The sequence below is a fragment of the Phalacrocorax carbo genome, chromosome 1 (assembly GCF_963921805.1).
Source record: "Phalacrocorax carbo chromosome 1, bPhaCar2.1, whole genome shotgun sequence".
Taxonomy (NCBI): Eukaryota; Metazoa; Chordata; class Aves; order Suliformes; family Phalacrocoracidae; genus Phalacrocorax; species Phalacrocorax carbo.
This window is the reverse complement of record NC_087513.1, coordinates 160,934,844-161,040,884: the sequence shown is the minus strand read 5'-3', so window position 1 is coordinate 161,040,884 and position 106,041 is coordinate 160,934,844. Positions and strand designations below refer to the sequence as shown.

The following is a 106,041-nucleotide window of genomic DNA, read 5'->3' as shown; positions in this document are numbered from 1 at the left end:
CTCTTTCTGTCGTTGCTCTAGATTTGCTACTCTACATATCCATCCCAGACACTGCCTCCAAGATGCTACTGTTTCAGAGCTGCATGTATGGTGGCATGCTATGGCTGAATTAATTTCACAGCCATTTAAAAACTTGTTTTTCAAGTGTTGCGTGATCCTTCTAAAATGTTATGGTAATCTGTTAAATAGCGCTGTACAGTTTGGACTCTGAACTTATTTTGCTAGATGCAATGGTTGTAAGTTTCCAATTAACTAAAAATTAAGCATTAACTGGAATACCTTAATTGAAAAAAATATGAAAACATTTTAATTAATTTTTACAATTCAAAATTAGCAAGTGAGTACTAGTAATTAGCTCCCATAAAGTTGTACCTTGACTTTCTTTCTAAACATTTGTAATGCCTAGGGCCTTTCTTAAATCACTCAAGCATGACAATTTCTTTCAGCCGCATTAACTTTCTGTAGCAAGTGTTACTGAACTTGTTCAAGCATAATTTGCTTATGTTATGCTTTTTTGCTTACTCACATGACTAAAGTACTTTTCTCTCTCCACGCAGTGGCATTACTAAGTCCCTGGGTTACAGAGAAACATGCTAGGAATACAGATCATAGCTTTCATATTTTGTTTCTGTGGGCTGGGAGCTGCTATTGCTGCTACTGCATCGAATGAGTGGAAAGTCACTAGTCGAGCATCATCTGTTATCACTGCAACCTGGGTTTTCCAGGGTCTTTGGATGAACTGTGCCGGCAACGCACTGGGTGCTTTTCACTGCAGACCTCACCTTACTATCTTCAAAGTAGAAGGTAAGTAAGTGTAATTTAACTGGAACGTATGGAGAGAGCTATGTGTATTGCAAGATGTGAGCCTGAGGAGAAAAAGATTATTTTGGCTTGTGCGAGAGATTATGATTAAAGCATTGTGATGAATATAAGTAAAGGATATTGTAGGCAGAATATCAGAAACAACTTTGTAGGAATGATATGTATTCCAAGAAAGACAGTAAGCTCTACTCTGTGGTTGGTAATATGCGATAAGTGTGCTGGACAAAGTTCCAATAAATAAGCTATCAGTAACGAACCACTGTTAGCAGAGAGAGGGACTAAACTGTCTTCCAGCTCTAATTCCCATGCAAAACTAAGCGTCCTGCTTGCTGGATGTGGAGAGGAGGAAAGATAGCAAGGTCTGTGATAGCTATCGGTACTCTTTTTAGTATCTAAGGAAATTAGATAGCAAAGAACCATGTCCACAAATAATGTGCAAATATTCATATGCTGGGAATTAAGTGCGCGTGTATATACTTGCTGTATCACAGGCTAATATTTTAACTTTCAAGATCAAAGGTGTGCTGTTTCAGAATCTCCATTTTAATGGAAAGCGTTGGATTTGGAAGCCGCCTATCAGAGCGTAACAACAAACGGGTCTTCTTGCCTTATATCAGGAACAGGTTTTCTCAGAGACAGGGGCTAACTAGTTTAGTACACAATGTGTTTTCTGTTTTGCTCTGTGTGAAAAGCAGTAAATGAAGAGCTTTGCTGTTAAGCCTTGAGACAGTAGGCAAGATAGTGTTTTCAGTGAAACCGTATGTAAGCGCTCACGAGGGCAAGGACAGAGGGACTGCTCTCTCCTGGGTGTGGGCAGCACACGAGCAAGATGGCGGCAGGCTAGAGTAGGAAAAAATGGATTAAGACACTGGTATTTTAGGAAACCAGAAAAGAAATCCGCCTTAGACTGAACCAGTCTTCCAAAGCTTTCATGAGACCAGAAAGAACCACAATTCTGAGATATTAACAGCCAGTGGGTGAACGAGGTATAAAATGTACTGTTGCACGGTTGTTGCCACATTACATAAACAGGGTCATAGACACACAGACACACACACCTTGCACACACGTGGGAACATGGAAACACAGAGATGTTACAGATCCATACCGTTTCTTGCCTCTCATACCCCTGCCACATCAGACTGCGTTCTGGAACATACAGATTGACTCTTACACCTACAGAGAATTTTGAAATAAAACTCAGCATCATTTTTGTACACATTTTATTATGCCCTGCTCCAAACCACAACAAATCTCACGTGGGGGATGTGAATGGATAAGAATAGTTTTACTTCTTTTAAAGAATGCTGTTCATCAAAAATTACTTAAAAGGCACAGAAACTCACATATACACTTTAAAAGGGAATATTATATCTTTGCAAATCACCATTTATGCATTTCTGCTGAGATTAAAAGAAAAAAGCCCCAAACCCTTCTTCTCAGGCGCATACAATCAAATCAATATGACAGATCAAATTTGTAATTGTTTAAAGCAATGTAAAGTAATTCAGTAACTAGAAACTACCATTATTGCTATTATTAGCAGTACAAAAGCTGCTTTCAGAATTATCAGCTGTAATCCATTTGCCACTTTGTATTGTTACTATTATTTTGATCACTGGCAGATTGAAACTTGAATAAACAAAATACGCATCATGATGTGTGCATCCTTTAGATATATACTTAAGCATCTGAGTAAGATTTTGCTTATTTGCTGTTTAGAGTAACATAGACAAGAAATTCACAACAAATTAAAGTGGTGCGCCCTTATTAAAGTAAGCGAGTAACAAGCTGCTGTGCTGACATTTAGGCAGTCTAATTTTAACCTGCCAGCGCATACACCAGCAAAGGGTAATATTACATGTAGCATCAACACTACTGGGAAAGAGTGAGGTATTTTGTTTGGAAAACCTGCTAAACATAAACTCCTGGTAATCCAAGGAAAACAAGAGTTCAACAGGGAAAGAGCTTTGCGCTCTCATTCCGTCCTACATTGTAAAGCAATAAAACACTCAGGTTAAAGAAGTAATGAACTCCCATCTCTGTCCTCAGAGCTTCAATACATCATCATTATTGGCATACTGACGTCAGGGTTGCCTGGCAATATAACTTTTTCCTCTGCACATTTATGATTTTATGGAATCTGTTTGCAATTTGTCCTACAGCCAAAGATAACTCTGTTACACAAGCTCCTCACTCCATTCCTACCTATCCATCTTCAGGTTACCCCACAGACAGTATTAGCAGTTAAATAACAGAAGTCACTTCTACTCCAAAGCAGATTCATTTGAGGACTAAAGTTTTGATTGCATTTTTGGGAGGACTCTACAGGAGAAACCTCTATATAAGCTTCATGAAGTTTTAAGACTTTTTTTCCTATCTAAATCACAGTAAACAAAAAACAGACTCCAGAGTTCTTTCCTTGAGCAGATTACCCCACGGTCATAGGCAGTATGTAGGTATTTACCAGAACTGACTTTCAGCTAAAGGCCTAGTAGCACTGATTGGAGCATAGCTAAGGCAATAAGAGCTCAGCTTCTGCAACCCAGCCCACCTACAGATCTTGAGGGGTTCATGTTTCTGGAAGTCTGGGTTAGCACGGCCACACTTCTCATGGTATCCAAGCTAGCTGGGCTGTTGGCAAATGTACGTGTACAGTCACATGTATAGCCACAGCATACTCCACTGTGGTGACAGAAACGTTCCTATGAAAGATCCTGGAAGAGTATGATATATTTACTGTAGCATGAATAGTAATATCGTTGTAGCCACAGTCATTTAAGCAGCTTCTTTTATAAAATCAGCTGCTTTGGGAGAAGTATGCAACAAAGTAATTCACCAGATCTGACACTTCAAGCTAAATATTGTCTCAGAACATTGTCTCTTCAGATAACTTGGTTATGATTATCAGTGCACGAGATATACTCATGGAAATTATATGATCAAAACCAAGGGATCATTACACATAGGCATAAACTCACAGTCAATAAATGCCAGAAATTAAAACTAGCAGAGAGACAATAATGTTTAACAAAACCACTAACTTGTGATTAATCTTAGTCCTTATCAGTAAGAAAGAAGCACAAGAACCCTTCAAAGGGTGACCCTGGGAACTGAAGCTCCTGGCTCCCTTGGAGTCAAAGCTGTTGTGGACTCCAGAAAGATACCGACTTTTTATGGCAGAGTTTCCACCCACGCTGTCTCCTGTTAACTCCTCAGTCCTCCACAGGCAGTAGTTACCTGTCTTCTCATTCCTCTCATGTTTATCATCCTGAATTTTTCCAGTCCCAGAATTACCCATATTTGACAAGAACTAGCTTTTAGTTGTCTAGCACTGCGTAGGCATTTTATTGAGTATTTTGCTTTTGGTGGTGCTACAGAGAGCTGTTTTGTTCACATAAAATACAGAAGTGTAACTACAAAACTGAATTGTGCCTACATCCCTTTCCTATGATGCTTCCTTAGTCTGTCAGGGCAGCTACTAGGCTTCTTCAAACAATTAGTTCAGCATTTGGCATGCCTAGCCTACGGCGCTGTTTTATGACTCCTCTGCACTCTCTGCTTTTCCATTCCATGCATTCAGGGACACGTATCAGAAAGTAGAAGAAACGTGCCTCCTTGAGCCTTTGCTTGTTTGATCCTCAGATGTTCCGCTGGCATCTCTTAGTCTTGCTAAGATGGAGCCAGGTGGGGCAAGCAGTGCTATCCTGATGGTAGCCAGTATGGAAAAGGCAATACTCAGGTGTTCTGGGTCACACTGGCAGACAGATTCAGCGCTGCCATTTCATGAAGCTGCTACTGTAATGCAGCTCAGGGGTGGAAGGAAGCTGAAACAAGGCGACTACTATTGCAGCACCGGTACCCAGAGCAGCCTTGCAGTCAAACACCACTGGAGTTCATCGGGGCGTGGAGAGCAATTCCAGCCATGCTTCAGGCTGACCCTAGCAACATTCCCAGAGGGCTCAACCTAGAGCAGGAAAGGACTGACATGAAAGTTTCCCTCACTAGACAGTAACTTACTGCCAGGGAAAACACACTATCCATTGCTGCCAGTTGACAGTGAGCCAGCTGGATAGCTGCGTGGCAGCCAAGGCCATGCTCGTCCTCAGCCTTTGAGGAAGGAACTGAGTGATAAATCCCCCAGCAGCCAACGCCACTGCTGTGTGCTCATCACAAGTGCAGTTACACAGCGGGCAGGCTGAGAGAGGGCTGCGGCCAGAGACTGTGCTCCTGCTCCCCGCTGCCTGCCAGATCCCCACACCCTGCCCACACCCTGCCCGTTCCTCGCAGCCCGCTCCATGCCCGCTCCCCATCCACTGCGTGCTCCTTGCCTGCTCCCCTCTCACTTGCTGCCTGGCCCCTGCCTGCTCCCTGCCCGCACCCTGCCTGCTCCCTGCCCTCTCCCCTCCCGCTCGCTGCCTGGCCCCTGCCTGCTCCCTGCCCGCACCCTGCCCGCACCCTGCCTGCTCCCCTCCCGCTCGCTGCCTGGATCCTGCCTGCTCCCTGCCCGCACCCTGCCCGCACCCTGCCTGCTCCCCTCCCGCTCGCTGCCTGGACCCTGCCCGCACCCTGCCCGCACCCTGCCTGCTCCCCTCCCGCTCGCTGCCTGGACCCTGCCCGCACCCTGCCCGCACCCTGCCTGCTCCCCTCCCGCTCGCTGCCTGCTCCCTGCCCGCACCCTGCCCGCACCCTGCCTGCTCCCCTCCCGCTCGCTGCCTGGACCCTGCCCGCACCCTGCCCGCACCCTGCCTGCTCCCCTCCCGCTCGCTGCCTGGATCCTGCCTGCTCCCTGCCCGCACCCTGCCCGCACCCTGCCTGCTCCCCTCCCGCTCGCTGCCTGGATCCTGCCTGCTCCCTGCCCGCACCCTGCCCGCACCCTGCCTGCCCCCCGCCCGCTCCCCTCCCGCCCCCCGCCCGCCCCTGGCCGGAGGCGGGCCGCTCCTCTCTCCATGGTGCTGCAGGCGCGGCCCCGGGGAAGCGCCGGCCGTGCCCGGGGGCAGCCGCGCCGCCCCGGTCGGGGCCAGAAGGCCCCTCTAGTCCTGCAAAGGCAGCCTGCCTCGGCCCCGGCTTCCCCCCGGTGAGTGGCCACAGGGGGGAGCAGTGTAACGGCAGCCAGAGCCGTGGCGAAGAAGCAGCAGAGTGTGCTTTTGGGAGAGGCCGTCGGTCCGGGGATGAATGGCCGCAGCCATCAGCAGGAAGGGAGAAATCCATCGGGGAGGTTTTGTTCAGGCTGATGGCCAGCCACAGAGGACTCTGCTGAGGGACACTCCAGGTAGTCAAAGGGACAGAGTCGTGGGGGTCCGATATTGAAGATAACTGTGTCTAAGAACCTCTCTGCAGCAAGCAAATCCTTCTAGGCAAAATGTTAAACTAGGGGAGGTGGGGTTGCTTTGTGTTCCGTAGACTGAGCCACCTCTCCTTTAAGGTTTTCAGCCCAGTGAGTACAATATCCATTTGCTCATTTAGAAAAGCAAAGGTAAAACAGCACTGGCAAAGTTGCATCAATATAAAAAGAAACATCCACTAGCATCAGTAGCGCAAATTTGCGTATGGTGATGATGAGACATGACCAGAATTTCTTTCAGAGTTTTATGGCTTAATTCCAAAGTACCCTCCTTTTCTCAGTAGGCAAAAGGGTCACTGTGCTGGTTTTGGCTGGGATAGAGTTAATCTTCACAGTAGCTAGTGTGAGGCTGTGTTTTGGATTTGTGCTGAAAACAGTGGTGATAATAAACAGATGTTTTCATTACTGCTGAGCAGGGCTTGCACACAGTTAAGGCGAGCAGGCTGGGGGTGCACAAGAAGCTGGGAGGGGACACAGCTGGCACAGCTGGCCCCAACTGACCAAAGGGATATCCTACACTATAGATGTCATGCTCAGCACATAAAGCTGGGGGAAGAAGAAGGAAGGAGGGACGTTTGGAGTGATGGCGTTTGTCTTCCCAAGTAGCCGTTACATGTGATGGAGCCCTGCTTTCCTGGAGATGGCTGAACACCTGCCTGCCCATGGGAAGGAGTGAATGAATTCCTTGTTTTATTTGCTTGCTTGCGTGGCTTTTGCTCTACCTATTAAACTGTCTTGATCTCAATCCACCAGTTTTCTCCCTTTGACTCTTCTGATTCTCTCCTCCATCCCACCGTGTGGGGAATGAGCAAGCAGCTGTGTGGGTTTAGTTGCTGGCTGGTGTTAAACTGCAATAGTCACTGATTGGACTGACTGAAATGCTGATCCCAGCACTGGGCCTTTTGTGTACAAGAAAGACGGTGTTAAATCTTGACAACAAAAGGTTCTCTGCTCTCACAGTTTGCATCTCCATTGCAGCAAGCCTCTTTCCAAGCTTATGTCCTCTGTTCTGACATTAGATGACTAGGTCTGCTCTCTGCTCAAACAAGATAGCCTGAAACACGTTTTGTCCCTAGAGGAGGCTGGTAATGCACTAGAGGTCATGAGACGTTATGACAATATATAGCAAATGTTTTGGAATCTGTTATATATTGTATATTATTGCCCTCCCTCTCCCCTCCCCCCACCTCCAAAAGTGAAAGAGGAAAGAAAATTAAAACAGTTCAGCCTACGCAGGAGTTAGTCTGAGGAATTAGAAGCCTTATTAGGGTGTTTTCAAGTAAGGGAAGGAATTGAATCATATGCAGCAGAGCCATTCATGAAGCAAGAGCCACGTTTGACCTCGCAGCCCCTGGCAGAACAGGTGTGACCTGAAGGAGGGGACTAACTCCCAAGTATCCATGAGATTCCCCCCCAGGGAGCTCCAACAGCAGTTTTGCAGTAGATCCAGAAAAACCCAGGGCTTCCATGGGGTGATGGGGGTGATAAGTTTCAGAGGAAGTGTCCAGAGCCAAGGAGTCCCCCAAGATTAAGGACAACTCTGTGAAACCTGGATTTTTGGATCCCAGAGCTGAAACATAGGTTAGAGATTTTCAGGTGGTTCATACGGAATCCTGCTGCCAAATTTTGTTTTCTCTTCGAGCTCTTTGCTTCCAAGATTTTAATCTATAAGGTCTGAAAATTCATTAATCTAAACCACAATGAATCACTATTTACTGCTAATTACTAGGAAGACTGACTGGCTCTGGCGAATTACTTGAACCAGAATAGTCCAGAGCTATGGGGCAGACTGGAAAGAGGTGTGCCTACTGGGGGATCTGCAGCCAGAAAGATACAGAAAGGGAATCCAAGAACTGCGGGACTAGACTGCATGGGGCCAGCTGGAAAACGCTGAGGGTGGAGGCTTTCACAGCCAGCTGCCAGTTTTGGAGGAGAAGCTAATGGCAGGTTACAAAGGACAGAGTCTGACACTGCTTTAGAATCTGCAGGATTCCGGGAAAACATAAGGCATTGCAGACCAGCCCTCCTTTTTAGCTCTTGTTTACACCTGGCAATTTGACAGCATCTCTGCAATCCTTTTTTTATGATACAAGCCTTCTGTCTTCCAACTTCTGTACAAGGGCAGAGGTTACGGTGCTGAGATCTTTTCCACTTTTGTCAAGACCTGGACAAGAGTAGTGCTGCTTCTCTTTCTCTTCAGTCATCCTTACAGATTTTTGCCTGATGGACAGTCCTCCAGAGGTGGTCTTCATTTGCAGAAAATCAGTGAGGAAATCTGGAAGGTGCAAAGTGCTGCTATCTGCTAGCATGGCTCCCATGCAGCTGGTGCAAGGATGGGAATGCAAAGCTTGTTATTGGGGCATTAATAACAAAGCTCTTTCATCTTCTAATACTCATGCCAGGATAGATTGTTATCTCTGCTTTGCTTTTAGCTTTCTTTGATTACTCCTACATAGCAGCAGAGAGCGTACTGCAAAATGAATAGGACTCAGCAGTAATTGGTATGCAGCCAATGTCTTAAAATACCTCTGTTCAAACAGGTTTTGTACCCTGGTCTGCCTTGCGAGCACTGAGGTGGGTGAGGAGAGCTTCCCCGTAGCACGCGCTGAGGAGCCTAGTGCCAATGTACCTCTTCTAATTTTTTTAGCAGTCATGCTACAACCAGAGCTTCATTCAAATATACAGAGATACAATCCATTTCATTTTTGAAAGTTTCTGCAGCACGAGGGGAGAGGAGACCTGGCAAAACTAGCCATGGTAGGTGGATGGATGAGAGGAGGAGACTGAAGTACAAACCACTAAAGCTGGTGATTTTGGAATTTGCACTGCTGAGATTTAAGATCTTAAATCTTTAGCCTTCTAGCACATACAACATTGCCAGGGAGCGGTGCAAGAGGGAGGAGAGAGGCTGAGCAGCAAACAAATTGGAAATGGGTATGGGCGAATAAGCATAGCCAATGGGCAGGAGATGAGAAAATGTAGAGAAAAAATCTATGCACGTAAAAATCTCTGCTATGGCTACCACGTGGAGATGGCTGGGCAGGTGTGAGTTAAATGCCAGTTTGGTAGAGAAAACAAATCCCTACACAGACAATAGGGGTATTAGATCCCTGAATGCAGGTGTTATTCTATGTCCCATGGTATTTACACATAGTTTTGCAATGTCAAGCAAGATGCCAGATGAGCAAAGCCATTTTAGTGGAGCTTGCACGTGGGATTCCTCTCCATATCCCACATGCATCAAGTACTACAATGTCCAGTTACCCTTACCCTTATAAGCCTACCTGGAGCAGTTGCCATGGGGGTATCTCATGGCTGAGAAGCTGATCGATGCATCCTCTTGGGTAATTCAAACAGGATCAAATGCTCAGAGCAGAAGTGCTACCAGGGGTGTTACTGAGGGCTTCAGATTCCTACTTTTTCAGGGCACTTATTCCTTGACTCAGTCCTGGTGCCAGTGCTGTGAGGGACCTCTGGCTGTGCCCAGCAGATGCCTGCAATCCATTCAGTCTTCTTTCTACAGACTAGATATTGAAGCCCAGGGCTCTTGCATGGCTTTCCCCTCCAGGGATGCATTTCCTAACACAGGAAAGAGCACATCAGCTCAGATGGCTGTGCCTTAAAGCAGGGCTTTGTTATGTGCAAGGGCACTTTCTTTTCCCACTCCATGCCTCTCAGCCCACGGCCTCATTTACCCAGCACAGCCATGCAGCAGCACCTGGACCTGCTGAGCAAACGATCTTAGCACGGGGGCAAGCAGCCAGGCGTGCAGGAGGTGAGGCAGAGGCCTGGAAGTTGGGCAGCTGAGAAAGGTCCCAAGCAGAATGTGTGAGATGGACAGGCCTGGCAGCAGGGTACCTGGCAAGGAAAAGGGCACTTCTGATGACTTTTCACTATTAAAGTGAAGAAGCAGCACCTCCCTTTTGATGGTATTCAGGATTTAGTAACGGTTTTGTGTCATTAAAATCTTCCTGGATGTTATCACTTTTCTTTTTTTTAAACTCACATATATTCACAACAAAATTCAAGTCACAAAGGCAAGCATTCAAACCTTCATTAGTTTCATTGTTAATAATAAGCCAGCATAGTCTTTCTGTTCACAGGGGATGCTTTCTGTTGGAGAGAAATGAAATGAAAGGCATGAAACCAGGGTCAAAGGAAACAGAACAAGGGATGTCAAAAAGAGTCACTTGATGAGGTGGCGCAGATAACCAACAACACTGAGCAGACATCTACCAGAATCTGTTAGCACAGACCCTGCGCGCTGGCATTTAGCTAGCTGAGGTCACTCAAGAACAAGGATGATGGCTAAATAGGATGGACCTGTAGACCAAGATGGCTGTATATATACTTCACGCTGGGGACAGGACTGACAGGGGAAGAGCGAATGTGCTGGCCTGGAGAGAAAGCTAGAAAGCCAGACTCTTGTTCTGCCCCTACAGTGACCTTTTATGGGATGCTGGGAGATGCCGTTACCTGCCCAAATATTAAAAATATAGAATTTAAACATTTATGGTCTTAATTCAGCGAAGTATATATTGCAATCCAGGCACATGCAAAGTCTTCTGAGACTATTTTGCTCATCTCTTACCTTAAATACCTCATACTGGTCACCCAGATATTTGCCCTTTACATTTCTAAAAAGAGGATCTGAAACAGTTTAAAAAACAGAGGCATTGAAGACTTCTAAGACCATCCTCAACAGCCTACTGATGGGATCGTTTTACAGTTATGGTTCTGTTTTACTGTGCTAACTTTTCTAAAGAAAATGTATAATAGTCTGGAGGAATTAACCAAGATCTGGTAAAACACATTCTCAGGATTAACCTGCTTATAGGTAGAATTTATAAATGCCACATCTTGAGCTAAGATTTACTTTGTAGTATTGAACAGTTTTCCATAAATCAGAACTTCCATGTGGTAGATTTTAATACCGTACACCATCAACTGGATGTGTCATTAATCTTATTTTATAAGGTTGTTTTAGGTTAGACTCCAAAGTTTCCTTTCTATCCCCCCATTTTCACAAAAAGTTAATTACACAGACTCTACCAGTATTTTTAAAAAGTACAGTTAGATAACCTGATAGTCAAAATGAGAAGCAGAACTGAATACTTGAAGATTCTAACAAATTTGTTTTCATAATAATATATACTGGTTTTCTACCAGGTCCACTCTACCAATTTTTATATTTGGTATTATTTTTGTATGCACCTAAGATGTGAGGCTACCCTCTGCAGATACCAGTCAGACAGAGAGATGTGTCTTGGGCTCATATTCAGGGCAACACACACTGATTCATATTTCCAAAGGAAATGAGAGCTCAGAAGTTCTAAGTTCCCGCTGCAGAGGGAAATCAGCCAAAATCTTCTGTTATTTGGAGACTGCCTTTTCCTTCTTCACAAATGAATTTCTAAACAATAACACAGAATGTCACATAAAAGCCTTTCTTTTGATATTCCATCCTCTAAGCAGCAAAGGCAGAAACAAACCCAAGCCACTAAGAAACAGTGAAAGTGACTCACTAACCATATCTCAGTACAGCGTTTGATTGGGTGACCAGAAGAACACAGCTCTTCAGAGGTGTAAACAGCTTCTCCACTGCAAGTCCACCACGAGACCAAGCTGCTGCCCCGGGCTGGCATCCCATCCCAAGCAAGCATCACACCATGTACTGGGCCCTGAGTCAGCCACATTTTTTTATATAACAGAAGTAGTTATCTCACAAAGTGGGGAAAAGAGGTAATTAATTAACTAAATAATCATTATTGGCATCTGGCTTTTCCATAGCATATTTTTAATGGAAACGTTCCAGCTTACAAAACAAACACCACCATTATATCTCAGAAAAATGAATGCAATAGACAATTTTACTTTAACTTACTCCACCTTTCAATATCTTCATGCCGCAGGCAGTTCTGCTTTACTCAGTGGCTATTACAAAATCTCCAATAACATAATTACTTAATAGTCTCTCTAGAAACTCAGTGGTTTGCATTTAATTGTCATAGAAATTCAGCATTTTAAAGTGTCAGTAACTCTTGAACTTCTGTGTGCAGCAGGGCTCAGGTCCCCTTTGAGCAGACTGGCTTGGTGCAGGGCTGGGACCCAGCAGGACTTTTGACCCTCATGAGTGCATCCTCATTCAGATTGAAGCTCCCTGTGAAGATGTCCTTTCAATACAAAAGTCAAAGTTTCTTCAGCTTTCTTGTTCAGCTAGGCTACAAAATCTCCACGTTGGCTGTACCCAGAGGTGGGATTTGTTGAAAACTCAAGGTGATCCAACCTGACAAAAGAAACAACCTGACAAAAGAAACACACCAGCTGAGAAGTCACCCAGCATCCTAGTCAGAGCTCTGGACCTCAACTTTTAAAACAAGGGCACCCACCGCAGCCAGGGACAGGGTATGAGTGGAAGGCAGAAAATTTGTTTTCCTCCCTGCCAGGGATTTGGGTCAATTCCTGCTGAGTCAGAAAGACTCGCTGCTGTCCCAGCCAGCTGACGGCAGCCCGGGCTTCTTGCCCTGCAGTCCCAGAGGCTGAGCAAGCACTACGGGCTGGCACTGCTCACCGAGCTCTGCTAGGGAGGTCACTGCCTGTGGCTCTGTGAGCACGACATGGCCATCCTGCACATCTCCCGCCAACCCCACAGCCTTCATCTCCTTTGCTTTTCTCCACCAGCTCTATTGTCCCAAGGGCATCTCTGGCTGAGACTGCCACAGGGTTCCTCCTGTGTTTTTGTCTGACACTGAAGTCTGACAGCACAGGCTGCAGAGGGACCGTCACATTATCGCTGCCTCTGTGCAGGTGCTCGAGATGGGTACCTCTTTCCAGGAGATACAGGGAGCCCAGCTGAGGTACAAGGTGGGACAGTCGACAGCAAAGAAATAATCTATGGCTGGAAATGTGTGTCCCTGAGGGAGTGGGAGGCCATGTATTGTAAAGCCACCTTCCCCTAAAGCAAATGAGATGCAGAGTGATTGGACGTGGTGACGTTCGGTGCAGGGGTATAGCAGGGAATGAAGGGACTGTGCTTCTCTAGCTCTGTGCATCTCGGCCACTTTCTTTCCAGACCGTGGTACAAGACAGGGCTCATTCTCAGAAGGTCAGTGGCCAGTTGGGTCTCTGTGGCTAGGACATCTGCCACAACCTTGCTTTGGCCTGGCCTTCACTGGGAGTACAGACACCCCGAAACCACAACTCAGCTAACTCACTTCTGAGCAGCGAAGGTCGCCCGCCCTAGGTGGTGGTGGTCCCTCTTGAGGGGCTGTGCTTGGCACAGAGGGGCAGGAGGAGAGATCAGCAACCAGAGCCAGCATCCCTCCCTGCAGGCAGCAGTTGCCATCTGTGAGTGAACTGCCACCCTGAGACATGGCACAGGGGGACGGCTGCGTGGGCTGGCGATTCCTTCCCCTCCCTCCCCTGCATGCACGGAGCAGAGCTCTCTGTGTGTGTTACAGGAACAAGCATAAACATTTCCAGCCAAGGTACTTAACATAAGTCTGTTTGCCAAGTGGTTCTGCTACCTTCTTTGGTTAAGGTTAAGAGAAATGTTGTTGCTCAAAGGAGAAAACAAGTGGGGATGTTTTCCCCCCTCACCCTTCCTGTCTGCAAATCCAGGCATCTCTGGTCTGCAGTTCCTTATAAACAAAAGAAGGAGCTTTTGTGGAGCCTGTTGATAAGGGATAGACCACACAACCCCACATCCCACAGATTTTTATTATTATTATTATGATGTTTGCAATGATATGCAAATGTTTGAGCACTTCCTAAGGTCACTCACTAGTTGTGCTGCACTGTGGTGACTGCTCTGGCCACTGAGGAGACCTAAGAGCAAGCCCAGGGCAGAGTAAGGCACAACTGGTTGTCTGGGCCAGTTGATCAGATTTGCTGTTGATCAGCAACATCTAAGCATGCAAAATACAGATGTGCCCAGATGAAGGAACAGTTGGAGCTGGGAACAGTTTTGTCTTGCACTCCTCTTTCCTGGGAACAGTTTGCAAGGAGAAAAAATGCTTGCAGCCAAGGAAAGAGAGTCCAGCATGCAACAGCTGGGGCACAGGGCAGGCAGAGAGCTCTTGACAAAACACATAGGCCACAGCCACCCAAAATACATGCGACAGCTTGATGGAAGCATATCATTAGGAAAGCAGAAAGTGAGCTTGCGAAGTACAAGGCTCTGCCTTGACGTGGTGGTGACAATTCGGCCATCACTTTCAGTACAAAAGGGACTGGGCGAAGGCCAACTGCTCAACTGGGAGAAAGTAGATTATTTAAAAAAACTTGCAGCATTTTAAACAAAAGAATGAGGGGGAGCCCTTATTTAAGGAATCTGACTGCTTTCAACAACTTGCTCTTTACAATGTTACCACCTTGGATCATTTCAAATAAAAATCTGTGTTCAGCAACAGACTTCCATGTTGTTCCCACTTGCTCACATAGCCTTGCAGCAAGATGGTGATAGTTCATATGGCTGAAGGGAAGGCACTGCTGAACAAGGGAGAGGACCTAGGAAGCAAAGAAATATAATTTTGGTGTGCAAGGCTCCTGAGTACCTCTTTAAAAGAAGGAATGACGAGGAAAAGTCTGTTTCCAAACAAGACTCATTTCTATTATGCATGAGTCATGCAAAGTGATTTTTAGAGCCAGAGGTTTTTTTCACTGGCATTGCTCACTTTTTTCAGTAAGCAAAAGAAATAACACTACTTCAGCGCCTGAAGTTCACTGGGTTACATGTGCTTTCACTCAATTCTACCAACAGCAATATTTTCTAAATGGATTTGTTTCTTTTTTTTCTTTTCTCTCAACATCTTTGCAGCCTTACTGACTCTCTCATGCCACTAACAGAGACAGGATCATAAATTAGTTCAGTGCTATGTCTGGACCAGTGTTGTTGCTGGAGTAATTTTAAGTTTTTATAATCTATTCCCTCCTTTGCCTCAAAATATCTACCTTTTCCTTTCTAAATAACTTACTGGAAACTCAACAGAAAATAATTTCCACAAGCTTCTAGTCAGCTATTGGGCCTGTGTAGATGGACCAGCAGGGATCAATCCAATACCCAGGATCCTCTCATTTGGCATCAGGCAGTGCATGACATATAGATTGTACTGTGCTGCCAAAAAAAAAAAAAGAAAGCAAGTCTTTATAAAAAAGATGTGAGGTGGCTTTTGCTTGGCCCAAGCAAAGCCTCTGCTGCAGTACTGTGTCCAGTTTCGGTACTACACTTGAAGCAAGATGCAGAACTCTTGGAAAGCACACAAATAAGAACAACTATTATCCCTCCAGTTTATGAAACACGACCTATGAGGTGAAACTGGAAGAGTTAAAACTGCTTAGTCTAAAGAAGAGTAGTTTAACTGTAGGCAAAAATAGCCTTCAAATATGTAAAAAGTGGCTGCAAACAGGAAGAGCATAATCAGTTCCCCATGTCCAGTGGCAATACCACAGGAAACAGTGAGCATGGGTTATCACAAACTCTATTAGCAATTTTAGTGCTATACCTTAAAAACAACCATCCTTTTCCACCTGTCTACAGACAGACTAGATCTAAGCCTTAGCTTAATTCTGTTACTCTGTGTTTGTTTTACTGTGTGGTTACCTAAATCAGCTCAACCTTACACCCCATGGTCAGTTCTAGCTGCCAGAACTGAAATGTGCCCCCTGAAGTCCTTGCCTCTTCTCTCTCAGACTCCCCCTTGCAGCCTGCTTAGGTAGAAAGCTGTAATTCAGAAAATATAGTTTATAAACTATCATCTAGGGTCCACCAGTTAGTAGCCTGTGGCCTACAAAGGTCTTTTAGTGGACTTTTCGTCTACAAAGCTTGGTTGGTATTAAATCCTCTTGCGCTTTTCTGGATACATTTCCTACTTTTTCTCTGAATTTGGAGTAGCCTTTTTGCTCTGTGCTTGCAGAGCACATAGCTCTGTGTAACATATTTGATGCCCGTGGTTTGGCCTAAATACTGCTGAGAGATCTACAGCCCTGAGCAAAGGCAGCACACTCACATTCATTCCATTTCACTTCTCTGTGCTATTTTCACTGCCAAACAATATTCTCCTAATGTATCTGAAACAGCCCAAAATGGAGGAGGTGGGGAGGAATATAGGCCAAAATGCTTAAAGCACTCGAGCTGTATGTAATTTTCCTTGGGTCAAATACGCACAGCATTTAGACTGGAATCTGAACAAAAACCATCCAGTTAACGGCCAGCTCAGGGAAGGGTCAGGTGAGGCTGACAGGGAGAGCCAATGCTTTGAATAAGCTTCATGGCCTCTGTAACAGCTGAGATTTGCTGTGAGATTGCAATTTTGTGTACATAACAGAGAGTCACACATTAGTAATCTTGAATGGGGTGGGTCCCATAGTTCTCCTTTCTTCCTACCTAGGAGATGTTGTCCTGCTTCATCAGGCACCTGAAGCTGGGCACAGATGAGGAGCTAAAATTGCTGTACTGGCTCCCAAGCATTGATTTATCCCAGACCACTTTAGACATCTGTGGTGTAAAATGCTGTGTGGGAGGTAGCCACCCCGTGATCCTCTTATAGTCCACAGGGACAGGGGATCCTGTCCCCTTCTAGGACAGGATCCATCCTGTCCCTGGGAGGCAACTACACCAAGTTATACGGACAGTCTAGACATGCCAATGGTAAAGCAGATAGATGTTTAGTGAAGGTATGGACATACTGGGCAGAATTCGACTGAATTCCACCCTGACCTAGCAGATACCTGCATGTGAATCCTACCCTGCCTCAGATCATTTGGATGTAATTGATACCCACAACTTTCAATCCAAACCCGAGTGCACATGGAGAGCAATTTCCTCCTTTCCTCCTGCCACTAATTTTCCCATATTTCACATCTCTCCCTTCTCCTAGTCTCTGCCCAAAGGGAGCAATGCTTTCGCCCAAAGCTGCTGCAGGGGTAGAGCACTGCAGCCCTTAAAATGTCACCTCAGATAGAGTGGCCCCTCTCCATCCCACATTATTAAGTCTTAATTGAATAGACTTTTAGCTGACCAGGACTCAAACTGGCCTTGATGTGCAAAGACACATCACCCCCTCTTTCCATACATCCTGGATGCCCCAGTGAAATCCACGTTCTTTAGCCGTAGTGTGATGATGGGCATGAGTACAGAAAACAAGTCTCCGATAGGCATTCACTGACAGCCTGGATCTCGCTCACGCAAGAGATAACGCCAGCTATTTCAAAAAATAAGCCTGCCATTTATTCTTTTGATCAAGGTTTTACATAAAACATGCTCTGTGTGCGCATGTGTGCACACACAAAGTCAAGTTGCCCCTCGTTTTCCTTGTGCAGAAATCATGCTATCCTTCTTGAAGGATGCTTCACTAATGCCAGGCTGGTGGAGAAGCAGTTACAGCGGGCAAAAAGGCTAATCAAGAGGAAGGGCTGGTTAAGCTCAGTTATTTAAGGTTACATCGTTGCCAGGCAGCTTTTGGGAATCAATGGGCATTTTCATAACGTATTTAAGAGTTAGAATGCACTGAGACAATATAAACCCTTTCCAAAGGAGCCCTTTGTTGAAATTTTGGCAGTATATCTCTGGCTGGAGTCAAATAAATTAGTCATCAGATAAATCAGTCATGCCAGCTGTGAGAGTGATACCAAAATAAACAGAATGTTTTAGTCAAATCCATGAAACAAAAGGATCAGCAAATCTTATTTAAAATTCCCCCATGTAATTGATGCATAATTAAGCTTCTAAACATGAATGCAAGTGTGCTGTTCCAGAGTATGTGACGATGAAGATTGTATCTTTGAAAGTAAATGGGGATCTCCGGATGCGATTAAAAGTAATTTTTGAATTGCTAGTTCCAAGTTCCTATTGGCAAAATCCAAGAAAGTCAAAGCCTGAGTCATTCCTAAATTACTGCAGTTTTGATGCCAGGGAAACTCCACAGTTTTTGATGGATTTACACCAGACTCAGACTGAATCAGGCCCTCAGAACTTAGGCCTATTAAAAATGTATTGTCAAATATTTTTAAAAGAAAATGTCAGGGTAAGTTTATTGAAATCACATTCTACAATAAAACACTGGGGAAGAAGTGCAATACCAGCAACTTAACTGCCTTATCCCAAACATGTTGCCTTAAGTAATCTACCTTACTAGGTCTAAAATATACAACCAACCTGAACTCTTTTAAATTTTTCTTGTCCTAAAATACAGACAAAATAATAACAGTGATACCTTCATAATTATTCCATTTATCCTTATGTTTAGCTCATATATTAATCATTATTTTAATATAAAATAATTTTTAAAAGCTACTTCTGTTACCAGTGTCCTTACCCCACTCCTCGGGGTTAGCAGACTAACAAGCCTTGTGCACAGAGGATGCAGTTTTCACTGATTTTCATTGTTCAAGCCTCTGGACTCAAGTCCAGAAGGGATGCAGGGGCAGATTCTTCTTTACCTGGAGACGTGCATTTAGACACATTGATTTTTCCAGCTTTGATGTGAACCTCCCACTGTCCTCCCATGACACGCTTTCCTACATCAGTGCCGGAGCTCCTCTTGTGTGCAGCCGTGGCCACCTCTGTCCTGCTCCGATCCTCCTACGCCAAGTGCAGCTGATGATCATGTCCTTCAGGCAAGGGGACCTGCAAGGAGATGGCTTGGGTATGGATGTCCCATACCCAAATATGAAAGCAATTAATGCATTTTGGCTCAGGTTGATGGTGGGATTCCTAACAGAGGCAGTACAGAGAGGTCTCTGAGAGGTAAGATTTCCCCTCCTTTCCATTACTGAGCACTTGTTTCTGTGAGACACCTTTCCCAAAAACTAAAACTACTTCTCACTTACCAAGTCCCTTAGTAGCACATTTCCAAAAAGTAGAAGCCCTTGTCACATTTATTCATTAATGCTTTATGCAACACATGTATACAGAAAGGACAGACCATCACCTCTGTGCACACCCACCAAGTTCCAATGAAAAGAGACAAAGGAACAAGCTTCAGATATGTATTTTTTTGTGGAATATCCTCAAAGCAGAGAAATTTCACATTTCCTCATGGAAACATAGGAGCCTTGCTGAGATTTGGCACTACAGTTTGACTTATATTACTTCCCTTTTAGAGTAGCTTGTATACTATTGAATTCCATATCTACATTTTAATTCCAGCAATAATATTGTGTTCTTTCTCTTGAAGGATCAGACTGAAGTCAATACTGTATTTGCATTGGAAAGGCCGCTTTCATTATTACCATAAGCCACAAAGATTTTAGAACTGACAAGGACTAGAAGGAAAATATTTCTCCATAGGGTGCTTAGGGCATTTGTGCATCTGATTCTGCTTCATGAACTATTTTCACTGCTCTGCTGATGGTCAGCTATATTCACATATTTTGGGGATTACATTTTTCTCATGCAGTGCTCCACAAAGGAACCAAACGCAGGCATTGTGCTGTGCTTGCACTTGTCAGGAACTACTGAAAGCAGAACAAATATTTATTATTTATTATTATTATTGGCTTCTAGGAGTACATCTCGTAATTGGGACTGTGCAAACACAGAACACGAAGGACAGCTCTGTCCCAAAGCGTTTATGATCTAGGGAGCAAACTTCAAAAGAAGCAGGCAGCTTTACACCATAAAGGAGGAGGAAGGAGGTGGAAGAAGAAGATGAAGCTTGTTTGATCATGCTGCTTCGCAAAAAATGAAAGGAAAAAATGTCTTTTGGGTTGGTGGCGTTTGTAGGCTCTTTGTCAGGCTCTTCCTCCAGGGCGCCGGGAGTTGCTCCAGAAGTCACCACAGCGTTTCCCAGCTTGGAATAATTTCTGTCAAAATTGAGAAGGTACAGCACCCCAGCCCTCCTTTTGAAATGTTTTATAGTTTATAGTTATTCGGCCCCTTGAAGAAAAGAATCATTTTGATTCTTTTGTCCAGTCAGACCGCACCCAGGAATGAGATGAGAGCCAGAACTGTTTGCCGCAGCGTGACTGACGGATAGGAAACCATGTCCGTGATGGCGGCAGCTGGGGGCTCGGCGGACCCCTCCGGCTCTTCATGGCCCACCAGACTGTGGAGGGCACCTTCCTCTGCTGGGCTGTGCAGGTGGCCAGCCCATGAACGGCAGAACATTAGAGATGGGAACCTGCATCCAGGCCCCTCCAGCTCTTGAGTTTCACACAAAGCCTTAGTGCATCTTAGGGCAAAACGTAGACTGTATGATGAGAGGGTGGTTTTGGGTGGTCGGTTGACATTGGAGCTAGAAAACAAGCTTGTGAAAAAGGGACTAATTATGAAAGAGAGAAAAACTCAGCTCTGAAACCCCATGGCCACTTTCTTGCATTGTTTAATAATTTCTGAGCTGGCAATAGCACCAGAATTCTTCTCTGGTATCAGTCCAAGAAAGGTTCAAATGGTACCTCCACTCACCCCCTCTGATAAGCCATATTTTAAATTGATTTATCTGTTTTCCAAGGAAGAAATAATTTAAAAGCATAAAGGGTTTGACTGCTTAGCTCCAGTCCTTTTTACACAGATGATCCTTTTAAAGAGGGGGTTTGCCTTAAAATAATTAAAGTTTCTTGAGGAGAGGACATAAGACAACAGATTTCCTGGGAGAAAGATGTCTCTAACTTTTACTCTATTCAAACAACAAATCTGAGAAGAATATGTGTAGGGAACATTCATATAAATGGATAAAGACTGATGTCTTGATCATACAGATTCTCAGTAACCATCACGGAGGCAAAAAGTCTCAGAGGAGGAGATTCCCCATGCTATCCCTCCAAATTGATTGAGGAGGTTGTCAGTTAATACAGCCTAGGAAGAGATAAAGATAGTAGTCCTCATCAAGAATGTGCTCTTAATTGCATAATTTGAAACCTATATCCCATTAAAAAATTTGGATTTCCCCCTTTGGTACAGTTCATGTATCTCTCTCTCACTGAGCTCTTCCTTTTTGTGTTGGGAGAAATTAATCTGCAAGCAAGGGGAAGTGGGTTTTGACATAGACACCAGTCTGGTCCTAACCATCTGAGCAGGAGAGTTGACCACTTATCTGGGCTTCTGTGTTATATCTAAGAAGGAATAGATGATTTCTTTAAGTTTGTGTCTTGCTTTTGTGCTAATAATTCATTTATCATTGACTATTAACATGTACATGACAGAAGCTCTTATATAGCCAGTTACAGCTGAAACTAAGGTCCAAGAAACAACTGTTAGGGGAAGAACTTTATGTAAATGTGCCAAGAATTGGCTTGGTGGCAGGATTAAAAAATTTGATGTGATCCTCTAGGATGAACATGTCTAAACATTTGATTTTGGGATCCCCAAATTACTGTGCGCACAGAAAAATAAATCTTTCTCACCTACAGACAAGAAGGAGAGGACAGTGTCACGCTACCCAGGCAGAGGTATTTCTGCTTTCTCCAGTTCCTCTCGCTCTTTATGCTGGCGTGTTCATCTGGCCTTTACTTCGAAGGAGGAGAGGTTTTACAGTGGATAAATCGTTTTGTCCCTGAAATGCACAAGAATGTGAACCTTGTTTTTTGCCTTTTTCTCCTATGAATTTAGCTCCTATTTCTAGAGATTCAGAAGTTCACCAGTAAAACTAAAATTGGTCTGTTAGGGTGTTCAGTCCAATTATGACTAAGACATGTGAAAGTATACAAACCCAGCAAGGTTTCTGCAACATATAAAACATTACCAAACATTGTTTACACATTTCATTTGAAATACTCTCTTGCACAACCCTTGGATGGTAATATATGTGATTAGAGTTTAAACTTACACCTAGCGCTCGTTAATCTGCTTATAGCTTCCCTCAGCAGTATCAGCGAAGAGGTATATGCCAAGACTGATGTAATTAACCTAGGTTTATGTAAGTCTGGGGCTTGACACCTGATTTAAAAGGGGGCTAACACCTCCTTTCGTAACCTGGGAACTCCAGAGGAGCCTTAGCTGGGAGCACGGCGGTGTGTTGGCTAGGGCAGCACCTGCACTCAGAGAGGGCAGGGGCTGTGGGGGAGCTAGGGGCAAGCCTAAGAATAATCTTGCAAACAATGTGACACAATTGGGAATACTTTCATTTACATGCACATGGTTTCAATAGCTCGTGCTGTAGCTTGGCCAGCAATAATAGAGTTCTTAATTGCTAGCTAAGCTTACAAAAGACCGAAAAGTAGCAAGGTCAGCATGGGTCCCTGCAGACCCCTTCTGAGGGGATCATGGACGGAAAGCCACTGATGATTCAGCAGGTGTTTGGAGTCTCTGCTCTAGGGTGATTTCAGCAAATTTCATATTGTTTACATTGAGTGTAAAAAACTCAAGGTGTACAACATTTAAGTTCAGCTTCCTGTCCAGAAGCCCTTCTACTCTATCAGGAAAGAAATCAGATTGATTTGACCTGACTTATCTGGCTGTTATGCATCTCGTAGTTGTCATACAGGTACCTACAAATAGTTTATTTCACTACTGTTCTCAAAAGTTTCAACAACTGATGCTAGGTGTATGAATTTTTAATTCCTTGATGCTTCTGTTGTGTTTAGTTGTTTGTTTGTTTGTTTTTTAAGTTTGGCCCTGTTTGTCCTTTTCCAGGCTTCTGCCATTTACAAATCCTCCATGAGCTAGAAAGCTGTCTATGGCATGAAATAAAACAGGCCAGATTGGTGTTCAAGATTGTTCAGGGCACACTCCAGAGCAGATGCGTCTTGCGGAGAGCCAGTTGGTGTGGTCTGAAGTGAGTCATAAAGTTGTACCACTGGCAACTGAGGTCCGATACCAGAGCTCATGGCTTGGACCCTCTTTCTCCAGAAGTATGGATATACTGAAAATTGCATGAACTTCTCTAAGACTGCTTCAGACTCGTTATCTCGCTCCAGGCTATATATAGGACATCTGCCTTCTCCCCATAGAACAACAACTCTGGTCTGCCAGACGTGTGGCACACAGGCGCGCTGCCCTGGCTGAAAGCCCACTGGGAAATTCCTGCCCCATCAATGTGCCACCGAGACACAAAGAGGACATAGCAAGGGCAGAGAACTTCACCCATAGAGATTTTGCTGCCACTTCTGATCTTTAAAGATCTTTAAAGTAACCTTCTGTCTTTAAAACACTTTTTAGTGTAAAAGGAATGCTTCAAACAGGTAGAACTACAACATCACACATATCACAGCCCTTCAAATACGTAATATTTAAAAATCACCCTTTAAGGTTTTGGCTCCAAGTCTGTATCCAGGTACTTTTCAGACAACATGAAACAGCCTGATCCCTCACAGGGGAGCAGATGGAAGTCAGAAAGCTTCAGGTCACAGATTTACTTCAAATCACGGCTTATAATGCCGGACAGGAAGCCTCTTTCCGGACTCGATGAGTACCACTTGCATAGTGGCCTGGATGCTCCTGTCATTCTCTATCATCTCTGAATCCTACTCTCAAGGGAGCTTTAGAAGGCTAAAGAAAGGCTCCCCAGATAACAAAGCAGCAAGGTCTCCTGACACTAGCAGATTAAGACAATTTAGCCCTGGCTTCCTTTGCTCTATGAGAACTTTCAGACTGCAATAATGTGAGGGGTGTTCAGATCTCACCCAGTACTACACAGGGACAGAGAGAGCAAGCCAAGTGTCTCAGCTTCGGGTTTCGTTTACCAAGATCTGGCAGTCTGTTGTCGCAAAATGCTTGCCTCTTGCTTTCTCCGTGGATTCTTTGGATCTGCTTCCCTCTAAAGGCCATTCAGTGAATTATGGTGTTGCCCTGCACGTCAATCAAGTCTTAACGTGAAATCAATTCTCAGATGTATTCCTTATCGGGAGAGCTGTTTGAGCTCTATAACAGAGAGGAATAAATACTTTAAGGGTTACTTGTTGTAAGACAGCTTAAAAGAAATAACGTGTGAGTAAAGTCAGAGATTTTATCAGCGAGCAGAGGTTTTCATGATAAAATTTATCTAAAAGTGAGTCTCAAGAATACATGCTTTTGCTTTTGAAGTAGTACCTTATTGTACAGAAAAATGAATCACAAAAGTGAACTGGCTTGTCCCGGGCAGAAACCGTGACCTGGCCATCCTTGCTCCTAGCCCTGTGCTCAGGCAAGTAAGTGGTTCTCCCCAGACGTGCTGGCGTGTTTGACCTCTCAGGCATAGCTGCAGGCAACCTGTGATCCCAGGCAAGGAACTTTCTGGTGTAGCACTTTGGGCAGACAGAGTCTTATCTCAAAAGGCAAATCACTCCTTCAGCTGAGAGGCTAATATGTGTGCCATGAAATCGAGACCTCTAACTGAGGTGTTGGACTCCCAGTGTGCTCAGTGGATAAAGAGAAGCCCAGTGGCACGCTGAGAAGTTGGTCATTTTGTCTGCTTGGTTAGGAAAATAAAAGGAGGCGTTTAAAATTTGCCTGTTTGTTATTTGGGCAGACTGTGATAAATTGGGTAATCTCTAAGCATACTTGTAATCTGAGTAATAAACACTGTCAACCAGCATTTATGCTCAGTTTCAGCACTGTATAGACATCTCTGGAGGGGATCAAATTTTAGGTAAATTGAGTACCTCTCTCCAGTCCTTTCTGCGGGGGGGAGCACAGGGCAGTTTTTTACACTCCTGAATTGAACTGGATGAATCAGGGCCTGAGAGGAGGGCTTATCTAATTTAGAGAGAAGGGAACAACTGATGTGTTTAAACATAAGTCATTTTAAAATCCCTTAAAACAGCTGAGACTTTCCACAGGCCTGGCAAATATGATACAGGAGATCCAGATCCCACACTCAGGGCACTGGAGGATACCTTAGGGCAGTTTAAATGGCACTAGTCACATATGTTTACGTACCTGCATTGCTCCTCCAGTTGCTTTGTCTGCTGGAACTGCCCTGACCAGAGAAGGAGTTGTCCTTTGGGTTTGCCCCTTTCACTCTCTGCAAACTACAAGAATCTGCATGACAAATTTGGGGTAAATCTTTTAGCTAAAGCTGGCTGAGCTGCACCCTGCTGCAATATAAGGAGGCAGCAGCAGGGCTCCTTATCAGTGCTTTAGCTCCCTCCAGATGCAACGTAATGGCTCCAGGCTGCTCCCAGCTGTTTGGGGTCCTGCTCTTAGAGACTGAAGTCTCCAGGTGTAGAGTTGCCCACACTGCCACTGGGTCTTCACCAGGCCCTTCATCATCCTCACCATCATTGTCCACGCTATGTCATTTAGTTCACTTCCAGGAGCTCTTATGGAGATAATGAATTAATTTGACCAAAACATAAACTGGGATGTAATACTGAGGACAGCAGGCTCCACAGATTGGATTTACCAATAGGCAACACCTCCTTCCACACATGCCGACATGTTATACTGGGATGTGAAAAACCTTAAATCCAGTTTCGTGATATAAAAGCACCTTAAAATTATGTCTTAGAGCCATCACATCAGCTCTGGAAGAGATCCAAACCAAATGATAGACAATGAGATCCCCAGACAATTTGCTTTAGCAATAGCTAGTGGGTGGATATAAGCCACCCTGTAAAACTTGGCCTGAGAGCACTGTCTTATGCCAGGAGTGCCTTTAGCTGCCTTCAGCTACATAGAGGCAGCCTGTAATTCTTACACCTTTAGGAAGGTACCAAAGCTGTGCGTGAACACAGTGTTCACAGCAGTCAGCCCAGCTGGCTCTGCAGCTCTCAGCACGGCTCTCCCAGTCAATAGCAAAGCCATTGCTACTGGGGACCTGCCAAAGATTTTAGTCACAAAGATATTGTGAAGGAATCTTTACCCTCTTCAAAGCAGACAGAACAAATTCCAAATTAAGCCACCTTGGTGATTTACATACTTTGAACTAGACCTGAATCTTGAGCTACTGTATGATTTTATGAGGGTGCACCTCCTTTTTTCTTCAAGCTGATCCTGAATCCAGCCTCAGTGTTTCTTAAGACTGCTCATCTTTGCTTTCTGCATCCATGCAGCCCACCCTGCGATCTTCTGCCCTTAACTCCTGCTGTTAATAAGAGTGCTGCCACATGCCTCACACTTTCCAAGGTCAGCCCAAAAATACAAAGCCCATATGAGCAACAGAACATTCAAACTTCATAAATGAGAAGCTGTTAAAATAGGTGTGAGAGCGGATATTGCCGAAGGTGTTTTGGAATGGCTACAAAACATTAGACATAACCAGTTTTGCAAGAACTGTGTCCAGAGTATCTGCAGAGTCCAAACCTCTGTGAGACAATTCTGTGAGAACAGAGAACAATATACAGTAAAATGAGATATCCTGAATACAGATAAGTATTATTTACAGAAAACATTATGTTCTTCAGCAGGTGATAGGGGCACAAAGAGGTGTTAAAACAGGAAAGGGTGAGAGATGAATCTTCTACCAAGAAGTTGTTTATAGAAAGAAGTTATGTAAAACCAGGGAGGTTTTGTCACCTGTAGCCCCAAAGCTGCCTACAACAGTAGCTCAGTGCAGTGGAATAAGGAGATAAACAGGTTAGTAATTAGGTTCATTAGAAATCACTGTTCAGAGTATGGCTGGCTTGGGGGAAAACTATTCTCAAAGATATCTGACAGACCTCGATGTCACTGGACGTTAGCCCAGTCAGAGATTCCTTGTCCGCTTAAGGGTTCAGAAAGTGCAAATAACTAATCCCCTCTCCCCCCAGTCAGGTAGATCACTATCCCGCAAACGTAAAGAAAAAGATACTACCTTTTTTCAAATACTGTATGATTGGAGGTATCAGGTTGTCACAGCTGAAGATGGAAATCCTCTAATGTCAAAAAAATGTACGCAAAGAGGACAATAAGAATTAAATAACTAGTTTCTGCTCTCCCTACTGCCAAGAGAAAGAAGGAGGCAACTCACCCCACCTATCTCAGACAGCTATTTTTGGATATGATGTTCCTCCCACTCTGTTGTCTCTGTCTTGCCTATAGATTTGGCATAAACTACCCCAAGATTTTAGTCTGCTCAGACTGGGCTAGATGAGACACCACAGTGCAAGTTTCTTCAGCAGTGCTTCACGCTGGAGCTGGGATCACCACCTCTTGTAAAGGGAGGTTTAGTTACCTATCTATGACACTGGCAGATGGTCAGTGTGTGCTATTTGTAATGGTCATTTGGTACCTGTGTGCTTTCTGTAGCTGCCTGTGCAGATAATTTTATCTCCATAATCTGAAAGCACCGGCTGTAGAGTCTGTGTGTTATGTTCCCAGACAGTTTGCATTGCAGGAACATGGAATACAAAGGAGTTGCAAAGCCTAATTTTAGTAAAGGTTTCCAGGGAATAAATTTTCCGGTGCTCAAGCCAAAAAAAGGTCTGGTAAATTTGAGAAAAAAGTTCATAGAGGAACAGTGTGGTTATCTTAGGAGCGGTTGGTACTAGAGCAGTGTCCTGGTTTAACCCCAGCCGGCAACTGAGCCCCACGCAGCCTCTCGCTCACTCCCTCCTGGCGGGACGGGGGAGAGAATCAGAAGAGTAAAGTGAGGCAGCTCATGGGCTGAGATAAAGACAGTGTAACAGGTAAAGCAAAAGCCGCGCACACAAGCAAAGCAAAACAAGGAATTTATTCACTCCTTCCCATGGGCAGGCAGGTGTTCAGCCATCCCCAGGAAAGCAGGGCTCCATCATGCGTAACAGTTACTTGGGAAGACAAACGCCATCACTCCGAATGTTCCCCTCTCCCTTCTTCTTCCCCCAGCTTTATGTGCTGAGCATGACTCCATATGGTGTGGGATATCCCTTTGGTCAGTTGGGGTCAGCTGTCCCGGCTGTGTCCCCTCCCAGCTTCTTGTGCACCCCCAGCCTGCTCGCTGGTGGGGTGGGGTGAGAGGCAGAAAAGGCCTTGACTGTGTGTAGGCGCTGCTTAGCAGTAATGAAAACACCCTTGTGTTATCAACACTGTTTCTGGTGCAAATCCAAAACACAGCCCTGTACTAGCTACTGTGAAGAAAATTAACTCTATCTCAGCCAAAACCAGCACATTCAGTTACCCAAAGTATCACAAGTGCCTCATTTGAGAACTGCTGAAGCACTAGCAAGTCAGGGCCACCAAAACCCTTGCCTCAGCTATGCCCTTTAGACAGCACGGGGCCACAAACATCATCCCACTAGTGGGCTCCCCACATCAACTGGGGAAAAAGTTTGAATTTAAATAAAGGTTTAAATATTCCTTACAGAAGTGCCTCAGTGCAGTGCTCAAGGTTAGGGAAATTAATCTGTAGCACTTCCTCAGATTTGAACTCCAGGCATTTAACAACGTGCATCGCTCTGCAGCTTTGCCTTGTTCCCCCTGTTGCCTACAGAGACCACCCATTACTAAGGCTGAGCAGAGGGCAGGAGTAGTTCCATGCATTAGTGCTGGGATGATCAAATACGGGATTCCTGTACATTTTCAAGACTGTCACGCACTGCCTGGTAGATGTCAAATCCTAGATAAAGTTAGGGAAGGTTTTAGAAAGGGAATAAATAGTATATTGTGTCAACTGAGAGAAAGATCTACTCATAAGAAAAAAGGTAAATACAGAAGCCATTGAGAAAAGGTACAGATTTGTGTTTCAAATACCGTAAAGCCCAGATGTGAGAAACAAAATGATATGGTAGGAGGAAAACAAATGCTTTCATGTCCTCAGAAGGACCACCGACTAGGTCACTTACTATGACTTACTTTTAATTCTGCTGACAGGCTGAAATGTAATAATACCTGGAGAACTGATGTTTGGGAGGTCAAGCTGACTCATTCACCAATTCCAAATAATAAAATGTAGTCTTTAAAAAGTACTGCCAAGAGAATCAGACAAAAAAACTGTCTGGAAAAAAATGAGCAGGTGTAAGAAACCAATACCATATTGTCTCAGCTTTTTATAACAGCTGGGGAAAAGCGGCAGAACATCTCCCACATACACAGGTCTGTCCCCTGCAAGAGCGAAGGCATGCCTCCTACCGAGGGAGCAATGTGCTACCGACTGCCGCTTCAAATGGAGCTTGCCTTAGAAGTGATGGTGAGGACAGCTTAATGGGACCTTGTGAGAGGGAGGCGGATGGCCATTTTATGCTGTTACCAGCCTATTTGTCCCTGGGCTCCTCTCTATCACCAAAACAAGAATGAATTCCCACCTCCAGAAAACTCTTGCAGTCATTTTACAATTGTGGTGCAGCTGAGACAGATGAAGCCTCAAGAGCAGAAAATAATATTCCTTGAAATACAAGGTGCACTACCATAGGGGACATATAATTTGCCCTATAACATCTGAAACTCTTCAACACAACACAGAGAGAGCCAAGGCAGCTAAAAGAAAACATAAAGAATAAGTAGGTGGGGTAAAGTTGAACAAGTCAGTACAGAGGGAAGGAGTAATCCATATTCTTGGCTTAGGGCTGTGAAAGGGAAAAAATAAATAGACAAGAAAAACAAAAGTGATGACAGAGGAGTTAAAATGTAGCAAAGGATTTCAGGTAGGAAATGAAGCAGGTGAAAAGCCGTTCCCTCCCCTATAGGAATGCCACAAAGTGTGAGTGAATACACGTAAAGCCCATCAGATAACTTAGCTGAAGAGAATCATGATGGTTTGACCAACAAACCCACATTAAAAATCCAGGCCTACTCACACAACAAAGTTTGCAGCAGTAGACCTTACCTGGGAAAAGCATTATTTTTAGGACAAAACCATTCACACTGGAGCTTCCCTACTATCCCGCTGAATGCCAACGAACAGACAAAACCCAGACATTTCCACACAGATGAGTTTGCACAGAATACATTTGACTCAAAAATCTTCCATTAACTGCTCCCATTCCACAGCAAAAAAAATGTAGCAGACTCTTAACAGGTGGCAAGAACAGATCCAGGGCTGTATATGTTAGGCAAATCCCAGTTCTGCCAGTGCCGAGTGGTAAAGCTCTCCTACAGCTCCCTCCCTCACCACCCATGGAGCACCAGAAGAACCTGATACCGGAGACTGGAGCGGCAGCAGCCTACTGTGTCTTCCTCCCAGAGACAGTGAATGACTTGATGAACAAGATCTACGTGAATAGATATCTGAAGAGATGGCTGTAATTCAACTGAGGGCAGTAAGAGGACATGCCAAAGCAAACACATTCCACATGACTTGCAACACAGCATGAAATTTCACCCTATTGTAAATAACGCAGTAAATGTGAACGTTGTTTTCCCAAGATACTGGTCAGACACATCCTTTTTCCTAAGGAGCAGACATGGAAGAAACGTAGCATCCCTGCTCCTTACCCCTGACAGGCAGATTGGAGGGAGTCCTGCTGTGAGGATGACCGTGTTGCCCCCTGATCTCACCTGCTGTCTGCCTGGGTAAAGAAAGATGCTTCAAAAGCTGTGTACTCTGGCAGCCAGGGCACACACAGTCAGTGAATTACATAAATACCAGCAGCTCCTGGGAAGACAATGAACAAAGGTGTATTCCTTCCCCTTTCCCGATGTGACATTTTTGCTGTGTTCTGCAGTATGATACCTCGATTCCACCATAATTTGAGGCCATACCCTTCCACACGCATAAAAGCCAACCCACTTCTTATGCTGAAAGCAGATTTTTTTCGTTGTGTCTATACCCGATTAGTCAATGGCCAGGCTCAGCCACCCATGGCTGGAGCAGGCATCATCTAAGAGGAGAGAAATCCTTCCCAAGTGTGACCACAGGGCCTGCCCACAGACAGCAAACGATGCAGACAGGCACCAAACTGCGGGCACTATGTGCAGTTTATCACTGGTCCAGAAAGTTGCTCTTCTAGAGGCGCACAGACACAGTCACTCATTTCAACAGCACTACCTCTTGAGTTGAGCAGTGCTTACGAGGTGGGACTCACCTCACTAGGTTTAGCAGTCTGAAGAGGATGTCTAAGGCAATCATCTTAAACACCTTCTGTAATAAGTGAAAATGGACAGGTGTCTCCAGAGGGCAATGTGTATGAGGCCAATGGACTAGATCATCCTCTGGAAGTGTCCATCCACTACACATGGAGATTAGAGTCAGTGGCTTAGGCTAAATCCTAAACTTTAGACAGCTAAGAGAGACAAATCCCATCCAAAATGAGTAGGTGGCTCAGGCTCATGGCTCATAGGTGAGACCTATGGTTCGTGTATTACAGACTCCTCACAGACTCCTCTGTATTCATAGCCCAACTATATCAAGAATAAGACTTTCTTACAAAATGACCATATATCTCACTTTGCTGTGCCTTCCTACCTCCTTGCCAAAACACTCCTAAGTGCTGAGAGGTTCTTCCTCAGGCCTGCTACTACTTTTCATGCCTGTGTTTTCCCTGCCCATGGGCAGCATACTCTGAAGTGCCACACATTTCCTTGTCTCCTGGGTCCACAGGAGACAGGTTTCTTTCTTTGAGGTTTGTTTGAGACAGGTTTGTTTCTTTCTTCTGCTTTCTCACCTTCCACTCCTGTTGTAGCCTCTGCATCCTCATGCTCCCATGTTGCTCTTACAGAGTATCGAAGTGTGAACAGACCTATTCCTCAGGCACATTGTGGAGTTTGGGAAATCACAGGAAACTCAGTTCCCAAAGAACAGATTCTTCCTGCCCTTGGAAAGCCTAGGTGCCCTATTGCTGTGAGGTCACGACAGCAAGATGTGTTCAGGTCCAAGACCAGCTGGAGTGCAGGAAGCCGAACTGCCATTCAGGTCCACAGGAGGTGGGAGCCACCACCAATTTGGCTGGGAGTGGGGAGCAGTCAAGGCTCCCTGGGTATAAAGCTTGGCCAGAGCTGCAAGGTCTCAATTTCAGGGGATCGGATGACAGTTCTGGAGTTAGTGGAGGACCCTGGGGCTCTGCTAACCCTGCATGACTTCCCGCCACGCAGGGAATGCTGGTGGTTGCTGCAACACCTGGCACTAAGGAGGAGCTGCATGGTAGGACCCCAGACCTTTACTGATGCAAAATATGGGCATTTCTAACAAGCCCTTTTTGTGCAGTTGTGGGTAAGAGCAGCTTCAGCCCCAGCCTGCTCTTTGTGAAATGGCAAAAGGATTGGACACCAAATTTTTATATATACTCCAGTGTTAGCCTTTTTCCCCAGAAGAAGTGGTAGGTCCACATCTTTGCATATCCATATGCTGACCCATTGCTCCTCCCTTTTCAAGGACAGTTAGCAAAGCTAGCACCTAACAGCTCAGCAAAGCTAACAGTCAGGCTGGTGTCTGACTTGATCCTGCCTTAGCCAGAGTGGAGAAGAGAACTGGCCTGAAAGATTGCTGATTTCACAGCATGCATCTCATTTCTTCTCCCTAGCAAAGCTTCTTTTCTTTCTGAAGCTCAAAATGACCGGACGGAGCTGATTATTCCAGTGACCCTTTTCAGACCATTGTAAGACTCTACCAACGATGTTATACCAGGGTCAACATACATTATTGGTCTGTCAGCAGTACAAAGAGTAGTTTGTGATCTTTGCAATTTTATCACAGTAAATCCATCTGTTGATATAAGTGTTTATTTGCTATTCACTTGCTGATACGTAGCCAGCATGCAGGAAGCTCATGAGCAATCACACATCTCCAACACGTGACTGCGTTATATCAGCGGAAAGCAGATACCCTGCAAACACTTCTGCTGAGAGCATGCAGACTGGGGACTCTGGTAACTGCCTGCTCCATTTTAGTTTATCCAGCTCAAATGGGAAGTTTGGAAGACGTGTCATTGAGCTGAAGGGGAGGAAACCACTCGGAGACAGGAATGTGTAGATCCCACCTGGAAAGTTGTTCATACCCTTCTCATGCCCCTTTCCATACACGTTTCAGGTTTCAGACAATGAACCTCCCCCACAAGTAGGCAAGCTCTCTCTTCGCTGAAATTACCATTCTTCCAAGGTCAGAGTCGCTAGGTCCAACCATTTCTTTTGCTTGCATTATCCATCTGCCACATTTCAGCTGTTCAGGGTGATAAGGCATGTGACATAGCCCCGAAAAGTGCCATTTCTTTTTACAAGTGAAATAATAATTACTGTTTGCTTTCCTGTGACTGGGTCTAGGATCTGATTATGAACTCAGAGCTGCATAAATCTTAACAGTGTAGACGCTAATTGAGCGATGTCGTTGTAAAACTGCCATAGTTGAGATCATACTCAGACTTGTCGGGTCGTTTTCTGCTCTGGATTTTCCAGATGAACAGATACCAATAGACTTTTTTTTTTTTTTTTTTTAATATCTTCCCTTTCATTGCGCTTTGGCTTATTCACTTGGAAGTCATATTTCACAAGAGACCACAGCCTGGTTATTAACTTCACCAGCAAATAAAGTCACAATTCAGGAGCCATATGTACTGGTACTTCTAAGTGATCAGAAGTGAAGGAGCAGTCAGCATCTAACAAGCTCTTGATTATGCCAAGTCTGCTCTAGGAAAAATAAAGCGAGGACTTCACTGTATAGATGTCTTTTTTATATAATTTATTACATCGATGTGCCAAACATTTTTTCCAGGAGAGGGCGCAAAATTTATCTCCAGCAATACAAGAACTACCTTGCTGCCAGTCTGTATTTGTGCATGCCAAAAGCTTTTCAAACTTTTTCTACGTTCATTTGTAAATATGGGATTCAACATTAAATATAGTAAAAATCCCATCCTGTGACATTTATAATGTAGATGACTACATATGAATCTGGCAGTCTTGGTTCCTTTTACAGTCAGTAAAACAAAACAAGCACTTAAAGCACACAGTTCATCCCAGTTTACCCTAGATTTGATTAGCCCTCCAGACTCCTTCTACTATATTGCCTGGAACTCTGATGACCACTGTGGAGCCTGGACATCTACCTAACATGTGGACACCTAAAACTAGATGCCTAAATCTAGGTGTCTACAATATGGAACAGAATCCTACATCTGGGGTAGGATTTACCTGCCCTAATTTAGATAGACACAAGGGTGACTAGCCCAGACATGGATATCTGGACTTTGGACACCTAAGTTAGAGAGAATCCCACCTCTTGCCTTTGCCAGTTAATGCTCTGTAGGGACAGTCTGGGACAGGGCTACTCACACTGTGCTTATTGCCAAACACCAGTTGTCATATTACATCATAGTCATTGTAAAATTAAGTGAACTTATGGGAAGTTCTGATTACTTTGTTTGTGGGGCTGTTATCAATGTTGCAGTAGAGACCAGGATGAAGGGCCCCTTGCAGAGACGCTAAAGAAATCATGAAGAAAATGGCTGGCAAAGGAAGGGAGAGGAAAAGGAACATCGCTGTGGTTAGACCACACTGTTACTTACGCCAGCTGTCGCACAGCTCGATAGTTCTGCTTATTCACCTGTCATCAACCCCTGTTACCGTTTTACATGGCCTTTGTCAGTACTCTTTAAACTTCACAGACTGGTGGATCTTGAGGAGGAGTTGAAAGCTTGAAGTAAGCCCTTCCTGCTATGTCTTCCTCATAATTGTTCACATAAAAATGAACGTGTGGACCATCATTCAAAATAATGACTCATTTCAGAGATGTACATGTTGTGCAGATTGTATCAGCTCCACTGGATATGATAAAATCTTCAAGCACAGTCCTTCTGTGATTTATGTATTCACAAAGAGTTGCATTCAGCTAGAAGACGTAACCCTGCCCCTTAAGCATATATATAGCGGTCATCACACAAAACCACTTCTGTTAAGGTGTCTCTGCATACTCAGGTGCAAAGTGAGTGTCACATTTGTAGCTGTGGTCCAGCCAAATGGGGAGGTTACACAGTGTGCCCCCCTGTTGCCTCAGCCCACAGAGGTGGGGAAAATTTTGCATTTCTCTGGGGTTTCCCATCTGAAGATTGCTTCCCAGGCACAAATGCATTTTAATCTCACCCCTGCTCCCAGCAAACACGGATAGCTAATAATTATGTAGTAGTATTAGTTTAAGAAGCAGCAAAAGTAAGTCTCAGCTAAATTAACAAGCGTGCTAATACATTAGGCAAGGCCAACCTTTACTATCACAATTTAGAGATCCTTCCAACTGACCAAAGACACACAAACAAAGCAAAACAAGGAATTTATTCACTCCTTCCCATGGGCAGGCAGGTGTTCAGCCGTCTCCAGGAAAGCAGGGCTCCATCATGCGTAACAGTTACTTGGGAAGACAAACGCCATCACTCCGAATGTTCCCCTCTCCCTTCTTCTTCCCCCAGCTTTATGTGCTGAGCATGACTCCATATGGTGTGGGATATCCCTTTGGTCAGTTGGGTTCAGCTGTCCCAGCTGTGTCCCCTCCCAGCTTCTTGTGCACCCCCAGCCTGCTCGCTGGTGGCGTGGGGTGAGAAGCAGAAAAGGCCTTGACTGTGTGTAGGCGCTGCTTAGCAGTAATGAAAACACCCTTGTGTTATCAACACTGTTTCTGGTGCAAATCCAAAACACAGCCCTGTACTAGCTACTGTGAAGAAAATTAACTCTATCTCAGCCAAAACCAGCACATTTTGTTAAGAAAAGATGAAACTGTGGTTGGTGGGGTTGTTGGCTAATAATTTTGCTCCTATACCAAGGAAACAGCAGTTTGGTAAGAGCCTGATCTCTCTTTCTTATTCTGAGACATAGTATAAGGCAGGGATATAAAAAAGTATTTGTATCACATTCCTTCAATATATACATATATATATATATATGAATGTGCTTGTTTGCTTTGTTCTAAGATGTGAGAGATTTTCTTTGTGAAAGACCAATGACTGGTATTTCAGTCTGTTTGATAACCTGCAGAGCAAATTTCTGTTCTCAGGGATGTGCATGCTAGTCTAATGGTTTTATTTTATTTACTCATGTATATTAATATATTCATTGATGCATGTGCCACATAAAGGACTTGGGATAATTTCTTAGCATGATGAGTATGCAGCATGAATTGTTCCCCTAAGCACAGCTACAGGCTTTGAGGTACTCAAGGGAGGGCTTCCTCCACAGAGTTTAAAGTTCAGAAGTTCAAAGGCATTTCTCATAAGAAATTAACCATGACACTTTAAAAACGAGAAGGAACGACCTACTCCACGCCTGAAGAACTTGGCAGGGGCCATTCTCACAAGCCAACAGACACTGGTGTTCCAAGTGTCTCACAGAAGAGGGGTTGAGTTCAGGGGCAGTGCAAACAGGAGAGCAGCCTCTTACAGTCCTGCCTTGGAAAACATGGCCCCATGGTTTCTCCAGGCCTTGTGCGGAGAGCAAGCTCTTCGATAAGAGCTGTAACAGGCTTTATTTACAGCTGTCTGTATTGCCCTGAGCACTTGGTAGGTATCTGTCTGAATATCCAGATGGATGCCCACCCTCGGGGCATCATTCCAGCTCCAGACAGTTCAAGCAAATCTTTAACTTTCCAATCTTTCTGGCATGGTGTAGAAACCCCCAAGGTGACAGACAGGGGTAGCAGGTTAACCACTGAAACACAGCTGGACAAAGAGCCCGTCAGCTGCTAGGCATGTGTCCAAGGATGCCTCTGGTCTCTGTCAAAAGCCAAGAAACACACCGGCGCCCGTGAGGTTCACCGGGCGACTGGGCAGTTTCTGCTTGCGTGAGATGCTTGCCCATGGGAGCCACTGCTGGAGATGTGAGAGGGCAGAGGGATGGGGGCTTAAAACGAGGATGCCTGTTTGCTGAGCCACTCATGCCATGACTTGCCGGGATGAGAGCAGGCAGCGGATGTGTACAGTTAGGTGGGAGGCCTGGAAGAGCCCAGGGCAATATTGGGCTGGTGAAGTGGGTGAGTGGAGGCTGCTCAGTCAGCGCTCCAGGAGTGAGGCTTGCTAGAAAAATGTGAGAAATAGCTTTTGGTGAACACAGGGGAGGATTGCACTTTCCCTTTGTTTTAACTGTGGCTTTTCCTTTCTATACTTTAAACTCAGTCCTCAAAACCAGTAATTTCTTTCATTTCTCTGGTCACCCTGTGCAGAGCTGGGGCATAACACCTGCCTGAGGCTGGTGACCTTCAGTCAGCGTCCCCCCAGAAGCAGTGGCATGAAACAGAGCTGCTATGGGGCTCCGCAGAGAGAGCCCCGAGGCAAGCGAGAGGGACTTGTGCCTTGGGTCACATTTAAGCAAACCTCAGCCTGCAGAGGTGTCTGGCACTGGGCTTGTGCTGCCAGAGCTGGAAAACAGTTGTGGCAGACGTGGGTAAAACCTCCTGCAAAGTATAGGCAGCCAAAGGGCTTGAAGCAACCTCCAGGGCCTTATACCAGCTTGATGAGGATCCCAGCTTGACGAGGATCCCAGCTTGAGGTTAACTCCTGTCTAGAATGGGAGGAAAACTGAAACTGGTTCAGCCATACGATCCCAAAATCAATATTTTCACATCGCAGGGCATGTGACATGTCTCCAGAAAGGGCCCGGCAAGGACAATGGTTGGCACAGGTCCGCAGCTCCACAAGGCTCTAGTGTGCTCCGCCACTGCCCAGGCCTCTATAAGCTGATGCCTATACCTAAGGCAGTCCCTCTAGGTTTCCTTTACAGGCAAGAAAATTCCTCTCATAAATCTGCACATCTTCCAGAGATGTCCTGTATTTAATGGGACTGGAGGGGGGAGGGCAGGATTTATTACTGGGAATTGAATTTCATGCATGATTGTGTTTTTGCTTTTCATACTGATGTACAGTATTTTGCATTAACAGTATATCCAGCAATTACACAAACACTTCCTCCAGCTGAATTTTAACATTTGTGTCAGGTTCTTTAATGGATGCAGCAAACCTGTAGCTTTTGCATGCCGGGTTATGTCCTAACTCTCTCGTACCAAATCAGGTTTTTCCCGTATGCACATAGAAAACTTAACACTTCCCAGAATACCACATGAAAAAAAATGCTCTGGGCCATCTTTCCAAATAAACCCTTAATCCTCAGAGATCAGCGAAAGTAATTTTTGTCAATAGTGCACCATTCCATAGAAAAACAGAGTAGTCACCGCAATAAGCACTGGTGTCTCCAACCTTAGTGTTTGGCATCTGCTAGCAATTTTATTTTTTTGGTATTTGATAAGAAATTTACAATCAAAAGCCACTACTTTGTCACATGAAGACTTCTGAAATTCATTATATTGCTGTTGGAAGGTTTTCTGATTCCTACCTACACGTAACACATGAGATAACTACACCAGAAAGAAAGGGGAAAAAAAAAGAAACTAATTTTTCCCACAGCTGGCACAAAGTAAACAGATTGCTTCATTATCCCATTTCCTCCACTTTACAGCTTTGCTTACTGAAAAAAAGTGCAGTGCAATACTTAAATCCACATAAAAGCCTTACCATCAAAATCAGAAACATTGACCATATGCATGAGGCATCATTCAGTGCTGCAAAAATTCCTTACAAACTGGCCTTAAGTCAAAACTGTTTAAGAATTTCTCTTTCTCTAAAAGTTGAAATGCATTTCTGACATGAAAAAAAGACTTTATATAGTTTTAACACAAAATTCTCAAAAGTGATTCTGCCCTTCTTCACCTGGCTTGCAGCTAAAACAAATTAAAAAGCTAGAATGAACATCTAACTGAGCCACAGAAATAGTCAGCTGAGAAAAGACACTTGAACAAAGAGGAAAACAGAAAAAAGCACAGTGCATAGCTGAAACTTTATAATCAGTGGAAAACACTTTATTTCTTTACAAGGGCAATGACAAGGTAGAACTACTGCAATGTAATGAAAGAAAAATATTTTCAGTATGGGAACATGAAAGCATTAACATAACAGGCAGAGCACATTGTGTCCTGCCCTTGGTGAATGTCTTGTTGGCTACTCTGGACTGTGACCCAGCAAAAATAAGCAGTCCAAATGAATTTTCTCCTCGGTAATACACTGCTTCGTTTACTACAGGGAGTAGACACTGGCAGACTGTTTTCTCGAGAGTCAGCATAGGGGCATGACATTGCACTGAGGAATAGGAAGACCCGGTGTTGCACACAAATCACACACAAAATGAGCTGAAGCACAGCTTGGTACACGAGACAGCTTCTGAATACATTTGATCCATCTGATTTTTGACAAGGCAGTGCTCTCAGAGGATGGGAAGACAGGGGGAACCTGACCATGTCCCCCAGCACACGCACGTGCCCATTGGCATCTATGGTTTTAAGGTTTGGTCTTTTTTCTCCTCAGATATCATTGCTGCCAGTTTTATTTGTGGTTTCATAAGCTCAGTGAGTTTAAATTTGATTTTAAATCTGTCTTCTTTTTCCAAGAGCTTCTGCTTCAGCATGCAGCCTCCCTTTTTGCTGGAGGGTTTTACCCACTTCTATTTCAAGTACGCACACCACTTTAGAAACCAAATCAACCCCAGTAGGATCAAAAGACGCAGTATTACTGATGGATAAAATGCATTTTAATTCCAAACTCAGTTTATCAATGTCTTCAATCTGTACAGATCAAAACCAGTCACATATTATTTCCTTATTCCCTTTGTTTCTGAGTTGCTTGAGCATGTTGATCTAAGTCAGCTTTTAACTCCGCTTTGTCACCATGACCTTTTTTGATCCCAGCCCATTTGCTCTCAGATTAAGTCACACTACAGAAGCTGCTTTGCTCCAGGTTGTGGTTTTCATGCTCCCAGTTAAATGAAACCTTTCTATGCCACTGGGACAACTGGTGCTTGATAAACAGTGGGACCGGAGGTTGTAAACCACAACACCCTCTTTGTGACACAACCCTTCTCTGAGTAAATATGGGCCTGCTGTGGGAATCGGGGAGATGAACCAGAGGAGGGCGTGGGCAAGAGCTTCCTTGCAGATACAGATACTCCTGGGAAGGCATAAAGCAGACCCTCACCTTCATGTGTCTCCCATTCCTCCCAGCTGGAAACTGGGGCAAATTTGTTTTGAGGGCTACGTGGTACATAAGCAGGGCTCGGTACAAAGAGCACAGTGTAAATTATCACCCCTTGCCCTGATCTCCTGTGGCTTATTTCAGCCTCCTCCAGGGCCTTTGGTCATACCTGCCAGTCACCTCACACCACATCATCTCCTCCACCGCTGCTGCCAGTTGCTACTATCCCCCCCTTTAGCTGAAGCACACGCCTATCATATGTGTAAACAGCTGGAAAAGTAGTTAAATGTACCGCTGTTATGGACTGAAACACACATATCTGTGAAAAGAAGATTTCAGCGTGTGGGCTAAATAGCAGGGTAGCAGGGAACAAACGCAATCCTGTTCTGAGCATAACATATAATATGTAATCATCAGTGCACCGGTGCGCCACTCAGAGCTACGATAAGCCAAATGCATCCAGTGCTACTCTATTTGCTTCAGTGAGGTAACAATATTGTAGAGTACTAGAATAACTCGGGTTAGAAAGGGCCTCCAGTGCTCATCTAATCCAAAACACGTCTAATCTATGATTCTAATCAGATGGGCTTGTTCAGGGCCGCATCCAGTTAAGCCTTGAACACCTCCATGGAGGGAGATCCCTCATCCTCTCTGGGCAGCCTGCTCCAGTGCTTGACCATCCTCATGGTGAACAATTTTTTCCTAATACCTGACGGGAATTTTCCGTGTTCCAACTCAGGCCCCTTGTCCTGTTGCTGTGCTCCTCCCAGAGGGTCGGCTCCAGCTTCTCTGAGTCCTCTGACTGGGAGCTGTCCTGGTGCCCGTGAAAGATGACAGACTCCTTGTGCCCAGATCGACCAAGTGCTCAGGGAATAGCGGAGAGCAGCTGCGGCACACGAGGGCAGAGGATGCACTCGGGAAAGCGTTCCCGCTCTGGGAACACCAAGGTCTCAAGCCCAGCCTGCAGCTCAGCCACCAGTCAGGACTCAACCTCTTCATCTTTATGGCTCACTGCAAGGGTTGCTTCTGAACACTGGCTGCTCTGGAAAGACATTTGCTTATCTGCCTCCCACCTCGATTAAATCCTTTTAAATTCCATCAGATACAGTATGCTTTTATTTTGCAAACGCTTTCTAGATCGCACTACCTAGGGCCACAGGTTCTAAAAATCAGTCTGAAAATTTCCCTCCTTTCCACTGTGACCTACCCGGGTTTAGCAAAACTTAGTTTGATGTGGAGGGAACTTCTGAATGCCAAGAGCTGCACCTGTGCTGTTGGCCAGGTGGAATGCACCTCCAGTAAAGTAGGAGATGCACTTCTTCACATTTCCTGCTCAGTTTGTTAAACAGGTTAGATCTATTTTTAAAAGCATTGTATTACAAACTTTCAGGGAACAACACAGGCTTTTTTCAACAAAATTAAGCTGAGCTGGGAAAAAAAAAGAAGAAATAATACATTAATCTCAGTGTCAAGAAACAAAGTCTGTAATGTCCAAACACGGTGCACAGAATGGGAGAGGGGAAAGTTTATTGGCTCATGGAATGCAATTTTTCACTCCTTTAAAACACTCTGGGTTGTCACTTCCTATTAATTTTTTACCTTATGTTATGTAATATACGAACCACATAGCTTAAAATCATTCTTGTCCGGGCAGTTTACAAAAGTTGTGCAGTAATTAAATTTAATTCAATTTCTGATAGCTTAAGAAAAACAACGGTGGTGATCCTAGCAAAGACTGGTGATTATTAACTGATGTTCCCACTCTGATGGATTTTTTTCTTTTTTTAGGTGACACAGAAACATTCCTTTGTCTACTCTCCTTTGGAGAGAAGGATCTGATTGCTTGTTTTTTAGGCGGCGCTTTTTGTTCTGCGCAATGCAGAACACCGTGCAAGCCTCCTCGTTTTACAGTTGTGTTAATCTCCCCTAGCGCATACAGCAATTTGAGGTGTATACCCTGAATCTATCACTGACAGCAGACCTGACCTTGCCCAGGTGATGGTGCTCTTAAAAGCCTATCTATACTCCCTGCATGCCCGCCTTACTTTCTCAGGAAAACCCTATCAAACAAGGAAGTTGTCCTTCAGACTTAGAAAAATAAAGTTGGGTTTTTTTTTTCTTTTGCACAAGTGCTCCAGGCATCCTGGAAATTGTAACACAACAGAGCCAGGAAAGAGTCTCAAGTTGCCCAACCTATGCATGGTAAAATTACAAGAAAAATTACTTAGGGACAAAGGCATGACGACCCTAGCCTGATATTCCTGGCTGCAGAACAAATGCTGTTGTCATCCCATGTTTAACTTATGAGGCAATAACGATTGCTTGTGATTTTCATCCTGCAAGAGCTAAAATAATATCCTGTATTTCAGACCTGAGAGCAAAACCATACCTGAAGGACTCTTCTGTACATAGCCATACAATAAAATGTGTACATTATAAAAATCCAACTATTGAATAATACCCCATTCTGATTTGTAGCTATACGTAGCTTAAAAATCTTGGGAGTCTGGGGAGGTCCCTGCTGACTGGAAGCTAGCCAATGTTATTCCAATCCACAAAAAGGGTGTGAGGGAAGACCCAGGGAGCTACAGACCTGTTAGCCTAACCTCAGTTCCTGGAAAAATTGTGGAGAAGATTCTACTGGGTGCTACTGAAAGGCATTGAAAGAATAATGCCATCATCAGGCACAGTCAACATAGGTTCACAAAAGGAAAGTCGTGTTTAGCTAACCTGATATCCTTCTATGATAAGGTCACCCACCTAGTGGATGAAGGGAAGGTGGTGGGTGCAGTTTTTCTGGATTCGATCAAGGCTTTGATACTGTCCCTCACAGCACCCTTCTGGACGGGTTGTCCAACTGTGGGATGAGTGGGTTCACAGTGCGCTGGGTGAAGAACTGGCTGAAGGGCAGAGCTCACAGGGCTGTAGTGAATGGGGTTACCTCTGGCTGGTGACCAGTCACCAGCCGTGTTCCTCAGGGCTCAGTCCTAGGGCCAGTCCTGTTCAATACATTTATCAATGAGCTGGACGCAGGAGTGGAATGCACCATTAGCGAGTTTGCTGCTGATACCAAACTGGGAGGTGCTGTTGACTCTCTTGAGGGACAAGAGGCCTTGCAAGGAGGACCTAGATTAATTGGAGCATTGGGCAATTATCAATGGCATGAAATTTAAGAAGCTGCGCCAGGGGAAGTTTAGGTTGGATATTAGGAAAGACTTCTTCACGGAAAGGGTTGTCAGGCATTGGAACAGGCTGCCCAGGGAGGTGGTAGAGTCTCCATCCCTGGAGGTGTTTAAAAGAAGGGTAGATGTGGTGCTTGAGGATATGGTTTAGTGGTGGACTCGGCAGTGATAGGTTAGCAGTTGGACTCGATGATCTTAAGGGTCTTTTCCAACCTTAACGATTCTATGATTCTATGATAAGTTGAAATGCCGGATTCTGCACCTAGGAGTGAGTAATGCCAGGCACAAGTATAAACTGGGAGAGGAGTGGCTGGAGAGCAGCCCTGCAGAAAGGGATCTGGGGGTGCTGGTTGGCAGCAGGCTCAATATCAGTCAGCAGCGTGCCCAGTCAAAAGAGGTGATTATCCCACTGGGTTCAGCATTGGTGCAGCCTCACCTGGAATACTGTGTGCAGTTCTGGGCCCCACCATTTAAGAGGGATGTGAAGGTCCTTGAATGTGCCCAGAGGAAGACAACAAAGCTGGTGAAAGGGCTGGAAGGCATGTGCTGTGAGGAGTGGCTGAGGACTTTGGGCTTGTCTAGTTTGGAGGAGGCTGAGGGGCGACCTCATCGCTCTCTGCAGCTTCCTGAGGCGGGGAAGTGGAGAGGGGGGTGCTGAGCTCTTCTCCCTGGGATCCAGTGACAGGATGTGTGGGAACGGTTCAAAGCTGCTGCAGGGGAAGCTTAGACTGGACATTAGGAAGCATTTCTTTACCAAGAGGGTGGTCAAACACTGGAAGAGGCTTCCTAGAGAGGCGGTCGATGCCCCAAGCCTGTCTGTGTTTAAGAGGCGTTTGGACAGTGCCCTTAACAACATCCTTTATCTTCTGGTCAGCCCTGAAGTGGTCAGGCAGTTGCCTAGATGATTGTTGTAGGTCCCTTCCTACTGAAATAGTGCTATTCTAAACACTAATAATTCTCCCCCCAAATGCCATTTTTATGCCCAAGAGCCAATAAGACTTGACACACAAAAAAATTAACCACAAGGGTTTTTTTACAAAAAGCTGCAAGCACCTTTCTTTCCCAGTCTGAGACAATAAATCTACAATCATTCAAATGACCCAGCACAAAACAGTGCTAATGCAATGATCCTATCAATTTACGTACAAAAAAGAAGAGGAATCAGTCCCAAGAGGTCTGAGGAACTTAAAAAAAAATTTCCCAAGTCATAGCTTGTCCCAAAACACGGGAAAAAATAATAAAAAAGCAAAGGCCAAGTCTTTCACTCTTTTACACAAGTTAAAAATAGCTAAGAAAGCCAAGTAAGCGAAGCCAAAGCCAGGGCTATGGTGGCAGGAAGGCAGAGGTTGGAGGGAGTTAAAGGCATGTGTTCATATGGATGTTAAGTTCCCACCACAGCTATGGGGAGAAAGGGGACTATTGTTTTCTGGAAAACTGGAAGCTGGAAGACGCATGAGTTAAGCTCACGACAGGGGGACTTACAGTTGCACATGAGAGAGAAGCTGAAAATGTAATAAGGGGAGATATCCAGCCTCACAGATGAATGTTTTCCAACATCTAATCCCTGCAGATCCCAGCCAACACAAAGAAAATGCCACAGGGGAAGAGTATCTCTCGCAACTTCCCTTACCCTCCAACCTGGGGTGAATACTCAGCTGTGCACAATGTCATTTGGGTTGACACCACCACAGATGAGATCAGAAGCTCAATGTCTTCTCCATTTTAGATGAGAGAGATGGTAACAACTGGACTAGTAACATGTTTACCCTCAGAAGCAGCAGCGTCAGGAGTAGGAAAGACAAGCTTTTCCCTGAAGCTGAAGTGAGCCTGGGTCTCATGTATGCTGAGGCCACTTTACATCTTTTTGGAAAAAACAGGGTTTACAAGGGAATGTACGTATAAATTAGCCCTGCTTGAAGGGTCCTTGCTCACAGGCAGAGTGGGTTTGAGGTGGAATTAACTTCATCTGTCCTAAGCCACCTGCATGGACTCCCTCTGAAGTCCCTGACAGTAGATGGGTGCTTGACAGAGAGAAATGGACCCACACTGCACATTGCAGCCCTAAGGCCAGCTCTGCTGAAAGCAGAGCAGTCTGGGACAGCAGAATTGGTTGTTGGAGATCACAGCCAGAGCCCACAGCAGGTTCAGCAGAGCAGGGCTACCCACCCACCCTGCCCCCTCCCCAGCACCTCTGGGAAGGGGTGCCTATGCTTGCAAGGAAGCTCCTCTTCCTCCTCCTCTTCTTCCCCAGGTCTCAGACTCAGACCTAGAAGGCCCCAGGTTGTGTTCCTATCCTTCAACACTTGCTCCAGCCTCCTGGTTATAGCGTGGCAGCACACCAAAAACTTTGCATGGGCCCCGGCCAAAATTTGCCCAGACACTATTCCCTGGATTCAACAAGCTTTAAAACAACCAAAGCCACTTTATCAACAAAAGAATAGGTGAGCTCCCCACATCAAGAAAACACGATGACCCAGACTTGGACTCAAGTCTCCTACCTCAGACTGGATTAGATCCCAGCTGAGAGCTGCTTGGATTGACCTACCTTTCCACCACCAAAAGAAATCCAGTCTGCAAGACCTCAAAGTGCCAAGATGGGGGAAAATATTTTTAAAAAAAATTTTTTTTCCTTTCTGCTGCCATGTGCTACAATAACTAGATCATAACGTCATGTAGCTGAAACTTGGATCTACAGTCATGCCCCTATTTGTTGACTCACAAGCACTTCTCTGTGCCCTAAAGTGAGCTCTGCCCACAGCCCAACACCATAGCAGAACGTGGCTCACCAACATCCAGACCCTTTCTCTTTTCTCTCTCTTTTCTGTTCCGAGGAGAGGAGAGGAGATCTTGGCACAGAGGCGGAATGGGAGCTGTAGCACACTCCATGCCCAATGCTGCTATGCACCCAAGCCTAGTGCCTGCTTTCCCCTCTCCCTCTTCCCTGCCAGCACCTCTGTGTGCACCTGCGGGCAAATGCTGCTGCGGACCTCATTTTATCCCACTGGGGCATTAACAGACTTACAAACAGCCGGTTCCCATTGAGCTCTGACACACATCCAAGGGTACACTTAACTTTAGCAGGGTTTTTTTTTTTGTTGTTTTTTTTTTTTTTTTAATGTCTATAATGTGATTGCATCCGGGTTTGTGTCTACACAGCAAAACCAAAGCGCATTCATCATAAGAATAATAATCAAAATGTGGCTTCTTATCCTTCAGCGATTGCCCGTCTGGCAAAAAGGTTTAGAAAGTGTAACAATAGTTTTGAAATAGATAGGAGGAAAGTAAAGACCGGCAGTGTACTTTCCACATCAATGGCAAATATACTACTGATGTGGAAAGCAAACAGCTTCGACCAAGAGAAGCCGCGGTGGATAACTTTACCCCTGCGAGCTGCAGGCTCGAATGCCGGTGCATTAAGACGGAGGTAGAAAATCCCAAATTCATCACCTTCCGCTGCAAAACCAGCTATTAAAAGGTCTATCGTCTGTGGCCGGGTAACAACAGGAGGCTAGCTGAAAGTCAGAGGATTAAAAAACCTTGCCACGCACTTCAGAAGCTTACCTCCTTGCGCGACTACAGAGCACACCTGTATTCTACAAGCCTTGCTCAAAACTAAGCCCCCCCCCCCCCCCCGGCAGGGCTATTTGTGGGGGCCGGGGCGGGGGGTCCGCCCGCAGAAAGAGATGCGACCCCGAAACTACTGACAAAACGCCGAGGAAGCCCCGCCGAGCTGCTGCCAGCCCGCCCCGTGCCCCGCAACGCGCACCTGCAGGGGAAGGAGACACGAAACCCTAATTACAGGGCGCGTCGCTGTTTGTTTTCGGGTCTGGGTTTTATGGTTTAACACCCCCCCCCGCACCCCCGCCGCCATCCCCTCCCACCGTGCCGCCGCCGCCGCCTCTCGGGCGCGGCCGTGGGGGGGGGGGGGACCCCGGGGGGGCGCCGCGGGGCCGGGAGGAGGCGGGGGCGGCCCCGGGGGCGCCGGTAGCTCCCTCTGCTGATTGGGCTCCCGCCGCCGCCCCGCTCCGCCCGCCCGCCCGCCGCCGCCGCCGCCGCCGCCGCCGCCGGGGCTCCGCCGGGACTCCGCCGCCGCGGCTCCGCGCCGCCCGCCCGCCCGCCCGCTGCCCGCTCCCTGCCCGCCCGCTGCCTGCCGCCGGGCCCATGGCGAGCACGTCGGCGGAGATCATCGCCTTCCTGCTGACCATCTCCGGTTGGGTGCTGGTCTCCTCCACGCTACCCACCGACTACTGGAAGGTGTCCACCATCGACGGCACGGTCATCACCACCGCCACCTTCTGGGCCAACCTCTGGAAGACCTGCGTGACCGACTCCACGGGAGTCTCCAACTGCAAGGACTTCCCATCCATGCTGGCGTTGGACGGTCAGGTTCCCGCCGACCCCCATCCCAAACCCCCGCGCTCCCGGTGCCGGTCTGTGGGAGTCGGGGCGGGGGTTGGGTGTCCGGGTCGGTCCCGGAGCCGGCGGGGGCGGGCGGGCGGCGGCGGGCCGGGGGGCGCCGAGCGGGGCCCGGGGGGGGCGGCGGGGACCCCGGCGGAGGCGGCTCCCACGCGGGCCCGTGGGCAGGGGCCCTGGCGTCCCGTAGCAGGAGGCAGCGCGCCGCTTTCGCACGCCCGTGGGAAGGTTGTTTTTTTTCTTCCCCCTAAAACCCGCCGGTTGAGATTGCGTTTGGTGCCGAAGCGGCCGCCTTGGCCTCTCTCGCCGTCGCTACCTGCTTGTTTTTTTCCCCCTCGTCGGAAGACTCCGTGCGTGTGGATTTGACACAGGAAGAATGCAGGCAGATTTTTCTCGCCCATTTATTTTCTGACTGTCGTGACATTCCTCTTTTTGATGGTTTTGCCACCTGTGCAACGGTCGGTGGAGAAGAACAAGCCTTTGCGTCATTTTGTTTTAATTAATGTTCCTCTGCTTTTTTTTTTTTTTTTTGACTTTCCTAAGTGGTTATTAACTGGGATGTAATTACTTCATTGACAAATGACAACGTAAAAGCTTGGGGCAGTGAGGGATGCAAAGGTATGCAAAAGTGATGCATAGCTTGGCTTAGTTTTAGGGGCAGTGTTATTCTGAAGCGAAGCTGAGAGTTTTGCTGTAGTGCCTGACACCAAAAACCGAGTTGGTGCTGCCTTTCTTCCCTGCTTAAGGGGAAACATGTTTGCCCTTCGAGGAAGCCCTACTGAGAAACTGGGTCACTGCGGGAAGGAATCTTCCCGACTAAACTTTCAGTTGATAAATCTGCCATGATTACGGCTGGTAGACACGGGGCAAGTGTGGATGGCATTGGCTTGTAGACTCTGGAGTGACTGTAAAGAAAGGGAGGAAAGGTTTTTAGTTTTTTTAAAAAGGTGGCACCTTTTCCATGTTTTTATGGTCATAAATGAATAAACTCTACAGGGTCCCAGTGGCTTTGATGCTCCCTAAAAATCAGGTCTGGTTGTCTAGATGCTCCCTTTGTGTTGGAGTCTGGGAGTGAAAGATTTGGTGTGAAAGATTTGTTTAAAAGGAAAATAAAGTCTGTTAATCAAATCGCTCACAGAGATTAATATCATAGCAGGGATTAATATTATCAGGACGCTAACTAATATCAGCATCAGAAAACCTTTCACCTCTGTATGTACAAAGGGCTAAAAGAGGTCAAGACACTAAAAAGCGATAATGCGGGCAACCTTTAAGCATCACTGTTGCAGGATGCTTCCCTCAGATGGAGAAGTACCGTACGCCAGACCTTCTTTTGACCCAGCCCCATGGCAGCAGAGGGATTTGCCAGTTCCTCTGAAGGGGTGGCAGAGCTGGGTCAACTCTGTCAGCGTCAGTGACTCTATGGCCAAGCGTAGCAGCCAAGAATGCGCCTTCCAGGCTTGGGCAAGGACTTGTGGTCTGTGTGCAGGCAGGCACAGAGTGATCCTTATGACATACTAATGTTATAGAGTTTCCCTTATGAGGAAAGGCTGAAAGACTGGGGTTTGTTCAGCCTGGAGAAGAGAAGACTGAGGGGGGATCTCATCAGTGCTTATAAATATCTAAAGGGTTGGTGTCAGGAGGATGGGACTAGGCTCTTTTCAGTGGTGCCCAACGACAGGACAAGGGGCAATGGGCACAAGTTGGAACACGGGAAGTTCCACCTGAATATGAGGAAAAACTCCTTTCCTGTGAGGGTGCCAGAGCAGTGGCACAGGCTGCCCAGGGAGGTTGTGGAGTCTCCTTCCCTGGAGATATTTAAAACCCGCCTGGATGCGTTCCTGTGCCCCCTGCTCTGGGTGTGCCTGCTCAAGCAGGGGGGTTGGACAAGATGATCTCCAGAGGTCCCTTCCAACCCCTGCCATTCTGTGATTCTGTGACCACCAGTGCATAACCTTTCGGATCCACCAAAGCTATTGTTTCGCTCTTCTTTTAGTTCTGGGTTAATCTGTTTTCAGAATAAGAAGAGTGTAGTTACAAACAAACTGTGCAGATTTAGCAGCATTAAAATTCCAAAAAGAAGAAACACGACAGCAAAGTTCTTACCACCCCTTCCTCCAAACTCAAGTCTGGGAAACCTTATGCATTGGGTAACACGTTCCACTTGCCCAAGGAATGACTTTCTGAGCACCTCCTGCACAGTGAAACAGCCATCTGAGCACTAACTCATTCTGGACAGAAGTGAACCTGAAATGAACATCTGGAAGGGCCTTATCCCATCGTGCCGGCCGGACAGTTCATCCCTAGTGGAAGGAAGTTCGGCTTCAGTGTTTCTCAATAACGTCTCTAAATGCTGTGGGGCCAGAAGCTGGTACCCAGGCGCAATGTGTGTGAAAGGCAGGCTGGAGAGGGAGTAACGTAACCCCCACAGCAGAGGCCAGGCAAGCTGGGACAGGGTGGAGGGGCAGCCACCACAACCAGAGGTCCTTTCAGTAGCCAGCCTAGCCCACACTCTCTTCCTTGCAGTTCCAGGCTTTGCTGGGAACCCGTTACCTCCTGACAGTGGGTGGGTATGTCCCGTTTTTGCCCTAACCCTTCCCCAGTGCAGGAACGTACTTCAGGGTTGCAGTGCATCTTGCATAGCTTAGAAGGATTCGTAAGTCAGCATGAAGCTGAATCTGCCTCAGCTCTCAAGTAGCCTCTCCCTTCCTCTTTGCACAGACTTATGTGGCCAAGCTGGATCTCATTCCCTGTGACGGGGGACATGGGAACTTTCTCACTCCATCCTCAGGTGGGGGACTCAGAAGACACAAAAAAGGGCAGATCTGGCTTCCTGCTTTCCCTGAAGTATTTCTGAGCAGAAACAATAACCCTATCGAGATACCATGTAGGGATAACGTGTTGCTCTCCTCGAAATGGTAGGGCAGGGCTGGGAAATTACTAGAACTCTTTTTGTTGTCCCAGGGAGAGGTGGCTCACTTCTACTCCTTCCTCACGTAACTGGAGAGGATTTGCCTTGCAGAGCAGTTCTTCTACAGAAATTGGTTTTTTTTTGTCAAATCAGAAACCTCTCAGTTTTGCCGGACTTCTTGTCCGGAGAGACCACTCAGGTCCTCCAGAGGATCGGGCAAAACAAGGGCATATGAAATCAAGGTATCACCATGCTGGTTGCCATGGCACTCCTGTGGGGTGCAGAAGCCCTTCCTTCTTCAGAAACATCATCGTAGTTTGGGTCAGGAGATGGTTCCCCATTACCCTTGTTTTGGCTTGCATCACAGAGTGGTCTTGGACCATGCGCCCCAGATTGCCGAAGGGTGGCAAGGCAGCAGGGCTGCCCCGATGGCTTTCAGGCCATCGCTCCACAGGGGCGGCTGCCAGAGAAAATTGCATGTGATTCCCTTCCACCTGTATGCATTCCTGTGTAAGAAATTAGTTTGGCCAGCCCTCATTAAAGGCTCAGCCCCACATTCTGCACACAAGCAAAACTATTCTTGCTTTCTGTGGGACTTAGGATCATTTTGCGTTTACTTTTGTGCGCTACCGGTCATAGGTAGAAACTTAGTGATGAAACTACCTCCCCGAAAGAGGACGTATCAGTTACCCTGTTTCCAACAGTGGATCTGATGACCTTTTGGAAGAACAGAGCTGAACAAAAATTTACTTATGAGCTAAAAGAGGGTATTAGAGCTTAGGAAAGCGTACAAAAGTAATGGGTGTGTACTTTTAGAAGGAATCTGTGCTGTATCTGTAAGGCAACCTCTTATACTTCATGTGATGCAGACTGCAAGCTGCCATTGGAGGCATTTATTGTGAAAGTGACAGTCCCCAGAACTTTGCATACGTTTTTTGTTCTCTGAGTGTCATAATATATGAATTCCTCCTGACTCTTTGTGAGCATGAGAGGCAAGCGTGAGAGCAGTGAGGGAAGAAAGATGAAGATCTAACAAGATTAATTTGAATGCAAGACAAAACACATTTGTTTAAAAAAAAACCCACCTTGAAATAGGCTTCTCTTGGAATGCTGCTAAACATGACTTTATGAGTAATGCATGTTTGCTTGTCTGTTTAAAACATATGGCTTTTTGTTGCTTGGGAGCTTCGTTTGGGTGGTCAACATGTACGTGGCAAGCTTCCTACAGAGGTGGTGCGTATACAGACAATACATATTTGGAAAGGGGACAGTCTTTGGTCTTGAGTGGAGGAGTGTGAAGAAATAGGCAGCTTCCCCTTACACGTCTCTTCATTATAAGCCTTGGGAAGCAATGTAATGTTCTTTCTTCCTAAGAAGGAATGAAAAATCTTAATTACTCTTACAGCTAAATGCTATACATTGTTTTAACATAGGGTCCAAGCAATAGGAGACTGGATTTGGTGAAGAGGTTGATTTCAGCCTTTCATGCTTCCTAGTTCTCCGGTCAGCCTAGTGGGACGAATAGAGTCTTCTGCTCTTCAATGTTACTGGTGTAGGTGGTGAATCTTTTTTCATACATTTTGTTTTAAAAATGTGTACCAGTTGGGTGATAGCTGTGGTGAACTGACACAAGTCCTGCTGTGGCTGGCCGGCCCAATTCGGTGAAATATTTAGTGAGGAAGGTTATTCATTCAGCAGAACTGAGCAGTCTTCCAGCTCATGCTGTTTATAATTGAAAATGATTTCTGGGTGAGTGAGTTAATTATTTCTTGCTGTCTCACTACCCTCTACCTATTCTAAAACTGTGTATTGACCTTCAGGAACAGCTGAATTTCAGCCATGTGGTTCCTAGCATATGCTGCTTATTTTGGTTGGGGTGAATATTTACTGTTTCTCCTAGGAGGTTCAGACATAAATAAAAGTTTCGAGGACCTCTGGGTAAATATGTTCATGGTTCAGCACTTTAATGTGTCAATTAGCTACTAACAGTGTCAATAAATTCGACCTGTCAAAAATAATAGCTTCCTTGCCAGTCTTCATCTCCCACTTTACCTGTGTGCTACAAGAAATACATTACATACCATCAAAAGCAGTAAAAGCCAACTTTTCCATGCCTATAGCAAAAATCAACAAAGCAAGACTGCTTTCTTCAGACCTGGGTTTTATAAACTAAGAACCGCCTTTTGAAATTTTCATAAAGCCCTTTTCCTACTGACATCCCTTGGGTTTTGCCCGAGTGAAGAATAAGGAGTAAGAACGGGATTTGACTCAAAAGCAGAGGTGTACCTGTCACCCGAGCTTGCGCTGAACTGCTTCGGGGTACGGTTTTATGTCACTGTAGAGGAAATTTTGCTCTGCCCTGTTGGATGAGAAAGGTGGTCATCTCGCCTGGTTTTAGGTAACCGCAATCTGGCTGTTTACTGTGACCCACCCTAGGCTCTCTGCTTCATTTATCATGAATGGAGAAACGGAGGTTTCTCCAGAGGGGGGCTCATCCTTCTACCGTAGGACTCTACCCTATAGTTCAGACTTAACATACCTCATTATAAGAGTAAACACTTCAGCAGGCACCAACGACCCTTTTATATTCCAACATGAGAGGCATACGACAGCTACAGTTATTTTATTGACTGTTCTATTTCTTTAGCAGATGGGCTACAGAAGCGTTTTGCAAATGAAAGACGTCTGTAAGCATGCCAGCAGATGTAAATAAATGGCAGTAGGTTGCATTTGCAGATGTGCAGTGCAGCACCTAAATTTGGTAGGACTGATAAAACGGGGTGTTACGTGGTACAAATTGCTTCTTGTGTGCTGCTCGTTGCTCAAAGCTGTGAATCCATGGGGTGTTTTAAAAATATTCTTCACACGCAGAGCGGTCACCCTGGAGCTGGTGTGCCTCCAACAGCAGCCAAAGTGGGTGGCAGTGAGGAGAGCAGAAGGTGGCCAAGCATCAGTGCTAGCCACATGCAGCACAAGGACCTGCCAGTCAGACATAAATGTCTCTTTAATGAGTGCATCTGGTCTCTTTTTGCATCTCTGTAAACCTTTACCATCCACATATCCTGTGGAAAGAATTCCCACAACTTAGTTATATGAACAAGGGCAGTTTTTGTTTTGAATCTGCTGCCTTCTGTTTTCATTAGATGTCCACTAATTCTTGTCTTAATATATTGATTTCCTATATATTAAAGACTTTTATGTGTGTGTGGGGAGGTTGTTTATTTGTTATGATGTAAAATTTGGTGTAATAGGCAATGAAAAGGCGGTTTAGCTCTCAACAATTCCTCCCACTGGAGATCAAAACAAAAAGAATGAATACCCTAATAGTGGAAGTACATTTTAATTTTAAATGAGATGTAACAACAGGTTATGAAGAAAAACATCTTGTGATGGTTATTCAGCTGTAGAAGATTGCAGTGTTCCACCCTGTAAACAGCGATATGAGATTATCACAGTCTTTCAATTACAAGATATTGTCAGAAGGAAGAAGAGGCCAAACAACCCATTGTCCTGCTGAAAGGCCCTGCCCCTGGGAGGTCCAGCTCCGAGCAGCCTCAGCCAGCACAGCAAAATTCTACGTAGCTAAAGCCAGCCACGTTGGTCCAGGCTTAAGTACGGCAGTGGCTTGTTTTATCTCAGAGGGTTACTGCTGTCCATGAAGCTGAGTACGTTTGACTGCCTTGCAGAATGAAGGGCATTCTTGGATCCAAATCAAATGGGTGGCACATCCAGGCAGCCCCAGGACCCCAGCCAGGGTCAGCGCTGCCACTCTGCTGCCAGTCATCTTGCATCCGCGGCGCGCACGCACAACAAGACTGACATGTAAGACTTGCTTTGTGTGCACAGAGCGGCTCTGCAACCTGTGACAGCTGCTGTGCAGACCACGTGGAGTTGCTCTTCAAAACCTCGTGGGTACAACCTCTCGCAGATACTGCACCCAGTGCCACGGGATTATTTTGTGCAGCCCTGAATAGCAGAGTATCTTTCTGATGAGCTGGGCTCAGGTGATGATGCCCGGTGAAGGGCATACACCACCTAGTAGGATACACTCAATAGTAAGGTGACATCACTCCAGCCAAGGTCCGATTCGGTTTGCAATAGCGTATGCCTAATGCTGTGCAGAGGGAGAGGAGCCGCAGCAAAACCCGTTGTGCTCCCACTTCTCACGTTAGCCTTACTCTTTCTCACTGCAGGTTACATCCAAGCCTGCAGAGGACTGATGATCTCCGCTGTCTGCCTGGGCTTCTTCGGTGCCGTTTTTGGACTGGTTGGGATGAAGTGTACAAAAGTCGGAGGCTCTGATCAGACTAAAGCAAAAATAGCTTGTTTAGCTGGACTGATTTTCATACTCTCTGGTAAATATACCTTATTTCTCTAAGTTTGGGTATTTGAAGTCATACCTGAGCTGCTCCTTTTCCGCAGAAGTCCGCACACAATTCTCCGTGACTGCATTGGCTTCAGGGTCAGGCCCAAAACCCTTCTGCTGGCTCCACTGAATGGTTTGTCTTATGCTTTTCAGGGCTGTGCTCTATGACTAGTTGTTCCCTGTATGCAAACAGGATTACGTCTGAGTTCTTTGATCCTTCTTTTGTTGCGCAAAAGTAAGTACTTTCCTATTCCCATAAATCTTTCAAAGAAGTAGACCTTAAGTTTCATAGCGCGCACCAGAACCCATTTTAACAGCGAGCAGGTGCTTCTCCTGTTGGGCAGAGGAGGAGAGTGGGCTGCAGTTTTATGTAATCATATTTTCCAACTGTAGTAACCGTGTGCTGAAATTTAATGAACGAACACCTCCCCGTGCAGTGATTGCTCTGTAATCTTTGTGCCCAGGCTTATCGCGGCTCGACAGGGTTCCACCCCGCTTGCCACAGAGCAAATGGGGTTAATCAGGAGTGAAGCTTGCGCGTATGTCAGAGATGCAGCAAAAGGATTTCACAAGACAGAGGCACTCATTAGGCGCATCATTTGATAGGAAAGGAAGAAAATTACTTCCTTAAGCTTTTGATAGAAGGTGGTTTCCATAGAGGTGTTGAGCACTGTGCAATCTTGACTCCTCTCAAAGAGAGGTTTTGGCAGGCTCTGGGCTTTTTGCTAACAGATTTTCAAATCCAGATGACTGAAATTTGGATCATAAACCCTATCGTAATCCACGATCATATAAGCACTAACATAAATGCTTTGACTATACATGTAATTAAATTTAAGGGAGCGAGTGTTTATGGAATGGCAGGATGCATACCAGAAATAATGAGCATCCCTAAAGACTCCCTCTAAGCTGTGCAAGTTCTCAGGACCTACAAAGGCAGCAATTCATGAACCAGTGGTCGGATTTTGGATTCACATCTTATCCGCCAAGTCTGAGAACACTGGATGTAAATAGACTTTCTTGTTCTGGCTTCTTACGTAATGTTATCTTTAAAGATGAGAATTTCAAAGTTTTCTTGGTGGTGATTCCAGAATATGTCAAGCATTGGGTGTAAATTTCCCTGAGACCCGAGTAAGGGCTCAGTAAGGAACTGTGAGCCTTTCTGTTTCTTCTTGATAGAAAGAAAACAGTCTGAATAAATAACATGAATTGGATCCACATTTGTGGTGGGGCTGACACTGCTTCTCCTGTCTTGAAAGCAAGTTCATATTAGTTTGCTCCATAATTCTGCTGTAGTTTCTGCTTGTTTGATATGGTGAGGGCAGGATCCAGAGGCCTCCAAAAAAAACAAGGATGTGAGGTATAGTGAAGAAAATGGAGCCTGGCTATATAGCCAGAAGTTAATTATTCATCAGGCTTACTGTTTCTAGTGAAAAATACGGTGGTTGCTGCCAGAACTCCCTTTCCTACACTGCGTTCCTACGCTGTTCTGCTGCAAAAGAGCAGGCAGACCTCACAGCGGAGTTTTGCTGCGAGCAAATGAGTTCAGTTTAAATATTGAAATAAAGGCAGTAAAACATCCTCTGCACAAATTACCTCTTTCCTGAACAACCAGCATAGCTCAGCTGCGTGCACACAAAATCGCGACTGCAACGGTGAAGGCAGAGAGGAGAGCCAGAAGTTGCAATCTGAATTGTGCACGGTGTAGCTCACGCAATGACCTTGTGTCAGATTAAGCTAATGGCGGCATTCAACTCCTTTCTCTCTCAACCACCGTAAAATATGTAATGTATTTCCTTGCCTTCTCTGAAGTATTACTTTGATATGCGTTGCAGAAGCGTTTAATGTGCTTTGCAGGTATATTGTGGACACTTGGCACTGGCTTTTCACTGAGAGAGGCTGCTGCTTTGGGTTTCAACCTTTAACCTTTTGCTGCACGTTTCTCTCCTGAAGTTACTCTGGTGGTGTCAAGACAGGCTTGAGATACCGAAAGTGAACGTCACGAGATGTTTAGCATCATCTCAGCTGTCAAAGTTTGGCTTGAATTCATGTACCTAACTGAGGAATGGCAGGCACCACGGGGACACCCTGAAACCTGCCTTAGAAAGAAATCGTAAGCTGGATGCCTAAGATGGAACAGTTTGCATTGCCAATTTAAAACAGCTCCAAAGGAATTGTTTGGTTCTGTGTAATAACACGTGCAGAGTCTTTGGGACGGCATGGGATGCCTCGGTGCTTGCAGTCAAGATGGATTTAATTTTTCTTCACACACGTCTAGCAGGAGAAAACCTGTGCTTCTGCTTTGCTGTCTTGCTAATGTTGCTCCCGCAGCTTCTTTTAGGAAAATATTTTGTCACTTTACTACTTTTGATCAACCCCCACCCCCACCTATATTCTGTTCTCTTTGTCCCTTGCCACAGTTTGAACTCCATAATCATGATCATTCTTAGTGATGAATGGCGTTAGTTTATCTAAATTATCATCTGATTAACTTCCATTCTTTTTTGTAGAGACTTGATTCCCTTCATCTTTCTTGTCTCTGAATGCATCATGCTCAGGTCACACAGATCTTTCCGCTGTCCTACTGTGGCATTTAAATCTATTTTTCATTTTCCAAGAATCATAAGAATTAGATATTAAAAATGTGTGTTTCCCTTGGGGAGTCGTGTAGATTCATCGAGTAGGTAGCTATGTCCTTCACGTATGCCAACATCCAGCTGGCTGATGAAGCTTCCACTGGTTTGCTAGGGAGCTTGCTTCACAGTCCTAATGTATGTCAGAATCAGAATATTATTCTTCTGTACTGATATTATACTTTTTTCATCTCACTGAATTCTGCCTCCCTGGATTACAGTGAAAAAAAAACCCTGCTCTTAGCCTGCTTTGTCAATGTAGTCGAAGGTGGCTTTCGGTTCTCTGCAGTCAAACTCTTGTAGTCCTCAGTGGTCACCACCTCTAAGCCTCATCTTCAATGTCCTGCTGCCAGTGATCTCTAAGCGATCTCTAATCAATCTGATTTCACTGGTTGGAGGCAGCGGGTACGCAGCCACAGACTTCGGAGAATGGCTGCTTTGGTTCTTGCAACCAAGAATTACAAGAACAGCAGAGTGTGTTTCCTGCAAAGATTATAATGATAAAGAGGGAAGGGAAAAACAGCAAGTGCAAAAATTTCTTCTAAATAAAGCCTATCTCTTTCTTTTTCTTCCTTTTTTTTTCCTTTTTTCCCCCTTTTTTTCAATTTTTTTTTTTTTCTGGAGGTACCAAAGTTTGTAAGGGTTTTTTTCGTATTATAAGGTTTTTTCACATACTGGATTTTGATGGGAGGTTATGGCTGGCTTCTTAAATGCTGAAAAGACGGACTAGATAAAATCCAGGGAGCCATACACGGGCTGATACAGAATGGAAAATTTGAAGTTTTCCTCATAAGCACCAGTGTAAATCAGAAAGGTTTTTTTTTTTTAATCTGTTTAAAGATGTGGAGGAAAGACCAATTAGGCCAGTTCTGCAACTCATTAACCTAGCGGTGTGGCAGTCACCCGAGAAGGGTCCATATATGCAATCTGTTTATACATGTTATAGTAACAAATGTTGCTTAAAAAGTACAAACAGTCCCAAGAACAAAGGCCAGACCCCACCTCGTCTTTCCCAACTAGTAGGCAGCCTTCAGGTAACCCTTTTCTACCCAATTAAACCCAATGTAATCTTGATTTATTTTCTGTACAGCTGAAGAGCTTCAGGAAGGGAGATGGCAACTGCTCTCCTCTCTCTCACATTAGCCTCTGGCCAACCATTTCATGTTGTTAGATGGAAATGTGGAAGCGAACTTGTGCTTCCCACTTCCTACACAAATGGTCTCGGCAAGTAAGTTGTTACAGCAACAGGCGTCCTGGGTCTTGCTCCAGCTGTGTTCTCCAGCACCGCGGTGGTCTGCACTGGCTTTGGTGGGGAGCCTAACCCCGGTCCGTGTACCTTAGGTGTGCTCTGGCAGCACCTGCGGGGGCAGAGGGATCCCCAGGATGGGGCTTACCTCCCATGGGAGTTAGTCACTTTGATCTGCCTTTACAGCTCATTAAAAGAGATGCCGTGAGGGTGTTTCAGAAGTGTACTTGTGCGTATTTCTTGTGTGTTGGACTATAACGGGATCCAGATGATGAGCTCTGATGCTCTTATGTGCTTCTAATCAGAGAACTCCCGGTCCTCGAGCAGAGAGAAATCTGCTCAAGTCTCGTGAAAACTGTAGCACGTGGTTGGAAATGTGAGCGTAGTTACAATTAAAGCTTTACAAGTTTGGCAGATTTTTAAGTCAAACGAGGCTGGGTGCAGAGTTTTCCAAGATGAAAGGCAGCTGAGCTGTGGTTCCCAGCAGTTTAATTTGGGGCTTGGGTGCCTAAGAGCCACATTGGGTATGGATAACATTTTGGGGGAATCTGATCGTTTTTTAGCAAGGGATGATAAATAAAAAAAACTCTGCTTAGAATATGTGAATGGAAAATGAAGAAGCAGCGTAGAAGTTAGAGCACTAGCAGGGCCGTGAAGAGTCAGGTGCAAGCCCTCAGAAGTGTCCTTCCTCTGAGCTCCAAAGTCTCCATCTCTTTTTGGCAGTAAGTCCCTGAGTCAGAAAGGACTTGAACCTGGGTGTCCATAGCATCTAGCACTGATATCCCAAGTGTGGTTTTCTTCTCCCTGTGTGCCTTTATTTTTTTTTTTAAGTCTGTGCTTTACCTCTGGTTAGAATCTCAAAAAAACATGGAAAAGTGATTTTTTTTCCTCTCCAGCCAGTGTTCGCCCTCTTGTGACCTATTACAGAAGTCGCTAAATCATTTTCTGGGTGTCTGGGCTCACAGACAATTTTTGGGTGTTTCAGAAGTGTCATCTTTGTAAAGACACAAGTTTTGTAGAACAGCTTACAGGTGTTCCCAGTTGTATATTTCAGCTGATGTGAAATTTGGATCTGTTCACGTGGAAATGTTCAGAACCAGCCGAAAAACCAGCTTTCGGTTGTACAGGCAGGCTGTCCAGGAGAGGCTTCCATCCGGCTGCCTCCCCAGAGTTTACAGTAAGTAAGCAAACTTACTAACAAAGGCTCGAACAGCACAGCCGCCTGACCGATAACTGCGGCTGGATGGGGGGCAAGGGCCTGTGTTTCCAGCGCAGGATCCTAGGAGTCAGGAGGAGGTAAAAGCTTCCTCAAGGAGGAACTGGAGCAGAGAAGGAGCAAGAGACTGTGAGGAATGTGAGGCTCTGGAGACTGTCGGCCTGCGGTCTAATGCAGGTCATCCTGAAAGTGTTTTAAGAAGTGGTACCTCAGGCAAAGAGCTGGGGAATGGAGGAGACAAGCGGCAGCCACGGCTTGCTGCTTATCTTGAAGCTGCAGAGCTCAGGTTATGGGTGCTGAGCTCAAGCACGGGGAGAAAAAGAATGTCTTCCCCATGCCCTTCTTTTTCTTCATTTACTACTGTTGCTTTAGAAACTTGGACTTACCCTTGTGTGATAATGCTCCTAAAGCACCACCAGCTCCTCTTGGAGACAAACCGAGCAGTTTCTGGCCGCAAACAAATGGTGGCTGCCACGGGTGACAGAAGGGACCGTTGCTGGTGACCTGGAGCTGTGCCCAAGGGCTCGGAGGGGAGCGGTGTCTTCCAGCCTGAATCGAGCCACAGGGACTAGAGAAGCAGAAAGTTGCCGGCACGTGCACGTGTGCCTGTGTACATACACGTACACCTGCATATGCGTGCATGCATCAGATACATCTGTATACGAATAGATTGCGTGTGTGTGTATACATATTGCATGTGCATATTTTATATATATATGTATAAAAATCTCATGTTTTAAGTAGGCTGGAGTGTGGGTGGGGAGGGAGAGAGCTCCTGAGAGCCAGAGGGGAGAGTTAAGGAGTTGCAGGCAGCAGCTCTAGTCGCCGGCTCCATGAAAGCCCCAGTACAGCTTGGGTGCCAGCGGGAGCAAATCAGAGATGGTCCAAGGGGACAGGAGCTGTGCGCTGTAAATGGGCCAAAGAATCATGTAACCCTGCAGCCCAGCTATCCAGCAGCAGATGGGGAAAAGCCAGGCACCCCGGCTGGCTGTGTGGGGAGATAAGCATTGCCCAAGTGTACCGCAGGGACAGCGGCCGCCTCCTGAGTAAGAGGGAGATAATGAAAAGAACATGGGTGAACAGCAGAGCTGCTGCCTTTGCCATGAATAACATGTATGTCAATGGAAAGTTATTCAGGAAAAAATAAAATGTAGTTCTGAAAAACTGTTAAATTCATGCTCTCTTTTGTTAAACCTGTTTAACTCCCTGTAGGTATGAATTAGGAGCAGCTTTGTTCATTGGATGGGCTGGAGCTTCACTGTGCATAATTGGTGGCAGTATATTCTGCTTCTCGATAGCTGAAAACAGTAATTCTCCAAGGTAAAACCCAAGTTGTACTTATCGAAAGAAATCAATATTAGCACATTTGTGCCTGCTGTATATGCGTGAGGTTTGATTGCTTTTCCGAAACACTTGGTAATGAGGTTCAGAATAGGATTGTGGGGCTGAAAGAAAGTAAGTGGGCTTTAAGGATAATGCTCTGTCTGTTGTTAATGTAATTAAGAAAAGCTAATGACTCTGAAAAAATACTTGTATTATATATACACTTCATAAATTTACTGCAGCTGGAAAAAAATGCATTCACTGATGTAGGAAAAGCAGTCAGGTCACCTTACAGGTGTGAGTAGACAAGTTTCTTTAATCCTGAATAATCAGATAAAAAGTGAGAGAGGTGAAGGGCGGCGGTGGTGGCAGCGGGACCTCCAGCAGCAGACGAGGCGTGGTAATGAAGAGGCGCAGCTGGAGGCAGTAACTGTTCACCAAAGATCTGCCACAGCCTAAATATTTCATGATTGGGCCCCAATTTCCTTAGCGGGGGGAGAAGGACGGGGGACGGCGCATTTATATAAAAGTGAATTGCAAAGAGAGATGCTGGAAGGGGAACGTCAAACCAGAGTGAGACCACGCAGGGAAGGGAAGTGTCCTCCCCTGCCCCCTCTCCTGAAATTGATATGTAAATTCCTATACATTTCTTCTAGTTTTACATTGCTATAATGCTTGGATAGTGAGATGTTACCTGCCTGTGGGATGAACTGTAAATGGTCCATTCTCTTTTTTCAGGAGGGGGTATGCGTATAATGGAGCCACATCCGTGATGTCTTCTCGTACAAAGGTCCACAACAGTGTCCCAGACAAAACCCCACCAAAGCACTTTGACAAGAATGCTTATGTTTAATTGTACTGTTGGAAGATTCAGAGAGTTTTAAAAATGAGTTTGTATGTTTTGTGCAGAGTGATTTCCCCTCCCCCCAACCCAATATAATTACCACTAAAACAATGACTTTTTAAAACATTAACTTGCAGCTTTTTACACATTGATGTAAATTTTATTATATAATATTTTAAGATTGATGTTGGTATTGTAAAGTTTATACCTGGAAATCATGAGCTGATGTTGCTTTATTGAAAAAAAAAAAAATAAATGGGATATTTACCAGTTCAGTATGTCAGTTGCTTATGGGAACAGCGTCACGTGCATCAGACTGCCTGCAGTGCATCACTGCAGCCGTTTCTGGAACGGGTTCGGTACTGGACAGAGCAGCTATGCTTTGGGCAGGTTAATATGTAAAGTATCTCGCCACTGATTTGCACTAACACTGGAACTGCAGAGTGTGTCGTAACTGCAGGGCCAGGCAGCCACCGTCGGGGGAATCAGCAGGCTCTTCCCTCCTTACCACGTTGCTGGGGTGGACGAACGTGCAGCTTGGTCAGTTGGGTGCCACAGGAGACCAGGTGAAGTTTCGGCACCAGTCTTAATGTCTTTATCAATGAACTGGATGAGGGGCTTGAGTGCATCCTCAGTAAGTCTGCAGATGACACCAAATTGTGCCCGAGTATTGATCTCCTGGAGGGTAGGAAGGCTCTGCAGAGGCCAGAAGGCTCTGGACAGGCTGGATTGATGGGCTGAGGCCAACTGCAGGAGGTTTAATGAGGCCAAGTGCCGGGTCCTGCACTTGGGTCACAACCCCACGCAACGCTACAGGCTCGGGGCAGAGTGGCTGGAGAGCTGCACGGCAGAGAAGGACCTGAGGGTGCTGGCTGGCAGCTGGCTGAACGTGAGCCAGCAGTGTGCCCAGGTGGCCAAGAAGGCCAACAGCATCCTGGCTTGTGTCAGGAATAGTGTGGCCAGCAGGAGCAGGGCAGTGATGGTGCCCCTGTACTCGGCACTGGTGAGGCCACATCTCAAATCCTGTGTTCAGTTTTGGGCCCCTCAGGACAAGAAGGACATCGAGGTGCTCGAGCATGTTCAGAGAAGGGCAACAAAGCTGGTGAAGGGTCTGGAGAGCAGGTCTTATGAGGAGAGATTGAGGCAACTGGGGTTGTTTAGCCTGGAGAAGAGGCGGCTGAGGAGAGACCTTATCACTCTCTACAACTACCTGAAAGGAGGTTGTAGCGAGGTTGGTGTTGGTCTCTTCTCCCTAGTTACTAGTGATAGAATGAGAGGAAATGGCCTCAAGCTGCATCAGGGGAGGTTTAGATTGGATATTAGGAAAAATTTCTGTACTGAAAGTGATCAGGCATAGGAAGAGGCTGCCCAGAGTGGTGGAGTGACCATCCCTGGAGATGTTCAGAAAACACGTAGATGTTGCACTCCAGGACATGGTTTAAGAGACATGGTGGTGTTGGGTTGATGGTTGGACTTAATGATCCCAGAGGTCTTTTCCAACCTTAATGATTCTATGATTATAAGTGGAAGTAAATATGGGAATTGGGGACGCAGGAGCAGGTACTAAGAAGAGTCAGGGCCAGTTGTTACAAAAACAGTCACTAGAGAGGGTCTTGCATGGCCTAAGAAGAATGCATGCGTGATCGTGACCATTCGCGTGCGTGGCAGAGAGAGGAAATGCTGAGGCTGCAGCCTTCGGGGAGTTTTGTGGTGGGCAAGACAATGCTTGGAGACAGTTCCTACACTCTGCAGTTGCTTTGCGCTGCTGGGCTCCTGCCCTGCCTCAGCGCTCAGCCCTGCCAGTGACAAGTCACTTCCAGAGGGTTGTTTTTGTTCCCTCCCGCTGGGCGGGGTGCCGGGACACCTTGGGCTCCAGCATGGCTCTGAGCCACCAGGTTACAAAAGGGAAGAAAAAACCCTAGGCAACACCAGCTGGCCTGCTCTGCCACTGACATTCCTCAAGGGCTGGCCAAATAAAAGCAGGCAGTTCTTAACAGCACTTTTTAGATAACCCTGAATTAGTTACAACAGTTCAAAAATTCAGCTAGTACTTTTAATTTTTTTTTTTAGGGGGGTGCATGTCCATAGAAGTGCAATGGCTTTTGAGGGAATATTTGTACAATGATTCAATAAATGAGATTATGAATCACCAGAGAATGCTTTCTAGACTTGGGACCCTGAAATCAGACACAAACTCAGGTCTGTCTTGAGGTTCGAACTGATAAACTGAGGTGTAAATATAAAAAATGAATAGTCCTATTTACTAATGGCACAGTATGATAAAAAAGGTTTTGTATCTGACAGCATCTAAACCACATCAGAACTGCAAAGCCATTCAAGGCTCTTTTTAGTTTACCTTATTTCTGTATTTCATTTAAGTCAAAACACTGTTGTGGTTTTCTTAAGAAGGCAGCCAATATGGACAAAACAGAAATACGGAAGTAGTTGTGCAATGGCAGGCCAGTACTTTCCTCACCTTAGCTTGACGTTTTAGTTCCTTTTCCAATTTTTGTGCTTTTATATTAACTAACGCTCAACTCTAATAGAAAAAAAAAAGAGTAACTTCCCAAAACAAGGGCATTTAATAATAACTAGCTTTATAGCTGAGGCCTTTCTTTCCCTTTTCATTTGGTGTTTATTGTAAACCATGTTAGAAACGTAACATTTTAATGTATGGAAATATTTTATTTAAAATGTTCACAATTTGATATAAAAGTTTATGATAAAATATAAGAAAATGTACATTAAAAAATTTTATGAAGTAATACTCTGGAGTAAATTCTGTTTGTTGGTTAACAGGCTTTCTTGCAAGACCAGTTCCAATCTTTAATGTAAACATTAGAGGCAAAATCTTTACCTCAGTGAAATGAAAGAGACTTTCACCATTGAGTTCATGAGAAAGAAGCATTAACTCTCAATTTCCATGGCCAGTAACATGTATATGAATATTCTTGTTTCAAATTCAGGACTGAAAGACGCCAGAGCTCTGTAAACAGTATTCCTTGTTAATGCATGACCAATATGAGAAACGAATAGGAAACACCTGATGTTTCCAACTACGCTTTCAACCCCACCAGAACCTGAAGGCAGTGCCTCCCACCAGGAGCTCAGCGATTATATATCTGAAGAATCACTCCAATCTGTTACAGTGACTAAGCTGCTTTTTAACGTGCTTGTATTATCAGCTTCATGAAGGCCTGTTAACATAACAAAAAAATTAACCATCATTAATAATATCTTGGAGATATTTTTACTCTGTATTTATCTATGAAATAAAAATCACACGCTATGTGAGCAAACACCTGTGGACTTCAGGAAGTCCAGAATTTCAACAGGTGAGGAAACTACAAGTGTTGATAATCTGAAGGTTTGTTTCTGTCACAGAATACAATGCACAGTACAAGCAGTCAGTGTCAACATTACTTTCCCTTTAAAAATAACCTGAAGTGTCTTTATGTAACTGACACAAATTTAACCTTTAAGTATATTGAAGTGTTAGGGCTCAAAACTAGTCTATCAGTTCTATGTAAGACTGAGGCTATTACTCTACTAGTAGCTCAAATCTTTATCTCAGCCTGTCAGGTCACTTAGGTATCTTGAACAAACCTGGAATGTGATTATTATTCTCAAGACAAAGTAAGAAAATTTTCCTCCTCCCTTAAATGTGGGAAAGGAGTAAAAAAAAAAATCCTGGATGATTCATTTTTAAGATGAGGTTGAAGCCTGATCGTACTATAGGTTTTAAAATCTCAAATTTAAGTTTCTTGGCATCTCTGTGTATTTACGTGTGTGTGTGTGTGTTGTTTACATGTATGTATCAAATATCATATATGGTAGTTGTATGACATAAAACAAAGCAGCTTTTCTTACTTGTTCCTTTCTTATAAAAGACCATATATTAAATTACAGTCTGTAATAAGTATTCTTAATTTCTCCTGTAGGTGTGTTAGGCACTTAAGGCTTGTAATGTAGAAGTATGAATATGTTACCTTCCTCCTTTGCTACACTTGTCTTCGGAAGACCCCATGCGTGTACCACAGATGATGCAGCATTTGACTCATTTTTCTGAGCTGGCAATGCCTTCTGGCCTCTATCATCTTTCATTAATAAAAAGTCTTCTACTGATGATATATCCCAATCGTCTTCATCAACTTCTGTGAACTAACAGGGAGAAAAAATCACATGCATTTTTCCTCTGTCCATCCAAGTTGTACTGAGATCTTCCATCAACTCAGCAATGTGAAACTGCTAAAGAAGAATGCGCTGGCACATGGCCTTTATGACATTTATCACCACGGTTTTAAAATCCACATAATTCAATTTCCTAGATTATATTCATTCACTATTATAGTTCTGAAAGTTTAATTTAACTACTGTATTTAAGAGAAAATTAAATAATGAAAGTCAAAAAAACTCCCATGGTGCTCAAAGTCAAAATATGTATTCCTCTCCAGACTTACTGTCAGCAGTCAGCATGTACAAGTATATTTTTAATTAAGTGGTGGATTTGCATAATGAGTTCACAAAGTGAGAGTCAAGTCAAACAGGTGAACCTGAAGGGAACGAGTCCGTGGTCTTTCTTATCTCATCAGCCTGAGAACTAAATATCTTCAGTCAGCTTTTGAAAGAAAAGCTATGGCGTTTCCCTATTTGTCAACCAGATGTGGTTCGATGGAATTGAACCAGCCATTATTAGAGAGTTTAACTGTGGAAAGTGAAAGATGGTTTTTCACACAGCTAAAACCTTATTTCACTAGAGTCTCTCAATATTACAGTAAGATATAGAAGGTGCTTCTATTGCACAGAAGATTCAGATGCTCTTAGGAAACAATGTAAGGTATGTACATACTAGAGAAAAATCAACAAATATGAACGTGTCGTGTGTCTCGAAAGAAGGGAAGAGACTGCAGTAATGCTCTATCTTGCAACATAATTCAATTTTAACATTGCAAACTGTTTTTCAAAAACTGACTGACACTGCTCGGTGTGCTGTATTATTAACATACCAGCATTCGACGTTTTGCTGTTTTCAATTATCTGCATTTGGAGGGCGTGGTAATGGGAAAGTCAGAGTCACATATATTGAAAAACACTAGAGGAAGAGTTTCCTCAAACAGTCACTAAGTCCCAACTGATTTTACAACTACAAAATACAGAGGAAAATGTCAACGACAAAGAGAATTCAGTTTTGATCAAGTGGAAATGCACAGCACGAATCGAAACTGCTAAGCACTGTTATTCATTTAAAGACTTACACCAAAGAAATACCATAATCCAATGTCTGGTATAGGTGAACTTGGGTAATACAGCTACAGGTCAGCACAAAATTCATTTTCCCTAAAATGTTTCTGACATAACTTCTGTAAAACATGACCTTTATATAACATATGACAATGGGATGCCTTACGAAGGTTTTATGGTATTGTGGGTTTTTGAGAACAACTATTAGCAGCTCTAAGTATTTAAGATATTAGTATTTAAGCTGATAAAAAAATCTGGAGTTTCAGAAAAACAATCATTCCAATGGCAACTTGTGCTTAGGTCTTTGGGCACCTTTGAAAATCCCACCTAAAATTTAAAAGAATTAACTTGAACATTTACTTGCCTACATTTAAACATAAAAATATGGACATGAATATATGCTCATTCATACATAATTAGCAAGAATAGAAGATGGCGTGTTGTTCTGTAAAAATTCCAGAAACAAAGTAGCAACATCTGCCCTAAACTCATTGCAAACTCATCATGTCCATACAGCGACATGCCTCTATTAATACATCAGAGACACACGTATTCTATATTAATTATAGCAAAAATATTTTTCATGGAATTATGGAAAGGTTTGGGTTGGAAAGAACCTTTAGAGACCATCTAGTCCAACCTCCCTGCCATGGGCAGGGACTTTTTTCATTAGATCAGGTTGCTCAAAGCCCCATCCAGCCTGACATTGAATGCTTCAGTGATGCAGCATCCACAACTTCTCTGGGCAACATGCTCCAGTGCCTCACCACCCTCATCATAAAAAGATTTCCTCCTTATATCCAAGCTAAACCTACTCTCAGTTTAAAAGCATTGCTCCTTGTCCTGTCACTAAAGGCCTTGGTAAAAAGTCATTCTCCATCATTCTCTGTCTTTCTTATAAGCTCCCTTTATATTTTGAAAGGGCATAGTCAGGTCCCACCAGAGCCTTCTCTTCTCCAGGCTGAAAAACCCCAAATCTCTCAGCCTCTCTTAATCGGAGAGGTGCTCCAGCCCTATGACCATTTTTGTGGCCCTTCTCTGGACCTGCTCCAACAGGTCCATGTCTTTCCTGTGCTGAGGACCCCAGAGCTGGATGCAGGACTCCAGGTGGGGTCTCACCAGAGCAGAGCGGCAGAATCACCTCCCTCGACCTGCTGGCCACGCTTCTTGTGATGCAGCCCAGGATACAGTTGGCTTTCTGGGCTGCAAGCGCACGTTGCCGGCTGATGTCCAGCTTTTCATCCACCAGTACCCCCAAATCCTTTTCTACAGGGCTGCTCTCAATCCCTTCATCCCCCAGACTGTATTAATATAGGGGGTTGCCATGACCCAGGTGCAGGACCTTGCACTTGGCCTTGCTGAACCTCATGAGATTCATATGGGCCCGCTTCTCAAGCTTGTCCAGGTCCCTCTGGATGGCATCCTGTCCCTAAGGCATGTCAACTGTACCGCTCAGCTTGGTGTCATCTGCAAACTTGCTGAGGTTGCACTTGATCCCACTATGTCATTAATAAAGATGTTGAACAGTACTGGTCCCAATACAGACCCTGGAGGGACACCACTCATTCCTGGTTTCCCCTTGAATACTGAGCCATTGAGTGTGACTCCATGGATGCAGCTATCCAGCCAGTTCCTTATCCATCTAACAGTCCATCCATCAAACCCACATCTCCAATTTAGAGGTAAGGATGTTGTGAGGGACAGTACTAAATGCCTTACAGAGTCCAGGCAGACGACATCCATAGCTCTTCCCTTGTCCACTGATGCAGTCACTTCATCGTTGAAGGCCACCAGATTAGTGAGGCATGATTTGCCCTTGGTGAAGCCATGTTTGCAATCTCTAATCACCTCCCTGTCTTCCATATGTTTTGACATATTTTCCAGGAGGATCTGTTCTACGATCTTACTGGGCACAGAGGTGAAGCTGATGGGTCGGTAGTTCCCAGGGTCCTCCTTTCTACCCTTTTGAAAAATGGGTTTGATGTTTCCCTTTTTTCTGTCAGGGACTTTGCTGGACTGCCATGAGTTTTCAAATATGATGGAGAGTGGGTTGGCAACTACATCAGCCAATTTCCTTAAGACCCTGGGCAGCATCTCATCAGGTCCCTCTGGTGGTCTCAAACCTGACCTTCTCCCACAACAGGGGAAGATCATTTCCCCAGTCCCTGCCTTAAAGTTCAGGGACTTAAGAGATGTGGGAAGAGACATTACCAGTGAAACTAAGGCATCTTTAAAACTTTGGGTTTTTTAAGGCTTATTTTGCCACAGCTTTTTGCTCTTGAAGCTAAAATTCCTTAACACAGGGGCCAACCATCTACAGATCTTTACAGAATGTAACATTCCCTAAATTTAACTGTGAACATTTTACAGTTTTGTATCATCTGACATTGCAGAGAATTTGAAAGTAGCATCTGGACAGAAAACTACACTATAATAGTCACGTCTGAGTTGATAATTTTGAGTCTGCTGTGATCTGCAACTCCCACAGAGTCAATGAAGGAGTTAGGTGTCACCAGTGGCAATTAAAAGCATACAGGCTAAGTGTGATTACCCTATCATTACAGCTGAATTTGATTAAGACAATCACCCCTTTCTGGAAACTGAAATAGAAGTGTCACTGTTTCTGGGAGGAGTGGTAAGTGTCAGGTTTAACTGTTAGTCAGGAAGCCCTAAGGTATTAGTTTAATTATGGATAACAAGACCTTCAGCAATTATTATTTGTTTATTTCATGAAAAAATATTTTCTTGAATGCTAGAACTAGTATCTGGCTGTCTACTTCCATCTAGTAATAACTACTAAAACTGAAATAAATAGCACTATCTGCGGTTAACTTCTGATTCGGAGTAACTTTTGTTCTTTTTAAAAAATTGTTCAGGCAAAGATCAATTTGCATCAAAATGGCTTACCAATTATAAAACTCCAAACTGAGGGGACGATTGGGACCTTAGGAGCCTGAGGCGTAAAAAGTTAGTTGTGCTAGTATTCTGACTATGAACACATGCCATACTCAATGGGCAGACATCAGTGATATATCCGATGTAGTCTGAAAATATGACTGTAAAATAGATGCAGCAGAACAAAGACCATGGTCAGAAACTGAATTTGTCCCCTCATTAAAATGTGTTTAAAAGTTCCATAGCGGATAAAGCTCTAGAAGTAAAAATATTTTAAAATACTAGATAAGCAAATTCATTTTCTCCTCCATCAAAACAAGATACTAGGAAAGCAAGTAAAAAAGGGCGCTCTCTGTGCTGCTAGAATAGGAGGTAAAAATTATACCAATTGCGCCCCAAACTTCAGCCTAGCGGCAGTGGTCCAGAACAGTCGTGGTATAAACTAATAAGCAGTGTGGATGAAGTGCTCACTAGCTCTTTCCTATATACCAGTGCAGATGTACCCAAAAAGACTACTTAGCTGTAATTCCAAAACTGTCTTTGAGAATTAAGTTCTTCGCTGCATCAAAATGGCTTCAGCATGAAAAAGTAATATATACGTATCTAGCTCAATTACTTAATGGAATAATGATGGCTATTAAAAGTGATACCTTCAGTTCTTGCACCTCTTCTTTCTTAATAAATGCCTGCGCAACATTAATCCCTCCAGCTGGTTTGTTCTTATTTCCATGGTTAGAGAGACTTTTTCCAACTTGTTCGGTCAGTTTTTGAATAACTGCTCCTAAAGTTCATAAAAAATTACATTGACAGTTTCCATGCACAAGTAAGGGGCTTTACTGTAAACCCTCTAGAAATCTTCCACAAAGTAAAAATAAGTAATAGGCTGAGAAAAACTGCTTTAGACAGAAGTCTCTCTGAGGCACAGAATTTCTCTTTTTCTGCATTTATATAAAACAGTATGATACACATCTAATTTGAACTGACGTCTCTAAGTACTATATTAACATTTTAGCAAAAACATGAAGTGCACACAAATATACGTACACTGAAGACTAGACCGTCAGCCTTCATTATGTTTTCTAACACAGAAATATTATCAAGAAATGCAAAATCATGCACAGCTGTTGCAACATGCATATACAAAAGTTGTTAAAAAAAACCTTTTGAAGTTTTTGCAGGTGTTCTGGTTTCTTCAGTTTCACTTTCCTCCGTCCCATCCACATTGCTTTTGCAAGAAGCCTTCTGAAAAGCACTGACTTTGCTGCTCGATGGTTTTGACTGCTTTTGTGATAATTCTGGTGCTATATAAGGCTGCTTAATATCATCTTCATCACCTTCTTCCTCTGAACTGAATGGTGGAGTTCTGTGCAAAAACACATACAACCCGAGGACTTAACGGATTTCAGTGACTGCATTGATATATACAGATTTAAGTTTCCTTATATATTCCTTTCCAGTAACATGTGCATTTTTCTTATGTGAAAAAACCAGGACTCCCATAAATTCTAACTATCCATAAAACTATTTAAAAGAAATCATGCTGCTAAGTAAACTCACAAAGTTATCACAAAATTATCTCTATGATTATTTCCATCTATGCAACTATCTTTACAGAACATAACAAGCCTTGCCAAGTGAACAAAGACAGGCTTTCATGGATCAGCAGGGAGAGAAAAATTCAGGGTCAAGGTATCTGCACCACAGGAAGTCTGTTCTGATGTTCTGTTAGATGAAAATTATTCAGGAATTTTTCAGTGCAGGAAATTACAGTGATGTGCCTCATGTGAGTGGGACCTGGAATACTGTGTTAAATTTTGGTCATAGTAAGAAAATATCAATAAAAGGAAAAAATAAGGTCACCAAAGTCTTTAAATGCTTTTAAGTGTCTCAGAAAAAGCATCTGAGAACTAAACTAAAGAAAGTGATACTACTCAACTTTATTGAATGTCCCTCTCTGGTTCACAATAAAGAATACATCCGCTGAAAGGAGAACACGCTGTCTTTCAGGGATTGTATTAACAGACTCAAGTGGAGTAATACTTTAAAACAAAATATGAAATATGCAATCCAGAAAGTATTTATAATTTCAGCTTATTAATAGCTTTTGCGTGTCAAGCACGTGAATATTCAGTCACCAAAAATGTTTTCTTCAAAAATACAAGGGAACAAAACATACGTGATACTAGATGTCTTTCTGGAAACTCCATTTCCGAAAAGTTTCCTGGATCTAAAAATAACAAGACAAGTTATTTCAAGACTGACAGTCAACTAAGTAAGCATAAAGTTTACATAGAAATAATGTGAATTCTTTGCTCAATTCTTAAAATATTAGCAGGAAGTGTTCACATCAGTCACAAAACCCCAAACCGGTAGGCTTGTTACCTGAGGTATGCGTACTATGGGAATAGCATCTCTTACTTTGGTGTAGATGTATTCTCAGTGATGGCTGTTCTCTGTTCAGCTGGGCGGACAGCTGTTGAAGACCGTTTCACTGGTTTTCGTGGTGTCGCAGATGAGGCAATTCCCAATTGACTGAACTTCTGTTTATCTACAAGAGACGTTATCTATCTCATAATTAGAAGCAATGTTTGGTATCTTTTATATTTAATTTCTAAATTAATTTCTCTGCTGCAGATTAGGTTTTCAACAAAGAAGAAAAAAAAGTCTTTTTTTTTTTTTTCAGAGCAGTTCAGAATTACCATGTGTCCTGCCAATATAGGAGCTAAGATTTCTGCAGTTAAACACAATGCCAAGAACCCTTTAAAGGAAGCTGTTTAGTTGGCCATAACTACATAGAATATTTATATGAAAAATTATGAAAGCAGCTATAAAGAAATGTTGCTAAATAAAACCTTAAATAGCAGTTATAAAATGGTAGAAAATGAAAAAAAAAAACCAAAAGCATTTTAACCTTCTGAAGGAAGCTGAGGACAGGAAACAGGTCTATTGCAAGATGATGATTTCTCTTCAACCCTAAAGCTAACTTGGCGTTCAAGATGCTCTCGAATTCGCTGAATGTCAGGCTCTTGCTTCTGCTTGCATTCTCTGGCAGATTGAATAGCACGCAAAATTTTATTTAAGCGCTCATTTGGGATACCACGAACACCCTAAGGAAACAAATTGCATTGTAAACACAGGGGCTATTATTTCTGGGATTTCTATCCTACAATCACATACACTCTTTTGAACTTCAAATATCACAAAGGTTGTAGAAAAATCACAAAAGTTGCTAACAGTGCTCACAGGTGTAGCCATACGCTCCACGGCTGTAATTTGATGGCCATCCTCTCAGGTTAATGAATTACACTTACTTCTAACATGTGGAAATTTAGTCTTGGATTTTATAGGTTGAGGGTTGTGGTACAGGAGTGAGAGTGAATAGCAAAGAAGTGGGACAAAGGTTACCCCTCTTTAGAATAACTCAAAATAATCTTACTGCTTTAATTCCCAAGGATTCCAGCTTCTCCTCCAGGGCTTGCTCCAAAACAACTCGTAATTCTTTAGTTAAAGAAGGATCAGTCTTCAGAGCATTTATTAAATAGTGGTTACTTCTACCTGTTCTATGATCACCTTTCTCTATTTCTGAAATAAGAATGGAAAAACGCATTTAAGAGACACTTGAAAAATCCACAGTACGGAAGACAAAAACTGTGCTGAGGCATGCATTTTTTAGAAACACCATAGACATACACATGCACTTTTTGTCTACATGGAGTTGTATTCTTTTTAAAATCTTGGGCTAGCTTACAAAAGTCTACACCTCAGCACTTTGTACTCACCATCACAAGTATCTTTTATTTTTCTTGTTACAGAATCACTGTAAAGATATATGCCTGAATATCTAGCAACAAAGATCTTTACTTTTAGAACTGTACCTGGAAACTTCTGGTAAAGAAAGAACACCTGCAGATAATTAAGTTCTCTAAAAGTGGCATTTCAAATCAAAGCTGAACTCTAGCAGAAGTTAGAACAGGAATATGACAAACTTGTTACCAAGAAAAGCTTCAAACAACGTAATGTTCTCTGATAAAAAACACCTACTGAACCAAGTACACCAAACCTTTGGAAAGCTGTAACACTTTCAGAAGTCTTGGTAAAGACAAAACCTTAGTCTGAGGCAGACCATTTCACAGAAAACAGATGATGGATAATACTTATCTTCAGAACTCTTTCAAGGACAAAGTTCACCGTTGTGTTTTCTTCTATGCGGGTCTATGACATCATACATACTTAAAAGCAAAGAAGTTTCTAACTCTTTCCTTTAAGTGTCAGTAATGACATGAACTCTTATGCAAGAAAAAAAGAATCATCTAGACAGGTTCTTCCCTCTAAATTAAAGGTTGACATTTAAGTTAGGCCAAAGTATTACAGGGTCATACAGGGGAGTAAAAAAGTGAAACATACCCACTTGGAGCCTGCCTATAAAGTGCGTCTGGCAACATGAAGTTTTTACTGTATGCCACTTACACCAAGTGAACCAATAATCAGTGGGACCATGGTAGCTGCTTCTGCTGGCAGTGGTCAGCAAAGCTGGCAAAGCATACATAGAGGGGTATACAGCATCCCAGGAAAGCATGCTATAAATCACACTCGCAACTTTGACCCCAAAAGAAAAGGTCAATCTTGGGCAGGAGTTTATCTCTTTCCAGTATGCCTTATGGGGCAGCAGAGTCATTTGCCTGCCCACAGACAAGGACATAAATGAAGGAATAATTCCATATTGTGACTTTCAAATGTTTTCTTTCAAAACAAACGTGCCACTTTTCTTATTTTTAAACAATGACTGCTTAAAAAGCAGTTCCACTTACTTTTCATTTTTCTTTAAGGGAAAGATAAGCACCCTGAAAAAGCCTCAAGATACACAAATAATATTTAGGTTGTTTTGAGGCAGTGGCTTCCGATGGATCTGGGAAAGAACTATAGAGTTCTTTCTGGGAAAGAACAAAAAGAGTCCAGCTACCATACCAGAGCCGTGTTGAAGAGGACAGAACCTGACCAAAATCTTAACTGGCTTTGGGAACTGTGTGGACAACTCAATCACTGAGAGGTGGGATTAAAAGTGATTTGGCTGGAAAGCTGAGTCCTAGAAGAGGCAAACTACTGGTCAGTGCAGAAACACAGGGCTATCAGACTATCCCCAGTCAGGAAAAGGTGCACTATGCGTTATGAAATCTTCCCACAAAGCCAGACATGAGGCATTTGAAAGCGGAAGGCTCCAAGGAGCCTTCTGAAAATCCTGTCCCTTTCAGATGTTAATCCTTACAATAAAGTAGATCCATCTAAAATAGTTTTAAAATTCATAATTACTATATACTAATATGGGTAACAAGACTATCCACCATTATCCTAATTAATGACAATATTAATTCTTGCTAATTAACTCAAGCCAAATCCTCTTTGCTGGAGCCAATTATTTAAGGAACTGGTTTCTTATTCTTTTTTGTTTTTGTTTTTTTTTTTTAAAAACCCTAAATACTAAATTTGACAACTTTGGAGGCAAGGGACCTCAAGTCTGGTCGACTGTCTCAGCTCCTACATAATCCTATGAAATAATCTCCCAAGTCAAGAATTTTCACACTCTCCCTTACAAACAGCTGTCATTGAAAACAAAAAAATCTTGGTCTATCTTTCCAGACTGCATTCTTTCTTTCTCTCTTTTGTACTGCAGGCCATGCCTCTAGGCGCAGTAGAAGAATCAAAGACAATCCATCAAGAGAGAAGACGGCAAGCAAGAGAAATAGCAGAAAGAACGGCAAAAATGCGAGGAGTCTTTATTTCAGATTGTTCAGAGTCACTGGATTTTCCCTGGGGAAACCTCTCACTTACGTGCTGAAGTAATCAAATGACAATTTTCATTCCTTCAAAATTTAAACTTATTGGCTATAAGGTTCAAGACTGATTTTGGTTTTTGCACACAGTATAGATTATTATGCTAGTCAGCTATTTGGTGTTTTCCTCTAAAGTACTGTTAGCCTTCTTTGGGAGAAGAATGCCATGCAGGAGGAACCAATGCTTTCTCTTTTGTCACTGTAAATGCGGTCTTCTCCATGTTCTCCTCAGATGAAGCAGAAGAACAGCTGCCAACACAGGGCTACGTAATTTCATTCAGAATTGCACAACCCCGGCTGGAGCTGTGGCTGCTTAGAGGTAGGTGGAACTTAGATTACTTGCATCTTTGGTGCATCTATGAAAGCAGGCAGCTTCATCCTCCACCACCAACCTCCTCCTTCTATCTGAACTCTTTATCCTCTTACGCAGAGTTTGAAAAAGAAATGAGCATATACTGCAATCATGTCAGCACCAAAAACCTCCTAGGAAGGGGTATTCCCCATCAAACATTTTTGTTCTGCTTAGCTCAGGTGCCTTTAGACATATGGAATATGCCTCCTTTAAAGAGTTAGCCAGCTTTCCATAAAAACATTGGAACTTGGGTAAAGAAATCATAATATTTACAAGCACCGGCAGCAAACAGGAGACTGACACAAACAAGGAATGCTCCCACCCAGATCACATAAGCATACTCAAATACAATGAAAAAAAAAAACTTTAGGTTTCAAATAATATTTACATTTTTATTTTCAAAAAACACATGCCACTACATTTTGAGCTGAATCAACCATTACCTTTTTCCTCTTCTGAAAGCTCCTCTATGGGCTCCAGCACATGCACCAAGGGTGCCTGCTCTAATAACGAGGAAGAACAGGAACACCAGACAAACAGGACAGAAGAAGATCAAGGTCCAGAGTGGGAAAGTTAGGCAAAACAACACACTGATGTCAATTTTCCTGATCGCTAACAACCTGCTTAATGATCACAAACCCAATGCAACGTGACTCTTCACTACCTTGCTGGTACATTTTTGTAGAGGAGACCCCAATACAACTGTCACTTCAGGAGCGATTCAGTTGCCCAGACATAGGTGTCTAGTGTCATCTCAAATATATCAGAGTTTTAAGCCACTGGCACAGAGCTGGCTGATACTTCACACAACTAGAAAAAACTGTGCCCTTCTGGAATGGCACCCAGAGGCCAGATGGGATGTTTTTAGGCATCTACAATGACAAGGCCACCTAAGATTAAGTAAATGAATACTGTCATTCATTTCTCATAAGAATTGTTTTAATTTTATTTTAAAATATTGTTTATGTGCAATTTGATACTAAAAGTTTACAAAAGGCAAGTGAAATGGACATAGAAATCCTCAAAAGTATATGGAAAAAATGTTACCTCATTATTCCAGAGAATTATTAAATACTGAGTCCATACATGCAAGACAGAAATTTATATATATATATGATAATTTCCAATAAAAACAATTTTAAAATTGTCAATCACTCCAATATAGTGAGATTCAGTATTATAAAGTGCTTTAAAGAAATCTTGAAACGTCCTCTGCTGAAAACAGCTTCCTAAACACATTGAAATTAACATTCTATAGGCTGTCAGGAAGCCAGAGTACAGTTTATTTACATCTTTATAGCCTTCAGAAGTAAGAGATGCATGAAAATGCTTATATGTAGACTAATAAAAATTCAGGTTTTTAAAATGTTAATATTCACCTTCCATAAATAAATTTATTTCAATTAAAACTAGAATTTTATTCTAGAGTTTATGATAAGAACAGAGAAATGTGCAAACTATGCTTTCAGCATTCAACTACTGGCAGTGTAGGAGAAAACAATTTATTGGCTAATATTTTCGGCCAACATATATTTGCCCCAGCCTTCACAAGAAACCTTTGGCACTGTAAGTGGTTGTTACACTGTATGGGTAGAAGGGAAGGAAGTGACATTACAGTATAGACGCCTGCTCTTCAGCACTTCTCATGCAATTAGGTACAAACATGGATGCACTGTGATGGGTAATCACACTGAAATGAGCACTTGGAGCCAACCGACCCTGTCACATCTCCAATATTCCCTATGTGAAGGGGACTAAAACTGGTGTTGTAAATGCTTGGGTATGGCTGCTGCTCTCTCCACGCTCTCCATACTTGCAGTTCTATTCAGCCTCTCACCTGCTTTTCCAAGCAGGTTACAAGACTTAAGATTTGCTCCCATGTAAGTTGCACTAAATAAGAAGTTCTAGAAAAAACGCTTCTCACATCATCACAGGTTGCTAACAAGATGCAAATGTCAATATATTTTATGGAAACACTGAAAAGCAAAACTCTCAGAGACCAATTGACAAATAGGCTTCTAGTCTTTCAGTCTCTAAGGCTGTAAAATTTAGCAGTGGCCAGAGCATTCCCAGGCACTGGAAGATGATCCTTCTCACTACTGAACTCCTAAGGCTGTTCCTGGCACACTGTTGCCCTGCACCAGCTAACATCCTCCAAAACAATGTTCAGGCACAGTTTGGAATCATTCCCAAAAGCCTACAGCAAGCCTGTTTTGGAGGACAGAGCCGGAAGCACAGGTGAGCGATGAGCTAGGAGATTTAATTCAGCTGCACAGGCATTGGGCCTCCAAGTTTCTTGGCTGGACCTACTACAGTTAGCCAGTTGCTGTGTAATTGGATTGAATCTATACTTGTTCTACCTGTACTTTACTCAAATACAATCTGCTTAAAGGAGCTGACTCATCTCTGCACAAGCCCTATTCAAGTAACTTAATTTAACAGGAAAAGCCCAGTCCCCAGAACTCAGACCTGAAAACAGTCTGCTGATCTGGCTTAAAGGTACATGCTTCTCTTCCTCAGTGTACTAGAAACAGAGAAGGTAAGATCAGTAAAATAATATTGCAAGAGCAAAACCAAAATGTATTACTTGCTATGTATAATATTCTCGTTCACTGCATGATGACAGAGATTGAATGCTAAAACGTGGGGGAGGTGCAACACCTGGAAACCCCAACTTCTCCAATGTAAATGGGCCTTTTCTTTTTCTTTCCTGTATGCTTATTCTAAGAGATATTCATTATACAACACATTGGAATCCAGTGTAAGAAGAAGCAGCTTGGTTCACCACTTCTCTGCTTTATAGACAAGCGTTGGTATCACCCCCATACGAAGCCCTGTCCTTATATTTACCAGAGATGTGCTGCTTCTAGCTGTCTGACTCAACTCTTACCTCAGTGCACATCCTTGAAATCAGCAGCATCTAAATGTTAGCAAGCTTATTTTCAGCAATCATTTAAGACTGACTACCCAGCTAAAGCCCAAATCTGTACAAAGCAGTCTTTGCTAACTAAAACAAGCCTGCTGATGCAGACTGAAATGTTAACTACTCTGAATTAATATAACCTTCTCTAGTTCATCAGGCCTTTTTGCCCCAAATCTCACCAAGCCACAATCCCATGTTAGCCTTAAACAAGTAATCACCACAACTTCTAACTTAAGCAGAGCCAGTTACCTTCCTGTCAATTATCAGCCCTAAATCTAGTTCAGCTGACCTTAGTAGTTACCGCTCTACATCAACATCAGACCCTGCTGGCCAGGATCTTCCTCTTAGCTTTCACCCTAGCCTGAGTGTTGAACCTAGACAGACTGTAATCTTCCCTTTTGGACTCACACCTTTTGGAGTTATTAGGACCAATTACTTGCTCCTAGTTACTCCTCTGGTCCACATTCCAGATGAACACCCAAACTGTGCCCTTGCCTTACTGGAATTGGATCCCAGTAGGCTGATGCAAGGCAGGAGGCATGTTGTGCTCCAGCAGATCACCTGCTTTGGACTACTAGAGTACTGGGAGAACTGGAGATTACATCAGTCTTGCAGTTGAGATGCAACCTCAATTATATTTTGTTCATTGACACAACTGGCTCTCATCTCCACCCCTTCCTTGGCTATGAAATAAATTTCAACTTCATACTTAAACCTATTCAGTTAGGCTCTGCTGCTGCTACCTTGCTTAACTGATCCTCTTAACTATAACTCTCGTTTGCCCTTCGATATCTGCCTAAGCCTAACCCAGGCTCAGTGATGCCTGTAAAACCTTGGCTCAGAAATAGCCAGATGTCTCTGGGTGATACCAGCCCTTTGCAGATCCTGCCATAGATCACCTTTTGCTGGCACAAACCACCTTAACTCCAAACCTAATTCATTTGGTCCTCCCCAACAATCCCACACCTGACCCTAACCAAACAGTACCATTGATAAATCCTGCACCTAGCCCAGTGGCAAATTCTGGACACATCCTCACTGTATGTCATCAACCAGCCTCAGTCCAAAACCTAACCCTAGCTTTATCCTGGTAAGAACCATTCCTGTCAGCCTCAGGCTTGAATCTAGCTAAATTGCTGCTACCAACACCAGTCTTAATGAAAGCTACTCGTATATGTTATCTCACTGGCCTGAACTCAGCCATATAAATACTAGCCATCACTAAGGCCAGCAACCTTAAGATGACCTCCACAATGACATGTGTGTCATCCCACATCTTCCAGAATATCTTTTCTGCCAGCTAATACATGTGGAGAGATAGATGAGATGTATCAGAAGAGTAGAGGTTGCTTTCATTTCTTCAGTGGATAATTATACTACTGAAAAATTATGTGTCTGGCAGACTGTGACAAATCATTAAGCATCAGTTTTAGATTATATTTGAAGACAATTTCTATGCAGGTGGAATAGGAAAATATATCTAACAATAATGAAGAATTCAGGCTGTGTATATTTCAAGCATACCATATATTATTTGTCTGTTCTTATCCACTAGTTTAAAAAAAAACCCGGTATTCTGACAGTACTACTGGAAAAGTAGTCTTCTGGCAAATATTTAAAGGAGAAAGCCTGTCTATTTACTCTGAAGTATGAAATGGTAAAGTACTTTTAGCCTGAACAGAAGTGTTACGATTATCTGTAGTGGAAGATCACCTAAAGTAAGTACTTTGCACTTGCAATATGAAAATCAATGATGAAACGTAAAATTTGTTTGCTCTAAGTTGCTGCACTTCTTAAAGATGTAAGGAATGTAAGCCATGGCTATAGTCATTATTTACTCCTTTAATTTATACTCAAATTTCACATCCAAAGAGCTGCCAGACTTAATCTGTGGTACCTGTAATTTTGACCATCATCTTTGAATCGATGCACTTCATATATTTTTCTCCTAGCTAATCAATGGGAAGCCATATACTGCACATAAGCAGCATAAATAATATTTTTAAACCAATACTCTTAAATATGATAAATTTTTGACACTTACCTGAGGCCTCTAAGTTAGGAGCCTAGTCATCTCAGACTCCTCCTACAGTCAACGAAGAGACACAGGCAACTTCAAAGAGCCATTCAGATCTTAGTTCAGCTGAACCAAACTCTGAAGGTGGCCCTTTTCTCTGTTAATTGTCCAGGAAGACTACTTTGACTAACTTTTCCTCAGATGCTTCAGTTATGTCCCTAATAGTGGGGCCTTAGTCCACAACATGTTTGAAGACTGAGTCATAGGTTTTAATGGAACCATCTAATTAATACCTTTGCTTTTTAACTACTGTCTTCAATTCCACCTACTATTATTGACCTAACGAAGACTAAATATTGAACAAGTATCAGCATTTCAAGAGTAATATAGGAGCCATAGTTTGATTTTAAAATATGATTTTAAAAAATCATAATGAATCCATTGCCTTTCTGTAAGACTTAAGTAAGCTTTGAAGATAGGACTTAAGTTCTATCTGCACAAAACCCTATGGCTAGCTCAGAAACTGAGAGAAGAATGGTCAGCCAGGATGGCATTTAAGGCAGGCTATTAGCTCTCCCGAGAAATCAGGAACATGAACACAAAAGCACCAGGCTAACACTGTTATTCCACTACTTTACACCTAAGATATTTCATTTGTAATTTGGGTATCTTTTTATAGCACAGATTTAAGATGTGCAGAACCAATCTTAGGATGCAAAAGCTTCCAAGCAACTCTGAAAAGTGTACTTATGTTCACATAAGAGAGCCTTTTCCAGAATTAATTTTATTTCAAACGGAAAAAAAAGAAAGAAAAGGAAGATATTCCATACGCAGGCAATCATTTGGTAGGAAAACTATAGCTCTTGTGATTTCAAAGATGCTCTGTGCTAAATAAATTTGTGTACAGAAGTTACCAGCAAGCATTTTCATTTTCATAATGGCACAAGATGCAGCCATGATGTCTTAATTTAGCATGTAAGTCAATCCCTTGAAGAGCCATCAAAATTTTGGGAAAGACACTATAATTTCTGCTAACCTTTAAATCCAGAAATTAGGGAAAGTTTACAAAAAATCCAGAAGGGAAGAAAGGGGACAGACAGAGAGACCTGCAGAGATAAATAAAATAATCATCAGCAAAGGAATCTGAAGGAAACACCTTCTTTGAGGTTTCATAATAAACTGATAGTGACCCTTTTGTATATCAATGGCAGGAACAGCCTTTTCTATCTTGAGAAGTTTCATAAGGTGTCACAAACTGCGTATTTCGAGCATCAAGAAAGCAGGAAAGATCTGAATGAGCTGATATAAATTGTCAGAATATAAAAAATACTATTGTTCACAGAACTGTTTTCCTCCTCAGTCCAAATGAAAGTAAATGCACTAAGAAAGCCATGCTTAACAAGCTTGGTGTGTAAGCCCTTAGCAGCATTATTCTTCATAAAACTTGTTTCTTAAATTCAGGCCAATGGCTAAGCTACTTGCTGTGAGATCTCTTAGCTAGAACCAGCACTACTGTGTTGATGCAATGAAGCTGGTCTGAATGAAAAAAAAATTGGACTATTTAAAATACTGTTATTCATAATCTGTATTTAATATATTATTACTTTTCTTCACACAACAACATTTCATCTACATAGTTTCACTTAAAAAGCTTCTACCAATGAACAGCTACCTTGCTTAGGTTAGTAAGAAATCCCTGTATTGTTAAAATAATTTTACCATATAATAAAAATGTCTTTTTCCTTAGTTTACTAATCATTGACACAAGTATTTTTGAAATCAACACTTTACATTCGTCAGTTTTTCACTCCTCATCAAGTTATCTGAAGCTTCTATTGTACGCTTGCTCCTTCTCCCCACATGCCTTTTCAGAACTTTTTAAATTTGTTGAAAAATAAAAATTCGGTACATTTTTCTTAGACAAATTCCATTTCCTCTCCCCTTGACAGGTTTTAAAACTGAGAGAAATAACAATAATAATAATAAAAATAATTATTCAATTTCAGTTCCATAAATAATTTATAAAATGGTTTAAACATTTTACTCGCTCAAAGTTCATTCTTCCTATTACTTTCCTACTTGAAATGAAAGTAAAGAACTAGCTGACTGTAGATTATTGGTATGGAACAATACTCTCCATTACTTTGCATAATGAGAAAAAAGTGAAAAGTATTTTCACAAAGCACCAAACAATATAAATGGAGGTTCATCGCTTCCCCCCACTACTAAACAATATCACAAGGCCACAAGTTAAAATAACTAAATGATGATCTATTTGTAACTACAGATATACTCTAGAAGAACTATTCAGACCAGCTGTCTCTTTCAATTGTGTCTTCTGTATTTTTGCTCCTTCACATTTGAAGTCACATGAAAAACACAATATTTCAAGACTTGTAAAAAAAACCTCCACATTTTTCTCTATATGAATTCCAGTTTACACACATACCTATCCAGTATTGCATCTACCAGAAAATAAGCATGTTTTCTAGAAGAAAACATCATTTTATTTCCTCAATTACTTCAATTTACCTTAAAGTGCTCCAAAACTGTACACCTACTAGGAAATATTCTCAAATTATTTTATTTCGGTTTCCATTTAATTCTTTTCAATAGTCTATCTTTGCAGTTATTTCATAGGAATTCTCAATGCTGACATACGGCAAAGCAATTCAGATTACATTCTTTCACTATAACTATTCTTACAGCTATGATTTGACAAGGAACACATTTGAGAAGACATGAGTGTAAGATTTGAAAGTACTGGATCTGGACCTACCAAAAAGACTTACCATGCATCACTGGTACACTTGGTTTACATTCTTCAAGGTGCTCTACAGTAGTGTTCACTAAAACAGCATAAAAGTAAAAAATAACCTAAATGTATTATAGTAAATAGTAACAGACATATACAGATCCACAAATGTTGCAACAGTTAATCCTATAAATAATGCAATTTCTGGCACATTATTGTAAACAAATGGTTTACATAGTAAACATTGGTCCTTCATAATGTAAAATACATCTCTAGATACACTTAACATTTTTAATACTTCTAGAACCAGGAAAAGAAACTAGTAATTAAATTGTCAGTGAACTGGAATGTGAACCTGCACTGGTCAGATCACCTCTTTGGTCATGTCTGTATGTTGTCTTTGTGTCTCAGTGAAGAAGCCTTGGCCCAAAGCTGTTTAGTCAAGTCTAGCCTGACTGACACTTGTATTCCCCAAAGAGGATCTGCTGCATCCGCACTTCATATCAATTAGTGCAAACCCTGTGTATAGCCTTGGAGTGAGTTATCACTTCAGTTCTACATTTCGCAGATCAGCTTGGGGCTTAGGAGCAAGTTCACTTGTGTGCCACGGTCTGTGCTTCAGTGTGGCTGCATATGACCAGCTCCAGCTGAAAAGCCACACAGCCGTACTATTACTGTGCTCCCCTCAGACTAACCTACTCCCTGCTGTTAGATTCAGTTGAAGCCAATGTCATGATAATAAAGCAAGATGGTTTCTAAACTGGGATTAGAATTAATTCAGCTGTCATCATCTATTGCAGGAAACTTACTTCAAGTCACTGCAACTGCAGCATCCACTATACGGGTGTTTGTGGTGCAGGAGTGCCTCCCAAAATGCTATTATCAGGTTTAGCTATTTGTAATGGACTTCAGATATTAAAGCATTGCACAGACAAAAATATCAGAGTCCTTAAAGTCTTTGAACATCTGTATCCTAACTGAAAAATTCATCAGTTTTGTCCACTCTTTCAGTATTTTCCCTTTTGTGAGTTCTGCAGCCTAAGGATAGTCAAGCATGAAAAAACAATTAAAATTACACTTCATAAAGAAAAGCCAGAAGTTGTTTACATAATAGAAAATACAATTGCTATATTTCACATCTCTTCACTACTCAGGCAACAAACTTTGTACATTAGAAGTCCTTACAGCTGCAAAACATGAGCTCTGAAAATCATGGCATGGAAACAGGTAGGCACTCTGTGAAACACAAATAGAATGCCAGTACTGATTTGATTTCAAGACTTAATTAGTAAAGTTGGCGTCTATATTTTTTAATGTATTATAGCATTTGTTTCAGCCAAGCTGCTGAAATCAGAAACAAGATCTGTTTTTTCTTACAGTTTGTACTTACCATCATATGGTTTAATGCTTGCAACTGATCTTGTGGACAATTCTTTTATCTAAAGGAGAAAAGACAGATACATGAATAGTTAAAAATGTAAATGATCAATATAGAGAAATGCACGTTTAGTACAAAATACCTAGTTTCAGTACTATTCCATACCAGAAAATATTATTTATGATTTGGGGAGGAAAATACTACTTTTGTGGAACTCTATTCTGCTGCCTAATGCATATTTCATTCATGCTTAATGAATGTTAAAGACTTACTTCCATTTGTTGTCTTACGTGAACTCACGCTTTGTACACCCTGTTATTACAAGCTATAAAGTGAAATGAAAGTGGGCTTATGGGCCACATTAGCACTTACAGTTTCAATACTTTCTGCCTCAGCAATTCATGTTCAATTTTGCAAGTCTAGCTCCACTCCAAGAACACACTTAACTACACATTGATTTTAAATATATGAACAGTTCTCCTGGCTGCTCTACAGTTTTGTCTATTTGACACCTAAGACATGCACTGAACAAAACTGAGGGCACAGAGGAAACAAGCTGGCCGTAATTCAATCTAAATAAAACAGGAAACTTGTGAATCCCATATCATGACAACAATGTTCTGCACTCCAATTCCCAAAATGGAAGCTAAAACCTAACCATATAGACATACAGTGAATGTCAGCTGGAGCTGGCACAAGATATTGGACCCCAGTCCTCTTTTATTTACCCATTTGGATATAGCCAGTAGTGCCTCAATTCATTGTCCATTCAGTCTGGATTCCACAAAAGCATTAACTATTTCTCAAGCCCTTCCAGTTTCCAGATACTGAGAATGCAGATCTTCACAACTGTATTTCACAAACACCAAACTCAGATCCCTCTATTTTATATCTGTGGTCATACTGTTTTGTTTTAAAAGGTCACTTATTGGAACTGATTTGTCTAGGATTAAGTCCTCTATTGCTCCAGCTATCAAATTCATTTAGGTGGATATTTAAAAGCTATTATTTGTCTTTCCAATTCTTTAAGCACTTAAGTATAGGTTTAACATTAATCTCAAGAAACACATGTAAAATCAGATGTTGATTTGTAAAGAACGCACCATCTAGTAGAGGAATAGGTTGTAAGGACAGCATAATCATACTGTAGTCTAAACTCCAGACCACCTAGACCTTCACCCACTAATCACCTCAAAAATCTAGTTATGTTTGAACAAAAGCACATTTTTAAGAAAACACAATTCATTTCCAAACAAATTAATAAAATCATAGAATATCTCAAGTTGGAAGGGACCTATAAGGATCATTGAGTCCAACTCCATGCTCCTCAGAGGACTACCTAAAACTAAACCATATGACCAAGAGCGCCATCCAGACGCTCCTTGAACTCTGACAGGCTTGGTGCCATGGCCTTGGGGAGCCTCTTCCAGCGACTGACCACCCTCTTGGTGAATAACCTTTTCCTAATGTTCAGTCTGAACTTCCACTGATGCAGCTTCATTCCATTTCCTTGTGTCCTATCACTGATCACCAGAGAGAGGAGATCAGCACCTTCCCTCCACTGCCCACCTTGAGGAAGCTGTAGCCTGCGATGAGGTTACCACTCAGCCTTCTCCAAGCAGAACAAACCAAGCACCCTCAGCCGCTCCTTGAAAGTCTGGCCCTCGAAGCCTTTCACCATCTTGGTCGCCCTCCTCTGGACACACTCTAATAGTCTGATATCCTTTTATATTGGGGCGCCCAAAACTGCACACAGCACACGAGGTGGGGCTGCACCACTGCAGCGCAGAGTGGGACAACCACTTCCCTCAACCAGCTAGCTGCGCTGTGCTGGATGCACCCCAGGACACGGCTGGCCCTTCTGGCTGCCAGGGCACACTGTTGGCTCGTATTCAACTTGCCATCAGCCCAAACCACCAAATCTCTTTCCGTGGGGCTGCTCTCCAGCCTCTCGTCCCCCAGTTTGTACATATAACCAGGATCACCCCATTCCAGGTGGAGAATCCGGCACTTGCTCTGTTAAATGTCATATAGTAGTACTTTAATTAATTATTCTCACAGTGATAAATACGATACTTTATTTTTAGTGTGAGAAGTCATGTATTTTCAGATTTCAAACACTAGATTTCACCATGATTATTTTGCAGTGGATTAAATCCAGTTCACTAACAGAAATTTTTTATCTGTAGAGGTCTTTGGTGACTGTGACCTAGTTATCTTTTAACTTCATGTTCAACTTATTCAAAACATTTGGTAAATTGTGTTTTAATTCCTGCTTTACACTCAGGTGTCTCTTTTCCAGACCTATTCTTCTTTATCAACATAATTTCCAAAGTATAACCAAAATACTACAGCAATACTACAAATACTACAAATTTGGAATGTTAACTATACAGCCAGAGATATATCAAAGACCAAATGCTTATCTATGTCCTGTGTTCTCTGAAACATAGGGTGCTTCACAAAATAGACCTGCTTCTTCTGAGTAATAATCAGATCATTCTGCTCCTGAAGCCTCTGCCCCAATTCTTCTATCCTCCTCTTGTAAAAGGTGTTATTTTTATTCAGGTCTTCTCTCACTGATGATTTAAGCTTCTCAATCTGTGACAGTAGCTAGAAAGCAATCAAAAGAAAAGTAACTTCATATTAATATTATATAAAATATTTTAATACAATAAAGTTAACACAAGCAAATGTCATGCTTAAATATTTTTAACACCTTTTTTTCAGCAAAAACGTAATGTCTCCTATGATTTCACTAGAACTTGCATATATTACAAAACAGCTGCCTGGATCACTTTTTATTCACACAAGGAAGACTATCTAAATTTCAATACAAACAAAGGGACATACAAACACATTGCTGAGATTGCCTAAAAGTAAGATTGCAGGAAAAGCATACAACTCTATAAAAATGTTTTAGTTATAAATAGTGTCAAATAATGGTATTTTATGGTGATGAGATGTGAATTTGCATGATAAACCTAATATATTAGCTCTGAATGTAGAAGAAAGGGAACAATATTTTAGGTGCACCATCCCAAAAGTAATACTTACATTACTCCTCCCTTATTCTATTCTTGCACTGTATTTGGGTGTATCATTAACTACATCCTTTTTGGGGAACGTTCCATGGTTCCTCCCCACTGCTTTCTTGCCAGAGGAGAAGAAGCATTGGTCAGACCACTATGATTTGCTCAGTTCTTACATGGTCACGCAGACGAAAGGAAAATGACAGGAAAAGAAGCAAGAGAAACAAAGCAGGAAAGAGATTAAAAAGAAATGCAGACATAAAAAAATCTGAGGAATAAAGCTTTGTATAGTAAAATATATAAACTGATGCAAAATCAAATGCCATGATGTTTTTTTTCCTGGAAAAGCTGAACAGGTTCTGCATTAGAAAGCTACAACAGAAAAAGCAGCAGAGAAGTGATAGAAAAGAAAAAAAAAGATTGAGACATGTGCCGTAGGTCCATGGTAGCAGAAGGTACCGGGTAGATGAAAGCTACACGTTTATCTCAACTATCCAGCATATTCACATAACACAGAAAGCACTATATAATACAGTGCTCACAGAATTAGTTGTGAGCTCTTCAAAACAGAGATACACTTTCAGGCATCTGTCAGATTCTTAAATGATAAATTCTGTTTCAGCTCTGGCCTTAACTGAAACTTCAAGATCTAGCATAACAGAAATAGACATAATAAATACATCTAAGAGGACACACTCTTATAAACCCTTGAGATGTGGGCTTTCTAATCCAACAGACGTATAATACCATATCAAGAACTACTAAAAGTATAACAAAATAAGAAAGAAGTCTCCTTTTAGTTTAAGTGGTTTGCTGTGCCACTTACCAGGGACTTTTCTGTCTCATGGTCATGATGAAGGGCTTGTATTCTAGATGTCCACTTACTTTCCTGCAGAGAGTAAATCAGTATTAATTCCTGTTAATAGCACATTACCATTTAGTTCGATATATGCAGCTTTATTTTTCTAAATAAAGCATAAACACTGAAGAGATTAGTGATGATATGAAACTTGAGTAACCCCGTATTTAAGACCTAGAACAGTCATCAGCATGTTTTATACATCTGAGTGTGTTTTCTTACCAACTGCTCTAGAGACTACATATTTGTTCAATTTGTGTATATAGTAACTGTGAGTGAGAAATACACAAGTATTTTGACACATCTCTGTGTATTAACAATAACAGTAGTAAGAGTGGGGACTTTTCCCCACAATGTCATTTCAAGAACTCATTAACAATGTATTTTGCATAATGACGATAAAAAAGAGTATTAATGTATGAGTTTGAGTGAACCACATTTTCTTTGATGAAATTAAAAAACACAAAGTGAAATTCAATAAATTTTCCCCATCTTTGAGCAGAAGTGACCAAACTTCTGGGTGATACCAGCAGTATACAAGGACTTTCACATCCCAAGAACCAGGAAATACATCACGTGCGTCTCAAAGTGTCAAAGATTAAAGGTTTGTGGGTATTTCCAAAGGCCTCACAACTCTTTTTTTTTTTTTTTTTTTTTTTTAATAGGAACAACCTGGACACGCAGGTGAGCCTTAGAGCAATGCAACAACCTTGGCCTCAGTGGCCTTTTCTAGCTCAATCTGTCCTACAGGTGGGACTTGGATTGTCCAACAGCTTTGCACTGCGCCAGCACCTGTGCTGGTCAGATGATACAGTCCTGGTACAGAAGCTGCACCTGGCAGGCTCAAGTGTTTCATACGACTCAAAAGCCAGAGGCTGGCAAATCCTGACAGAAAGTTTCTTAACATTTTTTTTTTCCATCTTGGAAAACGGAAAATTCCAATTTTTCCATAAGTGGCCTCACAGATCAGCAGACATAAATGGTTCATTAGAGCCTTCTGCAATTGAACTCCAACCATACTTGGTAAAGCTTAATATATTTAATAATAAAGAATAACAGAATATCAATAAATAAATAACAATTTATTTATAAAGGATAAGGGAAATAATTCCCTGATTTCCATTATAGAGATTGTACTAAATAGCATTAAAACTTTAAAACCAGCTATTTTAGGCATTGAGAGGGATGAGAATTTTACTTACGGATTTCAAATACTACTCAGAGATGTACCAAAATGAAAAGAACACAAGCAGCCAGTCAAAGGCAATACATTAAGTTACAATGTTACCTGTTTTTCAAGAAGTTTAACCACATTGTGATAATCCTGAGGACTCTGAGGTTTCTCTTCTGTAAATTCTTGGCTGTCTTTCAGCGTCCCTAAATTGGATTTTTGCTGCATATTGGACTTCTGTAATTCTAACAGTTGCTAAAAGGCAGGGGAAAAAAATGAAGACCCAAATACATATCCAGATTTTGTTTTATAAGACTGCCATTTAATACAAAATTTACTCTAAACATAACTACACAGAGACTGCATCAGACGCTTCCTATATTTCTCATGAGTTCAGCATTTATCAGATTTCATGTAATAATTAACATATACACCTATCATAAATATACCTTGCAAATATATACACAGGAACTAGCAGGTACAAAATAGAAGCTGCTCTTGTAATGCCGTACATAGTTGGTTTCTGACCAACCTGTACTTTTAAAATTCTCTTTCTAGTCAAAACTCTGGAAAGCATTTCCAGAGCAAGTAATGAAAACACATGCAGTTCCACTGTCAGGACTATAATGCAGAGGTTAGTCCCCTCCAAACCAGTTATAAGAATATTAACATAAGGATACGTAACGGACAGCAATAATGACAACATCTTCTGATCTGTAAACAGACACTCAAAAGCTAAGGAGTAAAAAACAAAAACTGACATAGTTACTGAAGGCTTAATTCATTCACCCCAAACAATGCTATTAAAAAGAGAACTGAAATTATGCTAATAAAGTACCAGTATACAAAGATAAATTATGGCTATCATGCAACGATTATTCTTAGAATTTTGAAGGACAACCCTGTAAGATGACTACAGTGAAGTTCACTACCATCTACTGTAAGGGATTCATGCCTTAAAATGTTGGAAAAACTAAATCACTTACATTTTCTAATGTTGAATTTCTTGATGATAACTCCTTGAGCTCTTTCATAAACATCTCTTTCACTTTTTCTATTTCGTCAGCCAATTTTTCTTTTTCCTCTTCTTTCCATTTATGAAATGATTGTAGAATTTCTTCTTCTTTTGATTTCTGCTGTTCACATTCCTGAAATTATTTTAGAAACATTATTTGTTATTTTTCCCCATGCGCAATACTCATTCAACCACCCAAACTATGTGTGGGAAGCAGTCACTTTCAACAATGTGAGACTGAAAAACATGAAAAAAACCACCAGTTTCTGAAGAATTCTGGGGTAGCAAACTAAACATTTTGGTAGCAAAACAAGGACACTTCAGGAAGTTATGGTAGTTCATTATTTTTCATTGTATAACACATGAATGACCTTACTGGGTCATATCAAAGGTCCACCTAGTTCAGCATCCTGTTTCTCACAGAGGCCGTAAGTGTATAGACGGGAAAGGAAAATAACAGGGCAAAAAAACATGCACATTCTCCTTAATAGCCTCCAACTGCTTTCACCTCAGAGGACTTCCTCAGCCTGTTACAGTTTGGTAAACTTAGTAACCTTTGATACACTTCTCCTTATGTACTTTTGCTGTCGTTCCCTGTGGCTGCGTCAGCTTTTAGCAACTGCAACACCTTTTGCCAATGACCTCCACAGGTTTACTACAAGTTGCATGAGGAGCCAAGCATTTTTTTTTCTGTTTGGATCTGGCTCCTGCTAGGTTCATTTGATGGGTGCTAGGTCCTGAACTGGAAAAGAGAGTGAATGATTGATACCTATTCACTCTGTGTAACTCATGACTTCACAGTCTGTATTTAAAGTGGCTGCTCATGCTAAGAGTTGACAGTCTGAAAAGAGACAACAGCTTGGTGGGGATGGAGGGTGAGATACTGATGCCTGTAAAGACCTTTAAGAGCACAGAGTCCAACTGTAAACCTAACACTGCCAAGTCCACCACTAAACCATGTCCTTAAGTGCCACATCTACACATCTTTTAAATACCTCCAGGATATTTAATTCTATCATACCTTTTTGAGATGAAGGGACTAGACCTACACACAGTATTTAGGCTGTGACCTGCACAGTGATTTTTCAGAATAACTTAAAATATTTGGTTGTCTTTGCTGGCTGCTACTAACCACTGGGCTGACATTTCCCTGGAGCTATGTATCACAACCTTAAGATCTTGCCCTTCAGTTGTAACACTCAGCTCAGAACCCATCACTTTGTAGATTAAGTTAGAATTAGTTTTTCCCCATATACATTTACCCCACTTTATCTGTTAAATTACTTTTACCATTCCATTACCCAGTCACTCATTTCTGTACAGTCCTCAACTTGTTCAAAGTCCTGCATTTCACTGCCCACAACATACACACTTTTTAGGCAAGCCCCTACATCTTTCCATCACAGCATTCACTCTGAATTTGTTCTCTAACTAACTATAACAAGCAATCATTGTACACCTATGAAGAACAGGATCATCTGTATCCTTTCCCCTTGAAGGAGTAGAAGAGAGCAAGAACTGGAAGCAAGATAGTTTTTATCCAAATTCCCTCCAGTAGTAGCTCTCCTAAAAAAAAACAAAGGGGCAAGATCTTCTGCTCTTTCAATAAAAAGACAACAACATGATGATACCTGAATTGACAGGGCATGTCAATCATGGCAGACAAACTGCAACCAGTCACACTTCACATTTCTATCTTCGCTGACATCCCGGAAAAACACAGAAGCTTTGAAAGCTTCTTGTTGTGTAACACTGCAGGCAGTAGCTTCAGGACATTTCAGGCAGTCCCCTCGTAGTCAGGAGTCTCAGCTAAGACAAGTGACTTCAAAATAAGCCCCTAAGGCACCAAAAAATTTATGCTGCACTGTTATGAATACTCCATCTCATAAGAAAAACAATGCTTCAGGGGCAGGAGAAATATGTTATAGGTGTACCTCTTAAAACTGAGACACATAGGGCCAAAGCCCATTATTCTGACAGTGCTTGCACTCCTAAGTGAAACTCTACCCATGCTCTTCATTTAGTCTTTCTGTACTTTTGAAAATGGAAAAAGCCCAGGAAGCTGAATGGTCCCAAGAAGAGGGGACCAAAAGGACTGAAGAAAGGACAGTCTGAAGCTGTGTTCAGGGAAAGAAACACTCAAGGTTTTACAGAAGATCAGGCTTTCCTCTGAAAACAAGGAAGAAAATTACTGATAGCCATGTTTTGTTTGTTCCCTTTAAGTTCAAAATGTAGTGTTTGTTTCCAAATGTAATGGTTGGTTTCATGTTTGAAGGTCCTCAAACTCCACTAGGAAATCCATTTAGAACTTCTGAATATTGGGAGAAGGTTCTTACAGGTTGCGTTAACAACCACAAAACACTGCTCTTGAATGAGATACAGGGCAAACTGCAACACAAAGATCAGCATTTAACTCAATCATTAGATGTATCTTCTCTCTTATGCCAAGAATTGAAGTGCAAAGCCCCTCCCCCATAAAAAAACTTTCCATCCCTATTTCAAAAGCAAATTACCTGACTGGGTTTATTTCAACAGAAACGAAAACTGTGAGGTGAACTGAAATTATTATGCTATAAAAAAAGAATTAAACAGGTAAGTTAGAGATTCTTTTTTCTCTTTATGAGCCAGTAAGCGTACTTACAAGATTCAATATCATCCTAAAGAAAGCCTTGCATGTGATTATAAATAGATAATTACTGCTTTTAAATTGTTCTGTTTTAAGATCATTTTATTCACACAGCAGTAGCTAAGACTACTTTCTGCTCTGGCTCTCCGGTCAGCCAACTCCTAAGGATTTGAAGACCAACATAAAAGCTCCAGATTGCTTTGTTTCTTCTCAGTCTCTCTCCCTTGAACTGCTTTACACCTCTGTTAGGCAGTAAAGTTCTCCACAGCAAAGAATAAATCCTACTCAGTTTATAAAGTCACATGGAAAATCATAGTCATATCTATGAAACGCTTAATCATCACAAAATATCATAATGTCAAAAATAGCTTATATTTCACCTCAGCAAGGCAATTTTATCTGCTTCGATGACAAGCCACACATCTTATGAAATGGCAAGTGCTAACAGGAGTGTTGTCTAAAGCATTCATTTAAATTATGTCTAAAATGAAAGTAAGGAGAAAGTGGATGTTCAAAATTATGGGAGGCGAGGGAGGGCTATGCTCTAATGCCCAAGCACCATGGCTGCCAGACAGGCAAGCTGTGGACACATTTTTATTCAAAATGAGTGAACACAGTCCAAAATACTCGTTCTTTTGAAAGGTTCACATTAATTACTACACATTACCTTAGAAAACCTGACCATATTAGCCTGTTGTTCAGCCTCTAACTGGGACTTGGTGAGCTGCAACTGCTCCTTCAGCTTATCAATCTCATCCTGCAATTTGTCTGTCTTTGCTTTCCTCTTCTGTTCTGTTTGAAAGAAATGCAGATTTTAAAAATGTTGTGATTTATGGAAATATGATACTTACGGCAAATGCATTTCTATAGTGTTTCAATAACATCTTCATGAAGTGTGACTCACATAGACCATTCCCCTTCCTGCTATCATGAGTCGCCAAAAATGCTTTTAAATACGTATGTTCTCTGGACTGCTAACATCCTCAAAGACTGAAAAACATCAATATTACTGACATGTGAAATAACTTACAAAATATTTACAAGAAAAAGTATTATATAATCTAATTTAAAAGGAATCTAAGCAACACAGGATCAAAACAGGATCTGTGAAGTACAAAGTGAACCTCAGTGGTTTAATTCTCTTAGGTTTAATTTATTCTAAATAACTTTAGTAAGGAGTCCGTTGGGAATACAACTTATTTGTCTGGAATGAGTCAGGGCGAACGTCACTCTAAAAAACATTTTACTAATATGCAAAAACTACAAAAATCTTTAATCTTGAAATATTTTATCAGTTTACCCAGAACTTAGTAAGCTGCCCGTCACCTGGGAATCACAGCGCAATGCAGAATATTATTTCAGAAATAACTGCATGGAGTAGTTCCCTCATACAGCCATTTCAGACTAATTATTTGCATGACAATTAGTTCAACTGGTTCTGCTGCTCCTTCAACTATCATTTTTACCAAGTACAAAGTGGGCAAGAGCTTCTTTCTTCTTCCAGTACATTAATGCTTCTTCAGATGCATACTCAGACCCCACTCACTTTTCCTGCTTTTTCATTTGCCTGACAAGCTACAGTTCAGACCTCGCTAGGTTCTTCCCACTCTTTCCCCTCCCACATGCCCTTTTTCCCTAACTCATTTTTAATCACTGCCATTTGTCAATTCTTGTTAGCCCTTAGCAATAAATCATAAGTGTGCAACCTAAGAGGAAAGATAGCATGTAGAGACGAATGAAACAAACTTTGAGAGCAACGTTTTTCAAACTAAACATTTTTCAATGAAGAGAGACAAAAGTACATAAGTCAGATTATCAACCAAAATTACAATAGATACATGAAGTTAGATTATTCTCGACAGTTTCTTTTCCTTGCTATATTTTATGGTCAGTTTAGTTCAGGAGAGCCTGATCCTATTTAAACTGATTTCAGGTGAGCTGGATTATTTCTGTACTGATAACTCATATGCATTCACAAAAGGTATTTGCCTAAGTGCAACTTGATCATCTTACCTACACCTTCATAACACACATGCTCTGAACTTTGCTACTGAATAAAGCATTCACTGGGAATGCTAGTTTGAAAAGGTGCTGTAAATATGGCATAAAATTTTCTCTTAATTATTTCTCAGGGACTGAAACATATGTCACCCAATAGGTTTTGTCAGTCAGTGTTGCTTGCATTCACACAGATTGGTATCTGCCACCTAAAAATGGAACGTGAAAATCATTCTCCCCAGTTACACAAAATCATGGACTGCACATCCTCACTATATTTACACCTTTCTAAACTATTTATCTCAATTTTTTGGATAACACTGAAATACATACCAATCTGAGATTCTTCCGGATGACGCCTTTGCATGTGACTTTGTAAAAAGGAATAGTTCATAAAAGCCTTCTCACAAAACTGACACTACAAAAACCAGATAAAAACATTTTAGTTATTATTAGTTATATCTGTTTGGTAAGTATAGCGGTTAAAGTTTTTAGCAGGTTATTACATTTTGTCCAGACGTCAAAAGTAGGCAACTTTAATAACTTCCACTTCACAACAACAACGATGACTACAGTTCTCACAGTGCCAGATTCCTAGAAAGTTATTAATATACTTGTGTTATTTTATGTCCTTAAGTGATGGTCATGGGCAAGAATCCCATTGTGCTAGGCACTGTACAAACTAAGAACAAAAAAGACTCTGACCAAGTGAGTTTAAATTCAGATACGAACCACAGATACAAGATGAATATAGATAGGTAGAGAAGTACAAGGAAAAAGTAAGACAACACTACTCAGCAAAATACACACCGACTCCAGCCAACTAGCAGCTCTGGCATTCTAAGACTCTTGTATCATAGTAAATGAGAGCACCATACAGTCAGGAAAACACCCAGTAAAGATGGGTTTCAGTATACGTGAGTGAGTTGTAAGATGACAATACTAGAAGGATCATAGATATGTAAAAAGGTCAGACATTTCAACCAAAATAAGGTAACAATACACAATTTTGCAAGAAAAGGTACATATATGCATTAGTATGCTACCTGGCATCCTTCTGAAGTGTAAACTGTTTAAATTACTGTTCCTGTAATATACTTTTTAAAAATTATTTATATTTTAAGTCAAACTTGGATCCTACCCATTTTAAAATATTTTTTTTGTTCACCTTTGAAGTACATTCCACTAATGTTCAGAATATTAAAAACAAATGGGTAGTACAGGGACAGAAGCTACATCTACATATTTTGCAACGATACTGGTACGGCTGTGAATCAAAGTCCCTAATCACTTCAGGTAGGGTTGCTTTTTACTGCTTTCTTTCAATTCAGGTGGGTTTTTTTTTCAAATAAATATATTATAACAAACCACAAATACTCAGCTGAGTCTTTTTTCCTCATTAATGTGATACAACTGTAAGAGACTGATTTAACAGATTCAAGATCTTGTCACCATAACCAAATTCCCAGATTTAATCTAATATTTAAAATACTGCCACTGATAGTCAGGTAGGCTATTAAATATAGGTACCTTTCAGCAAATGCTAAGGCCATGAATTATTAAGACAAATTTTTTTTGGACAAATGCAAAAAAATGCTAACATAAAACCAAAGTAAAGAGATATAGTAGAGCAGCGAAGCATTGCTGCCAACCAAGAGGGAGCTCACAGTGTAACAGATTGCACATGATTTATGGAATTAAATTGGCTGCGAAATAACGTTATCCACTCAAGCACAAACTCCATGTCAGTTTGACTTTCTGGTAGTGAAAGAAAGCTCTTACTGCAGGAGACAGGATTAACACAGGGAATATTTAGGTTTTGAATTATGTAACATTATTCTTGCAACTACTTCTCACAGTGTTAGACACAACGTGCACTTTATGCCTACATTGTGCATGTGAATGTAAAATTAAACATTATTATTTAAAATTAGATTTGCATTACTCAGAAGAAGGTATTGACCAACGAGTCTTAAATTTATGATCTCTAGGTACCAGTACCATTTCATAGTAGTATTCCATGGTTGAACTTATATTGGTGTTGGGTTGAAGGCATTAAATCTGAATTCCAAATCATGGTTACATTAAATATAAAATGGGCCTCCACTAAAAAAGGCAAATCACTATTTACAGGCCTGTTTGCTAAACAGCCAAGACTTTAAGTGGATGAAACCTGAATGGCACCCCCTAAGCACCACCAGCAAAATCCTTAATAGAGGGCACTGCAGATCAGCCAAGATCACAGCACACATAAATAACAACACACAATTATTGTTTACTGATCACACTGCTGCCCTGCGCTTACGAACCCTAGGAAGAGTTTAATTTATCTCTGGCATTCACACTCAGAATCCTGAAAACACTGTAGGAACTGTAGGAGCTGCAGGAACTGTTCAGTGTCACTCCTTGAACTCACTTTCCCCACGTGAACCTAAATAACTTATAGAGACAAGAATTTCCTAACAGAGAGGAAAAAAAGGGGGAGGGCAGAAATGCAAAATTAAACTAAAAATGGGAAACAGCTTTTAATCTCTGCTTTACTGTAAATGCTATTTAACAGAAGATTAGTGATGAGCCAAGATCACTACCATGTTCTTCAGCTTCCACTGAGACAGTTGTATCCTACAAATATTTCGTGAAAACTTGGTAATATTTAACTGGCAATCACCATATGAGAATTATTTAAATTTACACATAAAATTATGCATGCAATCCGTTTTCTTTTGCAACACAGGACAGATAAACTGCTCTGTAAGTGGCATAAAGGCTTTTTAAAATGATTCAACATCAGCAGCTTGTCCTTAAGACTAACTCAAATGCATGCATTGAGACAAGGTTCCAATGAAGTCTGCCATATGCATAGCTCTACTCTTGGGACATAAGGTATCTTTTCCCTTACAGAAACTCTTGAGCAAACTTAGCTGATATCTTAGCAGTATTAATCTTTGTCAGCCTGCTGAAATTGGTTTTATACTGTGGGATAAGACCGTACACACTATAAGAAAACTTGCATTGATTCTGTACTGCAACTACTCCATAACAAAGGAGAATTTCAACAATCAGGACTGCTAGTATCCCAAGAATTAAAAAAAAGGGAAGAAAACTATATAGACACAAAGAGCTAGCCTGAAATGACGTTAAGTCTGTGTCCAGTGTACTCTCTAGACTTCAGACTACATTTGAAGCTGCAGTCTGCATTCCTGCTGAAAAATGCTGAAGCTGAAAAATGTTTAAATCAAACTATTGCACCCAGAACATAAAAACTCTTCCCAAAAAGCCAGAGTGCCATGACACAGAGTCAGAACAGCAATGTGCTAAGGTTTTTAGGGAAGACCCGTATGGAACAGATTGTTGTGGAGTTAGGGATGAGCTACCTCACTAGCGCTCTTTACCATCATGCCTGAGTCACTTCTGAGTCACACACACAAGTAGAAATTTTGTGCCTGGAGAACATTACTGCAGGGAAGTGACAACTCGCAGACAAGTATGTTACTGCTTAGTACCAGTTATGATGTGTTTTGACCTGTGTCTTTTCTGACCATAGGCAATGAGAGGCAGCAACAGAAAGCAGTAACACGTTTATCACAGGTTTTGTATGAGCGTGTATCTGACACTTCAGATGTGTCAGAAGTGAATCCAAGAATAAAGACCACTTGTTAGTAAAAACAGGGTTTGTTAAAGATCACGTAGCACTCTCTCAAACATCTGTGAAACCAGCCAAACGTCTGTGAAACGCTGATGGGAAGTGAAGCAACTGCAAGCAATGCACTCCCTTTACGCAGGTCACCGGTCTGTGCAGCTCCAGCCTCTCGCCCAGCAAGCGACTACACCCCAGCAGAGCACGCCTGCTCTGCCGCCCGTCCCTGGCGGACTCGGAGCTGGCAAGGTGTGGGTGGCGGGCCGCCAGGACCTCTCCTCTCACCTGGTGGTAGCTGGCTCGGGCCTCCAGCATCATCTGCTGGGTGCTGATCATCTTCTTCCTCCGGCGGCACTCCTCCTTGAGCCCCTTGATCTCCTGCGAGCGGTGGGCCACCTCCTTGCCCAGCTGGTCGCGCTGGGCCTGGGCCGCCCGCAGGGCCTCCTCCAGGCTGCCGAGCTGGGCGCTGAGGTACTCCTGCGAGTGCAGCAGGTACTCGGTGCAGAGCTGGGCCAGGCGCAGCAGCTTGAGCAGCAGCGGGTCGGCGGGGCCCTGGCAGTGGGGGCATCGCTCCCGCTCGGCGCTGCAGAAGGTGACGTGCTCCAGGTGCTCCTGCAGGACCGCCACGTCCCCCTCCCGCGACACCCGGCCCACGTCCACGGCGCTCAGCCGCCGCCAGTCCGGGCCCTCATGGCGGCCGCGGAACTGGAAGGCGGGAAACGGCGCCGGCCCGGCGCCGGCCCCGGCTCCCCCCGCCGCCGGCGGGTAGTAGGCGCGCTCGGTGAAAGGCTGCGGGAAAGAGAGGCGGCTCAGCCCGGGCCGGCACCCACCCCGCCGCCCGCCCGCACCGACGCTCACCATGGCCGGGCTCCTCCGTCCCTCGGGCTCCTCCGTCCCTCGGCGCCGGCGTCCTCCGCGTCGCTATGGCAGCCGCGGCCTGCGCGGGCGGGAGGCGGCAGTGAGGCACCGGCGGCGGGCTGGCTCTCTCCACTGCACCCCCGCCCCACGGCGAGGACTCGGCTCGCCGAAAATCCGGCCCACCTCCCCCTCCCCGGGACCGCCAGGCTCGGTCACGGCTAACGAGCCCACTCCTGCCGGTCCCAGCGCTCCTCCCGCTCGGGCGCCGCAGGCCTGCACCGAGGCAGCCTTCACCGCCCTCACACATTACTCACATCCACAACGATACCCTCAGCTACGCTATTCTGTATAGGGACCCTTACCACAGCTACACGGCACATGTTTTCTCTCTCCACATTCCCTCCACTTCACTATACAATTCTATACGTGGCACCCTATAGACCCATTTCACTTCAAGGCACCAACGTGCCCCACCACCCCCCTGTCCCTCCTCTGCGCTGCTCCGGATTCACAAACCTTCCTCACGCTACCACATTACACTCCTCTATGCCCGCGCTGTTCTACGCCCCTGTCCAGCCCCACCTACTCACCTCCCAGACGTGGTGATGCCTGTCGCCTCCCCACCATCAGTGTACGGTACGTATGCCACTTCCCTGTACATCTCCTTCACGCCGCTGCACCCCCCGGCTGCCTCAGCTGGCAGCTCCATGCAATCTCTCCAGTGCAACTCCATGCCCTCCCAACACCCACACACCAACACCCTGCCAGGCACTTTCACACGCCTTCCTCCCCTGAAAACAATCACACACCACACGCTCTCCTCACGCGCCACACCAACACACCTCCGCCTGGTATCACCACCCACCAGACCACCTCTTACAACCATATAACCCTGCAACCCCACCATGTCTGCCTGCCGTTCCTGCCACGCTCCACCAATCCCTAACACTTCATCCCCACAAAGGATCTATCTCGTGGCTTGCGTACATCACTGCCTTCACCATTCCCTGCTCAAATACTTTTCTTCAACGGCAACCAACAACTGGCGCCTATCTCCCTGCTTCACCACTTCAAACACTATCCCCAGGCAGGAGCATCCTCCTCCTCCTCCACCATACAAAATTATCCTATTCCCTCGCTTATCCTTACCACTCTTCTCCAAAATCCTGCTGTTACCATTTCTTAACATTTCAGTCCCCTGCACTGCCCCTGCACTACCACCATGTCCATGTTTATACCTACCTGGCTTTTCAGTCCCTTCCACACACGCTTCAGGTTCTCATCCTCCTCGTCATTCATAGATACATACCCCTCCAAGAACATTCACACAATATATACTTGATGAAACACTCCATTCCATCGGTTCCCCTACATCATAGACTCACAGAAACGTTGTTCACAAGACCTCTGGTGATCATCTAGTCCAAATTGCTGCTCAAGGCAGGGCTATCACCAACGCTAGTTCACATCACTTGCATCTTTTAAGATGAACAAGGAGTCTATGACCTCTCTGGGCAACCTGTTGCATGGCTGTCTCTCCTCCTGATGAAAATGTTCTGCATAATACCTCACCAAGTAACTGCTACTACCAAGAAAAAAGTGGTTCTGAAATTTTTGCGACTATTCTTTGGGTAACTGCAGGTCACTATTAGAGTACCCCTTTGCCTTCTCTTCACCACATGAAACACGCTCAGTCCCCTCAAACTCTTCTTGTAGATCCTGTGCTGTAGACACCTAACCACCTTGTTAGCCCTCTTCTGTCCCCTTTCAATTTCTCCACATCCCTCAGGCTCCCCGTTAGTATTTTTCTCTATTCCTCTCCTAGGAACTTGCAATGAGCCTCATTTCTCACCTCCATTTTTAACACTGCACTTTCCAATATAAATAGTAACACAACTACCATTTATCACAACATAATCTACTTCCATGCAAATACCAACAATGTTGTTATACGCACTAATGCAAGGACCATTTCCCTCACAAATTACAAGCTTTTAAGTTTCACGTAGGTTTTCATGTCGGTTGTTGTGCAAAAAAAGTTTGTTTGCTTTTCGCACATACGTAAGTTGATATAACAAAACACACTGGAGCTTCCTACAAACCTGGCCTCATCTAATTCCCCTCATATTAGCTGACAAAAGTTGAATAGAACACAAAAGAACTATTTCAGTTGGAAGGGACCTACAACGATCATCTAGGCAACTGCCTGACCACTTCAGGGCTGACCAGAAGATAAAGGATGTTGTTAAGGGCACTGTCCAAATGCCTCTTAAACACAGACAGGCTTGGGGCATTGACCGCCTCTCTAGGAAGCCTCTTCCAGTGTTTGACCACCCTCTTGGTAAAGAAATGCTTCCTAATGTCCAGTCTAAGCTTCCCCTGCAGCAGCTTTGAACCGTTCCCACACATCCTGTCACTGGATCCCAGGGAGAAGAGCTCAGCACCCCCCTCTCCACTTCCCCACCTCAGGAAGCTGCAGAGAGCGATGAGGTCGCCCCTCAGCCTCCTCTTCTCCAAACTAGACAAGCACAAAGTCCTCAGCTTGCTCCTCACAGCACATGCCTTCCAGCCCTTTCACCAGCTTTGTTGTCTTCCTCTGGGCACATTCAAGGACCTTCACATCCCTCTTAAATGGCGGGGCCCAGAACTGCACACAGTACCCCAGGTGAGGCTGCACCAACACTTAATACATCTGGATAATCACCTGTTTTGACCATCTGGTTGTGCTGTGTTTGATGCACCCCAGTAAAGACATCCAACCTACGGTCAGGGCAACCCTTGGGGCAGCTGCTCTGTGGTGCCCACCATGAGCTCTGTTCTCCATACGCTGGCTACATTCTGACTCGGTGTCCGGTGGTGAGCAGGCTGCACATCCGCATTCCTCCTATAGGAAACCCGGGCACACAGCAGGCTCATGCTCAAAACGATGAACCTCGGACAGGGAGACATGGGAGTCTGGCACTGAACACCTGCAGTAGAGGTGTCTTCCTCGCAGGCAGCATACCCAGTGTGCACCCAAAAACAACGACCACAGGACACACCTCTGCTTCACAGTACAAACCCAAGCATCTCCTCCAGCCCTCAGCTACCAAAACCCTACCCCGGCCAGTACCAAAGAGACCCAGATCAGGCTCAGGGAGGGTCAGACACTCACTTCAGCAACCCAGGGTCCAACTCTTACCAGCCTCTCCTTCACACCCACAGCTACACCTGCACAAAGGGAAAGCTGGAGGAAATGACTGTCTTTTCATACCCACAGAGAACCATAAGGACCTCTCTCTTGATTTTCCACATACAGAAGAGTTACACCCTTCGGTTTTCCCCACTTCTGTAAAAGGGTTGAAAATCAACCTTTCTGAGGATGTATCTAGGCACAGCGCAAGGTTTCATTGATCTACAAAGTTCATTTCTATGTATGGAAAGTTTGAACAGAGAAGGACCGCAGGACAGTGAGCCCTCCTCCCTGTTGGCTCGAGCCACCCTGGAAGGCAGTCTTCCAAAATACTCAGCACTGCAACTTGCTTTTTGGACCTGTAACCTTAAGCCTACTGGCCACATTTTACTGCAATACCCAAGGGTCAGTACATCTTCCATTCCGATTCTTCCATCACTTACCACAACGGGTTTTTTTTAATTTAGAAAGATACTGTGTGGCGTCTGTAACATGGCAGTCTTCTCCTGCAAGGGTGACATTTTTGCCACCTCATTTTCCACAAACAGGGCCTCCAGCGATTGCTACCTTCAAAGAAATTTATTTAACTTTTTTTTATATATATATCAAATATATATAGATCTGTCTGGTTTACCATTGAACTTTGCGCTGCTCTGACTCCTGAAGTATTAAGAAAATACACCACTAATCTCCTTTAGAGCCATTTCTAATACACTGCAGACTTACTTCCATTTACTGTGTATAAATACACTCTTTTTTGTAAGCTGATAGACTTAAAAAATGCTCAAATACTGACTACTCTCCAAAATGTTCATGCCTTGAACTCCTTAAAACACCTTGAGAACTTATATTTGGATACTTTTCCTAATCAAAGGAACTGTTAAAGTTGTACATAATAAAATCTGTCTCCCAATGATCTGCTCTATTTGACATGGGAGAAATTTCTTTACTTAGAAAACACATGAATTTTGTAGACTACCGATTTGTGTGTCAAGCAGGAGCCTGAAAAAGCACCCACGCAAAAGGGTCTTCAACTCGCAGATGCATGGGTTTAATAAAAAAAACCCATTATTTAAAGCCAGCAAAGTTAAACCAAACCCGTGAATATGCTTATTTTCCTCAACTGATGTATTCAGTTAGCAATATCCACATGGAGTTTCACGCAGCTCCAACTAAACTCACTCTAACTGAATATGACCTGGCAGAGGTGCATGGCCAAGCTGAGGAGAGGCACAAGCTGCCCGGGTTACCTCAGTGGAGGCAGAAAAAAAGTGATCAAAAAGGGCAGTCTCAGCCCGGACGGGTTTCCAGCGTTTTTCCTTTTTTTCCTGTCAGATTTACCCCATCCTTGAGCCATGCCTACACAGGAGCGAGGGCCGTCCCCCACGCAGCAGCCCCTCGGCTGGGCGGCGGCGGCCGGCTCCCCCGGACACCCCTTCCCAGCGGGGCGGGTGGCACGGCGGCGGGGCGGGAAAGCGGCGCTTCAGCCCGACCGTGCCCGCAGGCGCTGCGGGGCGCTCGGCGGGGTGAGGCAGGAGCCGGCCGGGCAAGGCCGGGCCTGCGGGAGGCCCTGAGCCGGGCTCCATCTCCCAGCCAAAACCTCCGGCTCCGCTTCGGAGAGCGGCCTCCCTCTCGCCCGCCTCTCAGGAGAGGGCCCACCGAGCGCTTCCCTCCCCTCGCCCTCCTGCGCTCCAACGGCTGCCCGGCCGCGGGGGGAGAAGGGAGGAGAAAGGGGGAGCCCCTCCGCTCACCTTAGGCTGCTGCTCGGCGGCGGCCCGGCGCTCCGCGGAACGCGGAGCTGCTCCCGCCCCCGAGCCGGGCGGTTACTGGTGGGTGCCGCAGACGGAGGGAGGGAGGCGGCTCCCCTCCTCCTCCTTCTCCTTCTCCCCCGTCCCCCCGCGCCTCCCGCTGCCCCGAGGCCGCGGAGGAGGAGCCGGGGCGGCGGCGGCTGCCGGGGGGGCTCGGGGCCGGGGCCGGGGCCGGGGCCGGGACCGGGGCTGGGCTGCGGAGCGCAGGCGGGGGCTGTCCCGCTCTCGGAGCCTGAATCCGGCCCGGCAGATGTTTATGCCCGGGAGGGATGTCCTTTGTCTTGGTCCTCGCCCAGGAGCAGCGTCCCGAGACTTTTCTCCTTCTGGTTTTTGTTTTGTTTTGTTTTTTTAAATATGAAGGAATATAAAGGTAAGGCGGGAGTGTGCATTCCTGAAGGTATCTTAACCTAAGCAATGTCAGGTGAAATATGAAATATGCCAAAATATGAAATATCAATGAAAATATGTCTCGTATCATGCAGGTAGGATCATTCTGACAGC

At 43.4% G+C, this 106,041-nt stretch overlaps 2 protein-coding genes across 4 annotated transcripts; one reads left to right on the top strand and one right to left on the bottom strand.

The window, feature by feature from the left end:
- The first annotated feature begins 537 nt into the window (after window positions 1–537).
- CLDN10 (claudin 10) lies at window positions 538–62,245 on the top strand. 2 transcript variants are annotated; one of them, XM_064440682.1, is made up of 5 exons: window positions 538–804; window positions 54,541–54,702; window positions 54,867–54,948; window positions 61,021–61,128; window positions 61,870–62,245. In XM_064440682.1, exons 1-5 carry the CDS (start codon window positions 591–593, stop codon window positions 61,982–61,984), a joined length of 681 nt encoding a protein of 226 aa, XP_064296752.1. In that variant the 5' UTR covers window positions 538–590; the 3' UTR covers window positions 61,985–62,245. The 2 variants fall into 2 exon arrangements, with proteins under 2 accessions (XP_064296752.1, XP_064296751.1); XM_064440681.1 differs by lacking the exon at window positions 538–804 and adding an exon at window positions 47,102–47,404.
- A 1,781-nt stretch (window positions 62,246–64,026) lies between these two features.
- Window positions 64,027–105,801, bottom strand: DZIP1 (DAZ interacting zinc finger protein 1). 2 transcript variants are annotated; one of them, XM_064440678.1, is made up of 19 exons: window positions 105,484–105,801; window positions 100,561–100,639; window positions 99,988–100,491; window positions 96,399–96,483; window positions 94,735–94,859; window positions 91,413–91,574; window positions 90,544–90,681; window positions 89,223–89,285; window positions 87,837–87,977; window positions 85,377–85,425; window positions 84,024–84,080; window positions 73,548–73,693; window positions 73,023–73,218; window positions 72,530–72,659; window positions 72,288–72,338; window positions 71,272–71,474; window positions 70,762–70,892; window positions 65,965–66,136; window positions 64,027–65,172 (listed from the first exon to the last, which is right to left on the bottom strand). In XM_064440678.1, the coding sequence occupies exons 2-19, from the start codon at window positions 100,561–100,563 to the stop codon at window positions 65,090–65,092; spliced, it is 2,439 nt and encodes an 812-aa protein (XP_064296748.1). In that variant the 5' UTR covers window positions 100,564–100,639; window positions 105,484–105,801; the 3' UTR covers window positions 64,027–65,089. The 2 variants fall into 2 exon arrangements, with proteins under 2 accessions (XP_064296748.1, XP_064296750.1); XM_064440680.1 differs by lacking the exon at window positions 105,484–105,801 and adding an exon at window positions 101,151–101,217.
- Between the last annotated feature and the right edge of the window lie 240 nt (window positions 105,802–106,041).

Excerpts from the sequence above, each read along its gene's own strand:
- CLDN10 (XM_064440681.1), top strand. The coding sequence starts at position 47,185 with ATGGCGAGCACGTCGGCGGAGATCATCGCCTTCCTGCTGACCATCTCC. Across the intron at positions 47,405-54,540 it reads ATCCATGCTGGCGTTGGACG|GTTACATCCAAGCCTGCAGA; the intron begins GTCAGGTTCCCG and ends TTCTCACTGCAG. Across the intron at positions 61,129-61,869 it reads GAAAACAGTAATTCTCCAAG|GAGGGGGTATGCGTATAATG; the intron begins GTAAAACCCAAG and ends CTCTTTTTTCAG.
- DZIP1 (XM_064440678.1), bottom strand. Across the intron at positions 90,682-91,412 it reads GAAATTCAACATTAGAAAAT|CAACTGTTAGAATTACAGAA; the intron begins GTAAGTGATTTA and ends CCTGCCTTTTAG. Across the intron at positions 72,660-73,022 it reads TCCTCAGCTTCCTTCAGAAG|ATAAACAGAAGTTCAGTCAA; the intron begins GTTAAAATGCTT and ends CGTCTCTTGTAG.